At 37.3% G+C, this 132,711-nt stretch overlaps 4 protein-coding genes across 12 annotated transcripts; 2 read left to right on the forward strand and 2 right to left on the reverse strand.

The window, feature by feature from the left end:
* Positions 1 to 8,512: 8,512 nt before the first annotated feature.
* LOC148312325 (uncharacterized) lies at positions 8,513 to 24,274 on the reverse strand. The gene is made up of 6 exons (XM_088277485.1): positions 24,025 to 24,274; positions 20,830 to 21,166; positions 16,941 to 17,052; positions 14,845 to 15,061; positions 11,676 to 11,837; positions 8,513 to 10,059 (listed from the first exon to the last, which is right to left on the reverse strand). The coding sequence occupies exons 2-6, from the start codon at positions 21,114 to 21,116 to the stop codon at positions 9,143 to 9,145; spliced, it is 1,695 nt and encodes a 564-aa protein (XP_088133611.1). The 5' UTR covers positions 21,117 to 21,166; positions 24,025 to 24,274; the 3' UTR covers positions 8,513 to 9,142.
* A 970-nt stretch (positions 24,275 to 25,244) lies between these two features.
* Zip102B (Zinc/iron regulated transporter-related protein 102B) lies at positions 25,245 to 39,662 on the forward strand. 3 transcript variants are annotated; one of them, XR_015839256.1, is made up of 8 exons: positions 25,245 to 25,540; positions 32,260 to 32,458; positions 34,613 to 34,723; positions 36,867 to 37,005; positions 37,859 to 37,977; positions 38,270 to 38,625; positions 38,700 to 39,145; positions 39,194 to 39,662. XR_015839256.1 is itself a non-coding variant. In XM_088277496.1 (6 exons), the coding sequence occupies exons 1-6, from the start codon at positions 25,445 to 25,447 to the stop codon at positions 38,500 to 38,502; spliced, it is 897 nt and encodes a 298-aa protein (XP_088133622.1). In that variant the 5' UTR covers positions 25,245 to 25,444; the 3' UTR covers positions 38,503 to 39,662. The 3 variants fall into 3 exon arrangements, 1 of the variants encoding a protein (XP_088133622.1); XR_015839255.1 differs by having other exon boundaries at positions 38,270 to 39,145; XM_088277496.1 differs by having other exon boundaries at positions 38,270 to 39,662.
* A 5,887-nt stretch (positions 39,663 to 45,549) lies between these two features.
* On the reverse strand, positions 45,550 to 59,172 carry parvin (beta-parvin). Of its 3 annotated transcripts, none has more exons than XM_088277494.1 (8): positions 59,111 to 59,172; positions 57,372 to 57,549; positions 55,931 to 56,020; positions 53,854 to 54,125; positions 53,231 to 53,421; positions 50,502 to 50,616; positions 48,735 to 48,978; positions 45,550 to 47,808 (listed from the first exon to the last, which is right to left on the reverse strand). In XM_088277494.1, the coding sequence occupies exons 2-8, from the start codon at positions 57,487 to 57,489 to the stop codon at positions 47,735 to 47,737; spliced, it is 1,104 nt and encodes a 367-aa protein (XP_088133620.1). In that variant the 5' UTR covers positions 57,490 to 57,549; positions 59,111 to 59,172; the 3' UTR covers positions 45,550 to 47,734. The 3 variants fall into 3 exon arrangements, with proteins under 3 accessions (XP_088133620.1, XP_088133619.1, XP_088133618.1); XM_088277493.1 differs by having other exon boundaries at positions 58,843 to 59,162; XM_088277492.1 differs by lacking the exon at positions 59,111 to 59,172 and having other exon boundaries at positions 57,372 to 57,629.
* Positions 58,942 to 121,361, forward strand: ATP7 (copper-transporting ATPase 1). Of its 5 annotated transcripts, none has more exons than XM_088277473.1 (28): positions 58,942 to 59,038; positions 61,938 to 61,980; positions 76,155 to 76,275; positions 79,005 to 79,209; positions 80,675 to 80,851; positions 82,584 to 82,757; positions 83,581 to 83,744; positions 85,045 to 85,145; positions 86,684 to 86,812; positions 88,684 to 88,855; positions 89,772 to 89,869; positions 90,799 to 90,934; positions 92,623 to 92,763; positions 93,645 to 93,753; positions 97,853 to 98,012; positions 100,445 to 100,538; positions 101,629 to 101,826; positions 102,459 to 102,612; positions 104,957 to 105,104; positions 106,768 to 106,921; positions 107,911 to 108,040; positions 111,031 to 111,173; positions 111,785 to 111,877; positions 112,440 to 112,550; positions 115,368 to 115,517; positions 116,800 to 116,870; positions 118,656 to 118,766; positions 120,933 to 121,361. In XM_088277473.1, exons 2-28 carry the CDS (start codon positions 61,952 to 61,954, stop codon positions 121,033 to 121,035), a joined length of 3,576 nt encoding a protein of 1,191 aa, XP_088133599.1. In that variant the 5' UTR covers positions 58,942 to 59,038; positions 61,938 to 61,951; the 3' UTR covers positions 121,036 to 121,361. The 5 variants fall into 5 exon arrangements, with proteins under 5 accessions (XP_088133599.1, XP_088133598.1, XP_088133596.1 ...); XM_088277472.1 differs by lacking the exons at positions 58,942 to 59,038; positions 61,938 to 61,980 and adding exons at positions 66,907 to 67,212; positions 69,615 to 69,807; XM_088277470.1 differs by lacking the exons at positions 58,942 to 59,038; positions 61,938 to 61,980 and adding exons at positions 66,907 to 67,212; positions 69,701 to 69,807.
* The last annotated feature ends 11,350 nt before the right edge of the window (positions 121,362 to 132,711 follow it).

A 132,711-nucleotide genomic window follows, 5' to 3' on the forward strand; every position in this document is an offset into this window, starting at 1 on the left:
TAAATAAAAAAACTTGATTTTTCAGGAGAACGTTTTTAAAGTTCAAACATAAAATACAATGTATTAAAAATAAATATCAAGCCACTTATTTAACTTTTTACTATGCAACAGATCTTTTTAGGTAAAACCTGAATATTTTTTCTCCATTTGAAAAATATTTAGTATAATTAAAAAAATAATTAAACAATACCTTTTCTTCAAAATGCAAAAATAACACTTTCTGCCCTGTAGCGGGTAAATATTAAGTTAAAAATATGCTTCTTTTGCTGGGATATAGTACTTTTTCTGGGCATTACGAAAACATGCACAACTCAAAATTGACGATTTTTGATTTATGACGTTCTTGAAAGGAGTGAGCGACATATACAATTCCATAATCCGGAAGACTTCTTAATTCGAACGATTACGTTATCCGAACCATTATATAATTCTAAATAATCATGATACATACAATTAGCTAATATGAACGATTTCCTAATCCGAACAATTCATCAATCTAAGCTTTTCTCAAATCCGAACGATTAACTAAACAGGATAATTGCATTATTCAAACGATTCCGTAACAGAACCATTTCTTAATCCGAAAGAATCCCACAATTCTAAACAATTAACAAGTCACAAATCTGAACAAGTGCCTAATCCGAACGTTTGGCTTATCCGTAAATTGATTTAAACCAAACGTTTCACTTACCCGTACACTTACCTAATCCGAACAAATATTCAATCCGAACGAATCCCTAATCCGAATGACCGTTTGCAGGATCTACGTTCAGATTAGCCAGCTGGCACGATATTGGGAATATTTTAATAAAATTTTAAAAACAGCATACTCTTTATCAAATAAAACTTATCGCTCACTCCTTTCAACAACATCATATATCAAAAATCGACAATATTCAGCTGTCCATGTTTTCGGAATGCCCAAAAAATTTACTATATCCCAGCAAAAACGGCATATTTTTAACTTAATATTTACCCGCTACAGGGCAGAAAGTGTTGTTTGTGCATTTTGAAGAAAAGGTATTGTTTATTTTTTTTTTTAAATATGATAAAGATTTTTCAAATGGAGGAAAAACCTTCAGGTTTTACCTAAAAACATCTGTTGCACAGTAAAAAGTTCAATAAGTGGCTTGATATTTATTTTTAAAACATTTGATTATATTCTTAAACTTTAAAAACGATCTCCTGAAATATCAAGTCTTTCGATATATGACGTTGTTGAAAGGAGTGAGCGATGTGTGATTGGCAGTGCCAATAACTGGGCGGAGTGGGGAGGGGGGGGTCTACGCTACAAACAATTCACATATTTAAATATATATTTAAAAACATTACTAATTAATACATATATGACATGGTAACAAAAATAGAATACTTAAAAATTAGAAGCTAAAATGGCCTCTCCTATTTACACAATTCAGCCATCCTCATGGTTTTTACATAAATTTCAATCTAATGGTAGGGACTGACCGCAGCCATTTGGTCGTAACGTAACATGCTACGATGCGAGCATTCGTATAGTCAGTACAGCGAGCTGAGGTGCTTGCCGCTTCTTCCGAATGCTCCATCCGAAGTCGGATTAAATTTTAAGTCACTGTCAGGGTTGCCAATCTGTGGGAAATTCCCCAAACTGCGAAAATCTTTTTATTTCTTCATCTGGAGTATTATTTTTTGACATTTCATCAAAGATGAAGAAGAATATGGAAGTCTGGGCATTTACGGGGCTTACGACCGTCATAGGCTGGTTTGAGTGATCACTTTACACACGTGTAACATTCACCAATTCTACCCATTATTGACAACCACACTACTCAAATTCTTCGAAGTTCTATATATATGAACCAATTTAGAAACTTTGTTCTTGAATCACTAGAACTTCACTAGAGACATCTATTGGTGAGATGTAAAGAAGCTTTTTTATTAAGCAGAAACTCTTATATTAGTATGTGAGATCCGAATCCCGGATTATAATCACACACATGAGAAACGCCATCTGGAGTAAGCTGTAATTTATTAAAAATAATGGTAAAATATCGAAATCTTTTAGTACGCAACTATCATACAGGATTTACGCACAACGAAGGTTCGATAGTCCCATGAATTAACAATAAATATGGGAGTCCAACACTGCAATATATCGTTACAAACATTTTTAATTTGTTGCCGACGGAGGTTAGAGGTCAAAATAAAATATGGAACTTTATTTTATTTATTGTTTCGGCATTAACTTTGTGGTAAGACATGTTACAATGATTAAAGAAAACACTTCATTTTTTACCACTTGAGTTGTATTATAGACTACATGTTTCAGAAGTTAAACTTCCATCATTCAGGTCTGTATAGTAACAGACCTGAATGATGGAAGTTTAACTTCTGAAACATGTAGTCAATAATAAAACTCAAGTGGTGAAAAACGAAGTGTTTTCTTTGATCATTGTAAAATATGGAACAAAGGCAAAATAAAGGAATGGGTAAATGATTAAGAGTTAATTTTATGACAATTGTAAAATGTTTATATTCTTAAATTTTTCTCTCTTTTTTGTGTGTATATTAGGGTAAAATGGTTAAAAACAATAAAAATGTATTAAAAAAGAACTCCACTGACAAGACACACAAGGTGACTTGGTGGGTCTCTGATAAATATGTATATTTATTTATATATTTTTTAATATGTTAAAAAATGTGATTCAAATAAATGTATACAATTTATGTTAGCAATTATATTAGAATCACAGAACCAAGAATCAAGTCTTCGTCGTCCGACATTTTAACTACGAATGCAAAGTTGTAAAGATTAATACAGATTTTGGGTTTGATTCTATACAAATTTAATACAGATTTCTAGACTGTGATTCAGATATTTTTGTGTGATTATCGCTCACTCCTTTCAACAACGTCATATATAAAAAAACTTGATTTTTCAAGAGATCGTTTTTAAAGTTTAAAAATATAATAAAATAAATATCAAGCCACTTATTGAACTTTTTACTGCGCAACAGATCTTTTTAGGTAAAACCTGAAGGTTTTTTCTCCATTTGAAAAATATTTAGTATATTTAAAAAATAATTAAACAATACATTTTCTTCAAAATGCAAAAACAACGCTTTCTGCCCTTAGCGGGTAAATATTAAGTTAAAAATATGCCGCTTTTGCTGGGATATAGTACATTTTCTGGGCATTCCGAAAACATGCACAAATGAAAATTGACAATTTTTTTTATATATGACGTTTTTGAAAGGAGTGAGCGATATGTCAAAACTGAGCACAAGGCCACAAGCCGAGCAGTTGTGTTCTAAACGAGCACTTATCGCAGTCATTCAGCAATGCCGTAACGTAAAATGCTCGCCGCGAGCGATGTTACTTTACGACGAAATGCTCCAGTCAGTCTCCATCATAATATTTTGGTCACAGTTAGAAGATGGGAATAAAATTGAGGCAGGGCGGGGTCGTATGACAAAATCGACTCCGATTTTGTCACTAAAGTCTATGCCAAGTAACAAGGTGGTCGATGTAAACAATGGAGTTTTTATAATCAATCTATTTAGGTAAAAAGTAATAAATTAACTACATAATTAGCTAACTAACCATCAAGCCGCTTCCCGCAGAGGTTGGCAGAGAGAATAGAACGCCACACCCATCTGCTTTACAAACAAAATACATCGTTGCATCTCCTCATACATACGCACCGATAATTCTGACTCCATGATCATGTAATTGAAATACTCGATCTTGCCAAGTGTTTCTCGGTCTTTGTTTGCTACTATTAACCAGCTACCTTCTTTTAACCCTTATCGGCACCCATGGTGCATAGGGCACTGCATCATATAGAAGCAATGTAATCTTGATCGTTATAAATACACGAAGGAAAGGTGATCAGCCTTCCGCTTCAGGTACCAGTCCAGGGTTATATTAAATAAATGTTAGACAGGAAAATCGCTAATGTTTATTTTGACCCTCATGGGAATCGAACCCGGGACCTCCAGCATGGTAGCCTAGCGCGCTAACCACTACACTATGGAGGGGGACTGCCTCATACCCACCGATTATTCCAACTCCACGCCCAATTATTTGAAATACTTGATCATGACAATTTTTTCTCGGTGTTTCTTTGCTTCTATTACCAACTACATTCGCCACCAAGTTTGTTTAACTATTGTTTCTTCAGGTCCGCCTCCGTAGTGTAATGGTCGGCACGCTCGGCTACCGTTCTGGAGGTCCCGGGTTCGATTCCCAGGGGGGGTCAAATAAATATAAGTTATTTTTTCACTATAATATTAATTCAATATTACCCTGGACTGGTACATGAAGCGGAGGGCCGATCACCTTTCCTTCATGTGCTAACGATCGAGATAACACAGTGTTTATATGATGCAGTGCCCTATGCACCATTGGGGTGCGGAAAAGGGTTTAAAGAAGATACAAATTCAAATTTCTCGCAGTTAATTGATAGTGGCACCCGCCCTGTGGCATGTTGCACCATCTTGTCGAAATCACAGCTTTGTCACATCCATGCCGTTCAGATACCACTGAAGAGGAGGGCTGATCACCTTTCCTTCATGTGTTAACGATCGAGATAACACTGCGTTTATATGATGCAGTGCCCTATGCACCATTGGGGTGCGGATAAGGGTTGGAATGATAATTCTTTCTTCACGCATTTGATTCACATGCCCAAACCATCTCAACACGCCTTTCTTAATTTTATTGATAATGCTTATCTCAGCCTTGCATTCTTTCCTTATATTAACTTATGAATATATATAATACATACATGGTTGTTCCGCACTGAGAGATCGCATTGCTACTGCATTCAGTCTACTTCCATCCTTCTTTTGCCAACTCCATGCTATGCTTCCATACATTAGGGTAGAGTTCACAACATTTTTAGTGTGTCCAAATACTTGTTCACAAAATCTGGATTATCTCCAATTACGGGAGTTATTTACATATTACTTTTTGACATCTCATCAAAGATGAAGAATATTTTTGTATGGAAATTTACATAATCTATAAATATATCCAGATTATGTAAATTAAGTGTGAATAATAGTTTATATTACAACATTTTGAGTGTGTCCAAATACCTGTTCAAAAAATCTGGACTATAACAAGTGTTTGGACACACTCAAAATGTTGTAAATAAATTATCTGGTCAAATTATAAGCTTAAATAATCAAAATGAAAATGGTATTTTCTGGCGTTTCTAATGTGTGTGATTATAATCCAGGATTCGGATCTCACATACTAATATAAGAGTTTCTGCTTAGTAAAAAGCTTCTTTACATCTCACCAATAGATGTCTCTAGTGAAGTTCTAGTGATTCAAGAACAAGGTTTCTAAATTGGTTCATATATATATAGAACTTCCAAGAATTTGAGTAGTGTGGTTGTCTATAACGGGTAGAATTTGGTGAATGTTACATGTGTGTAAAGTGATCACTTAAACCAGCCTATGACGGTCGTCAGCCCCGTAAATGCCCAGACTTCCATATTTTTCTTCATCTTTGATGAGATGTCAAAAAATAAAAGTGGAGTTCATTCTGCTATTACCACCATCATACCGTTTTGTAGGAAGACAGGACGGAACGCCACACTCTTCTGTTCTGTCATACATTCCTACCCTCCTTCACATCCATACATCTAGTCATACATCGCTCACTACTTTCAACAACGTCATGTATCAAAAATCGTCAATTTTCAGTTGTGCATGTTTTCCGAATGCCCAGAAAATGTACTATATCCCAGCAAAAGCGGCATATTTTTAACTTAATATTCACCCGCTACAGGGCAAAAAGTGTTGTTTTTGCATTTTGAAGAAAAGGTATTGTATAATTATTTTTTTAAATGTACTAAATATTTTTCAAACAGAGAAAATTTTTTCAGGTTTTACCTAAAAATATTTGTTGCACAGTTAAAAGTTCAATAAGTGGCTTGAATTTATTTTTAATACATTATATTTTTAAACATTAAAACGATCTCCTGAAAAATCAAGTTTTTTTATATACGATGTTGTTGAAAGGAGTGAGCGACATGCCCTTCGATTATGCAGATTTTTGACATTGCTATATGATAATGCATGTTTGTGCTGCAACCCCTAGTGCATGTTGGTCTTCGGGTCGACCAAAAATCGCATGTGCTAAACATTTTGTGTAGTTTTAAGTGTGTAAATAGTGCTATGATAGTGAAGGGTAGTATTATTTGCATGACATAGTAGTGATTGTCCTGAAGAAGAGACGGGCACGTCTCCAAACCGGTAGACATAAAAATCTTGGTGAGTGGTTATATTACATACTAATATTACATTTAATATTTTTGTAAAAAAATAAATAACTGGGTATTTCATTCAGGCTAAAAGTTTTAAATAACAGGGATTTTAGAGTTGACGTTTTTTGCCAGTATACTTACGATATATGTGAAGGTCCTCACCAAAATGTTACGTTTCTATTATAAATGATTTTGGGTAATCAGGAATTCTAGCTTGTAAAATTGTCACGTTTTGGTGCGATTTAACCTTTTAACCGCGTTAACTTTGTTCGTGAGAGTCGCCCGTACGCGGCGACTCTCACAAACAAATCACGTTATTTCAGTTTCTTTTCCTGTATATATGATAAAATCTAAAATGTATCCTGTACGTACATCACATAACATAAATGTTTTTATCCCAAACCTGTGCCGTTTAGCTGGAATATACTGTTTAAAACTAAGCCTTCCTTTGAAAACAATAATACTTTCATCTATGCACAAGTTTAGGAATGGCAAAAGTGTTTTTAAAAATATTCCGGGTGTAAAGCACCATCATTTTTATTTTAAATAGTCTATCCGAACTCCTAACGCGATTATCACAAAAATGAAGCATTTGCAGCAAAAGTTGGAATCGGTCACGGGATATTATTTGTCCGAAAATGAGACTCAATAAATAAGGATCGGTCGACCAATGCTCTTCAATTGTTAGGTGGCTGTTTCTCGTCATAAGCATGACAACCGCTATAAATATATACAATTCAGAGCTGAAAGTGTCGACCCAATTTCCGATACTCGATGTTGCGGTAAAGTTCTTAGACCCTATTTCATGCGACTGAAAATTATTAATTTTGGTAGCAATTTTGTCCATGATACTTTTATTTAACCGGATCCACGCGGCTCGCATAACCGTATGTGTTTTCATAAAACATGTCCCATACGCGGCTGACATAACCGTATGTGTTCTTACATTGCTCCAAGTTTCGAACCTCAGTTCAACTTGGAGGGATTTTTTCATGGTGTGGAACTTTGGATAAAATAATACGTCAATCCTTGGCCTTATGACATCTGTTGAAATATCTGACTAATAATTTGTAACATCACAAGGATAAATAAAAGAACAGATCCCTGATTTTTCTTGCGGTCGGTAATTAGTCCGCGCCATTATCATGCCCTATATCTGTCTCACTCTCGACGTTACGCATCGCCAGTGGGTAAGAGTGACACACGATGCGTGCTTTGATTTATTTATGTTAGGATCTTATTTGTTTATATTACGATATATTTCAAGAATAATGTGACACGAGTGTATTATAGAGTACCAAAAAGGCACAATGAATCCCATTGAACGTTTTTGTTTGGGAAAATAAATCGTTTCTTAACTAAATACATGATAAAAGTAATCATTTTAAAAACAGTGAAATACCGCCGCGTACGGGCGTATCTCAGGTACAAAGTTGACGCGGTTAAAAGGTTAAAAAGTGCTCGAAAAAATTTCATTCGCACGAATCTTTTGATAACGATAATTCAGGGTTTATTCCAGAAAAACTATCGAAATCATGTTTGACTGGTATATGCAGACCAGACACCCACGGTGGTACGATATTGCTCGAGGAAAATTCACCGCTGATTTGGACACTTTCAATACTGTCTTCTGCGTCCGAATCAATTATTTCACTAAAGTTGGAAATATTATCATCGTCACTTTCACTTGATCCGAAATCAGATCCTAGTTCACTCGCTATATCGACTATTTCATCTTCACGCAGAGGCTGGGCCATTATAATATTATTTTATTACATATTATTTTTTGATACCTCATCAAAGATGAAGAAGAATATGGAAGTCTGGGCATTTACGGGGCTTACGACCGTCATAGGCTGGTTTGAGTGATCACTTTACACACGTGTAACATTCACCAATTCTACCCATTATGGACAACCACACCACTCAAATTCTTGGGAGTTCTATATATATGAACCAATTTAGAAACCTTGTTCATGAATCACTAGAACTTCACTAGAGACATCTATTGGTGAGATGTAAAGAAGCTATTATTTTAATAATACAATTTTACAATTATTTTAAATAAAGAAAAATAAATCGTCACTCGATGAATCATATACTCCTTTATAAGATTGGTTAAACTTTGCAGTGGAACTTATTTTATAGTACAGAATGCACAATACGCAATTTAAAATAAACAAACGCACAAGAAAATCGTTAAACTTATTTATACACACAAAAAAAATGGGATGAATAGCGAGAGTAGGTTATACGTAAATCGCGTAAGGATCTGTGACAGTCCGACCCTGCGCGTCTTACTTATATGAAATCAGATGCATAGCGTCAAGAGTGAGACAGATATAGGGCATGATTATGGCGCGACGAATTATCGACCTCAAGAAAAATCAGGGATCTGTTCTTTTATTTATCCTTGTGATGTTACAAATTATTAGTCAGATATTTCAACAGATGTCATAAGGCCAAGGATTGACGTATTATTTTATCCAAAGTTCCACACCATGAAAAAATCCCTCCAAGTTGAACTGAGGTTCGAAACTTGGACCTAAGTGAAAACACAAACGCTTATGTCAGCCGCGTGTGGGGAATGTTTTGTAAAAACACATACGGTTATGCGAGCCGCGTGGATAGAGTTAATGATTTCATATTGGTTTAACACAGGATTGGTCACGTTTTGTCGCAACTTGTCAAGATTTCGATAGAATACAGTAAACAGAACAGACTTGCATTTAAAGGATTTTTTGTGCAATATTGGAAATATAACCTTTTGGTGAGGACCTCCACATTTGAACATACTCAAAATGTTGTAAATATATTTTTTTTATAACCTTATTTCGAATTACTCCACATATACTTTCTTAAGCTAGAGTTTATACAGTCCATTATTTAAACATTGGTCTGTTGGGATTGACCCTTCTCAATATGACGTGTGGTTGCATGGCCGGGTTGTTGAGGATGTGCTCTCGAAGGTTGATCTGCGTCGTGTGCTTCCGGAAGGCCTGTTCTTCCATACCATATCTCCTATCCTTCTCTTCATTCCTCGGTTTCTTTCTCTGCTTCAGTCGGCCGTTCAGCTTGAATCTCCGCCTTCTGACCCTCGGCTTTCCGCTCCCGATCAAAGACCTGCGGTGGTTCGTGTATACATCTTCAAGGCCGTTAACATCCGGAATATTTTGGTCATCTTTAGCTTTCAAATCTGGCGATTCTTCCAAATACGGGATCTCTACAAGGCTTCCGATGCACGGCGCGTCGTGTACAAAGTCCAGAGTGTCCGAATTGCGATCCGGGGTGAGCAGAAGCCTCGATAGATCCGTATTTTCACCGGAAACTGGCGTCGGATCTCTGTGGTCATTGGCCGGAGTGTTCTTGTCGCTGTCTTTTACTTTTGTAACCGTACAATTGATCCAGTCATTTTCTTTGTTACTTTGCTTGTTGAAGAGCGACGTGTCTTTGAGGGTTTCCGGGACGATTAAAGTGAGATTCATCGGCTTCCCGACATCCGATTTCTTCTTTTTTCCGTCTCCTTTCAATATGAATCTATTGCTGTTGACTTGGTCCTTGTTCGAGGCCAGTTTTCCATTTACCATAGTACTAGACCGAGGCGATTTGGATATTGAGACGCTCTTTCTTCTGGGCGCGGCGCGAGTGAGTTCTCCGTCGCCGGTGATGATTTTTTTGATGATCCTGCGCGGGGAGACGTTGGGGATACCGCGCGGATTTACCGGATTGACGGGAGGTCGCTCCGGCTCGGGGTTGGCGCCGAAATTCAAAAGAATCTTCTCGCACAGGACTCGCTTATCTGGAAAAAATTAAAAAATAACATATAAAACATCAAAAGATTTAGGTTTTTTGTCATGACTGTGTCGGAGTATTTTAAGGAGTATTTAAATTTCAGAAGAACGCTGGCAATTATTTTATATGATTGCGCAAATTCAGGTTCATATAAAAAAATCAAATATTTAACCCATTGGCCTACCTGCTTGCCAAACGTTGGCGGTGGGTATGTTTCTACATTAGAATGACAGCCGCATTTAAGACACGCCCACATCCGTGGGTAGTTCATATTATAAAGATACTTTAGTGTGATATCTACAAATCAGTAAAGAAAGCTTTTTGTAATGCATTATTTCTTATAATTTTTATACAAATTTACTGACGACACTTGACCAAAGATGTCCCTGTAAGGATAGAATTATCCTTTTGATTGAAATATGTATCAACTAAAATCAGTTAGAAATCAAAACTTTACATCCCGGGTATAATGTTTTATTGATTTTTTTTTTTAACTTTTCTTTTTAATTTATCACATTTCTGATCTAGACACACAATAAAATACGATAATAATATTTATATGTACCAAATTTATTGTTCGCCTCCGTAGTGTAATGGTCAGCACGCTCGGCTACCGTTCTGGAGGTCCCGGGTTCGATTCCCGGGGGGGGTCAAATAAATATAAGTGATTTTTTCCACTGTAATATTTATTCAATATTACCCTGGACTAGTCCTGAAGCGGGGGGCTGATCACCTTTCCTTCATGTGTATTATCAAGATAACACTGTGTTTATATAAAGCAGTGCCCTATGCACCATTGGGGTGCGGATAAGAGTTTTATATATAAATTTATTGGTAAAACAGTAAAAGTTATAATTTTATGAGATAGTTTATTTTTATAACTCGGTCGAATTTGAACGCCTTTCACGCTTCAAGCACGCCAGTGTTACGATTGGTTGGACTTATTTGCACCACAAAAACCAATCTGTAGTGCGTAGTACCTTTTTCTGCATTTAAAGATTATTCCTATGTTTGTTCTCGTTTTATCAGGTGCAAAATATTAGCGCCTCATTGTTTGACAAACCATATCACCTCCCCTCCGGGCGGGGCAACTTTCTTACTTGCGGGGATACATTCAATTAGTGTCTTTGTATACATGTTTTGAAAAAAAACTGATATGCGGATAGGTTAAATGGCAAAAAAAGGCTATGGTGTAGTTGGGTAGATGCTCTACTGCAAAACTGACGTCGTGGGTTCGATTCCCGCCAAGTGCTAAATAAATTCAAGAAAGATTTGACCATGGAAGAGGCAAAGATCGTCTGCAAAGACGGATCGGCGTGGCGTTCCGCTTAAGTTTAAAAATATAATACAATGTATTAAAAATAAATATCAAGCCACTTAACGAACTTTTTACTGTGCAACAGATTAACCTTGTTAGGTAAAACCTGAAGGTTTTTTCTCCATTTGAAAAATATTTAGTATATTTAATTTTTTTTCTTTAAAATGCAAAAATAACACGTTCTGCCCTGTAGTAGGTAAATATTAAGTTAAAAATATGCATCTTTTGCTGGGATATAGTACATTTTCTGGGCTTTCGGAAAACATGCACAACTGAAAAAACTTCCGCTAGCTAGTTGGACTGACCTGCGTCGCACTTGTCCAGCAGAGAGAGCGCGGTCCTCTTGTTGATGGGGTTAGCGAGGTTGACGGCGAACTTGCGCGCGTTCTCATGCGTCAGGGAGGCCAGCATGGTGCGGAGGTGCTCCACCTGGCTCAGCATGACGCTCTGCATGATGGGCGTGTAACCTGCGATATATCAGAATGCGCATATATATGAATCCAAATTCCAATATAGAGAAGAAACCATAGCTGTATTCTAAAGATTGACAGCATATATTTTTTTCTTTTTACTTTATTTTTTACAAAAATATTAGTAATATTAGTATATAACCACTCACTGAGATTTTTATGTCTACCAGTTTCGAGACGTACCCGCCTCTTCATCAGGACAATCACTATTACAGTGTGGCAACCCACAACATAATCGAACGAACGAGCATAATCCAACACGCAAACAAGAAATGCAGAACGAAGCCGAGCTCGGTCCGAACAAAAACCAGGGCGTCACATTCCGCTACCGCTCGTCCAGTGATCGACACGCCCTTCTCCAACTGCGCTTACATTAGAATTACGCGATTATTCTTAAACATTTCTTGACTGTCATTTTCTAGAACTGAATAAATCTGTGTTAACCTTTTAAACGCGTTAACTTTGTTCCTAAGAGACGCCCGTGCGCGGCGGTATTTCGCCGTTTTTTAAATGATTACTTTTATCATGTATTTAGTTAAGAAACGATTTATTTTCCTAAACAAAAACGTTCAATGGGATTCATTGTGCCTTTTTGGTACTCTATAATACACGTGTGTCACATTATTCTTGAAATATATCGTAATATAAACAAATTAGATGGTAACATAAATAAATCAAAGCACGCATCGTGTGTCACTCTTACCCACTGGCGATGCGTAGCGTCGAGAGTGAGACAGATATAGGGCATGATTATGGCGCGGACTAATTACCGACCGCAAGAAAAATCAGGGATCTGTTGTTTTATTTATCCTTGTGATGTTACAAATTATTAGTCAGATATTTCAACAGATGTCATAAGGCCGAGGATTGACGTATTATTTTATCCAAAGTTCCACACCATGAAAAAATCCCTCCAAGTTGAACTGAGGTTCGAAACTTGGAGCAAAGTGAAAACACAAACGCTTATGTCAGCCGCGTATGGGGCATGTCTTGTAAAAACACAAACGGTTATGCGAGCCGCGTGGATCCGGTTAAAATTAATCCGCTTTCATCTTGCTTCCCTTCTGTTGATTTAAGTAGGTTTTCAACGAGAACCCACGACAGCATGCAAACAGTACTACACACAACTACTAGTAACAAACGTTATGATCAATATCACTAGTCTGTTTTTGGTTGGTTGGAAGATATTGCTTTTTAGCAATACGCCCGACAATGTACTTATTTATTTTCTGTATAAGCGACCTATACGAGGACATGGGCTGCTTGACGTATGAAGAGCTGAAGAGGGTTTCGGAAAATAGACTAGAATGGCGAAGGAGATGTTATCAGACCAGAGAGAGAGAGAGAGATTTGAAACTATTCATTCGTATTTAAAGATGTGCATTTCAAAAGGAAAATATTAAAACACAACCAAGGCAATACCATGGAAAGATCCATGCTTGGTTTTAGCCTGAGGGATAAAATAAGAAATGACAATACCAGGATACCAAAGTAGAAGATATCATGGATCGCTTGGCAAAACTCAAATGGCAGTGGGCAGGGCATATAGCGAGACAGGGCCCCACAAGATGGACCCCGAGAATTCTACGATGGAGACCTTGGGAGAGCAAAAGAGGTGTCAGAAGACCTCACAAGAGATGGTCCGACGACGTAGTCGCTGTGGGGGGTAGAAACTGGCTGCAAGCAGCAACCGACCGGAGGAAATGGAAAGGAAGGGAAGAGGCCTATATCCAGCAGTGGAGGACAGAGAGCTCATGAAGAAGACGTAGAAGAGGCAATACTATTTTTTCTCAACAATATAAATAGACCGAGGAAAACTTGGCACAATCAGGTATGTCAAGTACTTGAAAGCGGCCGGGTCAGGAGTCGTAATAATCATCGGGTATGTATGAGGAGATGCATGAATGTAGAAGAGGCAAAGAATGTTTGCAAAGACAGAGTGGTGTGGCGTTCGATTCTCTCTGCCTACCCCTGCGGGGAAGCGGCTGGTTAGTTAGCTAGTTAAATCAAAGACAAGTGTTTAAAATGAGTCCAAACGATAATATTACATCTGAATGGTGAATTGGTGTGTGGTAGAGTATGTGCGACTGATAACGAAGTCATTTGATCAAATCCTAGGGCTTTTAGTGACCAAAAAATAATAACAATATTAAAATTCTATTAACCCGATGGTTGCCAGAGACGAGATATCTCGGCAAATGGCGGAGTGCCCGTATGGCCAGAGACGAGATATCTCGTCAGTACTTTTGATGACGTATTACTCCGCAGTTTTAACTCATATTGACAATCTGTCAAAAACGGAACATACATTGCCATCAGTTGAAGTTGTCACAAAATATTTTATAAAGTTTTTAAATACTTTTAAGTGATTTATCGGTATCACTTTCAGCTGACAGTTGACAGATGTCATTAGGGCTACCACTCAAACCACTTGAAATATTGATTATTTTAATCGATTGTTTTGAACGCCAGGGGTTTTTATTTTGCTCAATTTTTTTGTGTTTTTCTTATTATTTTAAAATATTCCATTGATAAATAATAGTTGTGTGTTAATATTAAATTTAATAAAAACTTGCGTGTGCGACTTAGTGTGACAACCCTGAAAATTTGAAACTGGTTTAACTTCAAGAATAAAACTCTAACAATCGATGCGGGATATAATATTTGGTAAGTAAATTATAATTCAATAAAAACAACAAAAAAAAAATCTTTAGACAACTTTTTTTTTTCAAAAAAATACTTGGCCTGTTGAGCACTGCGGCGTAATTTATTTGCGGCCATGAAAAGGTTAACAACATTTTGAGTGTGTCCAAATACTTGTTCACAAAATCTGGATTATCTCCAATTACAGGAGTTATTTTCATATTATTTTTTAACATCTCATCAAAGAAGAAGAAAGGGTCGTCAGCCCCGTAAGTGCCCAGACTTCCATATTCTTCTTCATCTTTGATGAGATGTTAAAAAAAAAAATTCTATTATATAAATAAATAAATCACACACGCACCGTCAATATCGAAGCTGGTCACCGCGGCCATGAGGTCCTGTCCGAGCGGAGCCAGCGTCTCCGTGAGCTGCTGCAGCGCCCGGCCGCCCGGCGCCAGGAGCGCGAGGTGCAGGGCCGCGCGGCCGCGGGCGTCGGTGCACTGGGCGCTGCAGCCCAGCCGCAGCAGCGGGGCCAGCAGGGCCGAGCGCTCGTTCAGGATGCACAGGTGCAGCGCGCTCTGGGAAGGTCGCAAATAGACGGATAAGTAGGTCTCTTGATGCCAGAGTTTTTTTTCCGATTTTATACCACTTGGGATGTTAAATTTTTATTTATTGTACCTGACCCTGAAGAGGGCAACAGGTTGTTAATAAATATATGAGCGGATCAAAAAACATTTTTTTTTTATTTCTCATAATAATACATCAATATAATCCACAAAGTTAATTATTTCGATATTTAAAACATCCAGTATTTGTAATTTATATTAATAATAATAATAATAATAATAATAATAAAACCCTTACCCGCACCCCAGTGGTGCATAGGGCACTGCGTCATATAAACGAAGTGTTATCTTGATCGTTTACATATGAAGGAAAGGTGATCAGCCCTCCGCTTCAGGTGCCAGTCCAGGATAACATTGAATAAATATTACAGTTTTATTTATATTAGCACTTTTAATCTAATTTTACTTTTTATAATATGTATTGTATTCTTGCCAGTGCCCTTTACTATGACCTAAATATAATGTATACCCACACACAGGCCATGCCTTTGTGGGATCTTTTTTTGTATTTATATATATATTTTTACAAGTATTTATATTATGTTATGAAATGCAAAAGAATTTAAAAAAAGATGGATGTTTGAATGGTGATATAGTTTGTCCGCCTCCATAGTGTAATGGCCAGCACGCTCGGCTACTGAGTTTTTCACTATAATATTTATTTAATATAACCCTGGATTGGTACCTAAAGCGGAGGGCTGATCACCTTTTCTTCATGTGTTAACGATCAAGATAACACTGCATTTATATGACGCAGTGCCCTATGCACCATTGGGTGCGAATAAGGGTTTGAAGAAGAAGAAGAAGTATTTGACCAATAGCCACTTATGGACTATGGAGGCAAGAGCAGATACTTCTAGAACAAAATCTCAACTTGGAATCTCTGATATGAAAACTCTCTGATCTATAAACGGACACACATTGCGAGGAATGATGATATCCGGAGCATGTGTAAGACGGAGGATATCGTGAGGCGGGAATTCAGGAATGATCATGTAAACAGAGTGTCAGAAGACAGACTTCCACGTATCGCCCTTTGAGGAAACCCTGAAGGACGCAGACCCCCAGGCAGACCTCCAAAAAGGTTCAGAGATAGCTGGGAGTCAACATCCCAAGAGCGACAGGCGGAGGCTCAGACAGAATCTGAGGATCTAACTAACTAACTAACCATCACGCCGCTTCCCCGCAGGGGTAGGCAGAGAGAATCGAACGCCAAACCACTCGGTCTTTGCAAACATTCTTTGCCTCTTCCACATTCATGCATCTCCTCATACATACCCGACGATTATTACGACTCCTGACCCGGCCGCTTTCAAGTATTTGACAAAACCTGATTGTGCCAAGTTTTCAACTACATTCGGCTCATAAATTTGTTTAACCGTTCTTTCTTCACTCATACGCTCCACATGTCCAAACCATCTCAACACACCTTTCTTAATTTTATCGATAATGCTTATCTCAGCCTTACATTCTTTCCTTATTTCATCATTCGAACATCTATCAAACATCGTTTTGCCACACATTCGTCTCAGCGATCGCATTTCGACTACATTCAGTCTGCTTTCATCCTTCTTTTGCCAACTCCATGCTTCGCTTCCATACATAAGGGTTGGAACCAGAACTCCATTGTGTACTGCCAGTTTAGCTTTTGCTGATAGATTTTTATTTGCTAAAACTGATTTTAGTGCACCATTCACTCTGTTCCCAGCATTCACTCTCCTTTCTATGTCTTTATCAATCTTTCCATCCCTAGAAAACATCCTACCCAAATATATGAAATCATATAACATAATGTTTAAATAAATAAATCATATTTGTTTCGAAAACTTACAAATTTATTTGGGCACGCCGTACGCAGGTCAATTGATACCCCACGAGCCAGAAGGTCCTTTGCAATATCCTGGAGGTCGCCCGTAGAGTTCATGACTGCTTCGTGTATCGGACTGCAAAAAGATCATTACGAATATTGAACTTATAACCTTACTTATAACCCTTATCCGCACCCAATGGTGCATAGGGCACTGCATCGAATTGACGCTGTGTTATCTTGATCATTACTTACATGAAGGCAAGGTGATCACTCTTGCGCTTCAGGAACCAGTCCAGGGTAATATTAAATAAATATTACCGTGTAAAATCACTAATATTTATTTTAAAACATTTTGAGTGTGTCCAAATACTTGTTCACAAAATCTGGATTATCTCCCATTACAGGAGTTATTTTCATATTCCAGATTTTGTGAACAAGTATTTGGACACACTCAAAATGTTGTAAATAAATTATCTGGTCAAATTATAAGCTTAATAATAAAAATGAAAATGGTATTTTCTGGCGTTTCTCATGTGTGTGATTATAATCCAGGATTCGGATCTCACATACTAATATAAGAGTTTCTGCTTAATAAAAAGCTTCTTTACATCTCACCAATAGATGTCTCTAGTGAAGTTCTAGTGATTCATGAACAAGGTTTCTAAATTGGTTCATATATATAGAACTTCCAAGAATTTGAGTAGTGTGGTTGTCAATAATGGGTAGAATTGGTGAATGTTACACGTGTGTAAAGTGATCACTTAAACCAGCCTATGACGGTCGTAAGCCCCGTAAATGCCCAGACTTCCATATTCTTCTTCATCTTTGATGAGATGTCAAAAAATAATATTTATTTTCACCCCCCTGGGAATCGAACCCGGGACCTCCAGCACGGTAGCTAAACACGCTGACCATTACACCACGGAGGCGGACAGTATAACCTTACAGTGCTAAAAAACTTCCGCATGCACCGGTGATATGTATTTAGTTCACCATATGAAAATGTGGTTTAAAAACAGGAAAAATGTGAATATAATATAATATAATTTTGTAGTGTTGGCTCTGGTAAGTATCTGGAAACGAGAAAAAAATACATCGCAAGTAGCCGCAATAGCTAGCGTAGCGACACGACCACCATATTAGACGATCTGCGCAGTAAAAACGCTATAACATGCGCGTATACTGGGATATGTTATATGTTCACATGTTAGCCAATGCTTTTGAAAGTATAGATTTATTTAATATATTGTTATCCTCCTTGAAATCTGTACTTTCTCAGCATTTCTTCTCCATGTTATAATGGATAAATTTAAACGTTGTGTTTCACTCTCTCTCGCTGCTCGCTGATAGTGTGTGAAGGAGACGTGTATTGACCAGTGCTTAATATTGGTTATTTTATTATTATTTTATGTTTAAGACTTTTTGTTTCTCTTTTAGTGTATTCATTAGTGTATTTTTACAACATTTTGAGTGTGTCCAAATAGTTGTTCACAAAATCTGGATTATCTCCAATTACAGGAGTTATTTTCATATTATTTTTGACATCTCATCAAAGATGAAGAAGAACATGGAAGTCTGGGCATTTACGGGGCTGACGACCGTCATAGGCTGGTTTAAGTGATCACTTTACACACGTGTAACATTCACCAATTCTACCCATTATTGACAACCACACTACTCAAATTCTTGGAAGTTCTGTATATACGAACCGATTTAGAAACCTTGTTCTTGAATCACTAGAACTTCACTAGAGACATCTATTGGTGAGATGTAAAGAAGCTTTTTATTAAGCAGAAACTCTTATATTAGTATGTGAGATCCGAATCCTGGATTATAATCACACACATAGATGTCTCTAGTGAAGTTCTAGTGATCCAAGAACAATGTTTCTGAATTGGTTCACGTATATAGAACTTCCAAGAATTTGAGTAGTGTGGTTGTCAATAATGGGTAGAGTTGGTGAATGTTACACGTGTGTAAAGTGATCACTTAAACCAGCCTATGACGGTCGTAAGCCCCGTAAATGCCCAGACTTCCATATTCTTCATCTTTGATGAGATGTCAAAAAATAATATAATACTTCCATGTAATACATAATTATACTACGGAGGAATATTAAAATTCTGAGCCCGTATCTATTATATTTCATATGGATATTCTCATTTTTGAAGTCGAGTAGTAGTAAATACATATCACAGGCTGGGAAAGATTAACATCAGAAAATCTCAACACAGTTGAAGAAAAATATTTCCAACCGCAATCGCCACATAAATTTGTTATATGTATATAAATAAATTTCAAGAAATTATATATACCAAACCTCCGTAGTGTAATGGTCAGCACGTTCGGCTACCGTTCTGGAGGTCCCGGGTTCGATTCCCAGGGGGGGTCAAATAAATATAAGTGATTTTTTCACTGTGATATTTATTCAATATTATCCTGGACTGGTACCTGAAGCGGAGGGCTGATCACCTTCCTTTCATGTGTAAACGATCGAGATAACACTGCGTTTATATGAAACAGTGCCCTATGCACCATTGGGGTGCAGTAAGGGTTTATTATTATTATTATATATACTAGGTGACATTACACATCCCTGTTTTACACCTTTAGAGATGTTTGTTGTTCGTTGCAAATTTGTGTATTTTTTTTTAAGAATTTGTGTATTAAAATTGTATTCATAAATGTATGCGAGAAGAACAAAGAGACGCAGTTCATGGACTTTTATTTTGTTTGCAATGTTGTCCCCACCACATGTTGTCTCCACCCTTTAAAATCGTATATAAAGGGTGGAGGGCAAATTTTTGTGTGCTCAGAGAAGATTAAAATTCAAACGTATATACGTCGCGCTCGCTCTTTTTCTATTGGCGTCGCTTTGTTCTTCTCGCCCTTATAAGTGATTTATAATTTTTGATAAATAAAAAATTGTTTCCATTTGCGCGTTTCTGTATTCCTTTTCATCAGTGTTCCAGTACAGTTAGTAGTAACATTTGTTTTTAAAAAATATTATTATTTGGTGTTTGCGGAGAATTTAAGCGTGCGGTGGTTTGACTTTGTGAGGAATGAAGAGATAAGGCGTAGGACGCAGCAAATCTTGGTCACAACTGTCGTCAAGAAAAGGCGATTCAGTTGGCTTGGTCATGTACTCCGCATGCCTCCTGAGAGCCGCCATCAAGCTTGCCTCTTTTACAAGGCACCAGGTTCGCGCCGCCCAGGACGACCACTGCTGACAATTCGTCGGCAGTTCTCGTCAGAACTTCGGGACGCGGATCTGACTTGGGAGGATGCAAGGGAGCTGGCAGCCGACAAAAAAGCCTGGAGACAGTTTGTGGACTCTATATGCTCCACCTAGGAAGCCGATATGGTTTATTATTTATTATTATGTATTTAGTTAAGAAACGATTTATTTTCCTAAACAAAAACGTGCAATCGGATTCATTGTGCCTTTTTGGTACTCTATAATACACTTGTGTCACATTATTCTTGAAATATATCGTAATATAAACAAATAAGATCGTAACATAAATAAATCAAATCACGCATCGTGTGTCACTGTTACCCACTGCCGATGCATAGCGTCGAGAGTGAGACAGATATAGGGCATGATTATGGCGCGGACTAATTACCGACCTCAAGAAAAATCAGGGATCTGTTCTTTTATTTATCCTTGTGATGTTACAAATTATTAGTCAGATATTTCAACAGATGTCATAAGGCCAAGAATTGACTAATTATTTTATCAAAAGTTCCACACCATGAAAAAATCCCTCCAAGTTGAACTGAGGTTCGAAACTTGGAGCAAAGTAAAAACACATACGCTTATGTCAGCCGCGTGTGGGGCATGTTTTGTGAAAACACATACGGTTATGCGAGCTGCGTGGATCCGGTTAATAACTTGCTAAGCACTCACAAGTATCCCTTTCCGTTAGGCTTCAGATCCGAGTTCAAGAAGGCCGGAATGACGTCCAGGGTCTGCGTGCCGGCAGACTGGTAGTTCCTCTTGGAGAAGAAGGCCCGCAGGATCTTCTCCTTCCTCTGGAAGTCCCGGATCTCGCAGATCCCAGCCAGGACGGTCTTGAAGTTGTCCGGACCCAGGGCGCTCTGGAGACTGTTGACGCTGCTGTGCTCGGAGAATATGCCTTCGTCATCGTCGTCAATGATGATAACATCCTCGTTGAGATTGCCCGTGTCGGTCATGGCACTTCTATTTACCAAAATTCTGCTCTATTTTTGAGATCATTTGATTCCTGAAACATAACTTAATTATAATATAATAATAAAACCCTTATCCGCACCCCAATGGTGCATAGGGCACTGCTTCATATAAACGCAGTGTTATCTCGATCGTTTACACACGAAGGAAAGGTGATCAGCCCTCCGGTTCAGGTGCCAGTCCAGGGTAATATTGAATAAATATTACAGTGAAAAAATCGCTTATATTTATTTGACCCCCCCTGGGAATCAAACCCGGGACCTCCAGAACGGTAGCCGAGCGTGCTGACCATTACACTACGGAGGCGGACATATACATACATAAAGAATAGAAATTTGGTTGTAAAAATAAGAGTAATAATAAATTAAAGTAATGATATAAAAAATAAATTAAAACATTTTGAGTAAAAATTGAAAGTGAAATTAAACTAGGCTAGGTAAGGTACAAAATTCAAGACTATTTCAAATTGATTTCACCAATCTGGTAATAGACTTCTTGTATTTATCAATCCCACCATCATATGTCGCTCACTCCTTTCAAGAACGTCATAAATAAAAAAAACTTGATTTTTCAGGAGAACGTTTTTAAAGTTTAAAAATATAATACAATGTATTAAAAATAAATATCAAGCCACTTATTGAACTTTTTACTGCGCAACAGATCTTTTGAGGTAAAACCTGAAAGTTTTCTCTCCATTTTAAAAATATTTAGTATATTCAAAAAAAAAATTAAACAATACCTTTTCTTCAAAATGCAAAAACAACACTTTCTGCCCTGTAGCGGGTAAATATTAAGTTGAAAATATGCCGCTTTTGCCGTGATTTAGTACATTTTTTGGGCATTCCGAAAACATGCAGAAGTGAAAATTGACGATTTTTTATTTATGACGTTCTTGAAAGGAGTGAGCGATATCGTTCCAAACATTTTTAATTTGTTGCCGACGGAGGTTAGAGGTCAAAATAAAATATGGAACAAAGGCAAAATAAAGGAATGGGTAAATGACCAAGAGTTAATTTTATGAAAATCGTAAAATAAATTTTATTTAATTTATTTTCTTTATCGTGTGTATAATAGATTGAAATAGTTAAAAACAAAAACAAAAACGTATGTAAAAAGAACTCCACCGACAAGACACACAAGGTGGCTTGGTGGGTCTCTGCAAAACAATTTTTTTTTAAGTATGTTTATAATTTCCTTAAATAAATCTATACAGTAAAAATAAAAATAAATACATATTACGAAAAATATAGAACCACAAGAAAAATTCTTTAAGGCGGTATGGACATGTGGAGCTAATGGATAACGAGAGAATAACTCAGAAAGTGTATGAGGCGAATGTGAACAGAACTAGGACAGCTGATAAAGCACGATCAGATCAATCAGAAAGTAAAATCTGGTGGTGTCAAAAGTCTGCTTAATCGGAGGGCATGTATGACTAGATGTATGGGTGTGAAGGAAGCGACGAGTGCGGCGTTCCATCCTCTCTGCCTACCCCGGCGGAGATATGGCAGTAACATACGTGCAACATTCACCAATTCTACCACACTACTTCTAGATATATTGATCAAACTCGGAACACAGTATGCTAAAGAGAGTTTACTAAAGACATCTATGGTGTGATGAGGAAAACTTTTACTAAGCAGAGACTCTTTCATTTGTATGTGAGGTCCGAATCCTTGATTATATTCACACACTTGAGAAACGCTAGAGAATGTAATTTTCAATTTTGTTTAGATTTAAAAATTTTGAGATGTCAAAAACACTATATTGAGATGTAAAAAAGAACTCCTAATTGGAGATAATCCAGATTTGTGAACAAGTATTTGGACACACTCAAATGATGTTAAGAAGACTCTTGTTAAAGATGTAGAAGAATCCCTTATAGAAATACCCCCTCAGGCACATGGAACAGTGATATTGTTCAGCATATCTTCCTACAGGCATAACCATCGGCAGGTTGCTCCTGTATATAGGAATGGGAAACAATCTATGCCGACGCTAACTATTGGGAACATACAGACCGATGCTCCGGATAGTTTCAGGATTATCCATCATACTGCGCAGCAATGGATAGAAATGCCTCATCAAATACACATTCCTTCTAGTCTCTAAACTGTTGTAGCCAAGCATACCCTGGAGAAAGATTTGAGAACAAGTATTTTGACATACTCTAAATGTTGTTAGTCTACTTTCATCTTTCTATTAATCTAAATTTTGTCCGCCTCTGTAGTGTAATGGTCAGCACGCTCGGCTACCGTTCTGGAGGTCCCGGGTTCGATTCCCAGGGGGGTCAAATAAATATAAGTGATTTTTTCACTGTAATATTTATTCAATATTACCCTGGACTGGTACCTGAAGCGGAGGGCTGATCACCTTTCCTTCGTGTGTAAACGATCAAGATAACACTGTGTTCATATGAAGCAGTGCCCTATGCACCATTGGGGTGCGGATAAGGGTTTTATTATTATTTATTATTAAATTCTGTAGATTTTTTACTGTTTTTAAACGCTGAAACGTCTTTAAAGTCACGTACATAGGACATAGGATACAGAGTGACAACGTAAATTCAAAAACGATAGAAGATCGTCACTTACAAAGTTAATGATTATTTTCGTTTTTAATTTCATTCACCTCCAAAGTTTAATGGTTTATTACTCATCAATAACAGTAATGTCGTAACTGATATAATAACTTTTTACATTTATGATAGTCAAAACAATACATAATATACATCACCTACATAATTTTTTAGGCCCGGCAAAATAAATTGACCGGCTAAGGGAATATAGTAATTTATCAGTGTATCTAGATATTTTCCAGTATTTTTATTGTTTATTTATTATTTTGAAAACTCTGGGATAAGTCCAGATTAGTCTCTTAGTGAACAAATACCTTAAAACGGAGAAAACATCCTCAAAAACATCAATGTTATTATAGTTTATTTCAGCGTCAGTTGCGTTGACGTCGAAGATGTATAGTTTTAAAGTCGCATGATGACTAGAACGCTTAGTATTTTTGTGTTATTTAATATAATTTTATAATAATTTATTCATAACTCACAATAAAAGAGTGAAAAATTAGTAAAAACATTTCAAATTTTGAGAAACTAACAACAGCAGAAAGCCGCTGACATATAATAATCATAAACACAATAATTTCTGGCATATGCAATAGACAAAAATTTATAAAAAATGACAAAGTACTTATCTAGTAATTTAGCATGTTTCACGATCATTTTTTTATGTCGACGTATTGTTCACAAGTGATTATTTTTTATCATGAAAGCTAACCTATACCATAAAGACTTATTTTGTTCAATAATAAAGTCGATTAAGATCAATCAGAACCTTAAATTTGGGAGTGTCAAAAGTCTGCGTAATCGGAAGAAAAGAAGCGAGGAGTGTATGTCAGAACAAAAGACCATGTGGCGTTCCATCCTCTTTGCCAACCCCTGCATAGAAACGGTCTGATGGTACGGTAGAAGAAGTAGATAATTGCCCATGGTGGGATTTATATTTGATTTTTTTATATTTGTATGCTTGATAAAATACTTTATTTCGCAATGAGGGGAAAAAAATTGTTTTTTTCAGAATCATAAATTTATTGAATGAAGATTTTGCTTAAAAAAATATTCCTTGAAATGTGTTGGAAAGCGACATTGTCTGTAAGCATTTATGAACGTTTTTTCCTTTACTATGCGGTAAAAATGGGAGTAAATGCAAAATTTAAAAAAAGATCTATAAAAAGAGAAATATTTGTGCTTTTATTATTTACAAAAATACTTATATTTCATACTATTTCAGCGAGCCTAAGCGCCTTATTATTATTAATAATAATAGGTTTCAAATTGTGGTAGGTATTTAAAAAAATACTTCAATTCCATATTATATTTGTGAGCCTAATAAGCCCATTATTAAAAATAAATATCAAAAGTGGGCTCGAACCTAGAGACCGGACTCAAGAATCCGCGACACTAACCACGAGACCACAAGCCGACACAAAAAAGCATTATTCTTTTTACCCCGTTTTGATTTTTATGAGAAAAGCTTGTCATATTCTTATCAACATATGTATGTATTGTTTATTTTGATGGCGTATAATCTGGCAACACCACATGCCAAGTTGTCAAATCAAAAAGAGAATGTAAATTTCCTTATTGCCACCTAAGATTAATATTTTTTCGCCGCTCTACGATAAACGGACGCGGTTTATATTACAAACTCGCGCATACGAGACTGTTTAAATATCACCCGTTTGACTATAATGAGGTGAAAAAATATTCCTTTGACCAAGTAAATAAAAATATACGAAAATGGACGAGACACTCGTGTTGATTTTGCTCGTCCTGGTGATGTTGGTGGGTTCGTATCTCGCCGGGAGCATTCCTTTGAATGTAAACATGTCGGAAGTAAGTGGGATGTTTCGATTAATTATTTTAAACTTTAAAATAGTGTAAAAATGCTTTTATTACAATGTAAAAAGCCGCCGAAATGCGGTCAACCCGTGGCAAATGACCTAAACAGGCAAGTTTATCACATTTTGTTGTGAAAATGCATAATAAAATATTATTTTGTTTGTATTTGTGGGTGTATGGTTATAAAATATCCTTGTATGTCACTTAAAAAGGAAAAAAATATCAGTTATTATGTTACTGATTAAATTGATCGAAAAGTCCATTAGTGGAGATAATATAGAATATATTGAAAAATATACCTTTTATTCTATTATTTTCTTATCATTATTTTTCAAGTGAAAGCCATTAAATGGCCATGAAAAATAACACCATAAAGTATTATAATTTCTGTGAAACACTTCGAGTTTCGACTTATATATGAAAACGACATGAGATAAACTAACTAACCATCACGCCGCTTCTCCGCAGGGGCAGGCAGAGAGAATAGAACGCCACACCACTCTGCCTTTGCAAACATTCTTCGCCTCTTCTACATCCATGCATCTCCTCATACATACACAACATGAGATTTAAAACATTAATTTTTTTTTAAATAATAATAATATAATAAAACCCTTATCCGCACTCCAATGGTGCATAGGGCACTTCATATAAACGCAGTGTTATCTTGATGGTTAACACATGAAGGAAAGGTGATCAGCCCTCCGCTTCAGGTACCAGTCCAGGGTGATATTGAATAAATATTTCAGTGAAAAAATCACTTATATTTATTTGACCCCCCCTTGGAATCGAACCCGGGGCCTCCAGAACGGTAGCTGAGCGTGCTGACCATTACACTATGGAGGCGGACAAATTTTGTTTTTTTTTAATTATTATTATTTTTAAATGCAGTAGAAATGCGATCCCTCAGACGAGTGTGCTGCAAAGCGATGTACGATAGATGTTCGAATGGTGAAATATGGAAAGAATGCAAGGCTGAGATAAGCATTATCGATAAAATTAAGAAAGATGTGTTGAGATGGTTCGGACGCGTGGAATGAATGAGTGAGGAAAGAACGGTGAAACCAATTTATGAAGCGAATGTAATTGGAAAAAGGCTACGACTGGCTTCTTGTTTGAATATTTTTTTAAGCATTTTAATGTCTTAATTTTTTTTTTATATCTGTAGGAAGGTTATTGAAATACTTGGTTCCCAAATATTTAAATATTTTGTCCGCCTCCATAGTGTAGTGGTTAGCGCGCTACGCTACCATGCTGGAGGTCCCGGGTTTGATTCCCAAGAGGGTCGAAATAAATATAACGGATTTTTCAGTCTAACATTTATTTAATATGACCCTGGACTGGTACCTGAAGCGGAGGGCTGATCACCTTTCCTTCATGTGTAAATGATCAAGATAACACTGCGTTTATATGATGCAGTGCCCTATGCACCATTGGGGTGCGGATAAGGGTTAGAAGAAATATGTAAAGTTCTGTTGTAATTGTTTGATATGCTTGGTTATATCGTGCGTCAAAGAGGTACTAGGCAAAAATCTGTATTCGCAGTATTTGTACATAATGCAAACTACGCCATGTTCTCTCCCATTCCGCGGCTTCACGTGTTAGCCAATGCTTTTGAAAGTATAGATTTATTTAATATATTGTTATCCACCTTGAAGTCTGTACTTTCTCAGCATTTTTCTCCATGTTATAATGGATAAATGTAAACGTTGTGTTTCACTCTCTCTCGCTGCTTGGTGATAGTGTGTGAAGGAGACGTGTATTTACCAGTGCTTGCTATTTGTTATTTTATTATTATTTTATGTTTAAGACTTTTTGTTTCTCTTTTTGTGTATTCATTAGTGAATTTTTTTTATTAGATACTGTATATATGTATTATGTCAAAGGCTTTAGCCGTTCAATAAATAAATAAATAAATATTTTATATTCGTGTGGACATTCTGTCCGCCTCCGTAGTGTAATGGTCAGCACGTTCGGCTACCGTTCTGGAGGTCCCGGGTTCGATTCTCAAGGGGGGTAAAATAAATATAAGTGATTTTCTCACTGTCATATTTATTCAATATTACCCTGGACTGGTACCTGAAGCGGAGGGCTGATCACCTTTCCTTCATGTGTAAACGATCAAGATAATACTGCGTTTATATGACGCAGTGCCCTATGCACCATTGGGATGCGGATAGGGGTTTTATTACATTTATTATATTCATGTTGAGATGTCGAAAATTATTGTGTTACAGTGAAACCTCTATCTGTCGTTTCTAAAGGGACCTGTTAAAATAAACCATGAATGCGGGATTAAGAAGTCAATACACAAGAAGATACAATGGAGTAAAGATACCGTCCTCCCAATCTGCATAGCAGTGGTTAGGTTAAAATTCAAAGCAGAATACAAATTTTAGATGCAAATAAATGTATTTATTTAACAGAACCAAAAAAAAGATTAAAATTTCTTGCATTGTAAATAATCTTTGATGGACATTTGATTTTGACTGTTTTATTTCCGTAAATCAACAGTATAACATTTTGAGTGTGTCCAAATACTCAAATCTTTACATCTCACCAATAGATGTCTCTAGTGAAGTTTTAGTGATTCATGAACAAGGTTTCTAAATTGGTTCATATATATAGAACTTCCAAGAATTTGAGTAGTGTGGTTGTCAATAATGGGTAGAGTTGGTGAATGTTACACGTGTGTAAAGTGATCACTTAAACCAGCCTATGACGGTCGTAAGCCCCGTAAATACCCAGACTTCCATATTCTTCTTCATCTTTGATGAGATGTCAAAAAATAAAATTCAACAGTATATTTTGGGCTTTGCAAATTTAATTTTTTTCGGCATCAGTTATTGAATGTGCGTAGTAGAAAGCTTTTAATTTTTAAAAGAGTGTGCATGCTTCTGAAAATAAAAGTACAGGCAGCGACTCCTCTTCACCAATATCGACCTCTGCTGTTTCTGTCAACCTTAAGTCACACAAGTTTTTTTTAAAGTTTCTATCCCACACGTTGGAACATTGTCATCGATTGTAACAAAATTAAGAAGAATGTAAAAAAAACAGAAAAAAAATATATAATATAAAGATCTGTTGCACACTAAAAAGTTCAGTAAGTTGCTTGATATTTATTTTTAAAACATTGCATTATACTCTTAAACTTTAAAAACGTTCTCCTGAAAAATCAAGTATTTTGATTTATGACGTTCTTGAAAGGAGTGAGCGATATGTCAAATGTGCAGCGTGATTCAAACGATGAATGCGGTAAAATGGTAGATAGAAACGATTCATGCGATCTATCTTGTATGAAATGAATTCGGGAAAGAAGAATTAAACGACACATACGGGAAAACGATTATTCGAGGAACGATAGAGGTTTACAACATTTTGAGTGTGTCCAAATACTTGTTCACAAAATCTGGATTACCTCCAATTACAGGAGTTATTTTCATATTATTTTTTGACATCTCATCAAAGATGAAGAAAAATATGGAAGTCTGGGCATTTACGGGGCTGACGACCGTCATAGGCTGGTTTAAGTGATCATACCTCACATACTAATATAAGAGTTTCTGCTTAATAAAAAGCTTCTTTACATCTCACAGTAGATTTTAAGAAATAGTGGTATTTACCAAGTAAAACATCATATTATTTTTTGACATCTCATCAAAGATGAAGAAAAATATGGAAGTCTGGGCATTTACGGGGCTGACGACCGTCATAGGCTGGCTTAAGTGATCACTTTACACACGTGTAACATTCACCAATTCTACCCATTATTGACAACCACACCACTCAAATTGTTGGAAGTTCTACAGTATCTACTCAATGAATTAGGGCCACCCATTATTTTTATGAATACTCTGAAATCCTTTGGATTATTATATTTATTTTACATAAATACTTTAAGTTTTCTATTGACATCTAATATCATGTATATTACCTTCAATAATATGTAAAATATACCTGGATTATTTAAGCCTTTACAAAATTTTAAACCCTTTTTCTGAGAAAGGTCCCTAATTAGCCCAGGTAGACAGATAGTTGAAAGTTCAAAAAATAGTCCTATCTCATTTATTAGTGAAGTTTCTTGAGTTCTGGTTGTTGTTTTGTTTAGAGAGGTTATATAGTTATCGTGTCTTGTGAAAAAAAAAAAATTTTTAATTTTAGTTCGTAAAGTATAAAAAAAATTTGTAAACACAAGTGTTTTTTTTGAAAAGGACAAAATGGGAAAAAGTAAAGACATTTCTGAGGAAAAAAAGTCTAGTGTTATAGTGCTACTGAAATTAGGAATACTATCTAATAGAGAAATTTCAAAAAAAGAAAACGTTTCTCGTCAAACAGTGGACAGAATTTCAAAATCAATAAAAAATCAGTCACCCGCCACCAGCAATCGGCGAAAGAACTGTCGTAGGATTAGAAAAACAACACCGAGGACTGATCGAAAAATCTTTCAAAGTGCCTTAGAAAACCGTAGTGCATCAGCAAAAACATTAAAAATAAAATTGGAAGAAGAGGGTATAAATATATCGGTATCAACACTGAGGCGACGTCTTTACGAAGTAAATCTGAAATGCAGGCGCCCTGTAAAAGTACCAAAATTGACACCACGAATGAAAGCGGATCGATTAAAATGGGCCAGGCTACATCGAAATTACTCGGTAGATGATTGGAAAAAGGTATTTATTTAAATTGAATTTTCAACATATCATTTTAGTAAATAAACTTATATATTTGAATTAAACTTAAATTTTCATTATTTTTCAGGTCATCTTTAGTGATGAGTGCCGGTTAGAAGCCGTGACAGAGAGCCGTCGATTCGTCAGGAAAACACCAATGGAACGTTACAATGAGGCCTGTGCGGTAAAAGTTATCAAACACCCCCCTGCAACAATGATATGGTCATGTATTATTAACAATTTACCTGGGCCGTTGTTTTTCGTGGAAGGAACAATGAACCAAAATTCCTATAATCAGGTCCTCGAACGAATTTCATTGCCCTTCTACCATACACTCGACCCAACAGAAGGTCCATACACCTTGCAGGATGGGGCACCTTGCCACCGGGCTAAATCAATAATAAAAATTTTGTCTAACAAAAATCTGCCTTTGCTCCCCTGGCCTGGAAATTCTCCGGACCTTAATCCTATAGAAAACGTATGGAGCATGTTAAAAAATAAGGTATACTCATTTCCAAATCCGACAGTAGACTGTCTAAAAAAAAATATTCAAAAAATTTGATCAGAAGACGAAGAAATAAAAAACATGATAAAACAGTGCATTTTAAGTATGCCAAAAAGAATTGAGGCAGTTATTTCTGCCAAAGATGGAAATACTAAATACTAACTATATTTATATGAAAATATATGCATAATTTAAGCGTAATAAAGTGTTCATGTGTAAATAAAATTCAATGTTGTTTTATTCAAGGTTTTCTCTGAGTTATTCCTGTTTGAATTGAGAAATTGCGCGAAATTCTGCGTGGCCCTAATTCATTGAGTAGATACTGTATATATATGAACCAATTTAGAAACTTCGTTCTTGAATCACTAGAACTTCACTAGAGACATCTATTGGTGAGATGTAAAGAAACTTTTTTTTATATATATAATAGAGGTTTCACTATATATATATTACGTGGCTTGGGTATAGATAATAATAACTCGTAATTAGGATGCAATCGGTTTATTCAACAGGTCGCCATGACAATATAATGACAAGTGTATGCAGTCTTCCCTGCCTCAATCTCATAAGGGATAACGTAAACATTCCCCGCGTACACCCCGCCCTGCCCCTAGTGGGCGCACAGGGTCATAGTTCATCTTGCTACAAATATTACGTCGTAACATATATATATTTTTCTCTTCATTACACCTTTTTATTTCAAAACTGTGTGAAAAGGGAGTTTAGTATGCCAAACAGCAATCAGATAAGGATGTTTCATTGCTTTTTTATGCCTGTAGTGACCATGAGCCATAAAATTATTAAAAAAAATATATATATACATCACAAGTGTTTACACAGCTGTTTCGAAATAAGCTGAGGAAACATTTCACACTGTTTTTCTGCATACATTCCACTTATAATTACGGATCAAAAATAATTTGTATTATTTGACTACTAGAAACACAAATGCTTAATTGCATATTTTAATGATGTGTAACCTAAATTATTATATATACAAAATAATACAGGGAGTGGTCGAATACAATATATATATATATATATATATATATATATATATATATATATATATATATATATATATATATATATATGTGTATATATGTGATCAGCACGCTCGGCTACCGTACTGGAGGTCCCGGGTTCGATTCCCAGGGGGGGGTCAAATAAATACAAGTGTTTTTTGCACTCTTATATTTATTCAATATTGCCCTGGACTGGTACCTGAAGCGGAGGGCTGATCACCTTTCCTCCAAAATAACACTGCGTTTATATGATGCAGTGCCCTATGCACCATTGGGGTGCAGATGATTTTTCAATTTAATGTTTATTTAATATGACCCTGGATGGGTAACTGAACTGAAGAAGAAGGCTCATCACCTTTCCTTTGTGTATTTAACGATCAAGATGACGCTGTTTCTATATGATGCAGTGCCCTTTGCACCATCGGGTGCAGATAAGGATTAAAAAAAAAATAATAAAGCCGTGTAGCCACATGATCGTAACAGTCGCATGTAGTTTGAGCCCCAACTTTGCAGGATAAGCTGAAGAAGGTGACGGTGCTGGGCGCGGGGCTGCTGGTGGGCACCGCGCTGGCCGTGATCATCCCGGAGGGGGTGAGCGCCCTCCTGCCGGAGCCCCACGCGGCCCCGGACGCCACCTCGGCAGCTGGACATGCCCCGGAGGAGGGGGGCCACTCCAATCTGCACGCGGTCATCGGGATATCGCTGGTTCTGGGTGAATATTTAGTTGCGATTTTTCGGAAGTCATATATGTGTCGTATGATGCACACAACACTTGATGTGTGTATCAGTGTCCATGGTTGATTAGAGTTAGCTTTTGTTTAGCATAGACCCTTTTATTCTTAAATACAGTGGAACCTCTTATAACGAGTAATTCGTATAGCAATAACAAAAATATAATTTATATTTGAAGCACTAACTTTGTGATTTTCCATTTTATAATTAAAATGTAACTTTGTAACCAGTCTGATGATGTCGGTAACGACGAAACCCGGTCGCTGGTCAAATAAAAATAAAGTGGAAAAGCTAAAAATATTGGTTTTAATCTAATAATATATTAAAATGCAATTCCATCACCAAGTGTCAGTGGATAATATAAATCTATTAAATGTAACTTTGTTTTAAAATCACTATAAATATTTAATTATAACTTAATTATAATGTCTACCAGTTTCAAAGCTAACCGCTTCGAAACCGTCTTGATAAAGAAGCGGTTAGCTTGGAAACCAGTAGACATTATAATTAAGTAGTAATTAAATATTTATAATAATAATAATAATAAAACCCTTAACGCCTCGACTCTGTCATAATACAGGGTTGTGTGCTGTGAGGGATGTATAGCTAAGAGACAGTTTCAACATACTTATAACCCTTATCCGCACCTAATGGTGCATAGGGCACTGCGTCATATAAACGCAGTGTTATCTTGATCGTTTACACATGAAGGAAAGGTGATCAGCCCTCTGCTTCAGGTACCAGTCCAGGGTAATATTGAATAAATATTGCAGTGAAAAAATCACTTATATTTATTTGACCCCCCTGGGAATCGAACCCGGGACCTCCAGAACGGTAGCTGAGCGTGCTGACCATTACACTACGGAGGCGGACAGTGATTAGTAAATATTTATAGTGATTTTAAAACAAAGTTACATTTTAATTATATAATAACAAAATATTCGCATACCGAGTTACTGAGAAAAGGCAAGTCCCTTTTTCACGACATTAACTTGTGAGCCGGGACTTCCGGGCCAGTGCATTAGTCTGTGTTTTGCTTAAAGAGTAAGATTCTGGAATGAATTATAATCGTTATGAGAGGTTCCACTGTATATGCAAGATCCTTCCCTTTAATTTTTGGAACTCAGATATATCATATAAGTCCAGTCTGATGATGTCGGTAACGACGAAACCCGGTAGCTGGTCAAATAAAAAAAGTGGAAAAGCTAAAAATATTGGTTTTAATCTAATAATATATTAAAAATGCAATTCCATCACGAAGCGTCAGTGGATAATATAAATATATTATATCATATAATCCACATATCGCTCACTCCTTTCAACAACGTCATAAATAAAAAAACTTGATTTTTCAAGAGATCGTTTTTAAAGTTTATAAAAATATAATGAAATGTATTAAAAATAAATATCAAGCCACTTTTTTAACTTTTTACTGTGCAACAGATCTTTTTAGGTAAAACCTGAAGGTTTTTTCTCCATTTGAAAAATATTTAGTATATTTAAAAAAATAATTAAACAATACCTTTTCTTCGAAATGTAAAACAACATTTTCTGCCCTGTAGTGGGTAAATATTAATAATTAAAGAAAACACTTCGTTTTTTACCTCTTGAGTTTTATTATAGACTACATGTTTCAGAAGTTAAACTTCCATCATTCAGGTCTGTATAATAATAGACCTGAATGATGGAAGTTTAACTTCTGAAACATGTAGTCTATAATAAAACTCAAGTGGTAAAAAACGAAGTGTTTTCTTTAATTATTGTAACATGTCTTACCACAAAGTTAATGCCGAAACAATAGGTAAATATTAATTTAAAAATATGCCTCTTTTGCTGGGATATAGTGCATTTTCTGGGCATTCCGAAAACATGCACAACTGAAAATTAACGATTTTTGATTTATGACGTTCTTGAAAGGTGTGAGCGATATTATTTTCATATAATTCATATTTATTTTAGTATATTTTATGTACACAGATAAAAAGGATATTATGAAAACTTACCAAATATATACATACACCTGGCGGGTAGAAATACCTTTACCTTCCCAAGATGTCAATAAAAATACCCATCTTTTATGTTGAAATATATGTTTTTATGCTAGTTTTGTGCTGAGTCCGGACTCTTGTTCCAGGTTTCGTGTTCATGTTGCTTGTGGACCAGATATCTTCCAGCATGAACGACTCGGCTGTTCCCGCTGAGAGGAACGTGACGGCCACCATTGGACTCGTGGTCCACGCCGCGGGTGAGCACTTCTTCACCAAACCTTCAACTTTCAACCGTATTTACTGCTGAGTGCTGAGAATCAAACACAAGAATATCAGTGCCGGCTCGCAAATCCCAAACGTGATTTCTTGCTAAGAAATTTTCAATTTTTGCTCGAATTCTTCTTCTCCGTCTTATTCCTCATTGCTGAGTTGTGACCCTTGCAGAAGCAATGACTCTTCTCCAGTTATCCCTTGACTGCGCTGCTTGTAGCGCTCCAACCACCGAGGTGCCTGCTGCTGCCTTAATTTGATCGGTCCATCGTGTGGGGGATCTTCCTCTCCCTCTCTTTCCCTCCAGGCTACCGATCACAACTAGTCGTTCCAGGCTATCCAACGTGTCCAAAGAACTGGAGAATCGTCGGATACAGATATTGGCCAGAGTCAAGCCATCCAAGCGTAAATCCTGCTCGAATTACATTTATTTAAATATATCGTAGTCATACAGGAGAAAGTGACCAAGTGTATTTTTAACAAAAACGTGATCATTGACTATTTGATATCTTACTAGCTTAATTAATATTGCCTTGAAAAAATCCCAAAGCGATTTTAAACTTGGAAGTATAAAATATTGACTTGGTAAAAATGACTAACTGCATTGGTGTTTATTTTGTTGCCAAGCAAAAGTGACTTAAATGGCCCTCCTGAACATTTTACGTTTTGTTAGTTGGTCACTTTCTCCTGTACAACTACGACATATATAAGTATGTTTATTATAAATTACTGTTTTAATTGAGTAGTTTGATATGTTCTCCACTAATACCGGAAAGAAATACTAAAATCGGTAAATATTTGAAAAAAATATTGTTGATTTTGTGCACACCTAATAAAAAGGGCTGTTTTTGAAAAAAAGTCTTCAGCAATTTTAAAATACATAACATAAATAAAAAAAACTCAAGCACAAAATCAGATTGTTTTTGGCCGGTTTTTTCATCAACTCCGACCCTAATTAGTATACTTATTAGGGTCGTATACTAATCACAAGTAACCACAACACCCGATTCCCATCTGTACAACGTTTGCAGGCGTCTCTCGCGCTCTACCTAAAGTAAGCAAATAGAACGCTCGCAAGCGTCTCCCGCTCTCTACCGACAGTATGGAAAAGGACCCTAATTATACTCTGGCAGTCTGCCGCCCGACCCTCAGTATACTAATCGCAAGTAGCCGCAACACCCAATTCCCATCTGTACAATGTTTGCAGGCGTCTCTCGCGCTCTACCTAAAGTAAGCAAATAGAACGCTCGCAAGCGTCTCCCGCTCTCTACCGACAGTATGGAAAAGGACCCTAATTATACTCTGGCAGTCTGCCGCCCGACCCTCAGTATACTAATCACAAGTAGCCGCAACACCCAATTCCCATCTGTACAATGTTTGCAGGCGTCTCTCGCGCTCTACCTAACGTAAGCAAATAGAACGCTCGCAAGCGTCTCCCGCTCTCTACCAATAGTATGCAAAAGATGCTTTAAAGTGTTTTCCGCAAACAATGTTTGAAAGGTGGGGGACTGACCTCCACATTTGGTCGTAACGTAACATTCGCGGCGAGTTTCCGACTTCAGATATATAGTTTTATGCTTATCTCATTCATTGACAAATATAATTTTATGCAACCAATTTTGAATGCATCCATTCCTTGCCACAACACAGCATTCCTCAGTAATTCCTTTACTGTCCAAGCGGCTAGACTCTGGAATGAACTACCTCTACACGTAAAAAATGCACCTTCTATTTTAACATTCAAAAAACGCCTGAAACATCATTATCTTACCTTAGAACCCTAACTGTCCATCTCCTCCTCCCCTGACCCCTCCCTTTTCCCATGCCTTCCTTACTCTATCGTCATTTTGTTTTTCTATTCATGTTACTCTGTTTAAATTCTGAATTTGTAATTATGATCTCTTATGTTTCTTTGTTTTTCTTTTTTCTTATCCTTGTCGTAACCTGTTTAAGCATTATCTCCCCACTAATTTCTAACAAACATCAAAAGGTACAAGCCTAGATCGTTCACACTAGTCTGTTGGTTCACACTGGTTGGTTGGAAGATATTGCTTTATAGCAATAAGCCCGCCAATGTACCCACATATTGTACAAAAGTTCAAATAAATAAACGATTGTGTGTAATTCCAGCTGACGGCATAGCCCTGGGGGCCGCGGCCACGACGTCCCACGCAGACGTGGAGATCATCGTGTTCCTCGCCATAATGCTGCACAAGGCGCCGGCCGCCTTCGGGCTGGTCACCTTCCTGCTGCACGAAGGCATCGAGAGGTACGTAGAGGCCGGACCATGGCCGGCCACTGGCCAGCGACTGTAGTGGTGGAGACTGACCGGAGCATTTTGTCGTAACGCAACGTGGTAACATCGCTGGCGGCGAGCATCAGCGAGCATCTGAAACTATAGAGAGCGCTCGGCTCGCTGCACTGACTATACAAATTCTCGCACCGTAACGTGTTACGTTACAACGTAATGCTCCGGTCAGTCTCCACCTTAATGGGATTTATTTATTGATTTGGCGTTAAATTTGTAGAATAATAATAAACATAATAAAACCCTTATCCGCACCCCGATGGTGCATAGGGCACTGCGTCATATAAACGCAGTGTTATCTTGATCGTTTACACATGAAGGAAAGGTGATCAGCCCTCCGCTTCAGGTACCAGTCCAGGGTAATATTGAATAAATACCACAGTGAAAAAATCACTCATATTTATTCTTACCCCCCCTGGGAATCGAACCCGGATCCTCCAGAACGGTAGCCGAGCGTGCTGACCGTTACACTACGGAGGCGGACAAAATTTTTAGAACTTCATTTTAATTTATTTATTAAGTGTTAAATGAAACACTGATTTGTTTGAGTCTATTAAGTATTTTATTGTTAAAAAACACATAAAAATCTATTGTTGCGGAAAGTATGGTAGTTTTTTTTTGTATGAAAATCCCGGTTGAATCACTAGGACAACTGACACCTTAGCACTTCCCACGAGTAGAACATACTCTAAACAATGTTTCTATATGACCTAATGGAAGGTGGTATGGTATAAATTATTGCACGTGTATAAAGTGATCACTCAAACCAGCCACCGTTGAACTCCCCGTAATGCCTGTCGCTTTGTCTGTCCAGGAATCGGATCCGGAAGCATCTGCTGGTGTTCTCGTGCTCCGCTCCGCTGCTGACGCTGGCCACATACTTCGGAATCGGCCAGGAAGGCAAGGAGACCCTCAGCTCGGTGAACGCCACAGGTAACCAGCCAACTGGCAACTCTGTCTTCGCCTCTTCCACATTCATGACACCTATTCTCGAAGCTCAGTACACGGCCGCTCTGGGCCCTTGTAAGGTGCCATGTTCCACAGCCGTATAAGAGAACAGGAGCAATGCAGGCATTGTATAGGCGGCATTTGTTCTTCACCGAGTATTAATCTGATCTCCAGACAGCCTTCATACTGTTAAATGCGGACCCTTTTGAAGGCTGCCATACATTAGGATAGCCAAAAAAACCTCGATTATAAAATGTGTCTCATTCCCTATCCGCAGGCATCGCGATGCTCTTCTCGGCCGGGACCTTCCTGTACGTGGCAACGGTGCACGTGCTGCCGGAGCTGATGCAGAAGCAGGAGTCGCACGGCTGGCGGGCGCTGCCCACCACGGCCGTGGAGGCGCCCGCGCCCCCCGCGGCGTCGCACGGCCGCCTCTCCACCGGCGAGCTGGGCGCTCTCGTGGCCGGGGCCCTGCTGCCGCTGCTGCTGACGGCGGGTCACCAGCACTAGTAGAACAACAGCTGGTCGGGTGCCTTTGCAATGGTATTGTTCTGGGATGAGGCCCTGATTTACAAGACGGATGACCTGCTTTGAAGCAATACTATAATTTGTTATATAATAATAAATTAAATGGTGAATAGTCCACTGCATTATATTGACGAGGTGTTATTCAAAAAGTTGGCAAGGTGATCACTCCCGCGCTACAGAAACCAATACACTATGTTTCGGAGACTATTCCTGACAAAAGCATTTTTTTTTTCTTCAAATTTGTGCACAATTGTTTATTTGTGCGCACTTGTTTATGTGTGCGCAGTTGTTTATTTGTGCGCAATCGTCTCCATGATTTGTGATAAAAGCAATATTTTGCTTTAAAGCAGTACACTAACTATGGGCACATACGAGTATTTTGATTTTGGATGTGATTTCTGGCTGAGCAATATTTTTTTGTCAAATTTGGGCACTATTGTTTATTTGTGTGCTTGTTTATTTGTGGGCAATTATTTGTATGTACGCAATTGTCTCCATGATTTCTGACAAAAGCAATATTTTATTCTTCAAATTTGTGCACAAATGTTTATGTGTGCTCACTTGTTTATCTGTGCGCACTTGTTTATCTGTGCGCACTTGTCTAACTGTGCGCATTTGTCTAACTGTGCGCACTTGTCTAACTGTGCGCATTTGTCTAACTGTGCGCAGTTAGTTTTTTGTGCGCAATTGTCTCCCAAGTGTGTGGGCATTTTTCACTGTGATAAATTTTTTTTGAAAGGTTGCTGGAAAAAATTAATTTTACTCAAAAAATGTTTTGAATTGAAGCATGTATACAGCTTTACAAAATTTTAGTTGAATGAGTTTATTTTTATTTGAAAATTTGTTCCCAATTACGGGTAGATTGGTGAATGTTGCACAGTGTGTTGAGTGATCGCTCAAACCGGCCAATGCGAGCACTTATATTTCAACATTCCATGTGGGTAGACTTGATCATTTATAGCAACTCTGCCTAAATGCTGATTTAAAAGGAACATACCATAGTAGCGTTGCAGCATTTATCATTGTCTGTCGAGTGCTCAGATTGCCAAATGATGCGGCAAAATCACCCAGAAAAATACCAGTTGTGAAGGCTTGTACATATAATAATGTAAACCATTAGGTTTTGGTAATAAATCCGAATTGTTTCAATGGGTTGTTCTAATATTTTCACATTTATTTGTGAACTGTTAATGTAAATATGTATTAAATTTTTTTTTAAACATATCTTAGGCATTTTAATAAGGTTTTAAACTGTATGCCAACTGCACAGTGAGCACTATTCAAGGTGGCGCAAAGTGTGTGCCAACCGTGTAATGGGTACTATCCAAGGTGGCACAAAGTGTGTCCAACCGTGTAATGGGTACTATCCAAGGTGGCGCAAAGTGTGTGCCAACCATGTAATGGGTACTATCCAAGGTGGTGCAAAGTGTGTGCCAACCGTGTAATGGGTACTATCCGAGGTGGCGCAGTGTGTGCCAACCGTGTATTGAGTACTATCCGTGGTGGCACAAAGTGTGTGCCAACCGTGTAATGTACACTATTCAAGGTGGCGCAAAGTGTGTGTTAACCGTGTAATGGGTACTATCCAAGATGGCACAAAGTGTGTGCCAACTGTGTATTGAGTACTATTCAAGGTGGCACAAAGTGTGCCAACCGTGTAATGGGTACTATCCAAGGTGGCGTAACGTGTGTGCCGACCGTGTAATGGGTACTGTCCAAGTTGGCACAAAGTGTGTGCCAACCGTGTAATGGGTACTATCTGAGGGGGCGCAAAGAGTGTGCCAACCGTGTAATGGGTACTACCCAAGGTGGCGCAAAGTGTGTGCCAACCGTGTAATGGGTACTATCCGAGGTGGGACAAAGTGTGTGCTAACCTTGCAATGGGTACTATCCAAGATGGCGCAAAGTGTGTGGCAACCGTGTAATGGGTACTACCCAAGGTGGTGCAACGTGTGTGCCAACCGTGTAATGGGTACTATTCAAGGTGGTGCAAAGTGTGTGCCAACCGTGTAATGGGTACTATTCAAGGTGGTGCAAAGTGTGTGCCAACCTTGTAATAGGTACTATGCAAGGTTGCTGTGAATTCTGTAGAATTATATTTAATTCCTATATACAATTTAACTATACTATGCAAGAAAATCCTCATGGGTTTTCTTTCAGCATATAATTCATATTTGAGGCACAAACTTTGTGATTTTACTTACAAAATTACAGAGATTCACTGCCATCTTTGCAGTATTGAAGAATACCTTGGACGTTGAAATTTTGACAAAATATTTAATTATGTATTAATTGTTAAAAAAAACTTATTTTTTCAGCCTACTAAGTTGTATTTTATCGTAAAAAAAACACAGAAATTAGTATTGTGACAATTCGCTCACTCCTTTCAAGAACGTCATAAATCAAAAATTGTCAATTTTCAGTTGTGCATGTTTTCGGAATGCCCAGAAAATGTACTATATCCCAGCAAAAGCGGCATATTTTTAACTTAATATTTACCCGCTACAGGGCAGAAATTGTTGTTTTTGCATTTTGAAGAAAAGGTATTGTTTAAGTTTTTTTTTGATATTATAAATATTTTTCAAATGGAGAAAAAACCTTCAAGTTTTACCTAAAAAGATGTTTTACATAGTAAAAAGTTCAATAAGTGGCTTGATATCTATTTTTGATACATTATATTATATTTTCAAACTTTTAAAACGTTCTCCTGAAAAATCAAGTTTTTTGATTTATGACGTTCTTGAAAGGAGTGAGCGAATTGTTTAGCCTTGTTATGGAATTTTTAAACGAATGCCATAACTAGGCGAAACAACTGTCACGATAATCATTTTTATATGTTTTTTTAACAATAAATTACAAGTTAGTGGATTAAAAAAATCTGTGTTTGATTTGACATTTATTACATAAATTAAAATGGAGTTCTACAAATTAAACGCAAAATTAATAAATAAATATTTATTTTTATCAAATCTTTTTTTTTAAATGAAAATCAGGGTTATTTTTGTACACACTGGATCGTTTTAAATAACACTGGCACAAATTTATATGTGAATAATTTTAAATCTACATTCCACTAAAAGTTGGGAGCAGATCTATAATTTTTAATATTAAAAAAATGTATAAAATATTGCTAAGAATGATTTGCTGTGTGGAATTCTATCCTGACTACCAACTTGAGTTGGCAAGATTTTACTTATTTTGATCCTTACACACCTAATGGTGCATAGGGCACTGCATCTAATTGATACGGTGTTTCTTGATTGTTAATTATGTGAAGACAAGGTGATCAGTCCTGCTCTTTAGGTGGCAGGTAGTATTGAAATAAAACACTTGTATAAGACCTTTTTTTGAGTTTATTAACACATTGTTTGCGGGAAACGCTTAAAAGCGTCTTTTCCATACTGTTGGTAGAGAGCGGGAGACGCTTGCGAGCGTTCTATTTGCTTACTTTAGGTAGAGCGCGAGAGACGCCTGCAAACATTGTACAGATGGGAATTGGGTGTTGCGGCTACTTGTGATTAGTATACTGAGGGTCGGGCGGCAGACTGCCAGAGTATAATTAGGGTCCTTTTCCATACTGTCGGTAGAGAGCGGGAGACGCTTGCGAGCGTTCTATTTGCTTACTTTAGGTAGAGCGCGAGAGACGCCTGCAAACATTGTACAGATGGGAATTGGGTGTTGCGGCTACTTGTGATTAGTATACTGAGGGTCGGGCGGCAGACTGCCAGAGTATAATTAGGGTCCTTTTCCATACTGTCGGTAGAGAGCGGGAGACGCTTGCGAGCGTTCTATTTGCTTACTTTAGGTAGAGCGCGAGAGACGCCTGCAAACATTGTACAGATGGGAATTGGGTGTTGCGGCTACTTGTGATTAGTATACTGAGGGTCGGGCGGCAGACTGCCAGAGTGTAATTAGGGTCCTTTTCCATACTGTCGGTAGAGAGCGGGAGACGCTTGCGAGCGTTCTATTTGCTTACTTTAGGTAGAGCGCGAGAGACGCCTGCAAACATTGTACAGATGGGAATTGGGTGTTGCGGCTACTTGTGATTAGTATACTGAGGGTCGGGCGGCAGACTGCCAGAGTATAATAAGGGTCCTTTTCCATACTGTCGGTAGAGAGCGGGAGACGCTTGCGAGCGTTCTATTTGCTTACTTTAGGTAGAGCGCGAGAGACGCCTGCAAACATTGTACAGATGGGAATTGGGTGTTGCGGCTACTTGTGATTAGTATACTGAGGGTCGGGCGGCAGACTGCCAGAGTATAATTAGGGTCCCAGTTGGTGAACAAAACCGCCCGACAACAATGTGCTAATGTAAACACGATCAGTTTGGAAAACTACAGATGTTCTTATCTACAGCTGATAATGGTTAAACTCTTTAGGGGCCTTATACATGTATTTTATTTTAATACTTAATCACCATGTTATTTTACAATATTAATGCCAAATCAGTTAATAAAATGGCATTAAATATGTGTTGGGCTGTGGTCCCGTGGTTAGTGTCGCAGACTCATAAGTCAAGAGTTTCTCGATTCGAACCCACTCTACCACAATTTGATACCTATTTCTAATAATGAGCCGCTCAGGCTCACAGAAATAGTTTGAAATTGAAATATTTGTGTAAATAATAAAAACACAAATATTACTCTTTGATTAAAAATAAAGCAATATTAAAAATAAGCTAAGAAAACATGTCATGTTGGGAGTATGTTGGGATTGGTTTCTTTAATTATGAAATGTTTGAGCAATATTAAGTGATCCGTCTTCTTCCTGTAAATAGTGTTAATTAATGTCATCCGGAAAGGCAAACGGGATTACAAAATGGACATTTTGAGTGGCTTTCTCCACTCAGGAGTTATTTTACTACATTCTCAATAGTATTAATATTTAAAGCAGCATTTTGGTGGGTCCAAATACTTGTTCACAAAATCTGGATTATCTCCAATTACAGGAGTCATTTTCATATTATTTTTTGACATCTCATCAAAGATGAAGAAGAATATGGAAGTCTGGGCGTTTACGGGCTGACGACCGTCATAGGCTAATTTAAGTGATCACTTTACACACATCGCTCACTCCTTTCAAGAACGTCATAAATCAAAAATTGACAATTTTCAGTTGTGTATGTTTTCCGAATGCCCAGAAAATGTACTATATCCCAGCAAAAGAGGCATATTTTTAACTTAATATTTACCCGCTACAGGGCAGAAAGTGTTGTTTTTGCATTTTGAACAAAAGGTATTGTTTAATTATTTTTTTAAATAAACTTAATATTTTTAAATGGAGAAAAAACCTTAAGGTTTTACCTAAAAAGATCTGTTGAACAGTAAAAAGTTTAATAAGTGGCTTGGTATTTATTTTTAATACATTGTATTATATTTTTAAACTTTAAAAACGTTCTCCTGAAAAATCAAGTTTTTTGATTTATGACGTTCTTGAAAGGAGTGAGCGACATATGAAAATTGTAAAAATTTAGGTTTTTTTTAAATCGATGTAATTCAAAATGATTGTATAATATAATATATAAATGAAAGTTTTAGTCAAGTTGTTTTTATTAATTAACCTTGCCTTCCACAAATCAACAGACACAGTGCTGTAAAACGACCACAGTTGAGATGGAAAGAATTATTTTATTATTCTTCTTTTACCATATCCGCTCCCTATGTGGAGCATGCGGAGTCCACAAACTGTCTCCAGGCTTTTCTGTCGGCCGCCAGCTTCCTCGCATCCTCCCAAGTCGGGTGACAGTCAAGAGCTGCCCATGAATTGTCAGCAGCGATAGAGAACCTGATGCCTTATAAAGGCAAGCTCGATGGCGGCTCTCAGGAGGCATGCGGAGTACATGGCCAAGCCAACTGAATCGCCTTTTCTTGACGACAGTTGTGACCAAGATTTGCTGCGTCCTACGCCTTATCTCTTCATTCCTCACAGAGTCAAACCACCGAATGGCTAAATTCTTCGCAGACACCTATTCTGGAAGCTAAGTACACGGGTTTGGGAGCGGGGAGGATTGGCCTATCGGTGCAATTGGTTTCCTAGTGGACCACTACACTAAAATTAGTTAGTTACTTATTATATTTATGATGCTGTTTGAGTCAAGTTGATACTGATTCTCATTCTTTTATGTACCGTAGAACGGGGCTACTTGAACTTTGATGCGTTACTTGAGCCCAGTACAAAAATATATTTAGATTGTGGTAAAAATTGTTAGTTTTAATTTGTACCAGAAGATGAAAACAATTGTCGTTTTCGAAACTAGTCGTAAATAAAAATAAAACTCGATAAAGTGGATTATTCAAGTGTTTAATTTTAATAAAATAATCATGTCATTCCACAGATTAATGCCGAATCAATAAATTATATAGATTGTGGTATCGATTGAAGTATGGTGACAATAAGTGTCACCTGTCAGGGAAACAATGAATCATGTCAATACGTTCATTATTGTAGACCAAATACAGATTTTTTTTTTTGTACTGGGCTCAAGTAACACATCAAAGTTCAAGTACCGTATGTAACAATTTAATTAATTAATCAAACCATATCCGCTCCCTAGGTGGAGCATATGGAGTCAACTGTCTCCAGGCTTTTCTGTCGGCTGCCAGCTCCCGTGCATCCTCCCAAGTAAGATCCGCGTCCCGAAGTTCTGACGAGAACTGCCGACGAATTGTCAGCAGTGGTCGGGAACCTGATGCCTTGTAAAAGAGGCAAGCTTGATGGCGGCTCTCGGGAGGCATGCGGAGTACATGGCCAAGCCAACTGAATCGCCTTTTCTTGACAACAGTTGTGACCAAGATTTGCTGCGTCCTACGCCTTATCTCTTCATTCCTCACAAAGTCAAGCCACCGCACGCCTAAAATTCTCCGCAGACACCTTTTCTCAAAGCTTAGTACACGGCTGCTCTGGACCCTTGTAAGGTGCCATGTTTCACAGCCGTATAAGGGAACAGGAGCCATGCAGGCGTTGTATAGGTGGCATTTGGTCTTCACACCGAGTATAACTTTTGTACCAGGTAAAAATAAATTTAAAAAATTAGAAAAAATATTAGTTTATTTGGTTTTAGTTAAAGACAATTTAAAAATATAAATACTTCACAAATCTATTCGATATATTCATTTCTCCCGAAGAACAAACTTAATCTAAATATAGACTTGGTTTAAAAACAAAACTATAAATTATAAAAATATTACACAGTTATTTTATCTCTTAGAGGCAGTTTAGTTAGTATTTAAGGCACAAATATGATAATTATATTATATTATATCGCTCACTCCTTTCAACAACGCCATATATCAAAAATCTGTATTTTTCAGGAGATCGTTTTTAAAGTTCAAAAATATAATAAAATATATTAAAAATAAATATCAAGCCACTTATTGAACTTTTTACTGTGCAACAGATATTTTTAGGTAAAACCTGAATGTTTTTTCTCCGTTTGAAAAATATTTAGTATATTTAAAAAAATAATTAAATAATACCTTTTCTTCAAAACGCAAAAACAACACTTTCTGCCCTGTAGCGGGTAAATATTAAGTTAAAAATATGCCGCTTTTTCTGGGATATAGTACATTTTCTAGGCATTCCGAAAACATGCACAACTGAAAATTGATGATTTTTTATATATGACGTTATTGAAAGGAGTGAGCAATATGTAGCATTTAAAGGAAAATATAGAGAAAAGTCATACATACACTTGAATCTGAGAAAAATCTACTTACATAATATGACAACTAAAAAAATATTATTTGTTTTAAGGATGTTTTTTTTTTGAGGTTTAATTTTAAACTAGCGACATTGTTTCTACAGACTGTCAATTTGACAGTTGACAGTTGATTTGTAGTCAGTACGTTTTGCCATTACACCATGAATAGACTGAATGACCATTATGCGCGTCGTAGGTTCAGTGAATGGGCCGAAAACAATATTCAGCTTGATCCTCTTTTTCAACGCAGAATTTTATTCACCGATGAGGCACATTTTTGAAATGGCCATATCAATAAGCGGAATTGCCAAATTCGGAGTGGAGAAAACCCAGAAGCCTTTGTCGGGACGTCCTTACATCCATTAAAAGTCACTCTTTGGTGTGCTTTATGGGCAGGTAGAATCATTGGCCCATATTTTTTTTAATATGACGCCGGCCAGAATGTTACGGTCGATGGAGAGCGCTACAGAACCATGAATACTGACTTCTTCATACCTCAGTTGAATGGCATCGATGTGACAGAGCCGAGGTTTCAACAAAATGGCGCAACATGCCACACGGCGGGTGTCACCATCAATTTACTGCGGGAAATTTGAATTTGTATACCTTTACAACAAAAAAAAACACCTATATTATACAGTGGAACCCCAGAAATCTAAACGAGATTTTGAAGAAAAACGTTTGTAGGAAAATTTTTTAAAAAAAACACGCAAAAACTGAAGAACACATTTATCATGACGTTATATTATTACATACAACCTAATTTTGTTTAAAAATGATTAAAAAGTTAATAAAGTATACAGAACTGTATCCGTAATGCTCCTCAAGTACTGTAATATTTGAAATGTAAAAAGTTGCAAATAATGTACATATCGCTCACTCCTTTCAAGAACGTCATAAATCAAAAAACTTGACTTTTCAGGAGAACGTTTTTAAAGTTTAAAAATACAACACAATGTATTAAAAATAAATATCAAGCTACTTATTGAACTTTTTACTATACAACAGATCTTTTTAGGTAAAACCTGAAGGTTTTTTCTCCATTTTGAAAAATATTTGGTATATTTAAAAAAATATTTAAACACTACCTTTTCTTCAAAATGCAAAAACAAAACTTTCTGCCCTGTAGCGGGTAAATATTAAGTTAAAAATATGCCTCTTTTGCTAGGATAAAGTACATTTTCTGGGCATTCCGAAAACATCCACAACTGAAAATTGACGATTTTTGATTTATGACGTTCTTAAAAGGAGCGAGCGATATGACTTAAAAGAAACAACATCATATAGTACTTCATTTACATTACTAATTTCTCGGCTAATCCAGACTTTTCCAAATCCGAACAGGCCACGGCCCCAATTAGTTAGGATTTCCGGAGTTCCACTGTTTGATATAGCTCTGGCAAATAAGTAAGATTCTGTACACGCATATATATGGACGTGTTAGTGTGTTAGGCCACTAACACCGACGCGAAGGCAGTGGTGATGGCACGTGGTGAGGGACTGGTCACCTGGAGATTACAAGTTCTTGTACTTTGTGAAGAGGTTGTACAGGACGCGAAGGGTTGACTTCAAGTCCAAGTTGACAATGTCTGAAAGAATACGCAAACCTTCATTACGAGTTCAAATAGGTATGAGGAATATGGTGTGTAAAGGTGGTGAGTCCGCCTCCGTAGTGTAATGGTCAGCACGCTCGGCTACCGTTCTGGAGGTCCCGGGTTCGATTCCCAAGGGGGGTAAAATAAATATAAGTGATTTTTTCACTGTCATATTTATTCAATATTACCCTGGACTGGTACCTGAAGCGGAGGGCTGATCACCTTTCCTTCATGTGTAAACCATCAAGATGATACTGCGTTTATATGACGCAGTGCCCTATGCACCATTGGGGTGCGGATAAGGGTTTTATTATTATTAAAGGTGGAGACTGACCAGAGAATTTCGTCGTAACATAACGTCGTAACATCGCTTGCGACGAGCATCTCAAACTATGGATGGAGCGCTCGGCTCGGTGTACTGACTGCCTGAATGCTCGCATCGTAACGTGTTACGTTGCGACCAAATGTGGAGGTCAGTCTCCACCTTAAGATAAGGGGAAATGAGGAATATGGCATGTAAGATAAGGGGGATACGAAGAGTGTGACATGTAAAATAGGGGGTATACATGCCTCCGAATCCGGTTCAGGTTTTATCCTTCACCGTGATTCAGTAACCCAAATTTTTTCCCTTTGCTCCGTAGTACTATTTGCTGAGCCGCTAAGAGTGTAATGGAGACAATACTAGAGTCCTTTGCTCTGTAGTACTATTCGCTAAGCCAATAATAGTGTAATGGGGAAAATACTAGCGTCCTTTGCTAAGCCGCTAAGAGTGTAATGGGGACAATACTAGCGTCTTTTGCTCCGCAGTACTATTCGCTAAGCCGCTAAGAGTGTAATGGGGACAATACTAGCGACCTTTGCTCCGTGGTACTATTCGCTAGCCCGCCAAGAGTGCAACGTGGAAATAAACCCATGTTTACCTTCCGGCCTGGCCTTGGGCCTGGCCAGCCCCACGTCCTCCATGAGCGCAAAGGCCAGCGCCACGTTGTGCACCTTCTGCGCCGAGTCCTGCGGCGTCAGGTGGAACTCGTGCAGCGGCAGGAAGAAGCCCTCCAGCAGCCCGAGCAGCAGGCACAGCTGCACGCCGTCGTGGAACTGCGTCTCCAGGTCCGTGATCTCCAGGTTCAGCTTGCCGAGGTGCTTGTTCACAAAGGTCACCAGCGACTGGAACATAGTGCAGTCCGTCATCAATGCTGTCCATTTCCAGGGGAGTCAAAAAAATTAAATGGATTATTTTATTCATTAATTAATTTATTTATTTATTTTTATATTTGTCCGCCTCTGTAGTGTAATGGTAGATCTGTAATGGTCAGCACGCTCGGCTACCGTTCTGGAGGTCCCGGGTTCGATATCCAAGGGGGGTAAAATAAATTTAAGTGATTTTTTCACTGTCATATTTATTCAATATTACCCTGGACTGGGTACCTGAAGTGGAGGGCTGATCACCTTTCCTTCATGTGTAAACCATCCAGATAACACTGCGTTTATATGACGCAGTGCCCTATGCACCATTGGGGTGCGGATAAGGGTTTTATTATTATTATTTATTTATTTAAACTTCATGTACAGAAAGGAAATAAGTACAGTGGCGGGCTTTTTACTAACTAAATAAATAACCATCAGGTATCCTATACATAAGGGAAAAATATCTTAACATAAAACCCCTACATGTTAGACATCACGCCTATCAAACAGGTAAGTCTACGGAATCCGCTCTGCTCGAATTGACAGACAGGCTGGAGAAAGCCATAGAGGACAAGGAAATTGCCCTATGTGCATTCTTAGATATTGAGGGAGCTTTTGGTAACACCTCAACGGAAGTCATACTGAAAAGCGTGACTGAAAAGAAACATTGACCAAACGATACTTAACTGGATCGAGGCGATGCTTTCAAATAGAATTGTCAAGACAACACTCTCAGACAAAACTTTAGCTGCTCGAATAGCGAGAAGATGCCCACAAGGAGAGGTATTGTCACCTCTGTTATGGTCCATCGTAGTCGACAGCCTTTTGTGCAAGTTAAACAATGCCTTCTTTAACACACAAGGCTATGCTGTGGATGATCTGGTGATACGGTAAAAATATGCCGCTTTTGCTTGGATATATGTAGTACATTTTCTGGGCATTCCGAAAACACGCATAGCTGAAAATGGACGATTTTTGATTTATGACATTGTTGAAAGGAGTGAGCGATATATATTATTATATTGCTCATTTGCAGTAAAGTACAGATTTCGTGTACAGACTTGGTCCACTCCATTTTTCTCTATACTGCTGAAATATGGACCATAAAAGCAGCAGAAAGGAGAAAAATTGTGGTGCTGGAGGCGTATGCTTCGAATCCCATGGACAGCTAGACGCACCAACGAGTCCATTCGCCAGGAACTACACTCGGATGGCTTGACTTTGGTCAATATCTGTACATGACGGATTCTCTAATTCTTTGGACACGTTGCGCGTGGCAACGAGGATAGCCTGGATCGACTAGTTGTGATGGGTAGCCTGGAGGGGAAGAGAGGGAGAGGAAGATCCCCACACGATGGACCGATGGAGTTAAGGTGGTTGGAGTGCTACGTGCAGCGCAGTCAAGGGATAGCTGGAAAAGGGTCATTGCTTCCGCAAGGGTCACAACCCTCAGTAATGGGGAATAAGACGGAGAAGAAAACAGATACAAAAGTGATGTTCACCTTTTTGACGATCTGCAGTTTCTCCGGAGCTTGCCCGAGGAGAGAGTCGAATGCGTCTCGTTCGCATCGCATTCCCAGTTCATCGTAGGTGGACGTTATGTCTTCCTGGACAGTCCTGCGGGGAAACATTCAACAAAATAGTCAGGAAGAAGAGGGACAACTGTTCCTCGAAATCACATTGAAGGATGTATTTCTCAACCTTTGACGATAAATTGTCACTCGCAGCGCATATCAGTGAGATGGTAAACAAAACTTCTAAGACTCTTGGTTTTGTGATTAGGGTTACAAGGGATTTCAAATCTATTTATTTATTGATTTGACGTTTAATTTGTAGAACTCCATTTTAATTTATGTATTAATTTTAAATCAAACACAGATGTTTTGAGTCTACTAAGTTGTATTTTATTAACAAAAACACATAAAAAATTATATTGTGACAATTATTTCGCCTTGTTAGGGCATTATCAAACGAATGTGAAGATCAAATGGACTACGGTCCTTATGTAGCTATACAATTCTAAGTGACAGTTTTAACACGTGCAGCAATAATTTATGGGAGACAACAGTAGCTAATGGGGGATGTAGGTATCTTCACATTCGTTTGATAATGCCCTAACAAGGCGAAACAATTGTCACAATATAATTTTTTATGTGTTTTTGTTAATAAAATACAACTTAGTAGACTCGAAAAATCTGTGTTTGATTTAAAATTAATTCATAGATTTCAAATCTATTAATGCATTGAAGTCCCTGTATGTTGCCCTAATTAGGAGTCAGTTGGAATACGGCTCCACAGTCTGGTCTCCTCATTATGCTGTAACACGCTGACAGCGTAGAGAGAGAACTACACAACTTCCTTAGATACATTAATTTTAAAGTAAATATACCCATTGTGTTTTGTCCGCCTCAGTAGTGCAATGGTCAGCATGCTCGGCTACCGTTCTGGAGGTCCCGGGTTCGATTCCCAGGGGGGGTCAATCAAGTAATTTTTTCACTGTAATATTTATTCAATATTACCCTGGACTGGTACCTGAAGTGGAGGGCTGATCACCTTTCCTTCATGTGTAAACGATCGAGATAACACTGCGTTTATACGAAGCAGTGCCCTATGCACCATTGGGGTGCATATAAGGGTTTTATTATTATTATTACCCATTGTTGAGTTAGATTATAATTGCATAATGAAACGGCTAAAATTAATAAATCTTCGTGATAGAAAGGTAATTACTGATTTGGTCCTGTTATATAAAATTCTTAACAGCCCTGATCTCCTAAATCAAATAAAGCTTAGCGTGCGTCCAAGAGGTACTAGGCAAAAATCTGTATTCCCAGTATTTGTACATAACGCAAACAATGCCATGTTCTCTCCCATTCCGCGGCTTCACATGTTAGCCAATGCTTTTGAATGTATAGCTTTATTTAATATATTGTTATCCACCTTGAAGTGTGTACTTTCTCAGCATTTCTTCTCCATGTTATAATGGATAAATGTAAACGTTGTGTTTCACTCTCTCTCGCTGCTCGCTGATAGTGTGCGAAGGAGACGTGTATTTACCAGTGCTTCCTATTTGTAATATTATTATTATTTTATGTTTATTAAGACATTTTGTTTCTCTATTAGTCGGGCGGCAGACTGTCAAGAGTATAATTAGGGTCCTTTTCCATACTGTTGGTAGAGAGCGGGAGACGCTTGCGAGCGTGCTATTTGCTTACTTTAGGTAGAGCGCGAGAGACGCCTGCAAACATTGTACAGATGGGAATTGGGTGTTGCGGCTACTTGTGATTAGTATACTGAGGGTCGGGCGGCAGACTGCCAGAGTATAATTAGGGTCCTTTTCCATACTGTCGGTAGAGAGCGGGAGACGCTTGCGAGCGTTCTATTTGCTTACTTTAGGTAGAGCGCGAGAGACGCCTGCAAACATTGTACAGATGGGAATTGGGTGTTGCGGCTACTTGTGATTAGTACACTGAGGGTCGGGCGGCAGACTGCCAGAGTATAATTAGGGTCCTTTTCCATACTGTCGGTAGAGAGCGGGAGACGCTTGCGAGCGTTCTATTTGCTTACTTTAGGTAGAGCGCGAGAGACGCCTGCAAACATTGTACAGATGGGAATTGGGTGTTGCGGCTACTTGTGATTAGTACACTGAGGGTCGGGCGGCAGACTGCCAGAGTATAATTAGGGTCCTTTTCCATACTGTCGGTAGAGAGCGGGAGACGCTTGCGAGCGTTCTATTTGCTTACTTTAGGTAGAGCGCGAGAGACGCCTGCAAACATTGTACAGATGGGAATTGGGTGTTGCGGCTACTTGTGATTAGTATACTGAGGGTCGGGCGGCAGACTGCCAGAGTGTAATTAGGGTCCCAGTTGATGAACAAAACCGCCCGACAACAATGTGTTAATATACGAAATGGAATAAGTCTGGGTAAATACCCAGACAGAGCCTGTCAAGTGGGCTGGTTAACTGATAACTTTACACACGTGTAACATTCACCATTCTACCCATTATTGACAACCACACTACTCACTAAATTCTAAATTCTTGAAAGTTCTATATATATGAACCAATTTAGAAACCTTGTTCTTGAATCACTAGAACTTCACTAGAGACATCTATTGGTGAGATAAAAAGAATCCGTTTGTTGAGCAGAAACTCTTATACATGACGAAGTTCTGTATATCCTTAAATGTACAAAAATTTCACATCCAAATTAAATTGGTATTTTTGTCACCTGTGCGAGAGCTGGTTGGAGGCGTCCTTCTTGACGACCACAACGGCCACGCTCACGTTCTCGGGCAGGCGCACGGGCGCGCGGAAGTGCCTGACGAGCGCCACCAGCAGGTGCAGGATGGAGACCAGGTTCTTGGAGTGCACCGAGTCCACGCTCCACTTCTGTACGGTCCAGCGCGGCTGGCCCAGGGCCTGGGGAGCACGAGGACAAAGTTTAATGTCTTGAATGGTCACCGCGGATGTCCGGCTATACCCGCGGATACAACTTGACTCACAGCATCAAAACTAACTAACCATCACGACGCTTCTCCGCAGGGTAGACAGAGAGCATAGAACGCCACACCACTCTGTGATGCGTGAGGTCACCAGCACTACGCGTACTGTATCTAACCTTAAACCCAAAATTCTAAAGAAGGATACCAAGCAGTTAACGGTTATCAAGACGCCAATCCCCCGCGCTTTGTACCTGTCCAAACGCAAAGTCCTGAGGAGTAACACCAAGCGGATGAGGATTATCAAGCCAGCCTACTGTCATGACGGCCAGCACCACGCTCTATATCTGCCCTTAAACCCAAAGTCCTGAGAGGAAACACCAAGCGGATGAGAATTATCAAGCCAGCCTACCGTGGTGATGGCGGCCAGCACGACGCCAAGCTTCTGGCGCTGCCCCTCCTCGGACTGCGTGACCTCGGGCACGTCCAGCTTACGGCCGCTGAGCGCCTCCAGGAGCCGCTGCAGCACCTGCCCGTCGTACAGGTCCTGCTCCAGGTCCCGCACAATGATGCGCTGCGGGGCCAGCTCGTCGTTCACCCACTCGGTGAGCACGCGGACCAGCTGGCGCAGGCCGGGGTCGTCCAGCGAGCGCGGCTGGATGATGGAGCGCTCCTCGTTGTCGTCTGCGATAACACACAACTTGATGAGGGTTCGGCGAGAGAGCAACAAAAAGCATCGTTGAACAACAAACTAGACAAAAATATAGAAATCTTCTAGTACACAATCATGATACACGATTTACACACAACGAAGGTTTGATAGTCCCAGGAATTAACAATAAATATGGGAGTGATTTGATTGCGCTATGTTTCAAAATTAAACCATATACATATAGAAGTTCCAAGAAGCACTAGAGACATCTATTGGTGAGATGAAAAGAAGCTTTTTACTGAGCAGAAACTCTTTTATTTAGTATGTGAGGTCCGAATCCTGGAATGTTTCAAAATTGGTTCATATGTATAAAACTTCCAAGAATTTGAGTAGTGTGGTTGTCAAGCATGTAGAATTGGTGAATATTACACGTGTGTAAAGTGATCACTTAAACAAAGGCTATGACGGTCGTAAAGTTTGAGATTCCCAAAATTAACAATAAATATGGGAGTCCAACACTGCAATATATTGTTCCGAACATTTTTAATTTTTTACCGACGGAGGTTAGAGGTCAAAATAAAATATGGAACAAAGGCAAAATAAAGGAATGGGTAAATGATCAAGAGTTTATTCTATGAAAATTGTAAAATGTTTATATTCTTAATTTTTCTCTCTTTTTTGTGCGTATATTAGGTTAAAATGGTTACAAACAATTAAAAATGTATTCAAAAAGAACTCCACGGACAAGACACACAAGGTTGCTTGGTGGGTCTCTGCAATTTAAAAAAAAATGTTTAAAATTGTTATTTAAATAAATGTAAATAATTTATGTTATGTTAAAAAAAAGATATGACCATTTCAAATTGATCTAAAAGTGAAGATGGAAGCATAGCTTCCGAAACTAGTCATCATAATACATTAAACTCAAGTGGTAAAAAAACAAATGTTTTTCTTTTACAATTTCAACAATAAACCTATTGTGTAATGTGACCAAAGGTGGGGACTGACTGCAGTGATTTCGGTACTCTTAACCTTTTAACCGCGTTAACTTTGTTCCTAAGAGACGCCCGTGCGCGGCGGTATTTTGCCCTTTTTTGAATGATTACTTTTATCATGTATTTAGTTAAGAAACGATTTATTTTCCTAAACAAAAACGTTCAATGGGATTCATTGTGCCTTTTTGGTACTCTATAATACACTCGTGTCACATTATTCTTGAAATATATAGTAATATAAACAAATAAGATCGTAACATAAATAAATCAAAGCACGCAGTGTGTCACTCTTACCCACTGGCGATGCGTAGCGTCGAGAGTGAGACAGATATAGGGCATGATTATGGCGCGGACTAATTACCGACCTCGAAAAAAATCAGGGATCTGTTCTTTAATTTATCCTTGTGATGTTACAAATTATTAGTCAGATATTTCAGCAGATGTCATAAGGCCAAGGATTTACGTATTATTTTATCATAAATTCCACACTATGAAAAAATCCCTCCAAGTTGAACTGAGGTTCGAAACTTGGAGCAAAGTAAAAACACATACGGTTATGTCAGCCGCGTATGGGGCATGCTTTATGAAAACACATACGGTTATGCGAGCCGTGTGGATCCGGTTAAGGTGGAGACTGACCGGATCTTTTCGTCGTAACATAACGTCGTAACATCGCTGGCGGCGAGCATCAGCGAGCATCCCAAACTATGGATGGAGCGCTCGGCTCCGTGTACTGACTGCCTGAATGCTCGCAACGTAACGTGTTACGCTACGCCGAAATGTTCCGGTCAGTCTTCGCCCTTATAGAGATAAAATAAACATTAATAAAAGGTCGTACTTACTCAATGCATAATCCTCGGGGGGTATTTCGGGAGCAGTGGGATTTCCCGGAGAGTCTATGGCATATTTTCCCTCCGCCTGGATTTCTTGCACTGAAAAATAACACAAACATATAAATAAAAATGACATTTTAACTCCATCACACAATAGTGCATATGTGTCGCCCACTTTTAAACTCCCCCAGATCCAATTTTATAAGATTTTAAAATAAATATTCTATAGGAATGCCAATTGTGAGTTTTATTGTTTAAAATATTTATACACTTGAAAACCCTGCTAAAAAAATACTTAAAAACAGCGTTGTATTTCAAATTCCCCTGTATTCATGGAACTTGCCTTCTGACCCATATCGGCCAATCAGAGAGCGGGGATAGGTCAAAAATTAAAATGACGTCATCATCGGTTTGTGTCTCATTGTATTTTTTAATACTGAAAAAAATTCCAAATAAATGCGAAAATCCTCTACTTCATAATATGTTTTCTAAAGACAGACAAATCTTTTAAACTTAAATATTACCCGGAGAATTTTGCATTTTTTGAAAAATCGGCTTACATGGATCTGGCGGATTTTGAAATTAGGCGACACATATCGCTCACTCCTTTCAAGAACGTCATAAATAAAAAATCGTCAATTTTCAGTTGAGCATATTTTCGGAATGCCCAGAAAATGTACTATATCCCAGAAAAAGAGGCATATTTTTAACTTAATATTTACCAGCTACATGACAGAAAGTGATGTTTTTGCATTTTGAAGAAAATGTATTGTTTAATTATTTTTTGAAATAAAGTAAATATTTTTCAAATGGAGAAAAAATCTTCAGGTTTTACCTAAAAAGATCTGTTGCGTTGTAAAAAGTTCAATAAGTGGCTAGATATTTATTTTTAAAACATTGTATTATATTTTTAAACTTTAAAAACGTTCTCCTGGAAAAACAAGTTTTTTGATTTATGACGTTCTTGAAAGGAGTGAGCGATATGTATATCAACACTAAGGGCGTTTGTGCACTCTACGGAATTTTACCGTCACGGCACTTCAGTTAATGTGATAAAACAATGATTGGCTTGGATTGGCTTGTGCTTTTGTCCATCTTTCTTTTTGAAATATAAGTATTGTGAAGTATTGTGCATAATTATTTATTTTGCCTTACAAACTCGAAAAAATACACCAAAAAAAATATGAGAGAACTCCATTTGTCCCACTCAATGATGGAAGAATGAATATCAGAGGTCAGAAATAATTTACAGGCAAATCAAAAACAATTTTCAGCGAATGTATTCATTTTCACGATTTATGTTTTGAATAAAAATACGACGATGTAATTTCTGAAGAGGGATGATCGCATGTGTATTGATAGAAAAAACCTGTGTTTTTTGCGTAGGAGTCGGATGTATTTAAACCCTAGGTTAAATAACTCCTTAGACGGAAGCAGCAGGTTAACATACCTTCCTTTATGCGTTTTTTCCTTCCCAGAGTTCCGATTTTGTCCCAGAACGATTCTTCCTTGTCGTCTTTCTTCGCGGACACGGGTGTCTTGGGAGATTTGGGGCGCGGAGTCGTCATGTTGATGGAATATCTACCAGATGACGGGCGTGCACTTCACTTCTAATTATTCGCTATTTCCTAAACAGTAAATTACGTCACAAAACGCCCACAAAACAAACTCGCTAGTTAGCAGTCGCTATTTTTGACATTTCAATAGTGTTGCAATATGAAGAGATTTTTTGTTGCTAACTTTGCGCATATAAAGTGTGACGTATAAAAACACAGTTTATTTTTTCCCCCAAATCGATTTTTTACTCTTGTTTGATATGCATATGTATTTATAAATATTAAAAAAAAAATATTTGTCAAACTTTCATTTTCTAACAAAATTCAGAAATTCATAAGTGAAATATGTCTAAAAAAAGATTTCTGTGAAAACAAAAACTTAGAATGATAATTTTTATGCAAATTATTAACAGAGTTAAAAGAACGCTGATGGCGTTTTTAAGAGGTTAAATTATTTTTTATTCGAACCCAAAAACATTTAAATACAAGTTTTAGAATAAACATAACAAGGTCTCAAGGTTTAGGGAGTATAGATGTTAACTGTATAAAGTAACACAACAACGAGCCAAATCGATAGTTCATAATAAAAAATCACCCAGCCCTGCTTCTTACAATTGCAGAAGGCATGTACGAAGGCACAAACTACAGAGGACGACCCCGCTTAATCTAAATAGACCCCAACATGTGCTGAGGCGAGTACACCGAATTGAGAAGACAAGCGGAGGATAAAGCGGAGTAAAGTGTGACCATGAAAAAAGCAAACCGATCATCACAAAGATTGTAACCTAGGAAGAAGATAACAAGATCGTGTTAAATTTACTAGTTGGGATGTACGTTTACCAATCAGTGCGATAATGTTACATGATTTTAAGCAATTAAAATTTTCGTTGTAACTTTTACTCGTGTTCATAACATTTTGAGTATGAATTGAAAGGTAATATATCCAAAATAAAACAAGGTTTGTTGGATTGAATTCTACATTTTTTGTATATGTTAATACGTGACGCGTTTCGTCTTCTTAGGACATTATAAAACACTCATCAAGTATTTTATCATGTCCTAAGAAGACGAAATGCGTCACGTATTAACATATAAAAAATGTAGAATTCAATCCAACAAACCTTGTTTTATTTTGGATATATTACCCAACAATTCAATATGGAATTCTACTAATTGTCTGCAGTTACAATAAATATTTTGAGTATGTCTAAATCATTGTTTCACTCTTCTTGTCTATCAAGTTTTCTATTGAGTAATATCAAATGATGATTCAAAGGTATTATGCATATCCCAAAACACAGTCAAACATCTAGATATAATATATATGTACTAGTCCTTGATAAATATTACTTAGAGGTTACCTACCCTTTTACAATACTTTCATATTAAGAATAAACTTTATTTAGAATAGCAACACTATCTTATCAATGTTTTTCAAAACTTTTGTCTCGCGCCTTGTAACACAGTGTATTTTTGACAGCTGCGGGACATTTGAGATAAGTAAAATTAAAACTAAAATGTCACATCGGGTATAGTGAAACTCTTCAAAATACATCACTTAGTAAGTTAAATATAAACATGTAGCCTTAAAACCGTTTTCAGCATGCATTATTGCGAATATAATGACACATACTTTAACCTAGATTTATATTTGTTTTACTGGCCCTTTGGCGCACTCGAACAATGACTTCTCGTGCATTTTTTTCTTATTATAGATAATATTATATACCATTGTTCCCAATGTGTCATTTGATCGTTCAAAGTTTGAAGTGAACAATACAATATGTTGTGTTTACATACATAACTATGCTATGTGTATGTGTTTTAACCCTTCCTTTTCGGTGATGTGTAACTACCACACATTTATTTAAACTTTATGTATAGAAAAGAAGTAATTTGCGGGCTTATTCACAACATTTTGAGTGTGTCCAAATACCTGTTCACAAATCTGGACTATCTCCAATTATAGGAGTTAATTTTCATATTATTTTTTGACATCTCATCAAAGATGAAGAAGAATATGGAAAATGGAATATCATCTCACCAATAGATGTCTCTAGTGAAGTTCTAGTGATCCAAGAACAATGTTTCTGAATTGGTTCATTTATATAGAACTTCCAAGAATTTGAGTAGTGTGGTTGTCAATAATGGGTAGAGTTGGTGAATGTTACACGTGTGAAAAGTGATCACTTAAACCAGCCTATGACGGTCGTCAGCCCCGTAAATGCCCAGACTTCCATATTCTTCTTCATCTTTGATGAGATGTCAAAAGATAATATGAAAATAACTCCCGTAATTGGAGATAATCCAGATTTTGTGAACAGGTACTTGGACACACTCAAAATGTTGCTTTATATATTAATGATATAGAGAATATGGTAAAATAAATCCTGAGTGGAGAAACCGACTCAAAATGTTGTGAATGTCTACACGTGTGTAAAGTAATCACTTAAACCAGCCTATGACGGTCGTCAGCCCCGTAAATGCCCAGACTTCCAATTTCTTCTTCAATTTTGATGCTATGTCAAAAAAAAAACAATACATTGTGTTTACATACATAACTATGCTATGTGTATCTGTTTTAACCCTTCCTTTTCGGTGATGTGTAACTACTACACATTTTTTTTATTTTATTTATTAATTTAAACTTTATTTATTTAAAAACCGCCTCCGTAGTGTAATGGTCAGCACGCTCGGCTACCGTTCTGGAGGTCCCGGGTTCGATTCCCAAGGGGGGTAAAATAAATATAAGTGATTTTTTCACTGTAATATTTATTCAATACTACCCTGGACTGGTACCTGAAGCGGAGGGCTGATCACCTTTCCTTCATGTGTAAACGATCAAGATAACACTGCGTTTATATGACGCAGTGCCCTATGCACCATTGGGGTGCGGATAAGGGTTTTCATTATTTTATTTTATTATTATTATGTACAAGGGAAAACGGAAGGCTGATCACCTTTCCTTCGTGTATTTAACGATAAAGATAACACTGCTTCTTTACGATGCAGTGCCCTATGCACCATTGGGTGCGGATAAGGGTTAAAAGAAGAAGAAGATTGACTACACAGCACCGAAACGCGTGGAAATTTTTGGCACAGTTAGGGAAGGGTTAAATGTATTACCATATTTATATGACAAAGTAAACATTCTGACATGGTTTGATTTACACAACAGTTGTTATTTTTATGCAGCAAAAAGTTTGCGAAAATATTTGCATACAGTAACGCGTGTTATTATAAACGAAATATTCATTATTTTGATTATGGCGTGTCTTATCCTTTCCGTTACGGTGCTAAAACAAAAACGGGCGTTCTGGTGTTGGGTAGTCACTACGCAATAAAGAATTAGCTATTTTAAATTTTTAAAAATACGGACATTCATAGCTAATCCCCTTAATTAATTATGATATAAATGAAGTAAATTATTATAATAATTTAGATTTATTTGCTGAAAACATAAAAAAACCATCTGGCAACGCTCACGGAATAAGCATACGTCCATTCTAGGTGCAAGCCCAAGAGCTACTGCCGACTGCTGCTAGCGAGGAAGACTGAGAACATTGAGCTTTGAGCTCCTCACGCTTGCACGGTGCAAGTATGCAAGAGTGAGATGCGAATATAGTGTTGCGCTTCTCGCGCACTCTTCACACGCCGTTTATACGCAAATTTGTTTCCGACATTCACAAAATACCTCCGACGTACCCGATGAATTTTGATTATTATTTATATTATTTTTAAGATGATAATAAGGAGGGCAAAGGAAAAAGGGAGTTTAGGGAAGGAGGTAGAGGGAGGAGGTTTGATGGATAGTTAGGATTCTAATGATAGATAGTAATGTCTCAGACGTTTCTTAAAAGTTATTAGAGAAGGTGCATTTGTTTACGCGGAGAGGTAATTCATTCCATAGTCTGGCCGCTTGGACAGAGAAGGAATTACTGAAATCCTTTGCCATTCTAGTCTATCATGGACCACCCTCTTCAGCTCCTCATACGTTGAATATATGCCATATCCTCGTACAAGTCACAAAGATATTCCCAGTGTGGTACATATATCGCTCACTTCTTTCAACAACGTCATATATAAAAAAAATTTGATTTTTCAGGAGATTGTTTTTAATGTTTAAAAATATAATACAATGTCTTAAAAATAAATATCAAGCCACTCATTGAACTTTTTACTGTCCAACAGATCATTTTAGGTAAAACCTGAAGGTTATTTCTCCATTTAAAAAATATATAGTATATTTAAAAAAATAATTAAACAATACCCTTCTTCAAAATACAAAAACAGCACTTTCTGCCCTGTAGCGAGTAAATATTAAGTTAAAAATATACTTTTGCTGGGATATAGTACATTTTCTGGGCATTCCGAAAACATACACAGCTGAAAATTGTCGATTTTTTATTTATGACGTTGAAAGGAGTGAGCGATATGTATTAATTTATTTTTCTTTCTAGAATTCTTTCCAACAATGGAGGAGTGTGACACACCATCCACTGCGTGAGTATATTACATGCATTTAAAAGTTCACAAAAACATTTTGCTTTCTCTACTCTTAACCCACGGTTGGTACACAGTCATTTCTATTTTCTAAATCACAAGAATGCTTTTATTTTCTGAATCCAATCATAGAAGGCTGTTGTGTACTTGATCATGGAACGTCATAAGACAGATCATATATGTATGACATAGAAGTCATACATATCCCCAAAAATTTGAGTGGTGTGGTTGTCAATCGTGGGTAGAATGGCGAATGCTACACGTCGCTCACTCCTTTCATGAACGTCATAAATCAAAAATCGTAAATTTTCAGTTGTGCGTGTTTTCGGAATGCCCAGAAAATGTACTATATCCCAGTAAAAGCGGCATATTTTTAACTTAATATTTACCCGCTACAGGACAGAAAATGTTGTTTTTGCATTTTGAAGAAAAGGTATATTTTTTCGAGAAATAAAAAGACTTTGTGTTTTTATCCACTCACATTTTTACTAACCAACTAGTTTCGGCAACAACCTGTTGCCCTCTTCAGGGTTTAATTTATTACTTCCATATTCTTCTTCATCTTTGATGAGATTTCAAAAAATAATATGAAAATAACTCCTGTAATTGGAGATAATCCAGATTTGTGAACAAGTATTTGGACACACTCAAAATGTTGTAAAATTATAAATTTAATTCTATTCTCTCTCTCTCTATCTCTCTGCCTACCCCTGTGGAAAGTGGCGTGATGGTTAGTTAGTTATTAATATATATATATTTCTTTTGAAATACCACAAATTCCTGTTTAATGCTCCCTTTGTTTGACAATCATGTAATATAAACATGAAGAGTCACCCATTGTCCCAGGAAGTAAGTTATTTTCCGTAATAATATTCATTGAAACCCGCTATGTGTTGATATTATCCAAATACAATCATCCTTTATGCTATGGATTTTTTCTCATTTTTTTAACCCTTTGACTGATGTGTTTTTATAAAGATTTTCAACATGAAATTCACAAAATGTGAAATAAATTACTGAGGATAATTTCATTAATTGATTCCGCAGTCACTTTGTGGTAAAATCTATCCAATTTTAATTTTAGTTTTACTTAATATTGCTATTTACTAAGTAAATTTTACAACTACTACTACTACTACCATCACGCCATTTCGCCGCAGGGGTAGGCAGAGAGGATGGAACGCCACACTCTTCTGTCCTGACATACACTCCTCGTCTGCTTCACATCCATACATCTATTCATACATGCCCTCCGATTACGCAGACCTTTGACACCGCCAGATTTTAGTTTCTGATTGATCTGATCGTGCCTTTTTTGGTCGTCCTCGTTCTGTTCTGCCACATATATTTTCTTAGTCATTCTCTCGCTATCCATTTGCTCCACATGTCCATACCACCGCAAAGAACTCTTCCTAATCTTTTCAATTATTCCTCGTTCAGCCTTACATTCCTTTCTTATATCTTCGTTTTTAAATCTGTCATACAATGATTTTTCCACACATTCGTCTGAGGGAGCGCATTTTAACAGCGTTCACTCTGCTTTCATCCTTCCTTTGCCAGTTCCATGTTTAACTAAGTAAATTTTAAATTTAAAATAACGAGTATATCACAGATTGTGGGCCAAAGGTGCTGTGAGCATTACCGAATGTGTCACAGATTATACGCCAAATGTGCGGTGAGCATTACCGAATGTGTCACACACTGTATGCCAAACGTGCAGTGGTCATTACCGAATGTGTCACAGACTGACATGCTATAAAGTGCGGCGGGCATTACTGAAAGTGTCACAGATTTTGCGCCAAACGTGCGGTGAGCATTACCGAATGTGCCACACACTGTGTGCCAAACGTGCAGTGGTCATTACCGAATGTGTCACAGACTGACGAGCTATAAACGTGCGGCGGGCATTACCGAAAGTGTCACACATTGTGTGCCAAATGTGCAGTGGTCATTACCGAAGATGTCACAGATTGTGTGCCAAATGTGCGGTGGTCATTACCGAATGTGTCACAGACTGACGTGCTATAAACGTGCGGCGGGCATCACCGTAAGTGTCACAGGTTGTGTGCCAAACATGCGGTGGTCATTACCGAATTCGTCACACATTGTGTGCCAAATGGGTGGTGGTCATTACCAAAGATGTCACTCACTGTGTGCCGAATGCTCATAAAGAGCTACGACCCATCAAGCAGTTGATATACATCAGATTAAATTTTGTTGCTATGAGGTTTGAAGTCTAATTTCTTCAGTTTATTGTCTTGTATACAAACTGTTGAGATAATATATTTTATCTTGTAATATCGTCACTATCAATAGTTTAAAAAATCTCTTTAAACCAGCTGATAACGCAGCTTTTGAAATCTAATTTTTAGCTAGAATTATTATCAATCCTTGACACATATTGCACTAATTAAAAAAAATAACTAGAATTACATAAAAACACATTACTTCTTGTGATAAACCTCTAGTGCAGACGTATTTAAGGTTATATTTCATAGATGGCAGTCAAGTCTCCTTTTGTATCTAAATATCGCATATGATTTAAAAAAATGCTTTATGGATTTTCAGTAATGGCATAATAGTGAACATTACACAAGTGAATTAAGTGATCACTTAAGCCAGCCAAATGCCAGGTCATAATTCAATTGTTTTCAAATTCCGTTTTATTGGTTTTAAACAACCTGAATTAATTTTTTTTTTACATATCGCTCACTCCTTTCAAGTACGTCATGAATAAAAAAACTTGATTTTTCAGGAGAACGGTTTTAAAGTTTAAACATATAATACAATGTATTAAAAATAAATATCAAGCCACTTATTAATTTTTTTTCTGTGCAACAGATCTTTTTAGGTAAAACCTGATTTTATTTTCTCTATTTCAAAAATATTTAGTATATTTAAAAAAAATAATTAAACAATACCTTTTCTTCAAAATGCGAAAACAACACTTTCTTCCCAGTAGCGGGTAAATATTAAGTTTAAAATATGCCGCTTTTGCGGGATATAGTACATTTTCTGGGCATCCTGAAAACAAACACAACTGAAAATTGACGATTTTTAATATATATGACGTTGTTGAAAGGAGTGAGCGATATAGTTACGACGTTTAAACATTTAAAACGTTTTATACCGCTTTTTCATACATAGTTATGACGAATAAACATTTAAAACCGCTTTTTCATACAAAATTACGACGATCAAACTTTTAAAGCCATTTTTTCATTATAGTAACGACGTTTTAAAACGCTTTTTCTTACAAAGTCACAAAGTTTTAAACCGCTTTTTCATACATAGTAACGACGTTTAAACATTGAAAACAGTTTTTTTTTCATATATTGTGACGACAATTAGTCTGGAAGTTTCATATGTAATTTAAATTAATTTATTCAATCAACACACACCAATGTCCTTCAACAATTTCAACGGTCAATTTTTTGTTGGTATTATAATTTACTTACACCGTTCTTCCTCCGAGCTATTGCTCAAGCTTAGTGTCTTGTACAATAACAATATCGTAAGATAGCGTTGGCTGTGTCGATTAAAAAAATCGAGTTATTTGATTAATCTATTCATTCGAATCATAAAGATGCGACTAATGAGTAATTGTGTCCGCCTCCGTAGTGTAATGGTCAGCACGCTCGGCTACCGTACTGGAGGTCCCGAGTTCGAATCCCAGGGGAGGGTCAAACAAATATGAGTGCTTTTTTTCACTCTTATATTTATTCGATATTACCTTGGACTGGTACCGGAAGCGGAGGGCTGATCACCTTTCTTTCGTGTGTTAACGATCAAGATAACACTGCGTTTATATGATGCAGTGCCCTATGCACCATTGGGGTGTGGATAAGGGTTTGAATGAATGTCGATAATTGTAACTTTTTTGTTTTTCGTTTATATTCTTTACTCTTTCTTGGTTTGTATTTCTTGTATGGAAGTGAAGCATGGAGTCGGCAAAAGATGGATGAAAGTAGACTGAATGCAGTCGGAATGCCATCTCTCAGTGTGGCAAAACCATGTATGGTAGATGTTCCAATGGTGATATAAGGAAAGGGTGCAAGGCTGAGATGAGCACTATCCATCAAAGGAAGAAATGTGTGTTGAGATTGTTTGGACATGTGGAACGAATGAGTGCAGTGAAACAAATTTATGAGTCAAGTATAGTCGAAAATAGGTGTCTGAGGAAGACCGGGGAAAACTTGCGATGATCAAATATTTCAAGTACTCGGGCGTGGTAAGTCCTGGAGTCAAAATAATTGGCGGGTATGTATGAGTAGCATGAATGAAAAAGAGGCTTTTTTGTAAAGACATTAGTATGGCGTTCTATTCTCTTTTCCTAGGTTTATTATCATTCATTTCATTGATTGACTTGGCAGTCACTTTGTGGTAAAATCTATCCATTTTTAATTTAAGTTTTACTTGGTAAATACCAATATTTCTTAAAATATACTATGACACGTTATTCGATGCATACCACATCTCATTTGACTCTTAAAATAACTCGGTTATTATCATTCGACTTTTAAAACGACTCGTTTATTATTATTTGACTTATTTGTAAAAAAAAAAATTTAGTTACGTAATTTCAAGTAGAAATCTGTTTTATCGGCTATTTTTTTCTTTGTTTGTAGGCAAGCTTCATTTATTTTACAACATATGGTAGTATAAGTATAGTTTTTTTATGAAGAAATAAGAAAGTTACCGCGTTTTTCACAGGACAGTTAGCTCGGGCGGGTGACACCCGCCATTGGACCTCAAAGGCTTAAAATGATTTGATCTTTGGACTCTTAAAATGACTCGGTTATTATCATTCGACTCTTAATAAGACTCGGTTATTATCATTCGACTCTCCAAGTCGCCCGATCACTCTCACCATTAGCTGAGATTCGACACTAAGCTAAACAAATCACGAAATCACCAGCCGAGCGCAGTCGAGTCGTGACGCCATCGCGGAGCGGTCGTGTGGCGCTCTCTACTGCCGGTACGCGCGTTCGACTCCCCGTCCGCGATCTCTCCCGATAACTTTCATCCTCTCTCTCTTTTCACTTTCATTTTTGACCGTGCGTCGTTATCGAGTGATCCCAATGTGTCCGTGTCTGACTTTAGCAGGAGAGTGTTACGAATGTGTTTTTATATAAGCTGTGTTTGATCAAAATTCCAGTGACGTATTTTTAATCATGTTAATTACATAAAAGTTTCAAGTTCAAACTAAGTGACAATAATTATACTCGTATGGTATTGTTAAACTGTGTTTTATATATATATATATATATATATATATATATATATATATATATATATATATATATATATATATATATATATATATATATATATATATATATATACATATATATATATATATATATATATATATATATATATATATATATATATATAATAATAATAATAACCATATCCGCTCCCTAGGTGGAGCATATGGAGTCCACAAACTGTCTCCAGGCTTTTCTGTCGGCTGCCAGCTCCCTTGCATCCTCCCAAGTCAGATCCGCGTCGATAGATATATATATATATATATATATATATATATATATATATATATATATATATATATATATATATATATATATATATATATATATATATATATATATATATATATATATATATATATATATATATATATATATATATATATATATATATATATATATATATATATATATATATATATATATATATATATATATATATATATATATATATATATATATATATATATATATATATATATATATATATATATATATATATATATATATATATATATATATATATATATATATATATATATATATATATATATATATATATATATATATATATATATATATATATATATATATATATATATATATATATATATATATATATATATATATATATATATATATATATATATATTTATATATATATATATATATATAAACTAACTAACTAACTAACCATCACGCCGCTTCTCCGCAGGGGTAGGCAGAGAGAATAGTGCGCCACACCACTCTGTCCTTGCAACCATTCTTCGCCTCTTCCACGTTCATGCATCTCCTCATACATACCCGCCGATTGTTACGACTCCTAACCTGACCACTTTCAAGTATTTGGCATACCTGATCGTGCCATGTTTTTCTCGGTCTTCCTCTGCTTCTTTTCCCACTAACATTCGCCTCATAAATTTGTTATATATATATATATATATATATATATATATATATATATATATATATATATGTATATATATATATATATATATATGTATATGTATATATATATATATATATATATATATATATATATATATATACATATACATATATATATATATATATATATATATATATATATATATATATATATATATATATATATATATATATATATATATATATATATATATATATAAATATAAACCTATCTAACTAAAAGTCACTCCGCGTAGGCAGAGAGAGTAGAGCGCCACACTAAATCTACCTTCGCAAACAGTCTACGTCTCTTTCCCATTCATGCATATCCTCGTTCAATATTCATTCAGTATTTGAAATACTCGATCATGCCAAGCTCTCCTTGGTCTTCCTTTGCTTCTATGTGAAATATAGAAATATATGAAATATAAAGATACATATATTGAATTGATTTATACATATTTTTATCTGTATATTGATTTTCTTATCGTTATCTATACTAGAGTAAGGATAATTCGTTATTGCCTATACTAATGAGGCATATCGAATCAAACGTAATAATTAAAAGCAGTAAAATTAATCGTTTTATATCATACTGATTTTTTTTTTATCATCAATTATTTCGAGACAAGTTTCTTATGTCAGCTGGAAAATCTGTATGTGAAAGAGATATGGAGATATCGCTCACTCCTCTCAAGAACGTCATAAATCAAAAATCCTCAATTTTCAGTTGTGCATGTTTTCAGAATGACCTGAAAATGAACTATATCCCAGCAAAAGAGGCATGTTTTTAACTTAATATTTACCCGGTACACGGCAGAATGTGTTGTTTTTGCATTTTGAAGAAAGGGTATTGTTTAATTATTTTTTAAAATATACTAAATATTTTTCAAATGGAGAAAAAACCTTCAGGTTTTACATAAAATGATCTGTTGCACAGTAAAAAGTTCAATACGTGGCTTGATATTTATTTTTAATACATTGTTTTATATTTTTAAACTTTAAAAAAAATCTCCTGAGAAATCAAGTTTTTATTTTATTTATGACGTTCTTGAAAGGAGTGAGCGATATGTACCTTAGCGCGAAATAAATAAAGAGTTATGTATCTTAGAAAGAAATATATACAGAGAAATGTACCTTAGTTTGAAAAATGTATCTTGTCTTGAAACAAATAAGTAGAGATGTATCTTAGCGCGATTTAAATAAAGAGAGATGTACCTTAGCTCGAAACAAATAAGCAGAGATGTACTCGTATCTTAGCGCGAAATAAACAAGGAGAGATGTACCTTAGTTTGCAAAATGTATCTTGTCTTGAAACAAATAAGTAGAGACGTATCTTAGCGCGAATTAAATGGTTACTTAGTTGGTTGTCAATCATGGATAGAATGACGAATGCTGCACGTGTATAGAGTGATCACTTTAACCAGCCTTTGACAGGTCATAAGCCCTGTAATTACCCAGACTTCCATATACTTCTTCATCCATCTTGAGACGTGAATTGATCATTCTAATGCTGTTTTTAGTGTGAACAATATACTGATTTTTTGTGTAATATGGCGTGCGTTTAGTTCGATATTATGAGTAAAAAAGTGAAATATCGGCTCTTGGAGGACTTCGATGCGGACCCAGTGTAAGTTTTGTTTATATTTTTTTTATTTATCCTGTATAAATGGACTGACGGTCCTTATATAGGCTATTAATCTTCACATTAGTTTGAAAATGCCATAACTAGGCGAAACAATTGTCACAAAATTGTTTTTTATGTGTTTTTTTTTAATAAAATACAACTTAGTAGACTCAAAAAACTCTGATTTAACCTCTAAGCTGCTCGATTTCGAGTATCAAACTTTCCGTCCCGTGCTGGATTATTTTACATTACAATATGTTTGACAAAAAAAACATATTTTTGCCTATTTTTTGTAGTGAAACTTTCGGATATCCATCATAGATGTTCACAGTACACAATGCACTTTACTTATTATATTTTTATGGTGTATTTACACAAAAATATTAACATTTACGGACTCGCGGCCTAAAGTATGGCGGCTGTATAGAAGATGCGGCTGTCGTATCTGCGGAGCACGAGCCGACCGGAAGTATTCACAATAAAGTTGACACTAAATTAAAATAATTTTGATATTTTATGACAGTAAATCAAAGAGAACTAATTCATCCATGGCTCGAACCAAATTTAAGTGCAAAAAATTATCCATAGGTGTTGATATAAGTACGTAAAGTTGAAAAACGACTATGCATGCGATCCGCAGTCAACGGTACTTCTATAAAAAACGACAATAGATGCGATCCGCAGCTTACGGGTTAATAATTAATATATGAATTACAATGGAGTTTTACAAATTAAACTCAAAATCTATAAATATACTTGAAATTTTTATTTGACTTGAATTTTTTTAAATAATAATTTTGTTGGATATATATTTTTTTTTCAAAATAACTTTAAGTATGGTTTTCTGTACTATTTTCACAGAGTTCTAAAGTTTAAACCTTCATATCTCCCTTAGTTCCCTACAGATTTCAATAAGAATGCTACCGATAGCCTTGTGATTTTTCATATTAATTTATTGGCCAATAATCACACATCGTGAGAATGGTCCATTCGAGAAACCTCCAAAGAGACTTTTGCATGTTACAATTTTTAACCTATAGCAATATGGTTTGAGCGCGTTGGAAGTGTGATTACGAAATACCGGCGCAAAAGTGGAAAATATAAGTTGGTTCCTAATGCAATACAGGCGTTCACAACAATTGTACTTGGAGATAATCCAGATTTTGTGAACAAGTATTTGGACACACTCAAAAGGTTGGAAATAAATTATCTGGTCAAATTCGTAGCCGTCCGGCCACGCCATTTGGTGTTGTCAGGTTGACAACACTGAATTATACTGCTACTGTCAAGTTGACAACACTGAGCGGATTCAACAAAAGCAGCCAACCGGAGCGCGGGGGCGAGAATCGCCTGCCATCGCTTGATTGTTAAAGAACGTATATTTTAGCTTCATATTTTATTCAAAGTTCAATAATCAATTAGATAAATTATAATAAGTTAATATCAAATCATTATCAAATCGTGTAAGAATTTATTTCAATAAACAAACTGTAAGTAAGGATTTCTTTTAAGTATCCTACTCTGGCACTCCCGTCAACAACACACACACTTGTTCACCATAAATTATAAGCTTAAATAATAAAAATGAAAATGATATTTTCTGGCGTTTCTCATGCGTGTGATTATAATCCAGGATTCGGGCCTCACATATTATTAAAAGAGTTTCTGCTCAATAAAAAAAATCTTTTCATCTCACCAATAGATGTCTCTAGTGAAGTTCTAGTGATTCAAGAATAATGTTTCAAATTGGTTCGAATATATATAGAACTTTCAAGAATTTGAGTAGTGTGGTTGTCAATAATGGGTAGAATTGATAAATGTTACATGTGTGTAAAGTGATCACTTAAACCAGCCTATAACGGTCGCCAGCCCCGTATATATGTATGTGTATATATATATATATATATATATATATATATATATATATATATATATATATATATATATATATATATATATATATATATAAAAAAAAGGTGATTTAAAGTTGAGTATCCCTGATCCTTAAGGCTCTACATCGGCAGCGCGTTTCTCGTAGAGACCTTGAATCATTTATCGCTCACTCCTTTCAAGAACGTCATAAATCAAAAAACTTGATTTTTCAAGAGAACGTTTTTAAACTTTAATAATATAATAATAATGTATTAAAAATTAATGTATTAAAAATATCAAGCCACTTATTGAACTTTTGACTGTGCAACATATCTTTTAAGGTAAAACCTGAAGGTTTTTTCTGCATTTGAAAAAACATTTAGTATATTTAAAAAAATAATTAAACAATACCTTTTCTTCAAAATGCAAAAACAACACTTTCTGCCCTGTAGCGGGTAAATATTAAGTTAAAAATATGCCGCTTTTGCTGGGATATAGTACATTTTCTGGGCATTCCAAAAGTATGCACAACTTAAAATTGTCGATTTTTTATTTATGACGTTCTTGAAAGGAGTGAGCGATATGTTACAATATAGAGAACGGCGGCTATCTCTCGATACCATATATACGTGTGTATTTAGTATGGTATGTATATAACACGTGTGGATATTTTTGTTACCATTGCAAATTGGTTCATTTTGTTGTCCATACATACGCTGTCAGCGTGGAAAACTGACTAAGCTAACTAGAGCTTGATATGTGACTAATGGGTATATATAACCTTTTCCACGAACGTATATGTATATATGAATATAGACAAGAATGATAGAGAAGAGAGAAGGCTGATGGATTGAGAGATGGATGGAGAGCGAGAAAGTGAGGGTTAGAAGGAGGTGGATAGAGAGTGAGAAAGATGATTAGAGAGTGAGAGAGAGATAGTTAGAGAGTGAGGGAGAGGTGGATAGAGATTGAGAGAGAGGTGGTTAGAGAGTGGGCGAGAGGTGAATAAGGAGTGAGAGTGAGATGGATAGAGAGTGGTTGAGAGGTGGATAGAGAGTGGGTGAGAGGTAGATAAGGAGTGAGAGTGAGATGGATAGAGAGTGGTTGAGAGGTGGATAGAGAGTGGGTGAGAGCAGGATTAGGAGTGAAAGTGAGATGGATAGATAGTTGTTGAGAGGTGGATAGAGAGTGGGTGAGAGCAGGATTAAGAATGAGAGTGAGATAGATAGAGAGTTGTTAAGAGGTGGATAGAGAGTGGGTGAGAGCAGGATTAGGAGTGAGAGTGAGATGGATAGAGAGTTGTCGAGAGGTGGATAGAGAGTGGGTGAGAGCAGGATAAGGATCGAGAGATAGAGATGGATAGAGAGTGTCAGAGAGTGAGAGTGATATTTATTAAAAATAAATATCAAGCCACTTATTGAACTTTTTACTGTGCAACAGATCTTTTTAGGTAAAACCTGAAGGTTTTTCTCCATTTAAAAAATATTTAGTATATTTAAAAAAATAATCAAATAATACCTTTTCTTGAAAATACAAAACTACACTTTCTGCCCTGTAGCGGGTAAATATTAAGTTAAAAATATGCCTCTTTTGCTGGGATATAGTACGTTTTTTGAGCGTTCCGAAAACATGCACAACTGAAAATTGTCGATTTTTGATTTGTGACGTTCTTGAAAGGAGTGAGCGAATACATAGTTTTATAAATAGGTATTGTAAATGTGGGAAAACTCGGTGAGGGCACATTTTTGTAATTTTTAATTATGTATGATATAAAATAAATAAATTAATATATAAATTCTCACCCTTACTGAGGAAATATCTCGCATTCCTAATATAGAAATTCCTTGGAGAAGCGCGTGCCTTTTGCGAGACAAAATACTGCTAATATAGACCATCGTATTGTACTCGTCATATCGACCCGGCTATATCGCTCACTCCTTTCAAGAACGTCATAAATCGAAAATCGTAAATTTTCAGTTGTGCATGTCTTCGGAATGCCCAGAAAATGTACTATATCCCAGCAAAAGCGGCATATTTTAAACTTAATATTTACCCGCTACAGGGCAGAAAGTGTTGTTTTTGCATTTCGAAGAAAAGGTATTGTTTAATTATTTTTTTAAATGTACTAAATATTTTTCAAATGGAGAAAAAATCTTCAGGTTTTACCTTAAAAGATCTGTTGCACAGTAAAAAGTTCAATAAGTGGCTTGATATTTATTTTTAAAACATTGTGTTATATTTTTAAACTTTAAAAACGTTCTCCTAAAAAATCAAGTTTTTTTAATTTATGACGTTCTTGAAAGGAGTGAGCGATATATTCAATACACAACATAAACATCACCATAGATGGCCGTTGTGAACTCATATATACTGTGTCATGATTTATGTATTAAATGAGTATACTAAGTTGTATTTTATTGTTAAAAAAAACACGTAAAAGTCAATTTTGTGACATTGGATTTTTTTCATCATAATAATAATAATTCAGATAGCGCCATTTTCGTAAAATATTACCTCAGGGCGCTTGTTGGTTTATTAGCTAATAAATTAATTTAAAAAAAATCACAAGACTATCGGTAACATTCTTATTGAAATCTGTAGGGAACTAAGGGAGATGTGAAGGTTTAAACTTAAGATATTTTAATAAAACGAAAATCGGACACCGCTATACGTCATCAAATTTTACGTCATCGGGCGTGTTATGGGGCGTATCCCTTAATGTATCTGCTTTATAGAGCTGCAATAGTAGTATTGTGGATTCGTTGTTTTCTTAAGTTGGTGACGTCATTCGTTACCAACTTAAGAAAACAACGGTTTTACGAAGGCGAATTTTGCAAAAGAAAATGATGAATGAAAATATTGATTATATCGGCTGTTATAAACACTTCACGAGTCTAATACAATCCTTTATAGGTTGAGTATGTTAAATTAGATATTCCTTTAGAGTGATAATACCCTATTCTTTCGCCTAGTTATGGCATTTTCAAACGAATGTTAATAAAATATAATACAATTTTTGACATCTCATCAAAGATGAAGAAGAATATGAAAGTCTGGGCATTTACGGGGCTGACGACCTCACATACTAGTATAAGAGTTTCTGCTCAATTAAAAGCTTCTTTTCATCACACCAATAGATGTCTCTAGTGAAGTTCTAGTGATTCAAGAACAAGGTTTCTAAATTGGTTCATATATATAGAACTTCCAAGAATTTGAGTAGTGTGGTTGTCAATAATGGGTAGAATTGGTGAATGTTACACGTGTGTAAAGTGATCACTTAAACCAGCCCATGACGGTCGTCAGCCCTGTAAATGCCCAGACTTCCATATTCTTCTTCATCTTTGTTGAGATGTCAAAAAATAATATGAAAAAGAACTCCTGTAATTGGAGATAATCCAGATTTTGTGAACAAGTATTTGGACACACTCAAAATGTTGTAAATAGTTTTTGACTTCAAATATATTGTAGTAAATTTAGGCGATTATCTATGAATGTTCTTCTTTTTCTTCTTCATCTATGTTGAGATGTCAAAAAAATAATAAAAAATATTAGTTTTTAATAAAAATTTTACTTTATTTTTTATTTTTAACCCTTATCCGCACCCCAATGGTGCATAGGGCACTGCGTCATATAAACGCAGTGTTATCTTGATCGTTTACGCAAGATGGAAAAGTGATCAGCCCTCCGCTTCAGTTACCAGTCCAGGGTAATATTGAATAAATATGACAGTGAAAAAGACACTAATATTTATTTTACCTCCCTTGGGAATCGAACCCGGGACCTCCAGAACGGTAGCCGAGCGTGCTGACAATTACACTACGGAGGCGGACGATTTTACTTAGTAAATACAAACTATTTCTTAAAATCTACTGTGACACGTGTTTCGATGCGTTCCGCATCATTTTTAAATACCTGTTTGAAAATGATGCGGAATGCATCGAAACACGTGTCACAGTAGATTTTAAGAAATATTTCTATTTACTAAGTAAAATATTAATTAAAAATGGATCCCCTTAACTAATGGATGACCTAAAATACATATATACCCACACACAGGCAATGCCTTTGTGGGATCTTTTTTGTAGTGATATTATATATATGTACTTGTATTTATACGAGTATCTTTTGTCCGCCTCCGTAGTGTAATGGTCAGCACGCTCGGCTACCGTTCTGGAGGTCCCGGGTTCGATTCCCAGGGGGGTTCAAATAAATATTAGTGATTTTTTCACTGTAATATTTATTCAATATTACCCTAGACTGGTACCTAAATCGGAGGGCTGATCACCCTTCCTTCATGTGTATACGATCAAGATAACACTGCGGTATATCACGCAGTGCCCTATGCACCATTTGGGTGCGGATAAGGGTTTTATTATTATTATTATTATTATATATTGTTGTGAAATGCAAAAGAATTTAAAATAAAGAAGAAAAAAAATGCGAAATGTATTTTTGAGTTGTCATCGTCTTGTTCTCAGGTCGCTCCCGGACGCGAGCGTGATGACGTCGCGCGTCATCATCAACGGTATGACGTGTCAGTCATGCGTCAAGACCATAGAAGGGGGCATCTCGGCACTGCCAGGGGTGCAGTCCATAAGGGTGAGTTAAATTATTATTTTATTTAAGTCCGCCTCCGTAGTGTAATTGTCAGCACCTACCGTTCTGGAGGTCCCGGGTTCGATTCCCAGGGGGGGGTCAAATAAATATGAGTGATTTTTTCACTGTAATATTTATTCAATATTACCCTGGACTGGTACCTGAAGCGGAGGGCCGATCACCTTTCCTTCATGTGTAAACGATCAAGATAACACTGCGTTTATATGATGCAGTGCCCTATGCACCATTGGGGTGCGGATAAGGGTTTTTATTATTATAATAATAAAACCCTTATCCGCACCCGAATGGTGCACAGGGCACTGTGTCATATAAACGCAGTGTTATCTTGATCGTTTTTACACATGAAGGAAAGGTGATCAGCCCTCCGCTTCAGGTACCAGTCCATGGTAATATTGAATAAATATTACACTGAAAAAATCACTTATATTTATTTTACCCCCCTTGGGAATCAAACCTGGGACCTCCAGAACGGTAGCCGAGCGTACTGACCATTACACTACGGAGGCGGACTTATTATTATTATTATTTAATTTAATATATTTACATTTTTAAGTATAACATAATACTAGAATGCTGGGAACAAAGTGAATGGTGCATTGAAATCAGTTATAGCAAATAAAAACCTATCAGCGGAAGCTAAACTAGCAGTGCACAACGGAGTCCTGGTGCCAACTCTAATGTATGGAAGTGAAACATGGAGTTGGCAAAAGAAGGATGAAAGTAGACTGAATGCAGTCGAAATGCGATCTCTCAGAAGAATGTGCGACAAAACGATGTATGATAGATGTGCGAATAGTGAAATAAGGAAGGAATGCAAAGCTGAGATAAGCATTATCGATAAAATTAAGAAAGGCGCGTTGAGATGGTTCGGACGTGTGGAACGAATGAGTGAGGAAAGAACGGTAAAACAAATTTATGGGGCGAATGTAAGTGGAAAAAGGAGCAGAGGAAGACCGAGAAAAACATGGCACGATCAGGTATGCCAAATACTTGAAAGTGGTCAGGTTAGGAGTCGTAACAATCGGCGGGTATGTATGAGGAGATGCATGAACGTGGAAGAGGCGAAAAATGTTTGCAAGGACAGAGTGGTGTGGCGCTCTGTTCTCTCTGCCTACCTCTGCGGTGAAGCGGCGTGATGGTTAGTTAGTTTAGTTATAAAGATATATACAACAGCAAGTAGATTGGAAAAGGATGAAAATTAATGTCAATGTTTCATGAAAATATAAAGTCATTTGAAAAAAACTGTAGTCGGTAAACCTGTATCAGAGACTATCAGTGAATATTATGTTTGACATCTCATCAAAGATGAAGAAGAATATGGAAGGCTGGGCATTTACGGGGCTGACGACCGTCATAGGCTGGTTTAAGTGATCACTTTACACACGTGTAACATTCACCAATTCTATTCATTATTGACAACCATACTACTCAAATTCTTGGAAGTTCTATATATATATATACCAATTTTGAAACCTTGTTCTTTAATCACTAGAACTTCACTAGAGACATCTATTGCTGAGATGAAAAGAAGCTTTTTATTGAACAGAAACTCTTATATAATTGGAGATGATCCAGATTTGTAAACATGTATTTGGACACACTCAAAATGTTGTACTATTAGTGAAAACTTTAAAAAAGATGAGAGTAACTTTTATGATATCGGCAAATTGTAATATTTTACTGTTTCTTGATTTTCCTAATAGATGTCTCTATATATTCTAATTAAAAAAATATTCCAATAGTATTTTATAATAACTTGCGACAAGCTCAAAAGATAGCGCTCATTTTGTGTGGCCGGTGTGGCGAGCGCGGAATTGGAGAGTAGCATTGAACCGGCTTGACTCTGGCCAATATCTGTACCCGACGGATTCTCAGTTCTTTGGACACGTTGCGCGTGGCAACGAGCATAGCCTGGAACGACTAGTTGTGGTGGGTAGCCTGGAGGGGAAGAGAGGGAGAGGAAGATCCCCCACACGATGGACCGATCAAATTAAGGCAGCAGCAGGCGCCTCGGTGGTTGGAGCGCTACGTGCAGCGCAGTCAAGGGATAACTGGAGAAGAGTCATTGCTTCTGCAAAGGTCACAACCCTCAGCAATGAGGAATAAGACGGAGAAGAAGAATTGAACCGGTTTATCAATCATTTAAGCTAAATTTAAATTGAAACAAACTTAGGTAATTAATGTCTGACATATAGTCTTTGTGGAATGAACTGAACATTTTTGGAGGTATGAAAAATAAGTGTCTTTGCGCAAGTCTGGATTTGCAAAAAGGGAAATTCCAGAATTTAAGGCGGAACACGGAAAAATTGAAAAGATTAGGAAGAGTTTTCAACGGTGGTATGGACATGTGGAGCGAATGGATAACGCGAGAATTACTGAGAAAATATATGTGGCGAATGTGAGGAGAAAACAGAACGAGGACGACCGAAATAGACTTGGCACGATCAGAACCTAAAATCTGGCGGTGTCAAAAGTCTGCGTAATCGGAGGGCATGTATGACTAGATGTATGGATGTGAAGGAGGCGAGGAGTGTATGTCAGGACAGAAGAGTGTGGCGTACCATCCTTTCTGCCTACCCCTGCGGAGAAATGGCGTGATAGTAGTAGTAGTAGTAGAAGGAAATTCTAGAATTAGGTTCGGAAAGAAGGGTGGATACTTGGGCGAGGAGTCGGTTCCATGGTATGATAGTCTAATGGGAGTCCTTCATCAGGTGGAGCTGTCGGAGAATGCCGGATACGTGACGCTGGAGCCAGGAGTCATCACCGTCGAGGAGGTGGTCGCTGAGATCGAGGAGATGGGGTTCATAGCCGGCGTGGACCGGAATCCGGGAGGCGTCCCGGCCCATCCCGCGCAGACGCGGTGCTCTTACCATCTTCAGGGAGTGGTGGGCGCGGCCGACGCTAACAAGATCCAAGGTGAAATACATATAAATTATTTTTTGACATTTTAACATACAACCCTGGCCATATCGCTCACTGCTTTCAAGAACGTCATGAATAAAAAATCGTCAATTTTCAGTTGTGCATGTTTTCGGAATGCCCAGAAAATGTACTACAGTATATCCCAGCAAAAGCGGCATATTTTTAACTTAATATTTACCCGCTACAGGGCAGAAAGTGTTGTTTTTGCATTTTGAAGAAAAGGTATTGTTTAATTATTTTTTTTAAATATACTAACTATTTTTCAAATGGAGAAAAAACCTTCAGGTTTTACCTAAAAAGATCTGTTGCACAGTAAAAAGTTCAATAAGTGGCTTGATATTTATTTTTATGTAATACATTGTTTTATATTTTTAAGCTTTAAAAATGTTCTCCTGAGAAATCAAGTTTTTTGATTTATGACGTTCTTGAAAGGAGTGAGCGATGTATTAGGTCTATGTATGTCTTTAAATCCTGCGACTCTTGGAATCGTTGCAATCTTTTCGGATTGTATCATATTTTGATGGATTTTACCAACTACTTATTACCGGCCATCCCAACCTATGACAGTTAGAATGACCCCAAGAATTCTACAATGGAGACTTCGGGAGAACAAAATAGGTGTCAGAAGACCCCATAAGAGATGGTCTGATGACATTGTCGCTGTGGGGGGTAGAAACTGGCTGCAAGCAGCAACCGACCGGAAGAAATGGAAAGAAGGGGAAGAGAGGCCTATATCCAGCAGTGGAGGTCAGAGGGTTCATAAAGAAGAAGAAGAAAGAACTCCAGTCATTGGGTAATATAGCCAAGATATTTGGATTGAATTCTACATTTATTTATGTATATCTTAATACGTGACGCGTTTCCTCTTCTTAGGACATTATAAAACACTCATCAAGTGTTTGATAATGTCCTAAGAAAGCGAAACGCGTCACATATTAACATATACATAAATAAATGTCGAATTCAATCCAAAAAACTGTGTTTTATTTTGGATATATTACCCAACAATTCAATATGGAATTCTACCAACTGTCTGCAGTTACAATAAAGAACTCCAGTCCGCCTCCGTAGTGTAATGGTCTGCACTCTGGCCTACCATTCTGGAAGTCCCGGGTTTGATTCTCAGGGGGCGGGTCAAATAAATATAAGTGATTAATTCAATGTTACCCTGGACTGGCACCTGAGGTGGAGGGCTGATCACCTTTCCTTCATGTGTCAACGATCAAGATAACACTGCGTTTATATGATGCAGTGCCCTATGCACCATTGGGGTGCGAATAAGGGTTGGAAGTCTGCAGTTACAATAAAGAACTCCAGTCGCCAGGAACTACACTCGGATGGCTTGACTCTGGCCAATGTTGGTACACGACGGGTTCTCCAGTTCTTTGGACTTGTTGGCAATGAGGATAGCTTGTAGCATAACCGTTATGTATAATCCAAGTGAGATATTTTGTTCTAGATAAAATGCTGTCCAAGAATGGCATCAACGCCATCTCGGTCAGCCTGAGCGATCAGATAGCCGCGGTGGAATACGACTCTATGCAGACCGACGCTGACGAAATTTCCATATGGATCCACCAAATCGGTTACATCAACCAGATCACAAGTGAATTTGAAAAATTTCCTACCAATAAAGGTGTGTAATTTATTTAATTTTTTATTTAATTTTTAATTTAATTTATTTAACCCTTTCTTGTCCGCCTCCGTTGTGTAATGGTCAGCACGCTCGGCTACCGTTCTAGAGGTCCTGGGTTCGATTCCCAAGGGGGGTAAAATAAATATAAGTGATTTTTTCACTGTAATATTTATTCAATATTACCCTGGACTGGTACCTGAAGCGGAGGGCTGATCACCTTTCCTTCATGTGTAAAACAATCAATATAACACTGCGTTTATATGACGCAGTGCCCTATGCACCATAGGGGTGCGGATAAGGGTTTTATTATTATTATTATAACCCTTTCTGGTCCCCCAAAATAAAATAAAAATTCTGATTGTTGGGTAATATATCCAAAATTAAACAAGGTTTATTTGGTTGAATTCTACATTTATTTATGTATATTTTACTTTTATATACATGATGCGTTTCGTCTTCTTAGGACATTATCAAACACTGACTAATTCATTAAACAAAAATTTACTGACTAATAAATTAAATGTACAAAATGTGGGTAATGTGGATACCCACCGTTATATGTACTTCTTCTTCTTCAAACCCTAATCCGCACCCCAATGGTGCATAGGGCACTGCATATAAACGCAGTGTTATCTTGATCGTTAACGCATGAAGGAAAGGTGATCAGTCCTCCGCTTTAGATACCAGTCCAGTGTGATATTGAATAAATATTAGATTGAAAAAAATCACTTTTATTTATTTGACCCCCCCCTGGGAATTGAACTCGGGACCTCCAGAATGGTAGCCGAGCGTGCTGACCATTACACTACGGAGGCGGAGAATTAAGGTCTAGTACCCCTAGACCTAATAATAGCAATTTTTGTTAGTATATAAGGAAATATTGTAAATAATTTTAGTCAGTGTTTGATAATGTCCTAAGACGAGGAAACGCGTCACGTATTAAAATATACATCAATAAATGTAGAATTCAACCAAATAAACCTTGTTTAACCGGATCCACACGGCTCGCATAACCGTATGTGTTTTAACAAAACATGCCCCATACGCGGCTGACATAAGCGTTTGTGTTTTTACATTGCTCCAAGTTTCCAACCGCAGTTCAACTTAGAAGGATTTTTTCATGGTGTGGAACTTTGGATATAATAATACGTCAATCCTTGGCCTTATGACATCTGTTGAAATATCTGACTAATAATTTGTAACATCACAAGGATAAATAAAAGAACAGATCCCTGAGGTCTCCTGAGATCGTGAGGGGGGGATACTGGAATGAGCGTGTGAACAGAATGTCAGAAGACAGACTTCCACATATCGCCCTTCAAGGAAACCCTGAAGGATGTAGACCGCCAGACAGACCTCCGAAAAGGTGGAAATACAGCTGGGAGTCAACATCCCAAGAGCGACATGCAGAGGCACAGACAGATCCTGAGGACCTATAAAAAGAAGAAGAAAAAACTAACTAACTAACTAACCATCACGCCGCTTCCACGCAGGGGTAGGCAGAGAGAATAGAGCGCCACACCACTCTGTCCTTGCAAACATTCTTCGCCTCTTCCACGTTCATGCATCTCCTCATTCATACCCGCCGATTGTTACGACTCCTAACCTGACCACTTTCAAGTATTTGGCATACCTGATCGTGCCATGTTTTTCTCGGTCTTCCTCTGCTTCTTTTCCCACTAGTGGGAAAAAAAGAAGAAGAATCAAATCTAATCAACACTTTTCTTTCCAGATAATGGCGACACTAGAAGATCAGCCAGCGTGGACAGCAGGAGATCTCCGTCGGTGCAGAAGAAGGCCGAAAAAGAGGAGGACATGAACTTAGCGTCGTGTGCTTTGCACGTCAAGGGGATGACGTGCGCTTCCTGCGTGGCCGCCATAGAAAAACACTGCAACAAAATTAACGGTGAGTTCTATTAATTTTTGTTCTGAGATTTTTCCTTTTATGTACGCTAATATTGCTGAAGGCTTTGTGGCGAAAAATGGTCCTTTTCATTAGGTGTCTACAAAATCAACATTATTTCTATCAAATATTGACAGATTTTAGTGTTTTTAGTTTGCGGTTTTAAAAATAGAATGACGAGTAACAGAGCGGTCATGAAAATTGAATGATAAGTAACCGAGTGGTCTTAAGAGTTGGATGATATGTAACCAAGTGAAATTAAAAATTGGATGATAAATAACTGATTCATTTTAAAATCGAACGATAAGTACCCGAGTGGTTTTTAAAAATAGGATCATAAGTAACCGAGTTATCTTAAGAATCGGGTGATAAATAACCGAGTGGTCTTAAGAGTCAGATGAGAAGTAACCTTCTTACAAATCAAATTATAAGTAACTGAGTCATTTTACGAATCAAATGATAAGTAACCGAGTCATTTTATGAATTGTATGATAAGTAACCTAGTTGTCTTAAAAATTTAATGAAAAGTAATCAAATAATTTTAAAATTGTATAATAAGTAACCTAGTGGTCTTAAAAATGGAATGAAAAGTAAAAAAGTGATCTTAAAAATCGAATCATTATCAACTAAGTCATTTTATGAATTGGATGATAAGTAATTAAGTGGTCTCAAAAATCGGATAATAAGTAACCAAGTGGTCTTAAAAATCGGATGATAACTAACCGAGTGGTCCTAAAATTCGGATGATAACTAACCGAGTGGTCTCAAAAATCGGATAATAACTAACCGAACAAATAAATAATCTTTCGTGTTAATGTTCCCGCAGGTGTGCAGTCCGTGGCGGTGGCCCTACTTGCTGCCAGGGCTGAGGTGCGCTACTGCCCCTCCAAGCTGAGCCCCGAGGACATAGCGCGGGCCATCACGGAGCTGGGCTTCCCCAGCGAGGTGCTGCGGGACACGGCGGAAGCCCGGCAGACCCTCGTGCTGGGGGTAAGGTCACCCAAAGGGCCCCCTTTCTTTGAATTACCTAACGTTCGAGTGACTCTGAATGCGGCTCATGCAACAGCTCTTATCACAGCCCCCTATTTAGGCTACAACTTATTAAAAATTCTAATTAAAAAAAAAACATGGATTTTTTTACCAGCTTTTTAATCATTGGAGAGTATTTAATCATTAATATTTATATTTACCCCCCCTGGGAATCGAACCCGGGACCTCCAGCACGGTAGCTAAACGCGCTAACCATTACACTACGAAGGCAGACTAAAAAAAATACTAATGATTTTACTTCTTCAATCCCTTATTTGCACCCCTCTGGTGCATAGGGCACTGCATCATATAAATGAAATGTTATCTTGATCGTTAACATATGAAGGAAAGGTGATCAGCCCCCCGCTTCAGGTATCAGTCCAGGGTATTATAGAATAAATACTAGAGTAAAAACATCACTTATATTTATCTGACTCCCATCCCTGAGAATCGAACCCGGGAATTCCAGAACGGTAGCCTTGCGTGATTTTACAATCTAATTTTTATTTAATATTACCATGGACTGGTCCCTAAAGTGCGGGAGTGATCACCTGGCCTTCGTATAAGTAAAGATCAAAATGACACTGCGTCAATACGATGGTGTGCCCTATGCACCATCGGGTGCGGATAAGGATTAGAAGAAGTTTTTTTAATACTAACCCAAAGGTGAGGCAGTCAAGCGCTAATTTTCACATCAACATGGCAGTTGTAGCGCTTGTCACTAATGAAAATATTGCTCACTCCTTTCAAGAACGTCATAAATCAAAAAACTTGATTTTTCAGGAGAACGTTTTTAACGTTTAAAAATATAACACAATTTATTTATTCAATATTACCCTGGACTGGTACCTGAAGCGGAGGGCTGATCACCTTTCTGCGTTTATATGACGCAGTGCCCTATGCACCATTGGGGTGCGGATAAGGGTTTTATTATATTTATTATGTATTAAAAATAAATATCAAGCCACTTATCAAACTTTTTACTGTGCAACAGATCTTTTTAGGTAAAACGTGAATGTTTTTTCTCCATTTGAAAAATATTTAGTATATTTAAAAAAATAATTAAACAATACCCTTTCTTCAAAATGCAAAAACAACACTTTCTGCCCTGTAGCGGGTAAATATTAAGCTAAAAATATGCCGCTTTTGCTGGGATATAGTACACTTACTGGGCATTCCGAAAACATGCACAACTGAAAATTGACGATTGTTCTTGAAAGGAGTGAGCGATATATCAACTAGGTCTTCCTTTTTTTTCTAGATCAAAGGGATGTCGTGCGCTTCGTGCGTAAACAAAATTGAAAGTACGGTGCTGAAAATTCCCGGGGTGTTGTTGGCTGTGGTAGCACTATCAACACAGAGGTTTGTACAATATTTAAATCACTATAAAAATATAGAAAATCTGCAGACAAGAGTTTCCCATATTATTTGTTAATAATTTTTGAGTATGAGTATTTTTATTGATTTTTGAGTACGAGTATTTTTGTTGATTTTTGAGTATGAGTATTTTTTAAATATTTTTTAGTATGTGTATTTTACCTGGGTTTTGATATGCGAATTTTTCTTGATTTTTGAGTACGAGTATTTTTATTGATTTTTAAATATGAGTATTTTTTTAATATTTTTTAGTATGTGTATTTTACCCTGGTTTTGAGTATGAGTATTTTTATCGATTTTTTAGAGTATTTTTATTGATTATTGAGTACGAGTATTTTTTTTTAATATTCTCTAGTACGTGTATTTTTCCTGGGTTTTGATATGAGAATTTTTCTCGATTTTTGAGTACAAGTATTTTTCTTGATTTTTAAGTATGAGATTTTTCTTGATTTTTGAGTGAGTATTTTTATTGATTTTTGAGTATGATTTTTTTTAATATTCTTTAGTATGTGTATTTTACCTGGGTTTTGAGTATGAGAATTTTTAATCATTTTTGAGTACGACTATTTTTTTATATTCTTTAGTATGTGTATTTTTCCTGGGTTTTGAAATGAGAATTTTTCTTGATTTTTGAGTACGAATATTTTTTTTGATTTTTGAGTATGAGTATTTTTTTAATATTCTTTAGTATGTGTATTTTTCCTGGGCTTTGAGTATGAGAATTTTTAATCATTTTTGATTGAGTATTTTACTTGATTTTTGAGTAGGTTTGAATATTTTTGTTGTTTTTTGAGTATGATTATTTTCAGTATCAGTATTTTAAGTATTATTTTTATCTTGATTTCTGAGTATTAGTATTTTCATTGATTTTTGAGAATGATTATTTTTATTGATTTTTGAGTACAACTACTTCTCTTGATTTTTGATAAACGTACTTAATTTTTTAGTAAAAATATTTTACTATATTTTTGACAACTAATGTTTTTCGATATAGTTTACTTTCAAGTACTAGCATTTTTTTGTTGATATTTTGAGCACATATAAAAAAATTTATCTAGATTTTTAAGTATTAGTTTTTTTATTGATTCTTAAGTACTAGCATTTTTCTTGATTTTTGATGGGTACATATTACCATGTACCATTTTGTTAAACCCTTATCCGCACCCAATGGTGCATGGGGCACTGCATCGTAGTGACGCAGTGTTAATTTGATCGTTAATTGCATGAAGGCAAGGTGATCAGCCCTTCGCTTCAGGCACCAGTCCGGGTTAATAGTGAATAAATATTAGAGTGAAAAAATCGCTTATATTTATTTGACCCCCCCCCCCCTGAGAATCGAATCCGGGACCTCTAGTACGGTAGCCGAGCGTGCTGACTATTACACTACGGAGGCGGAGAATAGTGCCATGTACCATAGTACTGTTTATCTTGGTATTTGAGTATTAGTTTTTTTTTCTAGATTTTTGAGTATGCGTATGTTGGTGATGTCATCTCTAATTGAGTATGTATTTCTACTTTTTCAGGGGAAAATTCACATTCAACGGCGAGGAGACTGGACCGAGGGACATATCGGAGGCTGTGGACGGATTGGGCTTCGAAACTTACGTTATAAACAATAAGGACAAATCTACCAAAGACTGCTTAGAACATAAGTAAGGCCCTTTCACTCGCTGCGGGGGGAATACGGAAGTCTGGGCGTCTACAGGGCTCCCAACCCGGCATTCCACCCTAGTCACAATAGACCTTATATGGTCGCAGTGACATAAGGGATGCAAGATCATTTGACCCCAAAAAGAAACCCGGCATTGGCGAATGTTACACGTGTATAAAGTGATCGCTTGAACCAGCCTATAACAGGCCCTAAGCCCTGTGAATACCCGGACTGATATTATATATTCTTCATATTATTTTTTGACATCTCAACATAGATGAAGAAGAATATGGAAGTCTGGGCATTTACGGGGCTTATGATAGGCTGGTTTAGGTGATCACTTTAAGGTGGGGACCAACCGGAGTCATTTGGTCGTAACATAACATGTTGCGATGCGAGCATTCCTATAGTCAGTACAGCGTTTAAGTGATAACCTTAGGCTGGTTTAAGCGATAACTTTACACACATGTAACATTCACCAGTCTTGCATATTCGGGTTGTGGTCCCGTGGTTAGTGTCGCGGACTCTTGAGTCAGAGTTTCTCGGTTCGAACCCACCCTACCACAATTTGATACCTATTTCTAACAATGAGCCGCTTAGGCTCACAGACTTAGTATGAAATTGAATTATTTGTGTGAATAATAAAAACACAAATATTTCTCTTTATTTCAAAAATAAATCTTCTTTATCTATGTTGAGATTTCAATGAATAGTTTTAAAAATAACTCCTGTAATTGGAGATAATCCAGATTTATGAACAAGTATTTGGACACACTCAAAATGTTGTTAATAAATTAGTGTAATGGTCAGCACGCTCGGCTACCGTTCTGGAGGTCCCGGGTTCGATTCCCAAGAGGGGTAAAATAAATATTAGTGATTTTTTCACTGTAATATTTATTCAAAATTACCATGGACTGGTACCTGAAGCGGAGGGCTGATCACCTTTCCTTCATGTATAAACGATCAAGATAACACTGCGTTTATATGACACAGTGCCCTATGCACCATTTGGGTGCGGATAAGGGTTTTATATATATATATTTATACATGCTAAGATATCAATATAAATTACTCTTAAATGGAGACAAGCCCAGATTTGTGAATAAAGATTCGGACACACTCAAGGTATTGTAATTAAAATAAAACTGGTCAAAATGAAAGTTTAAAAAAAATTGAAAAATTATATTTTCAAGTGTCTCCTAGTATGTAAAATTATTCCAGAGATTTACACAAACATTTCATAGATGTCTCTGCTAACTGAAAAAATCAACCATAGATACAACATTTTGAGTGTGTCCAAATACTTGTTCACAAATCTGGATTATCTCCAGTTAAAGGAGTTATTTTTCATATTATTTTTTGACATCTCATCAAAGATGAAGAAGAATATAATACAGAATGAATAAGAATATAATATAATGTGGTTGTCAATAATGGGTAGAATTGGTGAATGTTTAGAGATATCTTTCGGATACAAACAAATGAAAGAGTTTCCGCCCAATAAAAAGCTTCTTTTATCTCACCAATAGATGTCTCTAGTGAAGTTCTAGTGATTCAAGAATAAGGTTTTAAAATTGGTTCATATATATAGAACTTTTGAACATGAATTTGAGTAGTGTGGTCGTCAATAATGGATAGAATTGGTGAATGTCACACGTGTGTAAACCAGCCTATGACGGTCGTCAGCCCCGTAAATGCCCAGACATCCATATTCTTCTTCATCTTTGATGAGATGTCGAAAGATAATATGAACCACAGATGTTATTTATTGTTTATGGTATTTTTTTTTCAAACCAGGGCAGAAATAGGAAAGTGGTGCAACGCATATTTGTAGATGTTTTTTATTGTTTATGGTATTTTTTTTTAAACCAGGGCTGAAATAGGAAAGTGGCGCAACGCATTCCTCATCTCGTTGATATTCGGCGCCCCGTGCATGGCGGCCATGACCTACTTCATGACGGCCAGCAAGCCGCCCGGCTGCTGCGTGCTGCCCGGCCTCTCCGCCGAGAACCTGCTCATGTTCCTGCTGGCCACTCCGGTGCAGGTCAGTGCCGGATCGAAACAAACTATCATTAAATCTAACGCATCCACTTTTGGTCAAAAAACATTAAAGACTTATTTTTATCCATTGTAATCTAATCACAAGTAGCCGCAACACCCAATTCCCATCTGTACAATGTTTGCAGGCGTCTCTCGCGCTCTACCTAAAGTAAGCAAATAGAACGCTCGCAAGCGTCTCCCGCTCTCTACCGACAGTATGGAAAAGGACCCTAATTATACTCTGGCAGTCTGCCGCCCGACCCTCAGTATACTAATCACAAGTAGCCGCAACACCCAATTCCCATCTGTACAATGTTTGCAGGCGTCTCTCGCGCTCTACCTAAAGTAAGCAAATAGAACGCTCGCAAGCGTCTCCCGCTCTCTACCGACAGTATGGAAAAGGACCCTAATTATACTCTGGCAGTCTGCCGCCCGACCCTCAGTGTACTAATCACAAGTAGCCGCAACACCCAATTCCCATCTGTACAATGTTTGCAGGCGTCTCTCGCGCTCTACCTAAAGTAAGCAAATAGAACGCTCGCAAGCGTCTCCCGCTCTCTACCGACAGTATGGAAAAGGACCCTAATTATACTCTGGCAGTCTGCCGCCCGACCCTCAGTATACTAATCACAAGTAGCCGCAACACCCAATTCCCATCTGTACAATGTTTGCAGGCGTCTCTCGCGCTCTACCAAAAGTAAGCAAATAGAATGCTCGCAAGCGTCTCCCGCTCTCTACCAACAGTATGGAAAAGATACCTTTCAGTATTTCCCGCAAATAATGTGTCAATTATGGCTTTTTCAAATGTCTGTCAATTGTTTGTGAATGTGTTCAGTTACTAAGCCATGGTACATAAGATAATTGGCCGAATCGATAATCTGTTCTTTTGGTAAGGAATTAACGCTCGAATTCTCCCCTAGGTGATTGGCGGATGGCATTTTTACGTGCAAGCATACAAGGCGTTGAAGCACGGAACTACAAACATGGACGTCCTGATATGCATGACCACAACGATAAGGTAATTCTATAAATTACACATTCACATGCCTTATTGATAATCTTCCATCTCAATCTTCTGTCACCTCAGGTCTGGGCACTGCTCACTGCTCACTGCTTCTGATAGCGATGTGACACATTTTATCTCCATAAGATAAAATGTGTCACATCGCCATATTGCGAATGTGGACAAGGTATAGGGGATGCAAACCATACATTCATTCAGTATCCGCTGACAACAGACAAAGAGAACTTTCTAAATAGCTTAACACGGGCAGGAATCCAACTCCCCACCCAAGTATTCACCCTTCTTTCTGAACCTAATTCTATAATTCTTCTTCTCCGTCTTATTCTTCATTACTGAGGGTTGCGACCCTTGTGGAAGCAATGACTCTTCTCCAGTTATCCCTTGACTGCGCTACACGTAGCGCTCCAACCGCTGAGGTGCCTGCTGCTACCTTAGTTTGATTGGTCCATCATTCTAGAATTACACGTATGTAAAGTGATCACTCAAACCAGCTTATGATGGTCGTAAGCCCCGTAAATGCCCAGACTTCCATATCCTTCTTCATCCATGATGAGATGACAAAAAAAATATTTTACTCTTAAAATTTTCTATACCTTATATTTTGTGCGCCTCCGTAGTGTAATGGTCAGCACGCTCGGCTACCGTTCTGGAGGTCCCGGGTTCAATTCCCAGGGGGGGTCAAATAAATATAAGTGATTTTTTCACTGTAATATTTATTAAATATTACCCTGGACTGGTACCTGAAGCGGAAGGCTGATCACCTTTCCTTCATGTGTAAACGATCGAGATAACACTGCGTTTATATGAAGCAGTGCCCTATGCACCATTGGGGTGCGGATAAGGGTTTATTATTTTATTATTATACCTTATATAATTTATCGTTTACCATATACATACTAAAATGACATTGTTCAACCTTTCAGCTACGTATATTCCGTGTGCGTTGTCCTCGCGGCCATGATTCTGCAGCATCACACCTCGCCGCACACGTTTTTTGACACGCCTCCAATGTTGCTGGTCTTCATCTCGCTAGGCAGATGGCTGGAGCACATAGCAAAGGTATGCAATAAACACTCAACCTTCTGGAATAGATTAACCACTTAATGCTAGGGTTTATTTAAAATATTTTTATTAAAGTGTTTTAACCGTTTGACCGCTATGCGGCGCTGTCGCGCTTCGATATTTAAGTGCGAGTTTGTCGGTCCGCGTGGGAGGTCGTTTCTTGCCGCTCGTGTGTTTTTAAAATAAAAGCGTACTTTCTCAGGCCTAAAAAGTACTATGCATCAGTTTTTATTTTAAAAATATTTTTTTTATAACTTTTTTTACGTATTAAAAAACGTAGCCATGTCGAGTGATGACAATATTTCGGGCACTGAATTGAGTTCTAATTTCACATCAGAGGATGAATCTTTGGACACAATTGGTGTAAGTTATGATGACGATAGTGTAGTAAGCCATAGAAGAAAAAGATTAAGAGTAGAAAGTGAATCTTCAGAATTTAACTGAGTTTTTTTTAAAAAAAATTATTTAACTTTACATTTTTTTTTATTAAATACTACTTATATATCTTTGGATTTCCTTCAACAGTTGTTTGCATTAATTCTTTATCTACAAAATGTTAAAAATTATATGTAAATCGATGTAATATTGGAGAAGTTATAAAGTTTTTAGTAGATATATATTTTTTATTTTTTAAATACCCAAATTTTCTATAGCAGTTTTAGAATGTACTAGAATTTTGAAAGATAGCTGTCAAACGGTTAAACTTTGATTTTAAATCAAAGTTTATCCACTTTTTGAACAAATTATATCAATTTAAGCATATTCAATTTACAATTATGTTATGGTTTCTAGTTGAATACCACTTTAATTTATCAGAAGGGAAGCAAGATGAAAGCGGATTACTTTTAACACAAATTTATTCAGTTCTATAAAATTACAATCAAGAAAATACTTAAGAATAATCGCGTGATTCTAATATGAGAACAGTTGAAGTACGTGTCGATCTGAGGACGGGCGGCGACGAAATGTGGCGGGCTCGCTTCCGTTCGTTACTGGTCTCGTGTAGGGAGCTCGCTATGTCACTCGATTTGAGTTGCAATAGTCGATGTGTGGGTTGCCATAGTCGATGTGTGGGTTGCCATAGTCGATGTACATTATATGTGTGGGTTGCCACAATGTCTACAATATTTTGTACAATATTCATATGGTTGAGTGAATGAACGCATTTAGTGCACAAGCGTGAGTGTTTGATAAGGTCTTAAAAAGAGGAAACGCGTCACATATTTTCATTATACAATCTCTCCTCTGGTCTCAATCCTGCGGATTGGTCTGTAGCAACAGATGACATCTCTTTCGCCATTCTCGCCTATTTTCGGAAGTCCTCTTCAGCTCCTCATACGTGGAGCAGCCCATGTCTTCGTATAAGTCACTTAGGTATTCGCGGCGTGGGCGTGCTCTGGCGTTTATTCCTTCGAACAAGTATTTGCTACGATTGATCAAGGAAAGGAAGTACCTACTCGCGACTATCCCCAAAAGACGCGCCGAATGGATCGGCCACAAGAGGGTTTCCTGCACCAAATAATAGAGGGGACGATCGAAGGAATACAATATACATATATGTAAATAAAAGTAGAATTCAATCCAATAACCTTGTTTAATTTTGGATATATTACCCAACAATTCAAATTGGAATTCCACCAACTGTCTGCAGTAAGTACAATAAATATATTTTTTTTCCTCTATAGGGTAAGACTTCGGAAGCGCTATCCCGGTTGCTCTCACTCCAACCGGCCGAAGCCATTCTGGTCGGGCTGGGCAGCGAGGGCAGCGTCCAATGGGAGAAGACCATATCCGCGGACCTGGTCCAGAGGGGAGACACTCTCAAGGTAAGGGCCTCCAACACTCGCGAGATGTGGCCAGGTTTGAATGTTACCACCGATGACTGATGTGGTAAGAGGTCTATCCAGCAGTGGAGGACAGAGGGCTCATGAAGAAGGTAGCTCAAAGTTAGCGGCTGGTTTCTAGGAGAAGCTAATCTAGAATGCACTTGCCAGACTATGCGGGTATATACATAATTGCGGCCATGTTGTTGAGGCCTGTATGTCACCAACCTACCCACATTCCTTACAGTAACTCACGAAGAAGATACTATAGTAGGTATACAGAGGTTGTTGTTGTCACTAATATGTCACCAACATACCCACATTCCTTACAGTAACCCACGAAGAAGATACTATAGTAGGTATACAGAGGTGTCTATATTGTTGTCACCAATATCGCTCACTCCTTTCAAGAACGTCATAAATAAAAAATTGACAATTTTCAGTTGTACATGTTTTCGGAATGCCCAGAAAATGTACAATATCCCAGCAAAAGAGGGATATTTTTAACTTAATATTTACCCGCTACAGGGCAGAAAGTGTTGTTTTTGCATTTTGAAGAAAATGTATTGTTTAATTATTTTTTAAATGTACTTAATATTTTTCGAATGGAGAAAAAACCTTCGGGTTTTACCTAAAAAGGTCTGTTTCACAGTAAAAAGTTCAATAAGTGGCTTGATATTTATTTTTAATATATTTTTAATACATTGCATTATATTTTTAAACTTTAAAAACGTTCTCCTGAAAAATCAAGTTTTTTGATTTATGACGTTCTTGAAAGGAGTGAGCTATATGTCACTAACATACTTATATTCCTTACAGTAACCCATGGAGAAGATACTACAGTACACAGAGGTAGATATTGACATTTTTCATGTGTTTTACAGGTAGTTCCAGGGGCCAAAGTACCAGTGGATGGCCGTGTGGTGTTGGGCCAGTCCACGTGCGATGAATCTCTCATAACGGGCGAGTCCATGCCGGTGCCCAAGAAAATCGGTACGTTTGCTTTTCAACATCTTCTACTCTTAATTCCTCTACTACCCAGAGACAACTTCCTATCCAACGTAGTTTCGGCCTAGAATCACTCGGCTCAGACAGCAATCAGCTTCCATATATTTATTTATTTATTTCATCATAATAAAAATTACAGTTATTTTTTGACATCTCATCAAAGATGAAGAAGAATATGGAAGTCTGGGCATTTACGGGGCTTACGACCGTCATAGGCTGGTTTGAGTGATCACTTTACACACGTGTAACATTCACCAATTCTACCCATTATTGACAACCACACTACTCAAATTCTTGGAAGTTCTATATATATGAACCAATTTAAAAACCTTGTTCTTAATAATAAAAATGAAAATGGTATTTTCTGGCGTTTCTCATGTGTGTGATTATAATCCAGGATTCGGATCTCACATACTAATATAAGAGTTTCTGCTTAATAAAAAGCTTCTTTACATCTCCTAAATCCTAGTGATTCATGAACAAGGTTTTTAAATTGGTTCATATATATAGAACTTCCAAGAATTTGAGTAGTGTGGTTGTCAATAATGGGTAGAATTGGTGAATGTTACACGTGTGTAAAGTGATCACTCAAACCAGCCTATGACGGTCGTAAGCCCCGTAAATGCCCAGACTTCCATATTCTTCTTCATCTTTGATGAGATGTCAAAAAATAATATGAAAGTAACTCCTGTAATTGGAGATAATCCAGATTTTGTGAACAAGTATTTGGACACACTCAAAATGATGTAAAAAAAAATTACAGTAATGTTCACTGAGTTTTCCCGTGCCAAGGGCACATTTTACAATACTCATTTATAAAATTATAATGAAAGAAAATTGGTTATGCATTAAAATACGACATGGCCGAATGACACGATCTATTTCAGACTTTTATATTTTTCTACAAAAATGTTAGTGATATTTATTTATTTATTGAACGGCTGAAGCCTTTAAAATAATACATATATACAGTATCTAACATAAAAATACACTAATGAATACACTAATAGAGAAACAAATAGTCTTATAACATAATAATAACAATAATAAAACCCTTATCCGCACCCCAATGATGCATAGGGCACTGCGTCATATAAACGCAGTGTTCTCTTGATCGTTTGCACATGAAGGAAAGGTGATCAGCCCTCCACCTCAGGTACCAGTCCAGGGTAATAATATTGAATAAATATTACAGTGAAAAAATCACTTATATTTATTTTACCCCCCTTGGGAATCGAACCCGGGACCTCCAGAACGGTAGTCGGGCGTGCTGACCATTACACCACGGAGGCGGACAGTTTTTTTTTTTTTTTTTTTTTTTTAACATAAATCATAATAAAATAACAAGTAGTAATCACTGGTAAATACACGTCTCCTTCACACACTATCGGCGAGCAGTAAGAGAGAGTGAAACACAACGTTTAAATTTATCCATTATAACATGGAGAAGAAATGAGGAAGTACAGATTTCAAGGAGGATAACAATATATCAAATAAATCTATACTTTCATTGAGTGGTTATATTAGCATATAACCACTCAGCTCAGCTCAGGATCTGGTCCAGCAGCTCAGGGATGAAACACACAAAGGAACTGATCATAGGGTACTCGCGGAAATTCACCACAGAAGCTCTAAAACTTAACAAGAAACTAATCCCAACCAGGACCTTGACAGGACACTGCAGACTGAGGAAACATATGACAAAAATTGGACTACACGAATCCCCAGTATTCAAATTTTGTATGGAGGATAACGAAACGCCAATCCACATTTTCTACAATTGTGACGCACTCGCTCGCAAACCAAGTCACATCCTCAAAGGACCACTACTGGACTCCGAGAAGGTGAAGCTCCTACCACCAAGACAGGTCGTGAGCTACATGACTCACGTAGGTCTTGAGAGTGAGCTGTGATACAGAGGGAGGTCGCAATAGACCTAATATGGTCGCAGTGACATAAGGAATGCAAGATCCCTTGAACTCAAAAAAAAAAAAAAAATATGTGTATATATATATATATATATATATGTAATAAAATAACTAGGTACCTACCTATACATTTTATTAAGTACTTACAAAAAGTACCTACATAAAACAGTTCTACCACCAGATGCCGCATGCGTCGCACAGAATTAAACAAAAGAGATCCGATAGAAAAAATAACTGTCAGAATCAGATAGATAGATAGATAGATAGATATAAAAATTATTATAAAGATAAATTAATTATAAACTTTAATTACAAAGCAACACATTGTTTATTTTATTATTATACACCCACTTTACATATTATTTACACTTAATTTTCAAAAGGAAAATATTACCACGTTATAAAACGACAATTTTGTTAATTGGAAATGGATTATGAAACATTAGATGTATTAAAACAATTACTACAATATGTTCGGAGTGAGAGAGAAAAATTAGAAGATGATCAAAGAAAACGATTAGAAGATAATCAAAGAAGACGTGGAAATTTAAGAACTAGTGATAAAATTAAAAATAAAAATCATGTGAAAAAAATTTCTACAAAATATAAAATAAAATATACTCCAGAAAAGAAGAATTTCGAAGCAGATTGTGTGAGCAGGAATCCAGTATTAAAATCGAAGGAAAATGCAAATGAAAAATTAAAAGTTGTAAATTTGGTTAAAATAGAAGATATTTTAAAAGATCAGAATAAAAATGAAGACATACAAATAACACAGAAACAGTGCTTGAAAAATGAAAATAAAAATAAAGTAGAAAAAACTTCTACGAAAGATAAAATAAAATATACTCCAGGAAAGAAGAATTTAGAAGTAGATTGTCTAAGCAGGAATCCAGTTTTAGAATCGAATGAAAATGCAGATGAACAATTAAAAGTTGTACATTTGGTTATATTAGAAGATACTTTAAGAGATCTGAATAAAAATGAAGGAATTCAAAAGAAAAAAACAAATGGACTGAAAAAAACTGTGTCTACTTTAAAAGGGTCAAGAAAAAAAAAATACAAAAAAAAAGAAAGAAAGAAAAAAGAACGGAAAAAAAAGAAAGAAAGAAAAAAAAACAAGAAAGAAAAAAAAAGAAAAAAAAGAAGGAAAAAAAAGAAAGAAAGACAAAAAAAAAAAAAAAAAAAAAAACTTTATCATATCACTAAACTTATACCAGTCCCTTCACTACAAGAAGATGATCCGGAGGACGAGTGAAAATTTTACTATGAATTTTCATCCCCAAGGGGGGAGATGTAATAAAATAACTAGGTACCTACCTATACATTTTATTAAGTACTTACAAAAAGTACCTACATAAAACAGTTCTACCACCAGATGCCGCATGCGTCGCACAGAATTAAACAAAAGAGATCCGATAGAAAAAATAACTGTCAGAATCAGATAGATAGATAGATAGATAGATATAAAAATTATTATAAAGATAAATTAATTATAAACTTTAATTACAAAGCAACACATTGTTTATTTTATTATTATACACCCACTTTACATATTATTTACACTTAATTTTCAAAAGGAAAATATTACCACGTTATATATATATATATATATATATATATATATATATATATATATATATATATATATATATATGACCACTCGCCGAGATTTTTATGTCTACCGGTTTCGAGACGTACCCGTCTCTTCGTCAGGACAATCACGTAGCCACACTCATAATGATACTTTAATTCTTAAATCACTCTTAAAAATAATAATAAAAAACCCTTATCCGCACCCCAATGGTGCATAGGGCACTGCGTCATATAAACGCAGTGTTTTCTTGATCGTTTTTTTTTTTACACATGAAGGAAAGGTGATCAGCCCTCCGCTTCAGGTACCAGTCTAGGGTAATATTAAATAAATATTACAGTGAAAAAATCACTTATATTTATTTTACCCCCCTCAGGAATCGAACCCGGGACCTCCAGAACGGTAGCCGAGCGTGCTGACCGTTACACTACGGAGGCGGACAAATCACTCTTAGAAGTTTAAAATACTTTTATAATATATAGACTCAGTATACTTGCGTTGTTTTGAAAAAACAAACATACGACACCTTAACTCTTACGAATCCCTCTCTTCTTGTATTCAGGGTCGGCCGTGATTGGAGGCAGCGTGAACCAGCGCGGCGTGCTCTTCATCAAGGCCACGCACACGGGGGACAACGCCACGCTAGCGCAGATCTGCCGCCTCGTAGAGGACGCCCAGAGCAGCAAGGCGCCCGTGCAGCAGCTGGCCGACAGGATCGCCGGGTAGCTATGATGAGACCCTTTTTCGATCACTAGAATTATTAATTATTACATCTCACCAATAGATGTCTCTAGTGAAGTTCTAGTGATTCAAGAACAAGGTTTCTAAATTGGTTCATATATAAAGAACTTCCAAGAATTTGAGTACTGTGGTTGTCAATAATGGGTAGAATTGGTGAATGTTACACGTGTGTAAAGTGATCACTTAAACCAGCCAATGACGGTCGTCAGCCCCGTAAATACCCAGACTTCCATATTCTTCTTCATCTTTGATGAGATGTCAAAAAATAATATGAAAATAACTCCTGTAATTGGAGATAATCCAGATTTTGTCAACAAGTATTTGGACACACTCAAAATGTTGGATATTGATCTGTTTCATGTGTCTTGCTTATTTTCAATTTTATTTTCTATTTCACGATCGATTTTAATGAATAGTGGTATTTAACAAGTAAAATATTGCATATTTTTCTAAAAATAATGAAAGTATATTGAGTGCAGTTTAAAAGCAATCTTTCAGTGCGACGAAATTATCCGGAACATTAGTCTGTATGTTCCCGATAGTTACCTAAGACAGCGTCGACATAGATTATTTCACATTCCTAGACACAGGACCAACCTGCCGATGGTTATGCCTGTAGGAAGAGCTACCACTATGTTGAACAATATCCCATTTGATATTGATCTGTTCCGTGTGTCTGAAGGAGTTTTCCGAAGCGGGATCCTTTAGCAATAGTATTCGTGCTTATATTCGTCCGCCTCCGTAGTGTAATGGTCATCACGCTCGGCTACCGTTCTGGAGGTCCCGGGTTCGATTCCCAAGGGGGGTAAAATAAATATTAGTGATTTTTTCACTGTCATATTTATTCAATATTACCCTGGACTGGTACCTGGAGCGGAGGGCTGATCACCTTTCCTTCATGCGTAAACGATCAAGATAACACTGCGTTTATATGACGCAGTGCCCTATGCACCATTGGGGTGCGTATAAGGGTTTTATTTTATATTTATTTATTCGTGCTTATTTTCTATTTTTGTCAATGTGTACGATTTAAATTTAAGTTTGTAATGTGTATGTTCCACCTCCGTAGCGCAGTGGTCAGCGCGTTTGGCTACCGTGCTGGAGGTCCCGGGTTCGATTCCCAGGGGGTTCAAAATAAATATGGCCGACTTTCACTCTCATATTTATTTAATATCACCCTGGACTGGTACAAGAAGCGCATGGCTGATCACCTTGCCTTCATGCAATTAATGATCAAGATAACACTGCGTCGCTACGATGCAGTGCCCTATGCACCATTGGGTGCGGATGAGGGTTGGAAGAATGTGTATGTTAACTATAAATAAATAAATTGAAATTGAAAAATTTAATCAAAATCTGCACTATTTCTTTTTCTATTTTGTCCGCCTCCGTAGTGTATACCGTTCATGCTCGGCTACCATTCTAGAGTCCCGGGTTCCAGTCCCAGCGGTGGTCAAATAAATACAAATGATTTTTTCACTCTATTATTTATTCTTTATTTATCCAGCAGAGGGCCGATCACCTTTCCTTCATGTGTTAACCATCAAGATAACACTGCTTTTATATGATGCAGTGCCCTATGCACCATTTGGGTGCTGAATGAAAAAAATGAAATTATTTATTTAATAACCCTGGACATGTGCCTGAAGTGGAGGGCTGCTCACCTTTCCTTCACGCGTTAACGATCAAAATAACACTGCGTTTATGTGATGCAGTGCCCTATGCAACATCGAAGAAGAAAATTTCAGCTGCATCATAAGAAGGAAAAGCTGTATATTTTATATTAGAAACACTTCCCTCGCACACACTATACGCCCTTCGGCTGTCCAAACTCAAAACGCAGTAAGGGAATTTTTTTTTCATAGTACGTTTTTTTGCACTTTTGGACTAAGTAGATTCTACTTAGTCCTAAGATCTTCTTCTTTTTCCATGTTCGCTCCCTAGGTGGAGCATATGGCCAACACGAGTCGTCTCCAAGTCATTCTGTCACACGCCATCTCCTTGGCTTCCTCCCAGGTCAGTCCGTCGTCTCGAAGTTCCGCTGAGTATAGTCGGTGAATGGTCGTCAGCGGCCTTCCGGGGCGCCGGAATCCTCGGGGTTGGAAGAAAAGACATGAGGGGTTGATGCCCTCAGGTGGCATTCTAAGGACATGTCCCAACCATGTCCACCTTCTCTTTAGGACTTCTAAAGATCTACTTAGTCTGAAAATGCAAAAAAACGTACTACAAAAAAAATGTCCCTTACTGTGTTTTAAGTTTGGACGGCCGCCTTGTCACCAGCTGCTGCAGGTGTTCTCCGCTATCGGCATGAAGCGCAGCTTCGTCAGCATACAAAAAGCCATGGTATTTTATACCCAGATCTATATTCATCTCAAGCACTAATATTAATTATGATATTATTTCCGTTTTTCAGGTATTTTGTTCCTATTGTCATAGGCCTCTCCGTCCTGACCTTGGTTTGCTGGATCATCAGCGGATTCATCAACATTGACAATTTGCCGACCCATGTGAGTGTTTGTCATATCGCTCACTCCTTTCAAGAACGTCATATATCAAAAAATTTGATTTTTCAGGAGAATGTTTTTAATGTTTAAAAATATAACACAATGTATTAAAAATAAACACCAAGCCACTTATTGAACTTTTTACTGTGCAACAGATCTTTTTAGGTAAAACCTGAAGGTTTTTTCTCCATTTGAAAAATATTCAATATATTTTAAAAAATAATTAAACAATACCTTTTCTTCAAAATGCAAAAACAACACTTTCTGCCCTGTAGCTGGTAAATATTAAATTAAAAATATGCCTCTTTTGCTGGGATAAAGTACATTTTCTGAGCATTCCGAAAACATGCATAACTGAAAATTGACGATTTTTGATTTATGACGTTCTTGAAAGGAGTGAGCGATATGTAGTTGTTACTTAAATAATGAATATTGTTTCAAAATTCGCCATTGCTTTCCATTTTTCCTTTGTTTTCAAACTCCGTCCCTTGACTAACCCTTTCCTCTTACTTTCCCCTCTCCTTATTTATAGGACAATTTTATATTTTATATTTTAGTTATTATACAGACCTGAATGATGGAAGTTTAACTTCTGAAACATGTAGTCTATAATAAAACTCAAGTGGTAAAAAACGAAGTGTTTTCTTTAATCATTGTAACATGTCTTACCACAAAGTTAATGCCGAAACAATAAATAAAATAGTTGTCACTTACTTGAATTTTTTACGGGGAAAGAAAGCCCGATTTGTGACCAGGTATTTGAATACACCCAAAAATGTTGCGAATTCATTCAAACCCTTATCCGCACCCCAATGGTGCATAGGGCACTGCATCATATAAACGCAGTGTGATTGTTAACGCTTGAAGGAAAGGTGATCAGCCCTCCGCTTCAGGTACCAGTCCAGGGTAATATTGAATAAATATTAGTGTGAAAAAATCACTTATATTTGTTTGACCCCCCCGCCCTGGGAATCGAACCCGGGACCTCCAAAACGGTAGCCGAGCGTGCTGACCATTACAATACAGAGACGGACTATGGATTATTTTATAAAGCTAATAAAAATTGTTGATAATATTTTTTTGTTTTGTTTAGGGCATGATGATTAAGGACCGTTCCGACGCGGAGCGCATTGTTGCGTCGGCCTTCCACTTCGCCCTGAGCGTGTTGGCCATCGCATGTCCGTGCGCGCTCGGCCTGGCCACGCCTACTGCCGTCATGGTCGCGACGGGAGTGGGCGCCACCTGCGGCATCCTCATCAAGGGGGCGGAGCCTCTCGAGAACGCCCACAAGGTGAGAGAGAGAGGGAGAGAGCTTGGTGAAAATTTGCTGTTTCCTCTCACTCTTATCCGCCACCAATGCTATAGAGCACTGTAGCAATTGGTCTGGGTGTTTGTGATGTATTTGTTACATTTGCCTTCCCTATCCTTACTATCCTACCTGCAGACAAGACTCTAAAAGAGGATTTGCGGGTTATTCCTTTGAAAAAAATTAAATATATGCATCAGTCCGCCTCCGTGGTGTAATGGTCAGCACGCTTGGCTACCGTACTGGAGGTCCCGGGTTAAATTCCCAGGGGGGGTCAAATAAATATGTATAAGTGATATTTCTCTATATTTATTCAATATTACCCTGGACTGGTACCTGAAGCGCAGGGCTGATAACCTTTCCTTCATGTGTTAAAAATCAAGATAACACTGTGTTCATATGATGCAGTGCCCTATGCACCATTGGGGTGCGGATAAGGGTTTGAATGATGATTGGATTGATTGATACGGTGTTTCAAAATGATGCAAAATGCATGGAAACACGTGCCACAGTAGATTTGAAGAAAAAGTGGTATTTACTTAGTAAAACTTAATTAAAAATAACAAATATAGACCTAAGTAGTATAATGGTTCTAATAATTTCTTCTTCGATTGCAGGTAAAGACAGTAGTCCTGGATAAAACGGGAACGATCACATTCGGGAAACCTTCCGTTGTGCGCTTCGTACTGTTCCAAGGGAACAAGACCATCATCAAACTCCTGGACCTCTTGCTGACAGCCGAATCCAATTCCGAACACCCTGTGGCTTCAGGTAATAAATAACTCACTAACAAACGCATCACTTCACTTCCATCAGGGATAGGCAAAGAGAACAAAACGCCACACCGATCTGCCCCTGCAAATGTTCTTTGACTCTCCTCAAACATTTTTTTTAACCCGCTGATTATTCCCAATCCTGACCTGACAACACCCAAGTATTTAAAACACTTGATCATGCCATGTTTTCCTTGGTCTTCCTCTGCATTTTCAACTACTACAATAACTAACTAACCATAATGCTGCTTCCGTCAGAGCTAAAGAGAACAAAACGATCCATACCGATCTGCCCCTGCAAACGTTCTTTGGCTTTTTTCATACATACCCGCCGATTCTTACCAATCCTGACCTGACAACACCTAAGTATTTGAAACATTTGATCATGCCGTGTTTTCTTTAGTCTTCCTCTGCATTTTCAACTACGATAATAACTAACTAACCATAATGCTGCTTCTGTCAGAGCTAAAGAGAGCAAAATGCTATACCGATCTGTCCCTGCAAGCGTTCTTTGGCTCATCTCATTCATGTCTGCCAATTATTCCCACTCCTACCCTGACAACACCCAAATATTTAAAACACTTGATCATGCCATGTTTTCCTCGGTCTTCCCCTGCATTTCCAACTACGACAATAACTAACTAACCATAATGCTGCTTCCGTCAGAACTAAAGAGAACAAAATGCCATACCGATCTGCCCCTGCAAACTTTCTTTGGCATTTCTCATACATGCCTGCCAATTATTCCCACTCCTGACCAGACAACACCCAAGTATTTCAAACACTTGATCATGCCATGTTTTCCTCGGTCTTCCCCTGCATTTCCAACTACGACAACAACTAACTAACCATAATGCTGCTTCCGTCAGAGCTAAAGAGAACAAAACGATCCATACCGATCTGCCCCTGTAAACGTTCTTTGGCTTTTTTCATACATACCCGCCGATTCTTACCAATCCTGACCTGACAACACCCAAGTATTTAAAACACTTGATCATGCCATGTTTTCCTCGGTCTTCCCCTGCATTTCCAACTACGACAACAACTAACTAACCATAATGTTGCTGTCAGGGCTAGGCAAAGAGAACAAAACGCCGATTTGTCCCTGCAAACCTGCTTTGGCTTTCCTCATATATACCCGCCGATTATTTCCACTCTTGACCTGCCTAAGTGTCGGGTTGTGGTCCCGTGGTTAGTGTCGCGGACTCTTGAGTCAGAGTTTCTCGGTTGGAACCCACTCTACCACAATTTGATACCTATTTCTAATAATGAGCCGCTTAGGCTAACAGGAATAGTATGAAATTGGAATATTTGTGTAAATAATAAAAACACAAATATTTCTCTTCTAAAAAAATAAAAAATAAAAAAAGTATTTAAAATATGTGATCATGCCAAGTTTTCCTCGGTTTTCCTCTGCTCCTTTTCCCAACTACATTCGCTTCATAATTTTTTTTTACTACTGTTCTTTCCTCACTCTTTCGTTCCACATGTCAAAACCATATCAACATTCATGTCCCCCTTGGTGATGTAATGGTCAGCGTGTTAAGCTACCGAGCTGGAGGTCCCGGGTTCAATTAAATTAAATATTATTTCATTTTACACTCTAATATTTATTTAATATCGCCCTGGACTGGTACCTGAAGCGGAGGGCAGATCACCTTTCCTTCAAGTGTTAACGATCAAGATAAGACTGCATTAATATGATGCAGTGCCCTATGCACCATTGGGGTTCTGATAAGGGTTTGAAATGAATGAAACAAAATTTTTATTCAGGTTAAAAGCTTTGAATAACAGGGATTATTCAAACAGAAATTTTAGATTTTTTTTTTTAAATTTTACTTAGTAAATACCACTATTTCTTAAAATCTGCTGTGACACGTGTTTCCATGCATTCCGGGTAATTTTCGAACGGGTATTTACAAGTAAAATTTTAATTAAAAATGAATTGGTTTTACCACGAAGTGACTGCTGAATCAATTAATGGAGGAATTTTAGACTTTATGTTTTTGCCAGTATACCTACTACGATATGTTTGCTTCTAGCTGTTATTCGAAGTCCGCCTCCGTGGTGTAATGGTCAGCGTGTTTAGCTACCGCGCTGGAGGTCCCGGGTTCGACTCCCAGGGGGGGGTGAAAATAAGTATTAGTGATTTTGCACTGTGATATTTATTTAATATTACCCTGGACTGGTACCTGAAGTGCAAGAGTGATCACCTTGCCTTTATGTAAGTAATGATCAAGACAACACTGCGTCAATTCGATGCAGTGCCCTATGCACCATTGGGTGCGGATAAGGGTTATAAGTAATAAGTTTTTCGAATTTGGGTGTATTTTTGTTTGCAGCGATTGTGAAGTTCTGCCGCTCCGCCCTGGGCCCCGGCACGCTGGGCAACTGCAGCAACTTCGGGTCCGTCCCCGGATGCGGGCTGAGCTGCCAGGTCACCCAGAGGGCGGACCTCCAGCCTTCGCACACGCTGACGGCCCTCGCAAGGTACGCATGCCCGACTCGTGAGACTTCAAACTGTAAAAATAACTTACAACTGTAGAAACCCAGATTGTTGGGTAATATATCCAAAATTAAACACGGTTATCGGATTGAACTCTACTTTTATTTACATGTATATGATAATATGTGACGCGTTTCCTCTTATTAAGACATTATCAACACTCTTTTCTAAAAAAACAAAAAAGATTATGGACACACTTAAAAATGTAGTGAAAATTTATAAGAATTTGCAATAAAAAGCGTCAAGTGGCAACTAGCTCGCTCAGTTGGGTTGTTAACTTTCTTCTTCTTCTTTATGAGCCCTCTGACCTCTACTGCTGGATATAGGCCTCTCTTCCCCTTCTTTCCATTTCCACCGGTCGGTTGCTGCTTGCAGCCAGTTTCTACCCCCCACAGCGACTATGTCGTCGGACCATCTCTTGTGAGGTCTTCCGACACCTCTTTTGTTCTCCCAAGGTCTCCATCTCAAAATTTTAGGGGTCCACCTTGTGGGGTCCTGTCTTGCAACATGTCCCGCCCATTGCCACTTGATTCTTGCAATGCGATCCATGATATCCGCTATTCTGTATCTGTTCCTAATTTCTTCATTTCTTATTTTATCTCTCAGGCTTGAACCAAGCATGGATCTTTCCATGGATAGGTGTGTGGATTTGAGCTTTACTGCATTTTTTTTTGTCAGAATCATCGGTTTTGCATTATTCATGATGCAAGACAAGACGTATCTAGTGAAATGTAATAAAAGCTAGACACACCAATGAGTTCATTCGTCAGGAGTTACACTTGGATGGCCAGCGTCTGTACACGACGGGTTCTCCAGTTCTTTGGACACGATGCGCGTGGCAACGAGGATAGCCTGGAATGACTGGTTGTGATGGGTAGCCTGGAGGGGGAAGAGAGGGAGAGGAAGATCCCCACACGATGGACCAATGGAGTAAAGGTGGTTGGAGCGCTACGTGCAACGCAGTCAAAGGATAACTGGAGAAGAGTCATTGCTTCTGCAAGGGTCACAATCCTCAGTAAAGAGGTGTAAGACGGAGAAGAAAGAATAAACTCTTAATAAAACATATGATACAGTGCCCTATACACCATTAAGTACGAATGAGAGACACACATCGCTCACTCCTTTCAAGAACGTCATAAATCAAAAAACTTGATTTTTCAGGAGAACGTTTTTAACAAACTAACTAACCATCATGCCGCTATACCGCAGGGGTAGGCAGAGGAGATTAGAACGCCACACCACTTTGTCTTTGCAAATATTCTTCGCCTCTTCCACGTTCATGCATCTCCTCATGCATACCCGCCGATTGTTACGACTCCTGACCTGAGAATGTTTTTAAAGTTTTATAATATTAATATAATGTATTAAAAATAAATATTAAGCCACTTATTGAACTTTTTAATGTACAACTGACCTTTTTAGGTAAAACCTGAAGGTTTTTTCTCCATTTGAAAAATATTTAATATATTTAAAAAAATAATTAAACAATACCTTTTCTTCAAAATGCAAAAACAACACTTTCTACCGTGTAGCGGGTAAATATTAAGTTAAAAATATGCCTCTTTTGCTGGGATGATTTTTGATTTATGATGTTCTTGAAAGGAGTGAGCGATGTGTTAGTTTCATTAATTTTGCGTGTGTTTTCAGCTCGACTGCTAAATTTCCCGCTAAGATATGCGATGTTGAGGTGGATCTGTGCGAAGACCCAACGACAAGGCAGAGACAACAGCTGGACAACATACTGGAAGCCCACTCCATCGAGGATATAGACGCAATAGAGATCGGAGACTCTCCGAAAACTGTAAGTCAATTGTAGCTGCAGCCAGAGTGGAATTGCCATAATGATTGCTAACCTTCAGTGTGGAGTAGTAAAATTAGAAGAAAATATTATGGATGGTCTTCTTCTTCCTGGCTCCATCCCAACTTATCGTCTTTGTAGACTGCTGGTGTCAGCTCTCCTCGTCCTCAGGTTGTAGGTCCTTCCGTCATGGACAACGTCACCTAGGCCATGTCTTTGAATCATGTTATCTCTCTGCAGCATCCATGAATTTTTGGGTCTTCCTCTAGATGTCTTTTGAGGAAAATTATGGTGATCGCTTGAAAAACTGAATTAGACAAAACGATACATGATAGATGTTCAAATGGTGAAAATGAGGAAAGAATGTATAGCATTATCCATCAAAATTACCCTCCCTTCCCGTTGTTGTGTACCTAGTACACATTGCTTCTAATAACCATAATATCTCTATAAATATAATAAATACAAGGCTAAGATTTTAGACATTCCTCCATAACATATTTACGCATTCATTTAAAAAATAATATTCATAATAATCAGAATTTATCCGGTACATCGGAGGTATTTTGTGAATATCGGAAACAAATTTGCCTATAGCACGTGAAGAGTGTGCGGGAAGCGCGACACTATACCCGCATCTCGCTCTTGCATACTTGCACTGTGCAAGCGTGAAGAGCTCAAAGCTCTAATGTTCTCTGGCTAGCGGCAGTAGCTTTTGGGCTTCCGACAAGAGTGGACCTATGCTTGTTCCGTGAGCGTTGCCAGATGGTTTTTTAATGTTTTCAGACAAAAAATCTAAATTATTATAATTTTTGACTTCATTTATAATTGATTAAGGGGGTTACCTATGAATTACGCATTTTTAAGGTTTCAAATTGCTAATTTTTTATTGTGTAGTGACTACCCAAGACTGGGACGCTAGGTTATGAAAGATGTTGAAAATAACCTTGTTTAGAATTATCGTTGTCTGTAATATGTGACCATCATTACAGGAGCATCGTATTGTGGTCGGCAACCGTGAGTGGATCGCGAGACACGGATTGATGCTGCCCGCCCGCGCCGAAGAAGCTCTGAAGGCCGAAGAGGAGATGGGACGGACCGCAGTGCTGTGCGCTATCGACGGTAACGTTACTGATTTAATTACGGGAAAGGTTGATCAGCAAAATTAAAAAATTGGCAGTTGTGCTTCTCAGAATGATTGCTGATGACTGTGCAGCAAATCCAGTTGTTCTTCTCAGAACAAAGGGAACAGGTGTACGGGTGCCATTCATATATTTATAGATTTGGTGTTTAATTTGTAAAACTCCATTTTAATTTATGTCTGCCTCCGTAGTGTAATGGTCAGCCTGCTCGGCTACCGTTCTGAAGGTCCCGGGTTCGATTCCCAGGGAGGGATCAAATAAATATAAGTGATTTTTTCACTCTAATATTATTCGACATTACCCTGGACTGGTACCTGAAGCGGAGGGCTGATCACCTTTCCTTCATGTGTAAACGATCAAGATAATACTGCGTTTATATGACGCAGTGCCCTATGCACCATTGGGGTGCGGATAAGGGTTTATTATTAATTTATGTATTAAATGCTATGTTGCATTTTATACTACTACTACTACTATTACCATCACGCCGTTTCCCCGCAGGGGTAGGTAGAGAGGATGAAACACCACACTCCTCCGACCTGACATACACTCCTCGCCTCCTTCACATCTATACATCTAGTCATACATGCCCTCCGATTACCCAGACTTTTGACACTGCCAGATTTTAGGTTCTGATTGATCTGATCACGTCAAGTCTTTTTCAACCGTCCTCGTTCTGTATTCCCTCTCGCATTCGTCACATATTTTTTCTTAGTCATTCTCTCGCCATCCATTCGCTCCACATGTCCATACCACCGTAAAGAACTCTTCCTAATCTTTTCAATTATTCCCCGTTCAGCCTTACTCATTCCTCCTTGTTATATTGTTAAAAAAAAAAACACATAAAAAATTGATTTTGTGACAATTGTTTCGCATAGTTATAGCTAGTTAGTTATAACTAGGCGAATGTTTTTTCTGGAGGTAAAATAAATATAAGTGATTTTTTTCACTGTTATATTTATTCAATATTACCCTGGAGTGGTACCTGAAGCGGAGGGCTGATCACCTTTCCTTCATGTTTTTAACGATCCAGATAACACTGCATTTATATTATGCCCTATGCACCATCGGGTGCGGATAAGCGTTTGAAAAATGAAGAAGAATTTATGAGGAGATGCGTGAATGCGGAAAAGGTAAAGAATGTTTGCAAAGAGTGAGTGGTTTGGCATTCTGTTCTCTCTGCTTACTGTGATATTTATTGTGCGTAACGATCAAGATGACACTGCGCCAATACGATGCAGTGCCCTATGCACCATCGGGTGCGGATAAGAGTTTGAACTATTATTCTAGTTCTACTTATAATACCTACACCCTTATACCATTTACTACCCCTAAATTATATTGTATACCCACACACAGGCCATGCCTTTGTGGGATCTTTTTTGTATTCATATTTGTATTTTATTCAAATTTTTTGTATTTGCATTTATGTCGTGTAATGGAAAAGAATTTAAAATGAAGGAAGAAAGAAAGAAAAAGAAGAGTTTGAAGATAAAAGTGTTATTTTTACATTTTTTTTTATATCTCAACATAGATGAAGAAAGATATTGAAGGTGAGTACGGAAAGTATAAAATACGGAATATGGAAAGGATGAAATTATAGAATGAGGAACATGAGGACATAGATATCGCTCACTTCTTTCAAGAACGTCATAAATCAAAAATCGTCAATTTTCAGTTGTGCATGTTTTCGGAATGCCCAGAAAATGTACTATATCCCAGCAAAAGAGGCATATTTTTAACATAATATTTACCCGCTACAGGGCACAAAATGTTGTTTTTGCATTTTGAAGAAAATGTATTGTTTAATTATTTTTATAAATAAATTAAATATTTTTCAAATGTAGAAAAAAACTTCAGGTTTTACCTAAAAAGATCTGTTGCACGGTAAAAAGTTCTTGTAAGTGGCTTGATATTTATTTTTAATACATTGTGTTTTATTTTTAAACTTAAAAATCGTTCTCCTGAAAAATCAAGTATTTTGATTTATGACGTTCTTGAAAGGACTGAGCGATATGTCGGTTGAGATGTGTCGGATTGTGATCCCGTGGTTAGTGTCGCGGACTCTTAAATCAAAGTTTCTCGGTTCGAACCCGCTCTACCACAGTTTGATATAAGGTATACATTGAGAGCTGTCCCACCGCACGCCCAGATCTGATACAGAAGCATCTAGGCTTCCTGATAGATCTGCTCTTGCTAAGCAATATTTTTTTATAACTAAGTCGCGAAACGTATTGAAAATGTGAAACAATATAAAATTGTATCCCAATTTTACGGTGAATTTACATTTAAAAGCTTTCAATATACCTGTCACTGCCAATCTAAATAAATACAAGATTGTAAGTCCATCACCAAATTTTCTAAGTTAAAGTACCCCAGTGTAGGCAGTGTAGTTGTCCGCCTCCGTGGTGTAATGGTCAGCATGCTCGCATACCATTCTGGAGGTCCCGGGTTCGATTCCCAGGGGGGTTTAATAAATATAAGTGATTTTTTCACTCTAATATTTATTCAATATTACACTGGACTGGTACCTGAAGTGGAGGGCTGATCACCTTTCCTTCATGTGTAATCGATCGAGATAACACTGCGTTTATATGAAGCAGTGCCCTATGCACCATTGGGGTGCGGTAAGGGATTTATTATTATTATTATTAGTGTAGGCAGTGAAAGGGATTAGTGTTTAGTTCTATATAAAGGATATAAGGTATGAAATATAATGGCGGAGACTGACCTCCATATTAGGTGCGACCATTCAGGCAGTCAGTACAGCAAGCCGAGCGCTCCATCCATAGTTTCGGATGCTCGCCGCGAGCGATGTTACCACGTTATGTTACGACAAAATGCTCCGGTCAGTCTCCACCTTAAGGTCTTCAGCTTTATATTTTAGATTTTTTGTCACTTTGTCAATCTCTGCTTTTGATTTTCACCATTTCGTCGCGCTTGTCTCTGAATTGCGACTTTTCGATGCAGGCAACATCTGCTGTGCGGTGTCGGTGGCCGACGGAGTCAAGCCCGAAGCCGCCCTGTGCGTGGCGGCGCTGAAGAGACGCGGCATGAACGTGGTACTCCTTACCGGAGACAATAGGAATACGGCAGCATCCATTGCCGCGCAGGTATAACTCCTTAAAGCGACCGGGTTTTCTATGAATATTCATCATCGTTTTGGTTTTTCACCTCTAAAGGTATAACACCTGTAAAGGTTAAACAGGGATGTGTAATGTCACCGTGGCTGTTTAATCTACTACTTCTAAAACACTCTCCTTATCATTCATCATTCACTTTGTGTAATACCAGTTTTAAGTGGTATTACACAAAGGAAACAATGGATTTTACACAAAAGTGGTGTTAAGTTATGCCAGTTTCAGTATTTCTTCTTACACTGCATCTGCAAAGGAATTGACCTGACTGCCAATAGTGGGGTTTTAGGTCATTTTCAGGTCAATGTTTTGTGACAATGTTTTTTTGCCAATGTTTTTAAGCAAATGTTTTCAGGTCAATGTTTTGTGGTCAATGTTTTTTTGCCAAGTTTTTAAGCAAATGTTTTCAGGTCAAAGTTGTCAGATCAATGTTTTCAGGTCAGTGTTTTTTCGTTAACGTTAGTATTTTGAGGGCAATGTTTTTTCGTTAATGTTTTCAAGTCAAAGTTTTCAGGTCATGTTTTCTAGTCAATGTTTTTCGGCCAATGTTTTCAAGTCAATGTTTTCAATGTGTTCAATGTTTTCAGGTCGGGATAGATCAGGTGTTTGCGGAAGTGTTGCCATCGCACAAGGTTGCCAAAATACAAAAGCTGCAAGAGTCCGGACAGCGCGTAGCAATGGTAAATATTATTCTTCCGATTCTTACATTCTTCCTGCCCCCACCCGCATCCAATGGTGCATAGGCCACTGAATATTTTTTTGGCAGACCATTTGGTACCATTATACTGTGGACGGTTGAGTATAATGTTATATTTACAAAATTTTGAGTGTGTCCAAATACTTGTTCACAAATCTGGATTATCTCAACTAAGGAGTTGAGTTCCAAAAATTGAATAGCGTGGTTGTCAATCATGGGTAGAATTGGTGACACGTTACACGTGCGTAAAGTGATCACTTAACCAAGCCTATGACGGTTGTAAGCCCTGGAAATGCCCAGATTTCCACATTCTTCTTCATCTATGTTGAGATGTCAAAAATGATAATGTCTGATTGCAAACAGCTGCTATATATGGTCAAACGTTTTGACCGATATCACTGTCTGTTTTTGGTTGGTTGGAAGATATCGCTTTTGAGCAATAAGCCCGCCAATGTACTCATTTCTTTTCTGTACATGAAGTTTAAATAAATAAAAAAAATAATGTTTTATTTATTTATCTCATACGTCTGTTTGTTTCTTTATAGGTAGGAGACGGAGTCAACGACTCTCCGGCTTTAGCGCAAGCTGATGTGGGCATCGCCATCGCGACGGGGACGGACGTGGCCGTGGAGGCTGCCGACGTCGTCCTCATGAGGGTAACTTGCACTCCTTATGTTGAGTTAAGATGTTAAACAGGGATGTGTTATGTCACAATGGCTGTTGAATATTCTTGTTCTCCGTCTTACTCCTCATTACTGAGGGTTGCGACCCTTGCGGAAGCAATGAGTCTTCTCCAGTTATCCCTTGACTGCGCTGCTTGTAGCCCTCCAACCACCTTAACTCCATTGGTCCATCGTGTGGGGATCTTCCTCTCCGTCTCTTCCCCTCCAGGCTACCCATCACAACCAGTCGTTCAAGGCTATCCTCGTTGCCACACGCAACGTGTCCAAAGAACTGGAGAATCTGTCGTGTACAGACATTGGCCAGAGTCAAGCCATCCGAATTTAGTTCCTGGCGAATAGAATGGTTGGTGCGTCTAGCTGTCCATGGGATTCGGAGCATGCGCCTCCGACACCACATTTCAAAAGTGAAAAACTCGCACTTCAGCACCGTGTATCAAATTTGTTACATAGCCAAAAGTTAGTGTTAAAACACTGATCACCAGTCTGATGATGAAACACCAGACTGATGATGTCGGTAACGACGAAACCCGGTCGCTGGTCAAATAAAAATAAAGTTGAAAAGCTAAAAATATTGGTTTTAATCTAATAATATAGTGTTAAAACACGCGTCTGCCTCCGTAGTGTAATGGTCAGTACGCTCGGCTACCGTTCTGGAGGTCCCGGGTTCGATTCCCAAGGGGGGTAAAATAAATATAAGTGATTTTTTCACTGTAATATTTATTCAATATTATTACCCTGGACTGGTACCTGAAGCGGAGGGCTGATCACCTTTCCTTCATGTGTAAACGATCAAGATAACACTGCGTTTATATGACGCAGTGCCCTATGCATCATTGGGGTGCGGATAAGGGTTTTATATATATATATATAAAACACATAGCAATATCTCATAAGGTTAACCATTGCATGGTGTTGCAAATTTGATACATAAGTATTTTTTTTATTTTTCTTTGTTAAACGTTTTTCATTCTTTTTTCATCTAATATTTAGAGTAAGATACTATGGAATTTTTAATATCATTTAAAATGAAAAAAGTCATGCAACGAAGGGTTAATTCCCAAAATTTGTTCCCATTCCCAAAAGTTGGTCCAATTTCCGAATGAGACCCGTTCATACATTGGTTGATTTTGATTGATCCCCAGGAACTGATGTGAATATTAGGTGGATTGTAAATTACCATTTTTGCCAGAGTTTAATTAGGGGATGGTCGGGGTTCATGAACAAAACCGCCCGACAACAATATGTCAACCGTTTTTGTGCTTTTTGTGTTAGTTCAGGCATGTCAAAGTATATTTTTTGCGGCCCGCGGGTATATATATTTTTCATTTATTTAAATTCTTCATTTAAATAATTTTTGTGTAAGGGAACATATCGCTCACTCCTTTCAACAACGTCATAAATCAAAAAACTGGATTTTTCAGGAGATTGTTTTTAAAGTTTAAAAATATAATACAATGTATTAAAAAGGTCCGCCTCCGTAGTGTAATGGCCAGCACGCTCGGCTACCGTTCTGGAGGTCCCGGGTTCGATCACCCAGGGGGGGTAAAATAAATATAAGTGATTTTTTCACTGTAATATTTATTCAATATTACCCTGGACTGGTACCTGAAGCGGAAGGCTGATCATCTTTCCTTCATGTGTAAACGATCAAGATAACACTGCGTTTATATGACGCAATGCCCTATGCACCATTGGGTGTGGATATGGGTTTAAAAAAAAATATATATATATCAAGCCACTTTTTGAACTTTTTGCTGTGCAATAGATCTTTTTAGGTAAAACCTGAATGTTTTTTCTCCATTTGAAAAATATTTAGTATATTTAAAAAAATAATCAAACAATACCTTTTCTTCAAAATGCAAAAACAACACTTTCTGGCCTGTAGCGGGTAAATATTAAGTTAAAAATATGCCGCTTTTGCTGGGATATAGTTTTTTTTGGACATTCCGAAAACATGCACAACTGAAAATTGACATATTTTATATATGAAGTTGTTAAAAGGAGTGAGCGATATGATATTTTTTTACAAAATCATTAAGTTGGATCTACTGTACCTCATTTGACTGTCTGTGATAGTAAATTATTCACTTAAAGTTAGATAAAAATGAAAATGAGATTTTTGAGTTTTTTGATGTGGTCCGCCGGCGTACCCAAAATACCTTATGCGGCCTTGGTGCCTTTTGGGTTTGATATCTCTGCTCCAGATAGTTCGATCGAAAGTATATGGTACTAAAACGATTGATATATTTAAAAATTTTTTTTTACAAAAATGTTAATAATATTATTTTTTGACATCTCATCAAAGATGAACAAGAATATGGAAGTCTGGGCATTTACGGGGCTGACGACCGTCATAGGCTGGTTTAAGTGATCACTTTACACACGTGTAATATTCACCAATTCTACCCATCATTGACAACCACACTACTCAAATTCTTGGAAGTTCTACATATATATATGAACCAATTTAGAATCCTTGTTCTTGAATCACTAGAACTTCACTAGAGACATCTATTGGTGAGATGTAAAGAAGCTTTTTTTAAGCAGAAACTCTACCGGTTTGGAGACGTACCCGTCTCTTCGTCAGGACAATCACTACTACAGCATGCAAACAATACCACCCTTCACCACCATAACACCATTTACACACTTAAAACTACACAAAATGTTTAACACAGATTTTTGGTCGACCCGAAGACCAACATGCACTAAAGGTTTCAGCACAGACATGCGTTACGAGCCGAGGTTAAACGTACACTAGATTGATATATTTTCATGACCTTGTTCCAGAGTGATTTGCTGGACGTGGTGGGTTGCATCGAACTCTCTCGCAGTACAGTCAGCCGAGTGCGGCTGAACTTCCTCTTTGCGTCGGTGTACAACTTGCTGGGGATCCCCCTGGCCTCCGGAGCCCTGGCCTCCTACGGCTTCATACTAGAGGTGGGTACATCACACTCTCCCCCCATTATCGAATGAGAATTAATCGCATTGAATAAAACGAAAAATTCCGGAGCATGTGTAAGACGGAGGATTTTGTGAGGAGGGACGACAACGAAGGCGATACTGGAATGTTCATGTAAACAGAATGTCAGATGACAGACTTCTACGTATCGCCCTCCAAGGCAACCCTGAAGGACGCAGACCCCCAGGCTTCTCCGTCTTAATCCTCATTGCTGAGGGTTGTGACCCTTGCAGAAGCAATGACTCTTCTCCAGTTATCCCTTGACTGCGCTGCACGTAGCGCTCCAACCACTGAGGTGCCTGCTGCTGCCTTAATTTGATCGGTCCATCGTGTGGGGGATCTTCCTCTCCCTCGCTTTCCCTCCAGGCTACCGATCACAACTAGTCGTTCCAGGCTATCCTCGTTGCCACGCGCAACGTGTTCAAAGAACTGGAGAATCCGTCGGGTACAGATATTGGCCAGAGTCAAGCCATCCAAGCGTAGTTCCTGACCCCCAGGCAGACCTCCGAAAAGGTGGAAATACAGCTGGGAGTCAACATCCCAAGAGCTATAAGTGGAGGCAGAAACAGATCCTTAGGATTTAGAAAAAGAAGAAGAATAAATCAGTCTCACACTCCAAATGTTTGTATACAACGGAAACAAACGCATAAGGCTGGAGGCTGACCGGAGCATTTCGTCGTAACGTAACGTCGTAACATCGCTCGCGGCGAGCATCCTAAACTATGGATGGAGTGCTCGGTTCGCACTGACTGCCTGAACGCTCGCATCGTAACGTGTTACGTTACCACGAAATGGCTCCAGTCAGTCGCCATCCTAGGGTGTTCATGTTTTTTTTGGTGGTTGAGAATTTTTTTTTTCCATATTAGGATAGCGTATTTATCAAAGTTTAAAAAAATATATTTCTGTGAGTGAGCCATATTTAACCCTTCACTAAATACATATCCCCGTTGCACGCGGAAACACCGTAAGGGAAAGATTAAGTGTGCAATCAAAGGTTTGAACATCCTTTGAAAGGATGTTTTAACCTTTCCCTGAAATCATCCTTTCAAAATCCCTGAAAAAACGTGATCAGTCTGATTTTATTATGTTTGTTTCTTACCTGGAGCGGAGGGCTGATCACCTTTCCTTCATGTGTAAACGATTGAGATAACACTGCGTTTATATGAACCAGTGCCCTATGCACCATTGGGGTGCGGATAAGGGTTTTATTATTATTATTATTATTGTTTCTTGAACTGCACTGGAATATTGTTTTTGCAGCCTTGGATGGCATCAGCTGCAATGGCGCTCAGTTCCGTATCCGTCGTTGGGTCCAGCTTGCTGTTGAAGATGTAAGTAGAGCGAAACCCTTCTCCTCCGCCCTCTTCTGGTCTGCCACTTAGTGGGTCTCACGTATGGACCCGCGAGGCTAGAGGCGTGCATTCTATACAAGCAGAATAGCAGCGCATATCCTGGATTACACGCATTCCATGTAGAAACACGACCAGTGCCTACTATACCTTATCCTTACCCAACCCTCTGCCTACTACCCTAATTAAAAACTGTTCACGCCACTGCGTTAGGCGTGGTCTTGAGCACAAAGTGGGTGTCTTATATTGAAACTCTAGGCATGTTCTTTATGCATAAAGTGGGTGTTGCATATAGACACGCTAGGCGTATTCTTGAGCACAAAGTGGGTGTCATATATTGACACGCAAGGTGTGTTCCTGAGCACAAAATAAGGTGTCATATCGCTCACTCCTTTCAAGAACGTCATAAATCAAAAAACTTGATTTTTCAGGAGAATCTTTCTAAAGTTTAAAAACATAATATTTAGTATTAAAAATAAATATCAAGCCACTTATTGAACTTTTTACTGTGCAACAGATCTTTTTAGGTAAAACCTGAAGGTTTTTCTCCATTTGTAAAATATTTAGTATATTTAAAAAAAAATCATTAAAACATCCATTTTCTACAAAATGCAAAAACAACACTTTCTGCTCTGTAGCGGGTAAATATTAAGTTAAAAATATGCCGCTTTGCTGGGATATAGTACATTTTCTGGGCATTCCGAAAACATGCGCAACTGAAAATTGACGATGTTTGATTTATGACGTCCTTGAAAGGAGTGAGCGATATATGGACACGCTAGCCATGTTCTTAGCACAGAATGTGTTAGCTTGCATCCGCACCCAGCGTTGCATAACGCACCATATTGTATTGAATTATTATCAATTCAACTGTCGATTGATGTAATATTAGTACCAATCATGATGTAGGTTGGTTTGTTTGTAACAATTACGTTTCGGAAACATGTTTTGAAATGTATTTCTTTGGTCGAAACAAGAAAAACAGGGCAATCCTTCCCTTGCCTTCTGTCATCCATCATCCACTGCTGGACTGTCACAGAATTTTTAATCAAGGTGGGCATACTGCCCTACCATACTGGGTTGGGTAAGGACAAGGCATAGTAGGCACTGGTCATGTTTCTACATGGAACATGAATAATCCGGAGTAGGCACTACTCTTCTGCCTATAGAGAATGCACGCCTTTACTGCTGGCCTCTTCTGTAACCATCCATTCCCTTCAGTCTGGTGTCACACACTGAAAACACTTGTATTCTATTTTAACATCTCATCAAAGATGAAGAAGAATATGGAAGTCTGGGCATTGATGGGGCTAACGACCGTCATAAGCTGGTTTAAGTGATCACTTCACACACGTGTAGCATTCACCAATTCTACCCATTATTGACAACCACACTACTCAAGTTCTTGGAAGTTCTATATGTATGAACCAATCTAGAAACCTTGTTCTTGAATCACTAGAACTTCAATAGTAGTGTGGTTGTCAATAATGGGTAGAATTGGTGAATGTTACACGCGTGTAAAGTGATCACTTAAACCAGCCTATGACGGTCGTCAGCCCCGTAATTATATTACAATATGGTGTGTTATGCCCAGACTTCCATATTCTTCTCTTCATCTTTGATGAGATGTCAAAAAATAATATGAAAATAACTCCTGTAATTGGAAATAATCCAGATTTTGTGAACAAGTATTTGGACACACTCAAAATGTTGAAAACACGTGTTGTGTATTCTAAATGTTAAGACCGACTTTTTGTGTAATTTTAGGTTCAAGAAACCGACAGCGGCTCAGCTGGAGGCTGAAGGACCGACCCGGTTGGAGTCGGTCAGCATACAAGCCGTCCCCGCCGGCAACACCACTTCCGGACCTCTATCCAAGTATGTTACATGTCATCATTAGAAATTAAAAAAAATTAAGTCTTCGGGATAGAATAAGAAACGTCAGGATCAGGGAAATATGCGAGATGGAAGATGTTGTTAGGTGGGGAAGGCAACGAAGGAGATAATGGTATGAGCGTGTACTGTACGGCCAACTCCCATGCAGACCACCAAAGAGATGGATTGACAGCTGGGAATCGATATCGCAGTAGGCTAATCCCTCTTAAAAACAGGTCACAAGGCCTGCAATAAGATGAGGAAAAACATTTTTTTATTATTATTAGTATGTGGGTATCAGAAAAACAAAACGTGGGTACAAAAAATGTTATAATAATAATAACAAAACCCTTATCCGCACCCTAATGGTGCATAGGGCACTGCTTCATATAAACGCAGTGTTATCTTGATCGTTTACACACGAAGGAAAGGTGATCAGCCCTCCGCTTCAGGTACCAGTCCAGGGTAATATTGAATAAATATTACAGTGAAAAAATCACTTATATTTATTTGACCCCCCCCCCCTGGGAATCGTACCCGAGACCTCCAGAACGATAGCCGAGCGTGCTGACCATTACACTACGGAGGCGGACGATGTTAAAACACTAAAATCCCTGTTTGAATAATTCCTTTTATTTAAAGCTTTAAGCCTGAATAAAATGCCAGCTATTAAACTTCAAGTTGAATTAACTTGTAAAACCACATATCGTAGTCATACAGGAGAATGTGACCAAGTGCATTTTATACAAAAACGTGATCATTGACTATTTGATATCTTACTAGCTTAATATTGCCCTGAAATCATCCCAAAGGATTTTAAACTTGGAAGCATAATATATTGACTTGTTAAAAATGACTAACTGCATTGGTGTTTATTTTGTTGCCAAGCAAAAGTGACTTAAATGGCCCTCCTGAACATTTTATGTTTTGTTAGTTGGTCACTTTCTCCTGTACGACTACAATATATATATGTGTACGACATTTCAAACTTAGTGTGCCCAATGGTGCATAGGGCACTGCATCATATAAACACAGTGTTATCTTGATCGTTAACACACGAAGGAAAGGTGATCAGCCCTCTGCTTCAGGTACCAACCAGTCCAGGGTAATATTGAATAAATATTACAGTGAAAAAATCACTTATATTTTATTAGACCCCCCTCTGGGAATCGAACCCGGGACCTCCAGAACACTTATAAACTTCAAAACACTTACGATAGCATATATTTAACAAAAAAAAATGTGTTTATATATATATAATGCATGCTTTGTAAAAGGAGAATTGAAAGACACCAATCCCATTCAAAGAGTATTGTATGTATTCAGTATAGTCCGCCTCCGTGGTGTAATGGTTATCGCGTTTAGCTACCGTGCCAGAGGTCCCGGGTGTGATTGCACAGCAAAAACAAAGTGATTGAGGCTGAAATCCATACATGGTTTTGAGGCCAGAAAATCAGAAAACTAAAAAAAACTTATCGATTCTATGCCAAAACGTGTTGAAGAAGTTATAAAGTCGAGAGGTAACGCATTTTCTATTAAAACAATCTGAATTTCATTCATTCCTCGGTTTAGTTGTTCTATAACTAGTGTCCGCCTCCGTAGTGTAATGGTCAGCACGCTCGGCTACCGTTCTGGAGGTCCCGGGTTCGATTCCCAGGGGGGGTCAAATAAATATAAATGATTTTTTCACTGTAATATTTGGACTGGTACCTGAAGCGGACGGCTGATCACCTTTCCTTCGTGTGTAAACGATCAAGATAACACTGCGTTAATATGACACAGTGCCCTATGCACCATTGGGGTGCGGATAAGGGTTTTATTATTATTTATTATAACTAATAAATGTTGATTTTGTCAAATTGTTACTTGTGTTCACATGAATTCGAACAATACTGTAAGTCTGAATATTTTATGACTTCAAAATTAGTTTTTTTTGGTTATAATATAAAGGATTTGGGTGCTTTTTAAAAATAATTTAGTTTTCCCCATTTTTTTGTGTTTGTATCTAGTTATTTTTCGTGATAAATAATGTCAGTTTTTTTAATTTCAATACGTTATATTATGCGTTATTTTTTAGTTGTTTTTACGTTATTTTTTCAACGTTATTTTTAATAACGGGTAATTTTTTGTTGCTGTTATTTTATTGGTTCTTTTTTGTGTTCTCGACAGGTTCTTTGATCGTTCGAAGAGCGTGAAGACCAGATTGCTGCAGGATGACGAGGATGCCATGACGGTCATGTTCAGCAAGAAGCAAGGAAGCATCAATGCTTAATTTTTAACATATTTTTAATCATCTTTCCAATCTACGTCATTTGATACCGGTCAAAAATACGTACTGCATTTAAGAATGTATTATTTTACTTATCGTTTTTATACAATCAACTGTACTGATCCTCAATCACCCATTAATGTAGTCCACAGGTTCTCAAAGTGTTGTTACCACCCTCCGAGAGGTGCTAGAGAAATATTATTGATTTTCTTTAATGTTTTCCGCAGATACTTTATGGCACATTTTATAATTATCTTTATAAAATTAATTAACTTTGTTTTCACCACTTTTTATTAATACAATTTAACCAATAAGACAATACCTTGTCATCATCAGGGTTTATTTTAAATCAAAAACATTAAAATACTCTCACCAAAAACTTCCACACACTCCATAAAAATCCTAAATGTTATTTTCATTCAAACTAGAGGATGTCTCAAAATAGTTGAAGAAGAATATGGAAGTCTGAGAATTTTATAACACATAAATTTTTAACCCTTTCTGGTCCCCCAAAATTTGAATAAAATCTAGGGAGACAGTTACATTCCAATTGGAAAAAATCATTTGTCCTCTGCCCCCATACTGTTGTAATAGATACGAGTGACAAAAATGTAAGCTTGGAATTTAAATTAATAATACTAATGATGAAAAAAAGTCAAATAACATCCGACATGGGACCTAAGAGGAAAAATTTGATGTTGAATGAGATTTGACATTGGACCGGTAAGGGCTAATTATATTTTTGTATTTTTTAAAAGTGAAATATTTGCCTTTTTATTAATAATATAATATAATAAAACCCTTATCCGCACCCCAATGGTGTATAGGGTACTGTGTCTTATAAACGCAGTGTTATCATGATCGTTTTACTTATGAAGGAAAGGTGATCAGCCCTCCGCTTCAGGTACCAGTCCATGGTAATATTGAATAAATATTACAGTGAAAAAATCACTTATATTTATTTTTACCCCCCTTGGGAAACGAACCCGGGACCTCCAGAACGGTAGCCGAGCATGCTGACCATTACACTACGGAGGCGGACAAAATTGCCTTTTTATTATTTACAAAAATACCATTTCATGCTATTTCTGTGTGCTCAGGCTCGGGTTGTGGTCCCGTGGTTAGTGTCGCGGACTCTCAAGTAAGAATTTATGCGTTCGAACCCACTCTACCACAATTTGATACCTATTTCATATAACGAGCCGCTAAGGCTCACAGAAATAGTATGAAATTGAAGCGTTTTTGGAAATTATAAAAACACAAATATTTCTCTTTTAATAAAAAATTAAATATAAAATATTGTTCAAAAAATAAATTGGGGAGGTGCTTGACCAAATATGTTTGAGAACCTGTGATGTAGTTATCATAACGCATTATCATAACCTGATGTTTGTAAAATATAAAAAAAATATATATTAACTTATATTCTAAAGACTTATGTTCACAATTTTGATATTTTATCAAAATTTCCTCCATTTTTAGAATTGCTGAAAATATATCATGTACACAATTCAATGTTGAAGCTCTGATTCTAATGATCCTTCATGGATGTGTCTGCTTTTGAAATAAAAAGCTGCTGATTTTCTATCGACGATGAAGCCAGCTGTTTAAAAATACATTATTAAATTTTTAATAATAAACTAACTAACTAACCAACCACCATGCCGCTTCTCCGCAGGGGTAGGCAGAGAGAATAGAGCGCCACACCACTCTGTCTTTGCAAACATTCCTCGCCTCTTCCACGTTCATGCATCTCCTCATACATACCAGCCAATTGTTTAGACTCCTAACCTGACCGCTTGCAAGTATTTGGCATACCTGATTGTGCCAAGTGTTTCTCGGTCTTCCTCTGCTCCTTTTTCCAACTACATCGCCTCATAAATTTGTTTTACCGTTCTTTCCTCACTCATTCGTTCTACATGTCCAAACCATCTCAACACACCTTTCTTATATATAATTAATATAATTTTTTTTTCTATCCATTTTGTTTTTACAAATTCAACCGATAATAAAGAAAAATAAATTATTTTTAAAGATGTATTTAAAAAATTAAAAAATAATTATTTTCCGCTGTGGTATTTGAACCTGATCTCTTCCGGTAAACGATATTTGCTTTACCTCACAGCTAAAAGTTGCAATGAATCAAGTTTTACAACATTTTGAGTGTGTCCAAATACTTGTTCACAAATCTGGATTATCTCCAATTACAGGAGTTATTTTTCATGTTATTTTTGACATCTCAACATAGATGAAAAAGAATATGAAAGTCTGGGCATTTACGGGGCTTACGACCGTCATAGGCTGGTTCAAGTGATCGCTTTATACACGTGTAATATTCACCAATTCTACTCACGACAGCCACAATATTCAAATTCTTGAAACTTCTAGATATATTTATACCAACCAAACTCAAAATACAGTGTGCGAGAGTTTACTAGAGACATCTATGTTGGGACGAGAAAAGCTTTTATTATTAAGCTTTGACTATTTATTGAGACCACAATACTCAAATCGCACCAATAGATGTCTTTAGTGAAATTCTAGTTATTCAAACACTATATTTCGAAATCGAACCATATTTATAGAAGTTCCAAGTATTTGAGTAGTGTGGTTGTCAATCATGGGTAGAATTGGTGAATGTAATGGGTGTATGACGGTCGTAAGACCCGAAAAAGCCCAGACTTCCATATTCTTCTTCATCTTTGTTGAGATGTCAAAAGAATCATGTAAAAATTACTCCTATAATTGGAGATAATCCAGATTTGTGAACAAGTATTTGGAGACACTCAAAATGTTGTAAATTAACTATTTTCGATTTAAGTTTTACTTGGTAAACACCACTTTTTCTTAACCTTTTAACCGCGTTCACTTTGTTCCTGAGAGACGCCCGTGCGCGGCGGTATTTCGCCGTTTTTTAAATGATTACTTTTATCATGTATTTAGTTAAGAAACGATTTATTTTCCTAAACAAAAACGTTCAATGGGATTCATTGTGCCTTTTTGGTACTCTATAATACACGTGTGTCACATTATTATTGAAATATATCGTAATATAAACAAATTAGATCGTAACATAAATAAATCAAAGCATGCATCGTGTGTCACTCTTACCCACTGGCGATGCGTAGTGTCGAGAGTGAGACAGATATAGGGCGTGATTATGGCGCGAACTAATTACCGACCGCAAGAAAAATGAGGGATCTGTTCTTTTATTTATCCTTGTGATGTTACAAATTATTAGTCAGATATTTCAACAGATGTCATAAGGCCAAGGATTGACGTATTATTTTATCCAAAGTTCCACACCATGAAAAAATCCCTCCGAGTTGAACTGAGGTTCGAAACTTGGAGTAAAGTAAAAACACAAACGGTTATGTCAGCCGCGTACAGGGAATGTTTTGTGAAAACACATACGGTTATGTGAGCCGCGTGGATCCGGTTAAAATCTTTTGTGACACGTGTTTCGATGCATTCCACATCACGTTACACGTGTGTAAAGTGATCACTTAAACCAACCTCTGACGGTCGTAAGCCCCGTCAATGTCCAGACTTCCATATTCTTTTTTATCTATCTTGAGATGTCTAAAAATGAAATCAAGTTTAAATCTCATAGCGGAGTTATATTTTCAAGCAATTTAGGTATAGAATTTATACCTTTTTTTATTATTAAATCATTAATTCAATGCTTTTTTGAATCATTTCTCATTGTTCTAATTTTTACGACTATTTAGGAACTATGAATTATTTTGTACCATATGATATTTTATGAATACTTTTTATATTGTTATATAACTTAAATAAAGACAATTTATTACTATAATATCCACATTGTTTTTTATTATTTTAATTTAATTTACCCTTTCCGGCCCCTTAAAAATTAAAAATAAACAATCTAGGCAGACAGTTACATTCCAATTGGAAAAAATCTTTTGTCTTCTGCTCCACATAAAACTAACTAACTTACTAACTAACCATCACGCCGCTTCCCCGCAGGGGTAGCAGAGAGAATAGAGCGCCACACCACTCTGTCCTTGCAAACATTCTTCGCCTCTTCCACGTTCATGCATCTCCTCATACATACCCGCCGATTGTTACGACTCCTAACCTGACCACTTTCAAGTGTTTGGCATACCTGATCGTGCCATGTTTTTCTCGGTCTTCCTCTGCTTCTTTTCCCACTAACAATCGCCTCATAAATTTGTTTTACCGTTCTTTCGTCACTCATTCGTTCCACGTGTCCAAACCATCTCAACACACCTTTCTTAATTTTATCGACAATGCTTATCTCAGCTTTGCATTCCTTCCTTATTTCACTATTCGCACATCTATCATACATCGTTTTGTCGCACATTCTTCTGAGAGATCGCATTTCGACTGCATACGAGTGACAAAAATGTAAGCTTGGAATTTAAATAAATAATACTTATGTTGGAAAAAATGTGGAATAACATCCGACATGGGACCTAAGAGGAAAAAATCAATGTCGAATGAGATTCAATATGGGACCAGTAAGGGTTAAAGGTATAACCCGCAAAGCCTCTATTACAGGCTTGTCTGCAGGTAGGATAGTAAGGAAAGGGAAGGTAAATGTGAAAAATACATCACAGACACCCAGACCAATTGAAAATAAATCTCTCTTGAATTTATTTTGCACTTGGCAGGTATCGAACCCGCGACGCAGTTGAGCCTACCTAATGACGCCACGGCGCCTTACTCGAGTTGTTAAACGTCCAATTTGATTTATTTACTGTCCGATTTGCTTTGTAAAACATTTTTCATGACGTAAAACGGTGTTTTATGTCCATTTGATTTGTCAGGCGTCGAATTTGGTCTACAAAACGCCCAATTTGAAGTGAAAAACCAGTGTATAATAAAAATAGCTTTTATATTTTGTAATCCATTTATTGAAGAATAAAAATATCTATTTATTATAAAACATGGAAATGTATTAAAATTCATATAAATACAGACACAAGAATAGATTTAAAAATCCTCTAACAAAAACCCTAAGTGCTTTCTGACAGGTGTATTTAATTGAAATGGAAAAGCCAGTGTTTCCATAAATGCTCATAAATTAGTAATTCTAGTAAAAAAAGTACCTACTTAGAGAGGTAGGTACCTGTAACATGATTTTTTTTAAAGTACCTACTTACATATCGCTCACTCCTTTCAAGAACGTCATAAATCAAAAAACTTGATTTTTCAGGAGAACGTTTTAAAAGTTTAAAAATATAACACAATGTATTAAAAATAAATATCAAGCCATTTATTGAACTTTTAACTATGCAACAGATCTTTTTTGGTAAACCTGAAGGTTTTTTCTCCATTTAAAAAATATTTAGTATATTTAAAAAAATAATTAAACAATACCTTTCATAGCATATTTAAAAAAATAATTAAACAACACTTTCTGCCCTGTAGTGGGTAAATATTAAGTTAAAAATATGCCTCTTATGCTGGGATATAGTACATTTTCTGGGCATTCCGAAAACATGCACAAGTGAAAATTTTCGATTTTTGATTTATGACGTTCTTGAAAGGAGTGAGCGATATCTTATTTTTTTTTTTTTTAAAAGGTAAATATGACAGTAAAACATGGATCCACGGACTGCATCTGATATAGAAGGCACTGCATTAAATTTAGTTCAGTCCTTGTGGTATTTTTTTGTTTGTAGTTTTACATATCAATTATGTATTACACATACATCGGGAACATAACCCTCTACTAGACGGCTATATTTTCATAGTCACATCGATATTTAATGCTGCATATTACTATATAATTCTTAAATTACGATGGTGCTATGACAACTTGCGTAATATAATGTAATAATAATATTTAATAGTAAAAATACACATATACTTAATTTAAATTTTTAAGCTTATATAAGAGATAGATTTTTTTACTGTAATAAATAATTAATATCAAAGTAAATGTCATTCAGACATTGTAGTATAAAGGTAGGGATGGGCTGCCAATTTTTAACTATGTAGGGGGGAGGTGCATCCTTTTGTTTTAAATATCAAATTAAACTGGCAGTGCACAACGGAATCCTGGTTCCAACTCTAATGTATGGAAGTGAAACATGGAGTTGGCAAAAGAAGGATGAAAGTAGACTGAATGCAGTCGAAATGCGATCTCTCAGAAGAATGTGCGACAAAACGATGTATGATAGATGTGCGAATAGTGAAATAAGGAAGGAATGCAAAGCTGAGATAAGCATTATCGATAAAATTAAGAAAGGTGTGTTAAGAGATGGTTTGGACATGTGGAACGAATGAGTGACGAAAGAACGGTAAAACAAATTTATGAGGCGAATGTTAGCGGGAAAAGAGCAGAGCAAGACCGAGAAAAACATGGCACGATCAGGTATGCCAAATACTTGAAAGTGGTCAGGTTAGGAGTCGTAACAATCGGCGGGTATGTATGAGGAGATGCATGAACGTGGAAGAGGCGAAGAATGTTTGCAAGGACAGAGTGGTGTGGCGCCCTATTTTATCTGCCTACCCCTGCGGAAGCGGCGTGATGGTTAGTTAGTTAGTTTTTTTTTTTCAAAAGAAAAATGTACAAGTGTGAAGCTTTCTCAGGCAATTGTTGCACTACATAGACAAATAACAAATAGGTAAAAGATTATATTATTTTGAGAAATAAAAAGACATTGCATTTTGATCCACTCACATTTTTATTAACCGACTAGTTTCAGCAACAACCTGTTGCCCTCTTCAGGGTTTCATTTATGACTTATGTTTAAGTCATAAATTAAACCCTGAAGAGGGCAACAGGTTGTTGCCGAAACTAGTTGGTTAATAAAAATGTGTTTGGATCAAAACAGTCTTTTTATTTCTCGAAATAATATATTAATATGATCCACAAAGTTAATGCTTTCATTATTCAAAACAGGTCTCACAAAACACTACAATTAACGGATTTTTTCATTTTCATTCAAACCCTTATCCGCACCCAATGGTGCATAGGGGACACGAATTGGTATTTATTAAAGTGGTATTACACAAAGTGAACGATGAATGATAAGGAGAGTGTTATATTACCATACCACAAAGTTAACAATGCTTTTAGTATACAAAAAATGTTCAATATTTCATTCATTCAAACCCTTATCCACACTCCAATGGTGCATAGGGCACTGCGTCATATAAACGCAGTGTTATCTTGATCGTTCACACATGAAGGAAAGTTGATCAGCCCTCCGCTTCAGGTACCAGTCCAGGGTAATAATATTGAATAAATATTACAGTGAAAAAATCACATATTTATTTTATCCCCCTAGGGAATCGAACCCGGGACCTCAAGCACGGTAACTAAACACGCTAACCATTACACCAAGGAGGCAAACAGATCCCCTTAATCCCCTCTAATAAATATATTTCTCGAAAAATTTCAAAAGGCAACAAAGTTTAATGTTTCATAATACATTTAAACGAACCACTGAAATTGCATTTATGTACCGATTTAATCAGATAATTGATTTCTCTTAATTTAAAAAGGGACTCGTGCAAGCCCCTCCCTCTAATCACCTGAGAAGAGAGCTGAGCACGAGTATGTACCATAGTTTATTTTACATACACACATCGCTCACTCCTTTCAAGAACGTCATAAATCAAAAAACTTGATTTTTCAGGAGAACGTTTTTAAAGTTTAAAAATATAATACAATGTATTAAAAATAAATATCAAGTCACTTATTGAACTTTTTACTGTGCAACAGATCTTTTTAGGTAAAACCTGAAGGTTTTTTCTCCATTTGAAAAATATTTAATAAATTTAAAAAAATAACTAAACAATACTTTTTCTTTAAAATGCAAAAAACAACACTTTCTGCCCTGTAGCAGGTAAATATTAAGTTAAAAATATGCCTCTTTTGCTGGGATATCTGGGCATTCCGAAAACATGCACAACTGAATATTGACGATTTTTTATTTATGACGTTCTTGAAAGGAGTGAGCGATGTATATGTAAAGGTGAAGACTGACCGGAGCATTTCGTCGTAACGTAACATTCATGCATTCAGGTAGTCAGTACAGCGAGCCGAGCGCTCCATCCATAGTTTGGGATGCTCGCCGCGAGCGATGTTACAACGTTATGTTACGACGAAATGCTCCAGTCAGTCTCCACCTTAAAATAAACGATGGGTTATCTTATCTTTTTTGATGTGTGCGTAGTTTGGAAGGTCTTGAAGCGTTGACATGAGATACAGGTATGAAATGGAGTAGAAATACCTTCATTCAAACCCTTATCCGCACCCCAATGGTGCATAGGGCACTGCATCACATAAACGCAGTGTTATCTCGATCGTTAACACATGAAGGAAAGGTGATCAGCCCTCCACTTCAGGTACCAGTCCAGGGTAATATTGAATAAATATAAGAGTGAAAAAATCACTTTTATTTATTTGACCCCCCCTGGGAATCGAACCCGGGACCTCCAGCACGGTAGCCGAGCGTGCTGACCATTACGCTACGGAGGCGGACAATAAGAATAAGAAGACAATAGAAATACCTTACTTGCCTTAAAAGTGGTGCCAGCATGAAAGGTAGAACTACCCATCCCATAGCTAAGCAATAGTCAGGAGAACGGGTACAAATACCCTACCTAAATAAAATATTTTAAATGCCTATAAGACGCCATTTTTAATCGATCCTTAAGTACGACAGATAAAACTAAATTTTATGGAAATATTTCTTAAAAGCTAGATACATATATTCCTACGACAATGTTGTACTATCCTTATGCAGATTGGTACATTGTGATTACATACATCAATTGTTAAGGCTTGCACAGTGACAGTAAGCACCATTAATTTTATCATACTTAACCTTTTCCTAACAGTAATAAAAATGTCTGCGTATACCCGTGATATGTATTTTGTACACCATATGAAAATGTGGTTTAAAAACGGGAAAAATGTGATTATTCTTAAATGTTGCTTTTATTGACCATTACTTTACTTACTTATAACCGTATCCGCACCCAATGGTGCATAGGGCACTGCATCGAATTGACACAGTGTTATCTTGATCATTACTTACATGAAGGCAAGGTGATCACTCTTGCGCTTCAGCAACCAGTCCAGTTATATTAAATAAATATAACAGTGTAAAATCACTAATATTTATTTTCACCCCCCCCCTGGGAATCAAACCCGGGACCTCCAGCACGGTAGCTAAGCACGCTGACCATTACACCACGGAGGCGGATAATTTTATTGACCATAGTTTTAAGTTTAAATGTAACAGTTTTGTAATGTTAGCTCGGGTAAGTATATGAAAACGAGAAAAATACATCAGAAATCGCCACAATAGCTAGCGTAGCGACACGACTGCCACGTAAGACGATCTGCGCACTACTGGCGCAGTTAACACGCTATGACATGCGTATACACAAAGCACGGCACGCACGCTCAAGCTGGGATTCTATTCCTGATTTTTTCACATTATGTATTTATTTCTGTCACTGCAAATGGAACACTATAAATTATAATACTTTAATGTCATGAGTAACTATACGACGGAGGAAAACTAAAATTGTGAGCCCGTATCTAGTGTATTTAATATTGATATTCTCGTTATTAGAGTCAAATTGTAGAAATACATATCAACGGGAAGGAAAAGGTTAAGAAATACAAACCTACATCATAAATGGTAGTTAAATATAATTAGTGTAATAACATCCAATGGACATGGAAAATTTACTTCCCGCTTCAGAATTTAAACCTGGGCATCGATCATATACAGAAGTCAACAATTTACTTCGATAAATGTGATTCATTCATTATTTCATTCAAACCCTTATCCGCACCCCAATGGTGCATAGGGCACTGCAATATACAAACACAGTGTTATCTTGATCGTTAACGCATGAAGGAAAGGTGATCAGCCCTCCGCTTCACGTACCAGTCCTGGGTAATATTGAATAAATATATTTACCAGAACGGTAGCCGAGCGTGCTGACCATTACACTACGGAGGCGGACAAATGTGATTACTCAGACAAATCTGTGGCAAAACAATGTATGATAGATGCTAAATTATAAAATGAAGATAAAATCCAAGGTTGATATTAAAGCATTATCAAATTACATTTTTGACAACTTATTATGGATGAAAAAAAATATAGACGTCTTTATTTACAGGGCTTACAACTTGTCATAGGCTGGTAAAATGATTGAACTTTACAAACATGCAACATTCACCATTCTACCCATGATTGACAACCACACTACTCAAAATTTTGAAACTCCTACATATATCATCGATCTTATGACACTGTACCGTACTTGTGAGTTCACTAGAGCCACCTATGTTGGATTTAGAAAGCTTTTATATTTAGCCAGAGACACTTTTATTTGGATGTATGCAAGACTCATAAGTTTTTAAATTTTTAATACAAACAAAATCAAATAAATTTTTTCAGAATTTTTTTTATGATGGTACAGCATCACGACAGCTCTTCTAGCAAGAAGCGTAACTAACACATGGCATAGTGACCCAAAAACACGTCTCAAAATGGCTGATCAAGTTAGTAACAAATCAAAACACACATAATCATAATTTATCAAAAATAATGGAAGGTACAAAGTATAAAAAGATATGTATATGATAAAAAAATGCAGGATTTGGTTAAACACATTGTTTGCAGGAAATGCTTGAAAGGGTCTTTTACATACTGTCGGTAGACGCTTGCGAGCGTTCTATTTGCTTACTTTAGGTAGAGCGCGAGAGACGCCTGCAAACATTGTACAGATGGGAATTGGGTGTTGCGGCTACTTGTGATCAGTATACTGAGGGTCGGACGGCAGACTGCCAGAGTATAATTAGGGTCCTTTTCCATACTGTCGGTAGAGAGCGGGAGACGCTTGCGAGCGTTCTATTTGCTTACTTTAGGTAGAGCGCGAGAGACGCCTGCAAACATTGTACAGATGGGAATTGGGTGTTGCGGCTACTTGTGATCAGTATACTGAGGGTCGGACGGCAGACTGCCAGAGTATAATTAGGGTCCTTTTCCATACTGTCGGTAGAGAGCGGGAGACGCTTGCGAGCGTTCTATTTGCTTACTTTAGGTAGAGCGCGAGAGACGCCTGCAAACATTGTACAGATGGGAATTGGGTGTTGCGGCTACTTGTGATTAGTATACTGAGGGTCGGGCGGCAGACTGCCAGAGTATAATTAGGGTCCTTTTCCAAACTGTTGGTAGAGAGCGGGAGACGCTTGCGAGCGTTCTATTTGCTTACTTTAGGTAGAGCGCGAGAGAAGCCTGCAAACAATTAGGGTCGGGACTGATGAACAAAACCGCCTGACAACAATGTGGTTTTCTCATCAACCCGGACTCTAGTATACTAATTAGTATCGTATACTAATCACAAGTAGCCGCAACACCCAATTCCCATCTGTACAATGTTTGCAGGCGTCTCTCGCGCTCTACCTAAAGTAAGCAAATAGAACGCTCGCAAGCGCCTCCCGCTCTCTACCAACAGTATGTTGAAGATGTTTTTAAGCATTTCTTGCAAACAATGTGTTAATATAAAAGGAATGTTGAAGTCTAGACATTACAGAGCTGTCTTCAGCTGGATTAAATGATCTTCTTACTTTTATCTACCCCAGATGGTGGGCACTGCATCCCATTGACACAGTGTTGAATTGATCGTAAATAATGTGAAGATGAG

Source organism: Brachycentrus maculatus, unplaced genomic scaffold (genome assembly GCF_059751285.1).
Source record: "Brachycentrus maculatus isolate JH-2025_06_01 unplaced genomic scaffold, ASM5975128v1 h1tg000043l, whole genome shotgun sequence".
NCBI lineage: Eukaryota > Metazoa > Arthropoda > Insecta > Trichoptera > Brachycentridae > Brachycentrus > Brachycentrus maculatus.

Excerpts from the sequence above, each read along its gene's own strand:
- LOC148312325 (XM_088277485.1), bottom strand. The coding sequence starts at position 21,116 with ATGACCGACACGGGCAATCTCAACGAGGATGTTATCATCATTGACGAC. Across the intron at positions 17,053-20,829 it reads CCTAACGGAAAGGGATACTT|TCCGATACACGAAGCAGTCA; the intron begins GTGAGTGCTTAG and ends ATCTTTTTGCAG. Across the intron at positions 10,060-11,675 it reads GCTGGACAAGTGCGACGCAG|ATAAGCGAGTCCTGTGCGAG; the intron begins GTCAGTCCAACT and ends AATTTTTTCCAG.
- Zip102B (XM_088277496.1), top strand. The coding sequence starts at position 25,445 with ATGGACGAGACACTCGTGTTGATTTTGCTCGTCCTGGTGATGTTGGTG. Across the intron at positions 32,459-34,612 it reads CGGGATATCGCTGGTTCTGG|GTTTCGTGTTCATGTTGCTT; the intron begins GTGAATATTTAG and ends CTCTTGTTCCAG. Across the intron at positions 37,978-38,269 it reads CAGCTCGGTGAACGCCACAG|GCATCGCGATGCTCTTCTCG; the intron begins GTAACCAGCCAA and ends CCCTATCCGCAG.
- parvin (XM_088277494.1), bottom strand. The coding sequence starts at position 57,489 with ATGACGACTCCGCGCCCCAAATCTCCCAAGACACCCGTGTCCGCGAAG. Across the intron at positions 53,422-53,853 it reads TGCTGGCCGCCATCACCACG|GCCCTGGGCCAGCCGCGCTG; the intron begins GTAGGCTGGCTT and ends CGTGCTCCCCAG. Across the intron at positions 47,809-48,734 it reads GCCCAAGGCCAGGCCGGAAG|ACATTGTCAACTTGGACTTG; the intron begins GTAAACATGGGT and ends GTATTCTTTCAG.
- ATP7 (XM_088277472.1), top strand. The coding sequence starts at position 69,755 with ATGAGTAAAAAAGTGAAATATCGGCTCTTGGAGGACTTCGATGCGGAC. Across the intron at positions 82,758-83,580 it reads ACACTGCAACAAAATTAACG|GTGTGCAGTCCGTGGCGGTG; the intron begins GTGAGTTCTATT and ends ATGTTCCCGCAG. Across the intron at positions 90,935-92,622 it reads GGCTGGAGCACATAGCAAAG|GGTAAGACTTCGGAAGCGCT; the intron begins GTATGCAATAAA and ends TTTCCTCTATAG.